The sequence below is a fragment of the Rhinolophus ferrumequinum genome, chromosome 27 (assembly GCF_004115265.2).
Source record: "Rhinolophus ferrumequinum isolate MPI-CBG mRhiFer1 chromosome 27, mRhiFer1_v1.p, whole genome shotgun sequence".
Classification (NCBI taxonomy): Eukaryota; Metazoa; Chordata; class Mammalia; order Chiroptera; family Rhinolophidae; genus Rhinolophus; species Rhinolophus ferrumequinum.
The window spans coordinates 16,333,590-16,460,724 of NC_046310.1; the positions used below are offsets into that span (position 1 = coordinate 16,333,590).

A 127,135-nucleotide genomic window follows, 5' to 3' on the forward strand; every position below is an offset into this window, starting at 1 on the left:
AGTCGGTGCCGGCTGCTGCCGTCAAATGATATGCCCCTGGGTGTACCTCCACCTTCACGGGGATGCCGTGTGTCTGCCACCCTCCCTGCCTGCTGCGCCGTGTGGCCCGTCTGCAAATGCTGAGGGCCACCACACCCCCTTCCTCATCCTTCTCCACCCTGGCCGACAGGCATGGGGCTCCTACTCACCTCTGGGTGGGGGTGCCAGCACGCAGGGCCGAGTGGCACACCAGTTCTCCACCTGGAATTTTCCCTGGCACAATCCTGGGAAACGAGCGAAGCATCGAATGCCTTCCCTGACTGCACCTGTGTTATTTTTCATAAAACCTCCCATGAGTGATGATTCCTCACCACCATTTTTATTGTTTTTTAAAATGGGATGACCACATACTAGTCATCTAACTTGACTCGCTTCTAAAAGGGAGACCTATCTATAGTTATGCTGGGACAACAAGTGTAGGCTGGGACTATCCTGGGTAAACTGAGGCAGGAGGTCATCCGACTTATGAAGTGGAGGAGATGAACAAAAGACACATGAAGCAGAATGTCAGCTGACCCCAGGTGACATAAAACATGAACAAAAAGTAACTTGTATTGTAGTAAGCCACTGAGATTTTGGGGATCGTTTGTTATCAAAATATAACCTAGCAAACACTAGACGAATACACCGCCCTTATAGCTGTGTAACTTCTTTGTCACCACCTCTGTGAAATGGGGTAACATAACCATACCCGTATCAGGATTAAATGAGTTAATATCTGCAAAGCACCTAAACAGTGCCTGGCACAGTGAACAGTTCCCAAAAGCTGGCTGTTATTATTATTTGTAACGACCTCGGAGAATAAAGGGACACTCTGAGGACACATGAAGTCCGATTTCAAGCAGAACACAGCCTTGCTCCCGGCACACAAGCCGATGCCCTTTCAGGAGGCCTGAGGCCCAAGGCACTTTCTCAGTGTTAGCCACGCCCACCACATCCAGCCCTCCTACGGGACTCCACACACCGTCACTGCTTTCTCCGGGACGCCTCAACTCCCTTGGCCTCTGGCTCCTTCCATCTCACCCAAATGACGAAACTTTAACCCTGAATCAATATAACAAGCCACCATTTTTGCTCCTGAGCCCACATGACTGAACAAGATCCAGGATTTCTTGAAAGTCCTTACATGGGTTCTCTCTCTCATTTTCCACAAGAGATATTTCCAATTTTTACCATTCTCAAGCTCTGTAACCTACCATCTTCCTCCTCACTCAAAAAGGAAATGAGGCCATGAGGTGGGGCTACAGAAGTTGGCTCATTGTGCCCACCCCACCCCCAAAGCCAATCCCTTTCTTGCTCTGGACCCCAGCCCCTCCCACCTCCTTAGGGTCTTCAACTGGTAGCTCCCAGCCCTTTGAATATAAACACCTCACGTTTCTCATCTTCCAAGAACTCCCTGCACCTGCTGTCTCTCTCCAGCCCTGTGTCTCCTCTTCACCGCCAAGCCACCTGTCCCCTGTGCTCTACTTTTTCACATCTATCCATTCCTCAACCCACTTAACTCTGTACCCTGTCACTTCACCAAATCTGCTCTACAGAAGTCATCGCTGAACTCTGTGCTGCTAAAATAAACAGACATTCTCCCGTCTTTAATTTACCTTGCCTCTGTGACATCTGACCTAGTTGGTTACTGCCTCCTTCTTGAGCCTCTCCTACCCTGACTTGCAAAAGGCTTCTCTCCCGCTTTCTCTCCTCTCCGGCTTCTCCTTCCCTGTCTCTGTGGGCTCCCCCTTCACTGCCGATGTTCCCCAGTTCTGTTGACCCTTTTTTCTTCCTAAGCCATTAACTACCACTGATAGGCTGAGAACTGCAAAACCCATGTCTCTAGCCAAATCCTCCTCTGACGAATCCAGCTGATTATTGGGTGTCGCTACAGGGGGTCTCACTAGCTCCTCAATCCCAAGATGTCCACAGCCAGGCTCATCCTTTTGCCTGTCAACCCCAACTTGCTTCTTAGACCTCTTACCGTGAGGGAACGGCACTATAATTCACCCACTGTCCACGCCAGACACCCGGGGCTCATGCTTGACTTTCCCATCTATCTCCTCCCGCCAACCAAACAGCCTACCACCGGGTCTCCATGCGTCTAGTCTTGGCTCTTCACATCTATTTTCGGGGCTATTTACAAATGCGAGTTCTTTGTGATCTTCAGAAGAAAGTACAAACTCTACCACCAAATCCCTAACTGTACACGTAACCATTCCTGTTTACCACTCCAATTTCATCTCTCTCACCTTTCAAACCTTACACCAACATATCAAACTACTTTCAGTGCCCAGATCGCTCCATGTCTCACAACGCCTCTGGGGGTTCGCACTTGCTGCTGCCCTGCTGAAGTGCCCTGTGCCTGCCGCCCGCATGGTAAACGGTTCGTCTTCAAGTCCAGCGGTACCTGCTCTAGGAAGCCCTGTCTCCTCGGGTCTTTCGTCTCCCAGAAAGCTCCTGCCAGGCTGAGCTGCCTGCCCCTCGTATGTACCTCCAGGGCCCTCAATGTGCCCCTCTAACTTGCAGCGTCCTCACTAAACTGTGACCTCATTTATCAGGTGGGGACTGATTCACCTGGCAACTCCAGTCCTCGCACATTACCCATTAATGCTCAGCAAATGTCTCATGACTAAATGAACAGTGACACATAGTCTTTTGGGCAGCAGCCTCCTCTCTGGGGGAAGACTGTATACCTAGGAGGAAGAAACACATTAGAGGTTTATGTGTATACACACGTGTAGTGGTTAAGCACCTTTAGAGATCTGTGTCATGTGTGTGAGTGTGTGCATGTGTGTATGAAAGCATATACAGGTTATAGAAGATTATTCATTCTCCTTTACCTTAGTTTCCCCTTTACTTCTAAGTCCCCGTGTCTCTTTCTATTGATTCCTTGTGCTGAGATAACTCTATTCTGCTCTTTCACGGCTGTACCTCCTGCACAACTCAGGTACTCTGAATAGATAAGAATCCTAAAGACCAGAAGATAATCGCCACCTCCTTATATTATCCATTTCCATTCAGTCCTCTTTCTCTAGATTCAATGATCTCAACTCCTTTAGCTATTCCATAAATGGTAAAATGCTGATCAGCAAATTGAAATTTTTACACTAAGTTATTATCATTTCAAATGAGATTTATAATTGGCAGTCATTAGGATTGATTATTAACATTCATGCTAATAACTCTCCTTCCATATTCAGATTGCCAAAGTATATGCTGTTGTTTAAAAAAGCAGCTTTTATCACATTACTACTCATTTTCAATTTGTGGTCATTCTTCCCCTCTCCAAGATCTTTATATACCAAACCTGGGGTCATTCTAGTCATTTTTCATTTTGTCAGCTTAATTAATTTGAAGGTAGCCTGGGTTTTATTGTAGAAAATTGAACAATTCATAGATAATATTAAAATGTTTTAAGAATAGTTTTAAAATAATTAACAATTTGTCATTCCACACAGCAAGACATACCCAACAAATTTTTTTAATTGTTATGATCATCTTTTAAAAAATAACATATCTTGACATAGTTGTCATAAGGCATGAATTAGCATATGCAGGAATTAAAGATAAAATGTAGATTAACAAGGACAAGCAATTTTTAAAATTGTCCTTTCAACTACAAATTGTTCAGAGTGTTTCATTTTCATCTATCACCATCATTGTTACATAGTCCTTGTAATGAATTGTATTCGATTCTGGATCAATCGCAGCAGACAGCATTTCTTCCATTTCCTCCTGAGAAAATGGCTCACCTGGGAAGGACAAGAAAGGAAATTCATCGTTTACAATCTGCTGGGGTTTTTGTCCTTTCCCTTTCCGCTAGCCAGTTTAATTGCCATGGAAGCCCACCAGCCCCCACTGTGTCGCTAGTTACTTTCCCTGAGGCCGAAGAGTCAGCACATCGTGACAGTCTCCGGCGGTTCCAAGAGAATGCTGTTGTACCCCTGGCCATTCGGGACTTATTTTGCATGCAGATATCATAGCTCAAGCAACCTACAGACTTTGTCATTCCAGCCAAAATAGCAGAGGACATAAAGACATCATGAATAAGGTTGTTTATTTATTTAAATTAAAACTATTGAAATTGCCAAAGCATTAACCTGAAGTCCCAGTTTTATAGGAAGTCTAAACATTATATTTAGTACGGGTATGAAGAGAGGATGAAATGGTTGGTTGTTATGCAAAATTGCTGAAGAGCAGATAACAAAGACTTGAAATTGTAACAATTATGTCTCTAAATATTCTCTAACCAGGTCTGGCCAATATGGTGATGCCAGCTGAACCCAGCAACAGATGCCATTCATCATCCATTTCGAAACAGACCTTTTTGTTATAGTTTGGCCCCGTGTTGCCATCTAATGAAACCACAAGTTGGACAGGAAATCTGTGGGCTTTAGTTGGATTCAGACAACAGCTGAGGGCCATGTTGGATATTGCTTTCACCCAGATGAGCAGGAAACTCAGGAAGAATGTTGGAAAGGCTGTCGACAAAGATAGAACTTTGTCCTGATATTAAGTAAAAATACAGAAATATCCAAATAGCTACCTTACCTGTAAAAAAGTCTTATCCAAGCAGGTAAGTTACCAAGGCCTGAGAGTCACCTATGTTCTGAGCTTAAGTCACCTGCTGCTACAAACACTGTTTTCTAAATTGGAATTCAGTTAATAATCTAGAAATTATTCAAGTGGGGATTTTGATGACAATGATAACAGTATTATTAAACAAGGGGAATATGCTGACTTCTTTTGAAATCATGCTTACATCCTAAGAAAAAAAAGAATGCCCAAAAAGACAAATTCTGAATGTTTTTTATACCTAATCGTTACATATTAAATCCGCTGCCAATGAACTTCGATGGGCACCATGTAAGTCCTTAAAAGAATACTAATAACAAACCTTTATTGAGAACTACCGTGTGCTAGGTATGTATCTATGTGCTTCACACATACGAGTATTAACTGAGTTAATCTCCCAAGCACCTCTTGAGAGGTAAAAACTGTCAGCCCCACTTACAGTGGAAGACACGAGCAAACAGAGAAACGGGTAGAACTGGGTTCTGAAGGCCAGCAGTCCAGCTCAAGGCCCACGAGCTCAGAGACCAAACTGTATCTCTGAGAACAAAGCCCTGCTCACAGTTACAGAAGGTCATCACACTGCTTCCTCAGGTAAGGGGAGGGATATGCAGCATTTGATTAAGGATGGGAGGAAAATCGCTTAACGATTAAATGTACAAGTTTGAGAGCCACACTGCCTGGGTTCAAATGCTAAGTTGTCTCATTAGCTTTAAGATCCTGGGCAAGTCACTTCACCTCTCTGTGCCTCTGTGAAACGGAGGTGATAAGAATACTACCTATCGGGGCGGACGGGTGGCTCAGTTGGTTAGAGCGTGAGCTCTTGGCAACAGGGCTGCTGGTTTGAGTCACACATGGGCCAGCGAGCTGCACCGTCCATGACTAGAATGAAGTCAATGAGCTGCTGCTGAGCTCCCAGATGGCTCAGTTGGTTGGAGCGCGGGCTCTCAACCACAGGGCTGCCGGTTGGACTCCTCAATTCCCACAAGGGATGGTGGGCTGCGCCCCCTGCAACTAACAACTAACAACGGCAACTGGACCTGGAGCTGAGCTGCGCCCTCCACAACTCAGATTGAAAGGACAACAACTTGACTTGGAAAAAAGGCCTGGAACTACACACTGTTCCCCAATAAAGTCCTGTTCCCCTTCCCCAATAAAATTTTTTTTAAAAAAAAAGTTAGAATACTACCTATCTCATAGGGTTGTTATCAGGGTAAAAGTGTTGTTATTTGAATAGTACTTAGAATACCGTCTGGCACATAAGTAGCAAACATGTGTTAGTTTAAAAAAAATTTTTGAGCTCTTCCCTGCTGCTAAATACTGTCTGACACAAAACACATGCCTGGACACATGTGGACTTCTATCTTGTAGGAACTTGATTCAATGTGACTTACTATGTTTATCATGTGACCTCCTGGGCATTCCGAGTACATGTTCTCAAACTGATTGATATTCTGCGGACATTGTGCAAAGTTGCATTGTCTCTGTATCCAGTGCCGTCTGTTCCTGCCTTCCCTCTTTCGGTCAGTAGCATCACATAATACACCACCCAGGTCCAAGCCTCATTACTTTTGACTCAGCTCCCATCTTTGTCGCCTGCACTCTGTTACTCATCATGCCCCGTGGATCCCACGGGAGACAGTCCTACTGCATCAATCTCTTCTTTCCATTCCCTTTGCCACTGCCAGATCAGGCCCTTATTAGGGTAGCTTCAAAACGCTGAGATAGCCTCCTAACCAGTCTCCGTAGTGTTATCTCTTCCTCACTCATCGAACCAACCTATCAACACTGGATTAACTGTCCCACAATCCCTCTTGCTGTGTGAATCATCTGCTCAAACCCCGACAGTGATTCTCCGTTGCCCACAAGATAAACTTTAAGCTCCTGAGCTCAGGCCCCCACAACCTCCTCCCAGTAGATCTGGCCAGACTCACGTCCTGCCATTTGCCAGCAAGGCCTTCTGGGCCCTGTCTTCTCACAGGCTCCCACATATGCTCATTCCTACCTCCTAGTTTTTGTTCACACTGTTTTTTCCAGCTATGTCTTCCTCTCATTGGCTCCTTCACCCACTCTTCATTCATCTATTTGCTCATTCATTAATTCAACAAACATTCGTTGAGACTTACTCTGGGTTTGGGGGGGTTCTGTAATGCATAAGATTTTACCCCTGCTCTCAACAACTCACCCACATAAATTCTACCATCTTAAAAAAACAATTTTCTCTTCAAGTGTTCCCAGACCAAGCTTTCCAGGCTGATACTCATTTTTTTCCATTGTCTTATATTTTTGAATTGTGTTATAAGTTAGGTTTATTTCCCTAAATAAGACTACAATATCCTTGAGAAAGGGAACAGATTTTAGCATCATTCCCTCTCACCTGACTTAGTACCCCGCATCATACCAATGACATTAGACTCTTCTGGCTACTTGGACTAAATTCATATAGTCTAATATAATCTAGGATTTACTTTCCTGAAATTAATCCATGGGATGAAGAGGCTGATGCTTTGAAAGTCATAATATTTCCATCAAAGTTAATCCCTAAGGTAATTTTCACAATGTTGTAAGAGTTCTTGGGTGGCAGCTACGATTATCAGATCATTCTCTCATTTCCTGTATTCTCACCTAAAGATGGATCAAGTCAAAATGGTTAAACCAGTTGCACATGTAGATGCAGTCTTAGCCTTCCCTACTCAAAATTACTTGCGCTTTTGATGCTGTCTCAAGTGATTAGCAACTCTGAGTCATTCAGGACTCAATCTGTGAACCAGCGAATTGAACCAAGGAGACAGAAGTCTAACTTTGTATGGGAGAAGGGAGTGACCAATATAAGAATGGACAACAGAATGTCCATTAGGCTACTGACATTCAGAGAAAACAAATTTACACATCAGCCTAATCAGAGAGGATTCCTAAAGGAAATATGTTGGCATATACAGATGTACAGACATTATGTGTAAGTGTGTGTATAGTTCAAGTTCAAAGCAAATCTAATGGTTCCATTAGCATACAAAACTAAAAATTTTCATGGGAATTCATATTCAATTGAGGCTATATTATCTGTAACTTCAACAACTGAAAAGCTCTTTAAAAAGGAATTTTTATATACTCCAATTTAAATCATTGATCTAGTAACAGGTATTAATTTATAGCAATCGATAGTTCATGTTTTCCAGATGGCATACCTTTTATTCTGGAAATACTCTAAGTGAATGAAATGCCTTCAACTTATTGAAGCATCATTATACTTTATAAAATTCTGTAAGACAACAATCCATCTCCCCTAAACCTACCTTTTTCCCTCTTACCCACCACAAAACAGAAACCACCCCAATACCAAAATAATAAAAATAGTCCATAACTCTTAGTCCATAACTATAAAAATAGTCCATAACCAGAATGATTGATTTTAAAGTATCCCCTAGAATTTTTGTACAATTGTTTTTAAATTATTCATCACTTAAATAAGTCATGATTATATGTAATAAATCACTCTTACCTTCTTCAGTCATATATTTGATCAGTTCTTCCTTAGAAAGAAACCCACGTTTAAGTGGATCTAATACCTAGGAGAAAAGAAAAGATAGATATTATATTTTCATTCGTGAATAGATTCTACATGATGAATTTTTCATGTAATTGTAAATACATATAAAATCTGGAGCTTACACACCTCAAAGGCTCGAAGAAGGATATCTTCTGGAATTGGTCTGTATCTAATAATGCAATAAATGGAGTAAATGCCACAGAATTTAGTTCAGTCTCTACATAATAAATAATCACATGAAATGAAACAACAGCTGCTAACATACTAGAAAAATAATACTTCCCTCACTGAAATCTTTTTGGATTTCTAGATATAAAAGTTGAAAGGACTCCACGCCCACAGGAAGTGTTTAGTTCAAAATCATTGGCATGTTTCATGTTATCGGTTAGCTTTTTTTGTCATTATGGAAATCAATGTATCTGGGAACAAAATTTCTACAATAAACCAACTATAGCTAATGCTATACTTTCTCTAGAAAAATAATTAGGGTTAATTCTTATGTACACTGATAATTCAAAATACAAGATAGTAAGAATGTTGTTGATATATGCTTTTTGTAGCTTATTTGCCATTGAATTACACTTCGCTTATTAGTTGATACTAAAGTGGTTGATATTTCTAAGCACATCCCAACTGGCAGTTCAGAAGTACAGTGAAAAGTTAGACTGAAGCTTTCTGGGGATAAAGACTGGTTGAGTACAAAAGACAAAGTGAAAAAGCCAAGTGATTTGGAATTAATGTAATTGTAATCATTACCTTATCTTAACAACTGCACTTACTTTCTTACCTTCTTTCCAGTAGTACATTGGTCATCACTGGAAGAAATTTTTCAAATCGAATGTATCCAGTGGGTTCTTCTTCCTCTACCTAAATATTTAATTTAAAAAAATATTATTTATTCAACAGGTATACTGAGCAGCTCCATTTTCTAAGCACAGTGCCACGGGCTGAGGATTTGATAATGAGCATCCGTGGGCAGGGTCCCTGCTCACAGTTTATATTCTGATAGTGGAGACATACATTAATCAAAAAAAACAACAAAGCTGAGTGTCTAATTATAAGTTGATGTAAGCACAGTGAAGTAAAGCAGCATGGGTCTATTAGAGCATAAATAAAGGAAACTTTCTAGGCCAGGAGATCAGGGAAGGTATTCATGAGGAAATCACACTTGAGCTGATTTACAAAGGATGGGTCGCAGTCATTCGAGAAAGACAGCAGGGGACAGACTCCCACACAGAGGAAATTATAAGCACTAAGACCCTGTGTGATGCACTGGAGGCCAGGAAGCTGGGGGATGGAGAGCAAGGAGAGTATTTGCAGATGAGGCTGGAGAGAGACAAGAACCAGACCTTGCAGGGCCTATCGTCCATGAAAGCGACTTGGTTGTTATCCTAAGACCAATGAGAAATCCCTGAAGGTCTCACAAACGTGTGCCTGAAAGATTATACTGGTTGCAGGTGAGGCAGCTTCTGCAGTAATAACCTAAGGGCTTGGATTAGAGTGGTGGCATGGAGAGAGAAGTGGATGGTTTCAAGAAATATTTAAGAAGTAAAATCAATAGGACCTGGTGCTGCATCTATTACGGGCAAGGATGACAAAAAAGAGAGGGGTCAAGGACAACTCCCAGGATTCTAACTTGCACAAATTGGATGGAGTGAGGTTTTTCCCTAAGACAAGGAACACTGGATAAGAGACCAGGTTAAGGGACCAACCATTATCTCAAGGACCAAAGTATATATCCGGTCATTGTAGTATTTATTAAATACCTATATGGTCAATGGAACTTTGTTCTACTACCACTAAGTAAGAGAACACTACACCTGGAAAGAGAATTGTTGGAAACCAGCACTATTGGATAACAGTGAGAAAGACTCCTGTCCATAGGTTCAACTTTGATGGTGTGGCTGAACAAAACACCATTGATCTAACTTTCATGTCAGACTATTTACAAGGAGCTGTACATTTTCCACTCTCTTACAAAAATCCTATCAAAAGGCTCATATATCCCAACACAACAGAAGGGCTTTCAACAGACTTACTCTGTGAGCAAAAAATAAGAAATCTATAGGTTACTGCTAAGTGATATACACTGTCATCCAAATGACAACTGTTTTTTGAATGTTTATACTCGATTCTCACCTAGTATGAGTGGAGTCCTCACACTCCACTATCAGCAGAATATTTCCTTCATTTAATGACAGAATGAGGGCTGATGAATAAAGCTTTGTGGTTCAAAAGTAAAAAGAAAAGTAATTTCATTTGCAACTTGAGCAGATTGTGGAAATCTATGACCCAACACTGTCCTCTAGAGGCCACATCGTATCCATTCTTTAGAACAAAAAGATATATAAGCAATGGCATAAAAACTATACAATTATGATAATTCTAAATACAGTATCACGGACTGGTTTATATCTATCAGACACTATTTTATTTATAAATGGTTTTTAAATATTTACATAAACTTTTCATTTCAGAATAGTTTTAGATGTATAGAAAAGTTGCAAAGACAGTCCAGAGTTCCCACATACCCCTCACCCAGTTTCCCCTACGCTTAACTCTTACATTATTATAGTACATACAGCTATAATTGGTTCATTGTCACAATTAATGAACCAATATGGATACATAATTATTCACTAAACTCCACACTTTTTTGGATTCCATTCGTTTATCTAAATGGCATTTTAAAAATGTGATATTTATTCCTCTATCACAAAAGAGAAACAAGAGTAGAGTAGAATACCACTTCCAAGAATTTAGAAACAGGTGTGTGGAGACACATAGATAAGACATGGTTCTATTATTTCTGGGGCAGAACAAGCTAGTTAACTTTATGAGGCCATCAATAAGATAAGACAAACACTACTTTCTAGAAATATTTGTTATTCAATGATGGCTCAATGATTATTTAAATCCATGTATTAAAATGACTTTAAGATTTAATAGAAATATATAAAATATTGAACCATATATATATACAAACCACAAAATATAGTGCATATATACACATATATAGTAAATACACACAGAGAGAGAGAAAGAGAGAGAGAGAGAGAGAAGAGTTGTATCCACCCCAAATTCCTATGTTGAAGTCATAACTCCAGTACATCAGCATGTGACTTATTTGGAGATAGGGTATTTACAGAGGTAATAAAATTACAATGGTCATTAAGGTGGGCCTTAAGCCACTATGATTGATGTCCTTACACAAAGGGGAAATTTGGACACACAGACATGCACACAGGAAGAACACCGTGTGAACATGAAGACAGCCACCTACCAGTAAAAGGGAAAGGCCTGGAGCAGATGCTTCCCTCACAGCCACCAGGAGGAACCTACCCTGCCAACACCTTGATTTTGGACTTCTAGCCTCCAGACTGTGAGATGAATTTCTGTTGTTTAAGCCACTGTTTGTTACAGCACAATTATTTGTTACAAATAAAACACATATATGTATATATACATCTATATATATTCTAAATATGTAGGGTACATTTTAATCCAAAGACTTTGAATCACTATTATTAAGCCTAAATCCCTACATTTATCTGTTGGAGATTAGCAAAGCAGATATTCAAAATTCAGAACTGACTTTATAGAGTTGATACAGAGAAAATGGGGCAGTTCAGACCTACTTTCTCCAGGTGAAAACTCAATTAACCAACTTATAATGAAATGAATTCAAGAAAGATTCCCTAAATTACAGCAGACATTTCTGAAAAGGCTAGACATTCATTGCCATTTTTTCACTCACAGCAAAGTCATACTGGGAAAACCCACTTAACTTTGGTATTAATTAGGGTCTTTAAAAAAAAATTGTTGCCTTTCTCGTAGAAAAATATCACAATATATTCACCATGTCAGGCCAAGGGTAGCTTAAAATATTGTGATTAAAAGTCATCCCCCAGCTTCAGTGTCCTCATTTGTAACACAGAGAGAACAGCAATATCTACTTACATGGTTTCGTGAAGGTTACATGTGATTAACAGGAAGGTGCTTCGTGAACCTTGAGAATCGATTATGATGATTATTGTTTCTATCAATAGCGTACACACTTTTGTCTCTATATCATACAGTGACACCTCCTCCTAAAAGAATCAATTTCTGGTGATAAAATTTCGGACACATCATCCTTGACCCAACATATGGACCTAACTGTTAATATGGAAGTTTGGTCCTGCCTGCTATCTGTAAACTGCAGCATGGAATGTGGCGAAAATGTATTAAATTGCTAGGCATATCTAATACCTTATCCCTCACCCCGGGACCCTGCCTGGTGGACAGGGTATAAGGATTAGCAGTGAGGCTTCCATCTCTGCTGTTTCCCTGCCTGCTTCCTTGGACTGATATAGGAGAGGGAGATTAACAGCCAGCCACCAAATACGTCCCTCTTCTTCAAAAGACAAAAACCAATAAAACAAATATATCTTTTTATTGCAAACATGAATGAGGCAAAGTTAGTTATAATCTAGTTTGTTTCACCTAAGAGAAAGGCTAATGTGCTAAAAAGGAGGTAACAGTTGGATAGTAACCTAGGCAGCATTTAGGAACGCCAAGGTATACAACCTCTTTGCAGGAAGATCCCCCAGCTTACCCTTCAAGTACCATTTATAGTGGATTCACTTTAATAGCGTGCCAGCAGATGTTTGCCTGGAAGACCACGGCCCTGATACACCAGCTTCTTCTCCAGAGAATTATGGTGGAGTAGGTGACCTGAAGAAAACACACTGTTTCGTTGCCACACAAAGGGGCCCCACCTTTGCGAGGCTACCACAGGGCCTTCAGACGTGCCACGGTCTCTGCATCCTCTTCCCCAATATGGAGAAGTCTCAACTATGTAACTACTGAGGGAATTTTTTAAAATCCCAAAATTTATCTACGTCTCACAGCAGGAGACAAATGCTGTTTCTCACCCTACTTTGGTAAAAGTCCATTTTCTTCATCTCTTTTGAATCCAAGGAAATTCGGGCACGGAGAGGTGAAGGGCCTATCTTGGGCCTCAAAGTCGGTCAGGTGTTTTGACGGGATCACAGCCGAGCTCTTTACTCCCGTTCCCATAGTGAAACCATCAGGCCATCTCTTTTCTCATTAAAGCATTATTTATTTTAATGCTGAACTCACTGAATCGGCACAATAAAACACACGGTGAAAATTCATTTCTCCCCAGTGACACAACAATCAGCCAATAAACTGAACTATTTCACGCTTCACAAAAGCAAGATAATATCAGTAGTTAAGATAGTTTGTAAAGTACCTACATTTCAACTAGTTCCAGGTCACCAAATAAGATATGCAAATGAATTTTTTTTAACTATTTGTAGTAAAAAATATCTCAATTTAGACTCTAAATAACTCATATATAAGTTTTGACCTAAATCATGTTTAAAAAGCAAAGCATAAATACAATTTAGAAAATATTTCTCTACCTTGGAAAGAACAAAATAACAAAAATTCATTAACATTTGTAAAAATATTATCTTTACAAATAAAAAATTGTAAAGCTGCCTATTTTTAAAAAAATTACTTACTCCAAACATTGCAGAGGCTGCTGTGCCAAAATTAGGATATGTGATTCTTTTGGGTTATGAGTCCCTTTCTTATTACTAGAAGTTTAAAAAAAAAAAGACTGAATCATCTCTGGCTGGACTGTCAGAGATTCTAAGAATCAACAGGCGGCTAAATCAGGTAATTGATAAGGTCCCTGCCAACTATGACCTTCTACAATTTGGAGCTATGCGGGAATCAGTGGCTGCCAAGCCATTCATTCCCCGATGTTTCCCTTCGGGCGTGGGGGGCCTGAAGGGGCTCCAGCTACACTAATTGTTTCACACCCTTCAATTTCGCTTTCTCTCCACCTAGGTAGGCATGAGAGCTCCTCCTTACCCCCTGTGTGGTCCTCTCCTGTTTGACAGAGGCAGCCAGTGTTGGAGTAACTGTCTCCATTAAAGTACTCTTCTACCCATTTACACCAAACGCAGTTGTTTAAAATTCTATTGCACTAACATTGGAGGAAAAGCTTGACCTGGGTTGAGATTTGGTTTAAGAAAAGGAGCAGTGGCTAACACAATAGACAGCAGCATATAGTGATGAATAAAGAGTGATCCTCTTTCTCCCTACAAGAATTCCCTACAAGAAATTTCCCTACAAGAATTTTGCTCAAGTTGAATAATATATAAATTTATTAGGTCCACAGATATATTTAAAATCATATATATAACATGTTAACTTTTAAATAGCACTGTTTACTTTTACATTTTATATATCTTTACATTTTATAAAGCAATTTTATTCAAACTCTCAGTGCATCTTCAACAACAGAACTTTCTATTCCTAAGTTTGCCTTATTTAGAAACCTCATGTAAGTGGAATCATGAAATATTTGTCTTTTTTGTGACCAGCATATTTCACATAGCATAATATTCTCAAAGTTCATCCACGTTATAGTACGTACATGACAGGATTTCCTTCTCAAAATGTTAGTTTTTAAAGATTAGATAACAGTCTGGAAGAATTGTTTTGATGTAATATTGAGTAAAAAAAGTCAAATATTCTCATTGTGTTTGAATAACGGATACCCGAGAAACCATTCCCCTACTTTTTTCCTGTCTGGTTTTACTTAATCAGCATGTATTTATTTTAATAATGAAAACTTTATAATAACCTGGGAAATGATTGTGATATAATTAGATTAAAAAAACAAGCGTCAAAATTATACATACTGAATTGTACCATAAGATTACAGTCATTTTAAAACATGTACAGGAAAATAATATGGAAAGAAATGCACTAAAATACTGACAATGATTACATTAAGGTGATGGATTATTGGAAAGGATTTTTTTTCTCTATTTAAAAATTTTCTGTAATGTGAATATTACTTATACAATAAAAAATTTGAAACACAAATTTCTATTACTCCATTGTCATGGTTCTGTTCTATACAAACTATGAAATGTACTTATTTATAAATATACATTAATATTTAAAACCACTGTTACAGGTTCCCCTGGCTCCTGTTTTCCTGCTGTTGATCACTGCTTTAGCAGCATTTACTGTTTTCTTGCAACTACAAACAAATAACACTCTCAGTGTATTCTTTGTACAACATATTTTCCTCAACCCTCACCCCAACCCCAAATTTACCTATTTCTATTCAGAAGTAATGGCTGGGAGCCATTACGAGATAATCCCCAAAGTACCTCCAGGTCTACAATTCATTTAACATGAACACAAATTAGGGCACATCTATTCCATTCTCCCACGGTCCCCAATGCCAAGATGCGTAGGCAAAACAACAGATCAAAATATCTCATGTCACCAACTACTTTATAGTAAGAAAGTAATTACTCCATCCTTTCCCAATCTCTGAGAAGCTAAGTACAGTCAGATTTGGAATAATGTGACCTCAGGGCTCTTCTGGAACCAGAATGATATAATTAAAGACCCAGTTGATGGAAATTCCCACTTCACAAGTATGTGGATTATGCAGATTTCATCCTACCAACTAAACAGCCATTTCTAAAGTTCCAAAGAAAAAAATTTCTGAAGATACTTAACCAATTAAAAGCAGTAAGAAACTCTGATTTGGGACCTTTGGGGCTTGTGGCATGTCTGGTATGGCATGGTATTTTTCATCCACAGGAAATAACTCAGTAGAATCATTACATTGTTTTAACTGGTTACTAGGGAGTGTCTATCACACTTTGACATTATAAAGGCTTCTCACCACTATTAATTTAACAGTAAATCATTGACCACAGATATGCAAAATGTTATAGAACATTTATTTGTGGATGATTTCTTCATTTTAGCCAAATGAATGGGACTGAATACTATCTCAAATATTTAAATGCCTATGTATTTAAAATTGTGATGTTCACAGTTGTGAAAATGTTCAAACCTTTCATGAGCCAAATTAGGATGGGTATTTTTTTTTTTAAGTTTTCTTGTGCCTCTGTAGCTCTGGAGATGGCACATAGTAAATGCTCGATAATTATTTGTTGAATGAATGCTCACCAGCTCACAATAGTTTTTAATTACTTTTACTTACTATAAACTTGGAAGTATTGAGCACATGAGTCAGACCAATTATAAAACTCTTCACTCAAATAGCTCTGCAGTGCTTTGCAAACCTGAATTTCCACATTTGCTACTGTTCTGTTACCAGGTCTTGTAAGTAGAGTCTAATAATTGTATTAAACTGTGTTAAGTATTAGGGGCGGGACAGAAAGTGTAATTACAACCAGAATATTGCTCAGGACTTCAGGAACCAGTACATGTCAGGCTTTGTTCTTGGTGCTAAGGATGCAATGATGTACAAAACAGATAAACTTTCTGCCTTCAAGAAGCTCATGTTACAGATGTGAAAGACAGACACATAAATAGATGACCTCAGATTGTGCTGAACAGTACTGGAAAAACGCAAAGTCTTGGACTGTCCAAACATGTTCACCAGCATCAGAGCTCTTACCCAGTATCAGACTTTCAGGGACACAGATTCACAAGGCACAGATGAAACATGGGGCAGTGCAGGATGCCAACACCGTCTCCAAGACCCTGTCTTGCCACATTAGTATTCCTATTTTCATTAATGTTTAGGGCAAAATATTTTCTAATTGCCTTTGTGATTTCTTCTTTGATTCATGAATTATTTACAAGTTTATTGCTTAATTCCAAATATTTGAGGATTTCCTAGTTTATCGTATTCTCAAGTGGGCTCTAATTTAATTCCATTTTTTATCAGAGAACATATTCTGTATGATTGTAATTTTAAAAAATGTATTGAGACTTGTTTTATGGACCAGCAGCTAATCTATATTATTGAACAGTCCACGTACAGTTGAAAAAAAACTTGTATTTTGCAGTTGTTGGGTGTAGTGTTCTATAAATACCAATTAGGTCAGAGTGGGTGATGGTACTGTTTAGACCTTCCCTATCTTTGCTGATATTATATGTGGTTGTCCTATCAATTACTTAGAGAGGGTTGTTAAAATCTCCACCTATGATTGCAGAATTGTCTGTTTCTCTGTCTACTGTATTCATTTTTGCTTCATGTATACAGAAGCTCTGTTATTAGGTACATAGACATTTATGATTTTTATACCTTCCTGATAAATTGTTTTTATCACTGTGCAATAATCTTACCAACCTAAGTCTTATTTTCCAAACATCTTTTAGTTCTTTAAATTTTCTTTAAATTGTAATTACTTTAAATTTTCCATAATCTCACTTAGGGTTGAACTTCAAAGAATGTAGACCTCTAAATACCTTTTCCGCATATACTAAAATGCCGTTACCTCCTCCCAGCTCCTGCACACGAAAGATCCTACCTAGATGGTGTTGACTTAATATTAAAGGAAGAATTGTTTGGTAACCTGTATGTTAGTAAAATTTTCACTAATCCTTCTCACCGGTGCTGGGTTATGTGATATTTCAAACAGGCAAAGATTATTTGGGGCAGATGGCTAATTATATCACATTAAGTGGAGGGATTGATGCTGAGTGATTTTTTAAATGATCTATTTCAAGAGAAACATCAGATTTCCATCTGATCTTCGGGAAGTAGCGGGCTGAAAGTTAGTATGTACCTACACTAAAATTCACGTAAATGACAATGCGAGAACTACATAAAGGTTTCAATTTTTTATAGAAGAATTTTAAAGCATAATCATATTATTTCATTTTAAAGCAAATGGAGCAAAAATAGTTTCCTTTCTGAAACTATTATAGAGCACTAAGCAATATGACATTTACCCCTGAATGTTCACTATTATGGAGTTTTTAGTTTCTAAATGTATTTGATACACACAAATATCTTTGTGCTTTTCTTCCCACAATTTGGGAGACTTGAAAAAGGGTAGTCACACCCAAAGTTTTTTAAGCATATTGGTAGAACTTAATTTGAATAAACTGTTGTGTACAAGTACAGAAAAACATTTATAGAGCTCAGACAGCTCAGTGATCCCTATTAGTCCCCAATTGTTCTAAATATCTGTAATTTTCAAACGTTGTGTCAATGTACCTTAGAAAAGGTTAAAAACAAAATAAAATATTGGGAGCTCAGCATCTACTGTGGCAAACTTCCCAAACCCATGGGGAGAAACACCTGCAGAGCAAACAAACCCAGATATGCACATGAAAGACGTGTCCACCAGGTAACAGCACGTGCCCACCAGGTAATATGCACGTGCCCACCAGGTAACAGCTGATTCCTCAGAGTTATTCTGACTTTCAAAGACATTTTTCATTACTGCTCAACTAACTCTCCTGAACTATATGCAATAATTATGATTTCACTGTAAATTCATCTGCCAGTTCCTATCTCTTTCATAGTGCCAATTTTCCTTTTTCTGACACAAATTTTACCTTTGTCAATAAATACTTTAAGGCAGTGATTGATACTTTTTTCAAATGTGAGGACCAATTCAGGAAAAATAAGATTTTTTTCTTCTACTCTTAGTAACATATGGCTTTATCAGATCCCAAAATGGAAACACAATATAAAGGTTTCCTCTTTTACTGAATACTTTTAAATGTTAATGAAAAATTGGTACTGCTTTTTAGTTACCAAGGTGCTAATGTGCGCAACAGAGTCGTCTTTCTAATCGTCCATTCCTTAACTTTATATACGTAGTGCTTTAGGATTCAAAGCATGTCTTCTTATACAGCATTTCCTTTCTCTTTAAAGCAGGTATTATTATGGAGGAACTGATACTCACAGAGGTTAAGCAACTCATCCAGTCAACAATCCCTTTCCTTCTGTGTAACACCAAACAAGCGAGCACTGTGCTGGGTGCAAGGAATAAGGAAACACAATCCCACTTCCTCGTCTTTCTCCTTATTCTTTGTTGATCCCTGTCCTCCACCCAAACCCACACACCTAGATAAGCATTTCCAAAAAACTTCGGGTGGTTGCCCAGGTACTTTTCCCTTCAGGCCTCTGCTTTGCTGAACTGAAAGATGCACTTGAAATTAGATCAGGCACTTTTTTGGAAAACCAAACAGGGCGGGAGGCTCTCTAGTCGTGGGCTGCTCATCATTGCTGGATGTGATAAGCCTCCCCAAGGACTCATTTATACTATTACAAATAATCGTTCTTTAAAATTCTTAGATGGTTTGGTCAATGTCAAGTTAGTTCTTACTATTTTATTATATTTACTACTCATTATGAAAGTTAGTTTTATTTTCCCAAATATAAATTCTTTACAATCTACTCCTGCTTCTATCCTCTTGAACTGACATTATTTACTATATTCCTTTTTTTTTTTTTTTTAAAGAATACTGGGGAACAGTGTGTTTTCCCAGGACCCATCAGCTCTAAGTCAAGTTGTTGTTTTCAATCTAGTTGTGGAGGGTGCAGCTCACTGGCCCATGTGGCCTATGTGGGAATTGCACCGGTGATCTGGGGGTGTTATGAGCACTGTGCTCTAACCAACTGAGCCAACTGGCCACCCCCTACTGTATTCTTTTCATCTGCCGATACTCTTTCTGCATAGAGTCAGTGGCCTGTGTCTACTGGCCTTTCTTCAACTAACTTTAAAGAGTATAATATCTAAAGTGGGGTCTTCCTCGATCCCTTGCGTTACCACTGCCATAGCCATTTCTTCAAAATCTGATATTAATCCTTTCAGATCCTGTTGGTTGGGTAATTCACATAGCGATACTACTGTTTTCACTGAGCACATTCAGTAGGTTAGGGCATTTTTACTTTTAGGTAAGGATTTTTTTTTTTTAAACTATGAGTTACTGGAGTCACACCGAGTCTGCTGAACGAACCTTCGTCCGCCCCGCTTACCTCTGCAATCAGATGGTGCAGCTCTCCTTCACTGGGGCAGCAGCCCAATGACCTGACGATTGTGCCGATCTCTCTGGGGAAAAAGAGTCAACAGTTTTACATTATAAACTCTGAAAAGGAAAGCGCTGTGTGTCTCTAAATTCTTTCAGAGCATATATCGCATAGCAAACAAAGTCACTCAATAAATATTGCCCGTGAGGATATAAAATACTTTCTGGGGAAAGGAAAAGGCAGACAAGTGAACCAAAGAGAGAAGAAAGAAGTGTTTGCATTGATTGGCAAATGCAAGCTCTGCCTGGGCCAAAAATCAAGAAGTTCTAGAAAAGGAAAAGAAAGGAGGGAGGAGTAAGAAAAAGAAATGTCATCTACTTACTAGTTAATTTTAAGTGCTAGCTAACTCCCTTGAGCCTCAGTTTCCACATCTGTAAAATGGCAATGATGATGTCTACCCCAGAGGTCTATGGTGAAGTTTACATTAGTGGCAGAGTATTTAAAAGCATGGCCTCTAGTGTCAGAAAAAATTTCTGATAAGTGCCTTACCATCTCCAACCATTCTATTTCTCAGTCTCCTTTTGCTATCACAATCCTTCTAAATTACTTATCTTGTAACTGCTATTCCATTTCTCACTCATCCGCTCCATGTCTAACCCTTCTCAAATTCCTGCCATCACCAGTTCTCTGCTGATCAATCAGCCCTAGTCTCTCTCTCTCAGCCCCTCTTCCCTCTCTATCTCCATCTCCCTCTCTTCCTCCCATAACCCCCTCCCTCACCTGTCCCCTGCCCTGTACCCCTGGTTGCAAGATGATCTCTACTGTCAAAAAAATATTACAGAAGGCTGAGAGAAGAAGTATCTTAGATTTGGACACAATGAAGACCACAATTTCTGCTCTTTTGTGTTATACTATTTTTGTCATTTTGGCTCGAAAAGTTAATTATTAAGGATGTCTTAACCTTCAGTTTCACAGTAACTTATATTAGTTACAACCTTTTTTTACTCAGCATTTAGAATTGAAAATCGAAAACTTGGTGACACTGGATGGATCTAAAATATCACAAAGTACAAAGTGAGCTGAGGCTGGCTATCAGTGTACCGTTCTTTGCAGAAAATAAAGTGTGTGGAAAAGATGAAGCCTTTTCATCCCTGACAGGACTATGAGGAAGGCAGCACTGTGGGCTGTTCCTGCTGCTGCAACGGGTTAGAGCTGGCGTTTGTGGCTGACTGAGCACTGAGTCAGGCTCTCTAAAGATGAGCAGCAGTCCCCAGAATGAATGGACGGTGTGACCCCCGGCGCAGGAAGACAGCTCACCAGGCAGGTGCTTCTCTGAGGCAATTGGTTGACTGCACTGCCCAGTAAAGGCCACGTAGAGGGTTACGGAGAAGCAAACAACGCAAGGGAGAGGTAGAGGAAGGCAGGTGATGTTTAAATTCCAATAGCCCCTTCTTCTCAAACGTGTTCTTTCTTCAAATGATAATGGAATGAGGTGAATTTGCTTTAAGAGCCTCCCAAGTTCCTAAAGAGAGTTTCTGAGTGGAGAGTAAAGGGAAATTATAGCAAAAACAAAGATGACTCAGAGCTTCTCCCATGTCCTGAAACACAAGGCTAGAGGCACAGAAGCCCAATGATCGCACAAGTTCCTCTCACACTGTAATTCTGGTGCCAAGAACATGGGAACGCAACAGACGGGGTCACGTGGGCCCTGAAGAACTCCAGATGGTATCTGCATGGAGCTGGGGACCTAGCCGTTCTGGAGGAAACCACAGAGCTAACAGCTCAGCTTTAGGAGTAGGAAGGCTCCGAAAGGTCGGCTAAGGAGAAAAGGGTAGGGCAAGAAAAAGAGAGGCCCGAAAAAGGTCAGGCCGTTATTTTTTGGTAAGAACTACAAACTAACTCCAGAAGCCTTTATGGTTAAATACTAAGAATTTGTTTTTGTACTTGCACTATATAGAGAGTAGCAAACATGGAGGCCAAGTCATTTCAGAACAAATGAATAACAATAAGGTTGCACAATACTGACGTCACCATTTGATTTATAAACGGCATTTGCACCACTTAAAACGCTTGACCAGGGTCAGGCCGGCTCGGGGCAGGCCGGCATTCAGCGGGTGCAGTATCACGTCCTGACACAAGGTGGAGCCAGTGCCATTGAGCTAGGTTTGTCAGTCTTCGGTTTAAGGTCAGTCTAAAGTCAAAAACATCAAAAAGTAAAGACCTGGTTCCAGGCAATTGACGCAATTCTAAGGGAGAAAAGAACAGGCAAAATTTTTTACCTTCTCTATGGAGTACCTGATAGTCAGCTAAGTATAAGAGAATGTTAAACGTAATTCAAAAATTTCTAAGAAGGAACAAAGCTGGATTTGAAATTATTTTCAATTATTTAATAAATATTTATTGAACGCTACTATGTGCCAGGTGCCATTTACAGTACAGGAGACAACAAAGTGAAAACCTGGCCCTTGTGGAAGGCATTTTTCACAAATTAACCTTATTTTAGCAAAGCCATGAAATGAAGCCGAAATAATGGCTAAATCTCATATCTCATTCACAGAACTACTTTGTTTAAAAAAAAAAAAAAAAAAAAAAAAAAAAAAAAAAAAAAAAAAAAAAAAAAAAAGCAGCTATTTTCCCAAAGATCTCTCTAATCAAACGAAGGTCATTTTTCCACTGCTGAAACATGCTTCCTGAAAACTTTCTGGTTCTGGCTTGTTACAATATTATTTGTCCTGTACAGTAGAGCTTGCAGCCCCCAAATGAAGAACTCCAGATCTCATGTGCATCACAGGAAAAGAGCTCTAGAAAATATTAAAAACTACTAGAGTGATACAATAAGTAACTATTTTAATGACATCTCTACTGTCACATCTGCTGTGGCTCAGGCACTGCCCCAGGCACAGTGGTTACTGTCATGCATAACTAGACAGGGTCCCTGCTCTAACCATGGAATGCACGACCAGGTTGGAGAAAGCAGACACACACACAAAGGACGTCTATGAGCTAACTTTAGCCAATGACGGTTTCTTCAATACTATGAAGAAAGCACCGCCACCATCACCATCGTCATCATTACTAGATTAGTTTGCTAGGGCTGTCAGAACAAGATACCACAGACTGGGGGGCTTAACCAATAGAGATTTATTTTCTCCCTGTTCTGGAGGCCTGGTGTCCAGGATCGAGGCGCTGGCAGGGTTGGTTTCTTCGGAAGCCGCGCTCCTTGGCTTCCAGACGGCCACACAGTGTCCTCACTTGGTCTTTGCTCTGTACACGGGCGTCCCTGGTGTTCCTCCATGTGTCCTAATTTCCTCTTTTTATAAGAACACCCGTCAGATTGGAGCAGAGCCCACCCTAATAGTCTCGTTTTCACTTAATCACCTCTTTAAAGACCTTATCTCCAAATGAGGTTATTTTCTGAGGTCCTGGGCATTAGGGACATGACTTTGGGGGATACAACTCAGCACATAACAGCAACGATAATTATACTCCTACCACCACCACCCTCTTCTGACCATCTCTCCTGCCAGGACCACTGCACTAGCCCTCACACAGTCATTCGGTTTCTGCTCTTACCAACCCCCTCACTCCATTCTCCTCACAGCAGCCAGAACAATCTTGTAAAAATGAAAACCATATCATGTGGTTCCCCTACTTGAAACCCTCACTAGCTTCCCACTGCAGATAACCTCAACTCCTTTTCGTGGACTCTAGGGCTGTACATAATGTGGCCTCTGACAACCTTTCTGCCTTGACCTTAAGCCAATAAACCAGTACCACAGTCTGGATTATTGTAGCTTTGCAGTCAACTTTGAAATGGGGAAGTGTAAATTCAACTTTGTTCTTCTGTTTGAAGATTGTGCCTACACCGTGTCCCTTGCAATTGCTCGTGAATCTTAGGCTTTTCTTGTTAATTACTAGGGGGGAAAAGGCAGCTGGGATTTTGAGAGGAATTGTGTTGAAAGTGTTGATCAATTTGGGGAGTATTGCCATAATAATATTAAGTGTTCCAATCCAGGTACACAAGACTGGGATACCTTTTGAAGAATTATATTTTACTAGAAAGTTGCTCTTTTCTGCTATATTTTCAAATTTGCTTGTATAGAGTTGTACAAACTACTTTCTTAGGATATTTTTAAATTTCCTGTTTTGATAGTTATTTCCTCCAAGTCATTTGTGTATTTGTGCTTCACAAAAAAGCCAGTCGTTTATCTTTTTTTAACCTTCTACAAAGAACCAGTGTTTCATTTTATTTACCAGTTCCTACGGTTTCCATTTTCTAGCCCCATTAATTGTATTTTTATCTTCACTAATTCCTACCCTCTGCTTTCTCTCAGTTTACCTTTTTCCCCTAGATTTTTGAGTTGAATTTTCTATTCATTTTTTATGACTTTACTGTTTTTGATATGGGCATTTAATGAGTTTTGATTTAGTTGGATCTCATAGATTCTGATGTCATTTCCATTTTCCTGTCTCATTTCTATTATATTTATTTTCTAAAAATTTTCAATTTCATTGTCCTAAAATTTCCCCTTTAACTTAAGAGTTATATATAGACTTTAATTTTTTTTTTCTAGGTTGAGCTCCAGATTTGGGTATGGGTGAGATTTCCCAGGAAAGGGTATAAAGTGAAAAGAGGGATGGAGATGAAACTCTGGTACACATTAATAAGACAAATAGAAGGATAATTGTCCCCAAAAGGAGCTGAGAAGGAAAAGTTGGAGATATTGGATGAAAACAAAAGGTGATGTCATGGAAAACAAGGGAAGACACAACTTAGGAAAAACAGAAGGGGGTTGGGAGATAGAAGTAAAATTATAAATTGCATGTTGAAGAATGAAAAGAGTGAAGGTTATCAATAAAAGCAAAATCCTTTTTTATTAAGATTCTTAGCTATGAAGAGAAAGACAATGACAGGGTATTGGGTGGAAGTTTTTTGCTGTTGTTTGGTTTTTGTTTTATATGGAAGTGGAATATTTTTTAATAATAATGGAGGACTTGCCTTATAATTCTTTGTGCCCTCCACCTACCTAGACTGCTCAGCAGCATACAGAGGTCAGGGTGAATGCCAAGAAAAGCTTAGTTATCAAAAGGGATCGTTACTCGTGAGGGTGTGCCTAAGGCACTCATGCTTGCCACGCCTGCCCCTCGGGGATGTCCTTGTTTCTGCCTGGCTTTAGGCTGTGGGTTCGGGAGAACCACGAGGTCTTGCTGGGTTGGAGCGCTCTGCGAGGCAGCTCTATGCTGCTGCTCTTTTGCATGCAGTCCTGGACCATGTGGGTTTGTGGGGCAGCTCTATAAGGCCACCACACAGACACACTATTACCCAAATGTTTTTCCAAGCTCTAATTAAGATTCCTTTGAGCAGAGTATGGGAATCCCTCCTGTTCCATATCCTTGTTTATACCAGCTACTGTTAGACTCTGTGCCATTGCAGTTCATTGCTCAAGTCCTTGTTTAAGTCTTTGCTTCTCTTTCTCTCTCTCTCTCTCTCTCTCTCTCTCTCTCTCTCTCTCTCTCTCTCTCTCTCTCCCCCCCTTTCTCTCTCTCTCTCTCTCTCTTTCTGTTTCTCTGCTTTAGGAGCTCCCAAATGAGTCTCATATGCATGCAGAACTAGGAACTACTGTTCTAGTCCACATGTCAACCTATCTAGCATCCTATAGCTAGTTTTCTCTCTAAAAACGCAAATCTAGTCTTTTCATTTCTCTGCATTTATGGATTTGTATTGCCTCCATAACGAAATCTAGGCTCCTTAGAGCAGCAAACAAGGTAATTCACGGAATGACCCCTAACCCATCTGCACACATTCATTTCCTAATAATTCCACACAATTAGTTGCATACCGTCTGCTAATATTATTGACACTGTATGTAAACGTAAGACAATGTTGTACACATTACAGAACCCGAATATTAAATCTATTTTTGTCTTTATACGCTTGTGTCTTAGGAGAGACAAGAAACATAAGCTTTCAGTTGAAAACATACTCTTAGAGCCAAGGTGAGCAAAGGAAGATGGCCTAAAATCAGCTCTCAGTGGAAAGTCAGAAATTATTTTTACAATGCATCAGTAGCTTTCAGAAAAAAAATTGACATTTGAGTGTCACTTCTCAGCAATTCAAAAAAATGAAACAGAAGAAGGCTATGGGTTAGTTGCTGGTGTAGCTGTCATGCCTTTAAATTAACCAAAAGCTTACTTGAGTTACAGCACTCACAGCCTGGCTTCTGGCCTAGTTTCATTACTGCCTCGCACAGGGGTATGTCTGAACACTTGTTTCTGAGTCCTTCAGCGACAAAAATGATGAATCCCCCCCTCCCCCGCTCCTTGGGACCCAGCAAATGTAACCAAATCCTCGTCCTTTGACAACGGCTTGAATAGCACCCATCTCAGTCCTGTCTTTCTCACCCCCCCCCCCAGGGAGAGAACAGATTTAGATATCTTGCCTTACTATCTCTGTAGACGCAATGGATGAGGTCCCTGTCACTCTCTCCATCTAGAATATAGGGAACACTGAATTCCTTTGCTATAATTGACTATGTGAAGATGGAGTTACTTTCACTGTGTACAAGGTAGAACCACTAGTTCCTAACCCCTACGGCCCTTCTCACTCCTCCCAAGTAAATCTGGAGCAATTTCAAACAACTCCTGGACATTGTCATGCAACTGCAAATGCATCGAATATCCACAGCTCGTGATGTGTGGAGGGCTCCAGCCTACGACCTACCGTGTTTTCCCGAAAATCAGACTGAGCCTGACAATCAGCTCGAATGCATCTTTTGGAGCAAAAATTAATATAAGACCCAGTATTATGTATATTATATATTATATAATATTATAATATTATATTAAAGACCCGGTCTTATATTACAGTAACATAAGATCGGGTCTTATATTAATTTTTGCTCCAAAAGATGCATTCGAGCTGATTGCCCGGCTAGGTCTGATTTTTGGGAAAACAGAGTAATCACCTCCCAAAGGCCTAACCTCCAAATATTATCGTAATAGGGGTTAGAATTTCAACGTATGAAACTTGGGGGGACACAAACATTCAGATTATAGCACTTCTTATTTATGCCCACCACCATCATACTCTCAGAATTTAATTATGTCGATTGAGATACCCTATCTCCCAACAAGAAAAAATGTCTTCCTCTTTAAGAAAAGGTAAGAAAAAAGAACTTGGGCTTACAGGATTTATTTTTGGCAGTCTAAGAAAGAGATAAAGTCTTTGAACAATTTCACATTAATAATTTTAGCCCTGACACAATAGTATTAGGTTGGTACAAAAGTAATTGCGGTTTTTGCAATTGTTTTTAACCTTTTACACCACAATTACTTTTGCACCAACCTAATAGTATCATTAGCAACCCAAATTTCTGAAATTAGGAGATATGTTAAATTATGGTATAATCATAAATTGGAATACCTTGAAGCCATTAAAAATGATGGTATAAATTTACAAGGTATCAATCAAGTACAAAGTATTCAAATATAAACAAACACTTTAAACATAAAAGAACTAAGGGAAAAATACCCATGAGTACTTTCTGGAAAAAAAAATTGACAAGAGAATCTAGACAATAGAATCAAAATAAATAATTCAAGGATGGAGGGGAAATGGTGGTTAGCAATAATTTCATTCAAACATAGGAAAAATATACTAAAAAATTGTGTGAATATTAAACAAAGTATGAATATTCTACCTTGTCAGTGTAAAAATAATAATGTACTTAAGATAAATTGGAGGACTGAGGGAGAAAAAGTGAAAGGAATTTTTAAAGGGCTGATATCCTCATCTTCTACAGCAAGGAGTCAACTGGTATTTTTTATATTGGAAATAAGTAGTATTTTAAAAAAATACACAATGACTAAAACCTCATTATTTTTCTCATTTATGTTTTCTGAATTTAAAATAAATAATGTCTCTCATGGCCCAAACATTTGAGATTCCACAGCTTCTTCAATTTAAGTTAATTATAGTATTTTCTTTTGTTACATTCAAGTAAAATTAAAGTAGTATTTTTTATTTTTAAAAAACATAGTTAACATGATCTTATTTTTATAGGATAGTCTCTTTTTTCATTCACTTAATAAATATTTATTGGGCACCTATTAAGAGCCAAACAGTTCCGATTGCTGAAACACAACAGTGAACAAAACAGAAACTCCTGCTCTCGTAGAGATTATATTCTAGACTTTCTTCTCTAATTTCTTTCTGTCCCTTTTTTCTTCTGTCCCTTTTCTCCTTCTTCCTTTCTTATTAATTCCCCACCCTTCTATCCATTTATCCTGTTACACATAGATAAAAGAGTTCTAGAATTATAGTTCTCTAACAATTATTTCGGGAGATAGAATTTGGGATGATTTTTTAAAAACTCCTTAGATGATTCTTTTAAGCACAGTTCACCAAAAAGGTTATTACAAGCAAATCAATTTTTTACAAAGCAACTGGAAAATGAGACAGTGAAAAGACAATTTAAAAATATTCATTTCTATGTATAATTGTGAAATATTTCAGAAAAAAATATAACAGCCATACATCCAATACCAAGATTTAACAGATGTTAACATTTTGCCACATTTACTTCAGATTTTTTTCCCTTAACAACAAAACATTGCAGAAAGAGCTAAAGTCCCACTCTCCATCCCTTCTCCCTCTATCTTCAGATGCGACCACTATTCTGAGGATAATGTTGATCCTGACCAGGCACGTTTCTGAATTCATAAACAGCAGACACTATTATTTTGTGTGTTTAGAATTTAAATATCATAATGTTTGCTTCCTTTTGTAATTTTTTAACATAACATTATTTTTGAAATTTATCCAAGTCACACCTATAGTCATAGTTCATCTTTCCTTTCATTCATATGTTTGAACTATCATCGCATGAATAAACCCCAGTTCTTACAATTCCTTCCCTATCAAGGGGTCTATGGATCCAACAGTCCCATTCCTCTCTTATAATATGTTTTCCATTGTACAAATGCAGACCTATTTACCTATGCAGTTTTTCTAAAGCTCTTTGAGGAGCCTCAAGCTTTTTCAGATAATAACGGTTCTGTCCAAGCAATTTCTCCACACTACCTGATAAAAATGAATTGTGAAATGTTGTATTAACTTACCTTCAAAAATATTACTAAATGTGAAAAAGTAGACGTAATATTTATGGCACCTTCATCCCTCTTAGAGTCATTTCTAATCTATTGCAAAAAGGTTCTTATTATCTACATCTTATTGCTTTTTAGACAAGACGTAATATACTGAAGGTTCCTGCCAATTGCTTAAGAAACTTAAATCTCCTTATCAGTGAAAGAGATGAGTACTAGGTTTTGTGTGCCTCAGACACTCATGCTGAGTTGAGATGGAAGCAGTGAAAAAGAGGATCCCTGGGGATCCTGGGCTGTGAACAATTTACTTAAAGACTAAGAAAACAAGAAAACATTAGAGAAAATCTCCTATAGAGGAGCTAGGTATAAAGTAAACACAGAAGAGTCTGGAATACTAAGAATAAGTCATTTTGGCACAGGTGGGTGTGGTTGGGGGAAGGGAAAGACCAGCACTGTTATTCCAGGATTGGACCCGATATCATCTAGTTCACTAAATTCTTGAGTATCAATCTGTTCTGGAATTGATTAGAACGGAGTATTAAAAATATATTTAAGGTGATCTGACCTTATATACTTTTCAACCTCGTTCATATTTTTTTCGCTTGATACTCTGATACTCTTGTGGCTTAAGTGATTCAGGCGATTATTATTTCCATTTTATAAGTCAGGAAAATGACATAAAAAGAGGATGGGACATAAAAAAATCAACGCTAGAAACAGCAACAGACTCTACTGGTTTCTAGTGTACTTTTATTCTGTTACAGCCAAAGATGAAAAATACAAATTACAAAAAACTAGATTTGTTTGTGAATAGAATTTGAATGACTATCATATTAAATTTATGAGCTACATGGAAAAAGCTTCTTTACTTTAGAGGAATTCCTTGTGGGATGTTTCGGTGTTTTGTTTTGTTTTGTTTCTTTACCAAACTAGCTTTATTCAGGGTAACTTAAAATTAATCTTTAAAACTACTCCAATGACTTTTGATTATTTCCAAAAATTAAATCCATACTCAAGAGATATGTAATTTGACTTTTTTTTTTAATTTTCTGAATGTCAGAAAGTAAAAATAGTTTAAAAAAACAGATGGCATACAGACTAAGATCTTTATAATATATAAAAAGACAATAATTCAATTTAAAAACTGGGGAAAGGTCATTAGTGCCAGTTCAAATAAAAGGAAATACAAATAGCTTTTAGACATATGAAAAGATGTCCATAATTAGAGAAATGAAAATTAACAGTGAGTTTCTATTTTTCACATATCAGATTGGCAAAAATCTTGAAGTTTGGTAACAAACTTTGTTTAAGAGGGAGTAGGAAAGCAAGCATGATCATACAATGTAATGAGAGAATATATTGTCAAGATAGGACCATCAACCAAAATCTTCATGCACTTTGACATATTTCCAAGAATTTCTCCTATAGAAAAATTCTCACTTTTGCAAAATAATATGCATGTAAGATATTCTCTACAACATGGACTATTATAGCAAAAGCCTGGAAACAACCTAAATATCCATTGATGGGAGATTAATTCAATATATTCAGATTCATTCATGCAATGAAATGAGGAAGCTCTTTATGTACTAATAAAGAATAATCACAAAGATATATTGCTCAGTGAACAAAGCGAATGCAGAATGGTTCATATAGTCTCTCACCACTTATGTTAAAAATACACACATATCCTATAACTCAACATCAAAAAACAAACAATCCAATTAAAAAATAGGTAAAGGACTTGAATACACATTTCTCTAAAGATGTGCAAGTGGACACATCTTGAAAACACATGAAAATGTAGTCAACATCAATAGTCATTAGGGAAATGCAAATCAAAACCACAATGAGATACCACTCTACACCCATTAGGATAGTTATTTTAAAAAACAAAAATCAGAAAATAAGTGTTGGAGAGGATGTGGAGAAATTTTTTTAAAAAGCACTTTGTGCTTTGCTGGTGGGAACGTAAAATGGTGTAGCTGCTGTGGAAAACAGTATCGTGGTTTCTCAAAAAATTAAACATAGAGCTACCACATGATCCAGCAATTCTAGTTCTCGGCATACACCCAAAAGTAGTGAAACCAGTGACTTGAACAGATATTTGTACACAGATGTTCACGGCACATTATCCAAAGAGCCGAAAAGTGGAAACAACTTAAATGTCCATGGACAGACAGATGGATAAACAAAATGGGTTATATGAGTATACACACAGTGGAAAATTATCCTGCCTTAAAAAGGAAAGAAAGGGTTGGCCGGTTAGCTCAGTTGATTAGAGTGTGAGCTCTGAACAACAGGGTTGCCAGTTCGATTCCCACATGGGCCAGTGGGCTGCGCCCTCCACAACTACACTGAAGGACAACGATTTGGAGCTGTTGGGCCCTGGAGAAAAACACTGTTCCCCAATATTCCTCAATAAAGTTTATAAAAAAAAAAAAAAGGAAAGAAATCCTGACACACATTACAACATGAATGAACCTTGAAGGCATTATGCTATGTGAAATAATCCAGACACAAAAAGACTATTGCTGTATTTACTTACCTAGAATAGTCAAATACATAGAAATAGAAAGTAGAATGGTGATTGCCGGGAGCTAGAGAGAGGAAGAATGAGGAGTTATTGTTTAAAGGGTACAGAGTTTCAGTTTAGAAAGATGAAAAAGTTCTGAAAATGGATGGTAGTAATGTGAATATACTTAATGCCACTGAACTGTACACTTAAAAATGGTTAAAATGATAAATTTTATAGAAAAACAAATGCCATGATTTCATTTATATGTGGAATCTAAAAAACAAAATAAACAAACGAAACAGAAACAAACTCATAGATACAGAGAACAAACTGATGGTTGCCAGATGGGAGGGGGTTTGGGGGATGGATGAAAAAGGGGAAGGGATTAAAATCTATAAATTACCAGTTATAAAAACAGTCACAGAGATGTAAAGTGCAGCCTAGGGAACATAGTCAGTAATACTGTGATAACTATGCATGATGTTAGATGGATACTTGATTTATAGGGGGATCACTTCAAAAGTTATACAAATGTCTAATCACTGTGTCGTACACCTAAAACTAATACAATGTATGTCAACTGTAATTGAAAACTTTTTTAATTAAAAAGAAATTAACTGCATACCCAATGTGTATAAAGTAATTTTCCAAACTGAATCAGACATTAAACTTTTAAATAGTTTTTTTGTTAAATTTTGTTATATATATTTATAATAAAACATACACACACACACACACACACACACACACACACTTGTATTTGCATGGACTATCTCTGGAAGAATTAGAAACTTATTAACAAATTTTGCCTTTAGAAAGGGGAACTGGATAGCCAGAAGTTAGAGACGAAGAGATCTGCCTATCACTATTCATATATTCTTTTCACTTTCGAATTTTCTCCCATTTAAATATATTATCTATTCAAAACCTTAATTTTCAATCAATCTTGTTGACTGAAATCTGAACACAGAGCAGGAAAATTTAGCTTATGTAAGCTAACAATGTATTATGTCCTATGTTTTGTCTGAGGCAAAATAAAAATTCTCCTAAATAATGATTTAAAAAATCTCAATGTTTTTCAAGGTGCCAACTTTCAAAAACTATTTAACAAGGAAAAAGAACTGTTTCAGAACGTGAAAGATCAAAAGAGAACAAACAGAAATAAGTAAAAAAGGTTATGTAAGTTTTGTTATGTACAATATAAATTGCCAATCCAGATTAAATAGAGGAAAATAAGTCTAAATTATTTACTACAAGAATATAAAGTGGAATCATAATACCTAATATTGTCCTCAGCTTTAAATCCCAAGCTAATTTGTTCCAACCTAATAATGTTCTAAGAGCTTTAAAAATGTCCACTGACAACAGTGGTTCTCAAACTTTTCGGTCTCAGAACCCCTTTTACACTCTTAAAAATTACTAAGACCCCTCCAAAGAATCTTTTAATATGAGTTATATTTGCATATTAGCAATTAAACCTCAAATTTTTAAAATATTTATTACTTCATTTAGAAATAGTAACTTAGAAACCCATTGTATATTTACAGAAATAACATAATTTTCATGAAAATAAACTATATTTTCCAAAACAAAAAACAACCTTAATTAGAAGAATGGCACCATTTTACATGTTTACAAATCTCTCTCATGGCTGGCTTCACAGATGACAGCTGGATTCTCCTATATGGTTCTGCATTCAATCTGTTACAATATCTCACATCATGCAGATTTTGAAAAACTCCAATATACACTTGTGAAAAAATGAGAATGAAAATAGCAAATACTGTCTTTGATTTATTATGAAAATAGTTTAGACTTCATAGACCCCTGAAAGGATCCTTGGGACACACAGGTACCTCGAAACCACACTGTGAGAACTACTTACACCAATCCTATGAGGAGAATATGAAAACTGAGGCACAGAGGGAATAAATATGTTACTCACAGTCCCAAAACCAGGACTGGACCCCAGGAAGTCTGATTCAGACCTCAGGGTTACCCCTGGGAGCAAGGAGGAAAGCAGCATGGAACCTTTTCCATAGTGATGAGAAACCCACTAGAGGACTGGCAGTCACAGTAACAGGCCTCCCTCTATCTGTTGTGATAAAATTTCCAATTAAATCTTTTGGTATGTACGAAGCAGAGGTAAGGGGAAGGGAGAGCAGAAGAATGGTGGTGTAGATTTTACAGCTTCTATTATACTCATGAAAAGTCTCCTCTACCTTTTGCTTTTTTTTTTTTCTGGTCTCAAACTAGTCTTTGTTTCCTGTCCTCCATTCTAGATCTAGCAGTGTGCATTCATGTCTTTCTCTCATCTTTTTATGTTTTTGTGTTTTGGTTCTATTTGTTATTTTACTTGGGAAGTGTATCATTGCTTAAGCAGTATAAATCTTTTGGTGGCTTGATGACACATACCTATTTATTTTAAAAGAAAATTCTATTCATTCACTCAACAAATATTTACTGAATGACTATGTCTAGCACAAAAGCTACAATAAAAGTTTATCTGACTCACATAATGTACAGGTTGGAATAGGCAATGTGAACATATTCTTTTCACCAGACTATAAAGAAGAAACAGTTTTGACCTGAAGCAATAGTTACCAAAGACCTTTTATAGGGCACAGGAAAATAAATACTTTAAATAGCGTAATAAATCCAAGGAATGTAAAAAGAAAAGAGCCCTCTTTTATTTTATGAATTGTATCAGTATTTTAGATTATAAAGAAAGAAAGTATCTCCAAACCTCACATCCACTGTATTATTCAGCTCATGGTCAAACACTTCAAAAGCCTCTTTGATTTTTTTGTGAAATTCTGCTACTTCTATCTCTGCAAAAGACAAAATAAGTAAAAAATTATTTTGCTTTAATTTTGAATTCAAAACAAAAATTTCAATAAACTAGAAATTCTTAATAAGGAAGAATACGCAGAACTCTTTCCTCATCGTAAGTATCATTTAGCATGTTTAACTTCCTCTGGAGATCTCAAAGAATGGAACAGACTTTTTTTTTATTTTTAACTTTTTTATTGAGGAATAAAACACATACAATTTAGTATCAAAAGTGCACTACTCTTAAGTACACAGCTTCATGAGTTTTCACATACGTATGTAGTCATGGAGCCACCACCCAGGTCAAGATACAGAATATTTCCTGCCTAGCCTCAATCTCAGGTAGTGTGGGCACAGTCTCAGCCTGAGAGGCGGAGGGGACCAGGGCCACAGATGCTGCTTGCGGGCACTAGAGTGCCCACCTGTCTTGCTTTCTTTCCACCTGGGCGTGGGAGGCATACAGAAGCAACATGTGACACTCCCTCAAAGAGCTTTCAGACTAATTTTGAGACTAAGACTTACTTACATGAAACAATTTATAAAAGTAATTTATCCAATAAATATTTACCGACTCCCTACTGTGTGCTAGACACTATTCTAGGTACTGAGGTCAAAGCAAGAAACAAAACACACAAAAACCCCTGCCTCCATGGAACTAGTTTTTTTGGGGGAGATGCATAAGCAAACCCCTAACCGCAGACATTTAGGTTGTTTCTGATCTTTCGTCGTTATAATTATTATTTAGTGATCGATATTGCCCAGTTCATCCTCGTGCACGTGTCTTCTTATCTCACTGAAATGTAACACAATGAGGTGAGCACAGCTGAATTTGTGTGGGGTACTGGAAAGGTGCTTATTACTCATAATAGTACCTTGGGAAAATGTCACTGCCATTGCACAAAGGTTTTATTTGCTTTTTAAATTTAAGATCATTTGTAAAGTGCATTCCTTCTCTCTTATTTTTAGGTAGTCACATCTGGTGAGATTTCCTATCATCCCATAAAGTTTAGAAACTTATCCCTTGAGGAACTTCTTGGTTGGTGAACACGTGGAAGTCCTGGGACAGTGTGGCACCCAGAGGACATGGAAGCAAGCTGTGACCCCTTACTCTATACCTGGCCCTACACATCCCCTCCATCGGGCTGTTCCTGAATTAGAATCTTAGCAGGAATATCAGAGGCTGTTTAGCCCAACGCTCAATTAGTCATGGATACTTCCTACAACATGCATGATGTGTGGTTCTCCAGCCTTTGCCTGATCACCTGTGCAGGTAGAAAACCACCCCAGGCAGCCTACCTCAAAGCTAGACAGTTCTATTTTAAAATTTGTTCTTATACTATGCTAGTGTCACATTCCCAAGTTAAATTAAATGATGCTCATATTATCCAAAAATTCTTTAGAGGGGAATTATTGTAATTTTTTCAATCTTGGTCTAAATACAGGATATATGCGCCCAGTGTGTAGGCAAGACAACTCAGTGAGTTGTGGGAAGAAAACATTACAACTTCCATTTGAGAGAGAGAGAGAGAGAGAGAGAGAGAGAGAGGAAGGGAGGGAGAGAGAAGAAGGGAGGGAGGGGGGGAGGGAGGGAGAGAAGGAAGCAAAAGGAGCGGGAGGGGAAGGGGAGAAGGGAAGAGAAGGGAGGGGAGGGGAGGGAAAGGGAGGGGAGAAAGAAGAAGAGAGAAAATTATCTTTTTCTAGAGGTGTGGTGAATACTCAATTCTATTTTCTTCTACAATTTAAAAATATATTTATTCATTAATCCATCTGAAATTTATATTGATTTGATTCAAAGTGAAAGATTAATTTCTAATCTTAGCTTAGTACAATAAGTCCACAATTAATGTCATCAGTAGGTTCTTGGAAACAGCTACTTTAATCAAAATGAGGTATAAAGAAACCAGTTTTACCCTAGGCTAACTGATATAAACAAGAGTTAAGTTCCTAGGGCATATTTCTGGTCACCAAAAATCACCAAATCAAAACACTTCTAATATTAAACATTGAAATAAATGTGAGTTACACATACATTTAAGAAAGATTAATAGAGATAAGTATAATTCTTTTCCGTCCCGCTGACTCCAGCTCAGGGGCACAGGTAGGTGTGCCCCTTCCATCGCAGGGCCACTCACACCAGCACACAGCCTCAGGCTGGGACAGTGCAGACACGCCGATTCTTGCACATCTAACATGCACATCTTTGGGATGTGGGAAGAAACTGGAGTTCCTGCAGAAAAGCCACGCAGACATAGAAGAACATGCCAACTCCACACACAGTGACTGCGGCCCAAAGTCAAATTTTTTTCCATCAGTATTATAATGAAACAACATTGAAGGAAACAACATTATCCGAGGACCTGCTGTAATTTCGAATTTACTAAGCACCTGATTTCTTTCCTTCTATTTTATAATGTGTGATAGTCTTACAGTGTTATGTGATGCAGATTCCTTCTATTGATTGTCTATTCTATTGATTCCATTCTGATTTGAATGCCTAGTCTTATGCGATTACCATACTATTTTATTTAATGCCACTGTATGGCCTCTCTTAAGAATGTTCATTAATAATCTCACCTGTTTCTTCTTCCAAATAAAATTTACAAATCCAAATAAAATTTAGAAATTCCAAATAAAATACCATTGGGAGTTTTACTGCTACTACTACTACAATGAAGCTACACATTGAAAAACAATTAACATTTTAAAACAGTTTCCACATCTAAGAGGTATATATTAAGTACATACCCCTTTTTATATCTCTAAATATTAAATATTATGGTTTTCCTCATGTAAGTCACACACAATTCTCCAAGAAGATTATGCCTGAGTATTTTGTAGGCTTTCTAGATATTGTGAGGGAATTTTTTTTAAACCCTATAATTTCTGGTAGTTGAGGTAAACATTGGGGTTTTTTTCTATTAATCTTATATCCACTTCATATCTATCCAGTCTTATTTTTTTCTACTAACCTTATTTCCTGAAACTTCTTACTAATTATAACCCTTTTTCAGCTGTTTATATGTTCTTATAATACAGTTTGTCTCTTCTTTCCAAAATTTATACTTCTTATTTCTCTTTCCTGACTTATGGCACTGACCAACTTTAATGTATAAAGTGATAATGATAATCCTTGTTTTTAAAAAGATTATCATTTAATAGATTAGAACATTAGTCTTTTACCAGTAAGTATAATGCTGATCTGTGTTCTGACATACGTATTTCTCATAATTTAAGGCATTCCATTCCTATGTCTAAGTTTTTATATTAAGAACAGGCATTAACTTTTAACAACCTCTTATCAATATTTTCTAAATTTTCTAAAGTCTGTTCTCTTTCATACTTATTTATCAAGATGCTTCTCAATAAGACTTCAATGATTAAAAATGTCTGGGAAACTTTGAATCTTATATGCTCCTTTGGAGATTTATAATACATGTTAGTATATTAAAGCTTTGGGGAAGTTCTACCGCAAAGAAACTTGCTAACTTGAGCACAGCATTTTCCAAATGTACTTGATCATGGAATCTCCTTTTTCTAACTATCATCTGTCAGGAATAACTAATAGCTTAGCTGAAATCTCGGGCTGCCCTCCCTCAGGAATCCTCACCTTCTGGATATCAGTATATGTGAATGGATTAAAGGGGGACCCCAAAATACTAATCCTCTCATCTCTCAGCGTGTCCAGAAGTGGAGCAGCTGAATGCATCTATTCCAGGGCTTCCCAGAAGGAGGCTCAAAGCAGTACAGGATCTGATAGCATGCCCCTTGATGTGCGCAGGTGGTAAGCACAAATGCCATCAGACACCCACTGCGCCACGTTGCCAAGAAGGTGATCTACCAGTTGGGCTCCTATTTCAGAAGCCAGGTACCAAATGCACCACTGCCCCCCATGGACAAGGAACCCATGGAGCTACTGGAGAAGTTCCCATTCCAGATGCCCAGGGAGCGTAATGTGTGCTCAGTTGGGAGTGAGGGAGCTCATGGCTCTAGGGCGCAGCCCCAAATCCGTATCTTGCCATCTATCAGCTACTTCTGGCCTCTGCAGCTGACGTGCCTTTCAGTAGCAGCCAAGCCGGCTGCATGGCTCTAGCAACACACGCATGTTATATAAGTTAAACCTTTATCATTATTTTGAAATCATTGATATGAGAAAGTTCAACTGGATTAAAAATCATTGGCATTAGTACAAAATTTTCTAAGTTATATTCGTCAATTAAAGGGTGAGTTTTCAGATTGTATAATTTCAAGTGTTATAACTTTTTAATAGTTGAGAAAAATGCTTTTACATTTTTACATGAGCAAAACTCATTGGTGATAAACTAAAAAATTGAAGAGATCTTATTAAAAAGTTTGATAAGAATTGAGTATACTCATTTCTAGTATAAGATCTGGTATTAAAAAGTATTCTGGGAAGCAAGCTCAAGTTCTTTATTAAAAATTTTAAATATATTTGGAACTTTTATATAAATGCATGATTTAAAAATTTCCTAATACTCTTGTTTTATTTTCTTATAAAAATTATAAAGGAAATGCAACAAATTTTTTCATCATTATGGATGCTTCAAAACTCTTCCAGTTGTTAGTTACCCCAGTATGCCCTACAAGCATTATTTTCCATGTTCATGTTTTGAAGTGATAAAAGTTGGGAATCACTACCTCTCTAAGTCTTCGGAGAACTGGCCACTTATTCTCCTTGGGCCAACTCTCTCAGGGCTCTCCATTGCAGCTCACAGTCCCTTATTCCTAGCCTGTTATATTTTTTCCAACTCTTTTAATTTAGAAAAATTTCAAACATACAGAAAGGTTGAAAGCTTAGTATTGTAAACAACTCTATACCCACCACCTGCACTGAACTATTGTTAATGTTTTGCCATTTGTGACTTCCTCCTTATGTCACTGTCTCTAAATAAATTGCAGATATTACCATACTTCATCCCTAAATACATCAGCACGTATCTCCTAAAAATCAGGACATCCTCCTACATAACCCCAATATACTTATGACATCCTTCAAAATTCACTAAGATCATCCAATATCTATTCAATTTTTATATTTCTCCAACTGTACCACTTCAACTTTTATTTTTTCAACCTAAACTTTAATCAAAGATTATGTACTACATTTGGATTTTGTAATTTTTTTTTTGGTCTCTTTTAAACTAAATCAGCCCATCTTTCTGTAACCTCCTCTGCCCACCCCTCCATACCCCATGAAATTAGTTTGTTAAAGAGACCAAGCTATGAAGCATCTTACATAATGTCCTACATTCTGGACTTGTCTGATAGCTTCCTTGTCTCAACCTCATGTTAAAAACTACCATCCATTAAGTTTCATTCCTTCATGACATATCACCTACTACTTTTTGTCATTGCTGTTTTCCATTGATTTCTCTGATTACTGTCCTCCAAATTTATCATCCCAACTAATTCAGTTGCCAACAACCCGTCCTCATAGTTCTATATGATCATCAATACCTACTGATTCTACTTATTAATACACTGCCACTGCTTAAATTTAGACCCTCATTACTTCTGGCCTGGATTAATATAGTCACTTCCTGCCTTTTTGCCTTCAGTCTCCTTTCCCTCCATTCCTATTCCATCATCCTTCAAACCATAGCCCACTTTGCTAAGATGATTTTCTAAAATGAAAATTTGCTCATATGACTCTCTGGTTTAAAATCCTTCCATGGTTCTTAAAAAATACACAACAGTTGAATATTACTCAGCCTTAAAAAAGAATGAAATTCTGACACATGCTACAAAATGGATGAATCTTACAGGCATTATGCTACATAAGATAAGCCAGATACTGACGACAAATACTATATTATTCTACTTATATGAGGTACCAGAATAGCCAAACTCACAGAGACAGAAAGTAGAATGGTGGTTGCCAGGAGCGGGGAGGAATAGGAAGTTATTGTCTAATGGGTATAGAGTTTCCACTTGGGATGACGAGAGGTTCTGGAAATGGATAGTGATGATGGCTCCACCGCCCTGTGAATGTACTTATGTCAGTGAATTACAATCTTAAAATGGTGTTTAAAAAGTTGTTAATATGTACCATATTTGTCATTGTTTTCTATCTATTGCCCTGTTCTTTGTTTTTCTATTTTTGTCTTCTACCCTTTTTCTGCCTTCTATGGTTTTAATTGAGCATTTTATATGAATCCATGTTCTGTCCTTTCTTAGCATATTGGTTATACTTTTTTTATTCTCACATTATCTGGAGTAATTCAAAATGGTTCCTTTTTCCCTCTTCCTACTGGAAACACAAGGGATTTCCCCCTGATAGTCACTATGAGAACCTGGTCAATCTCCTGGAGGTAAAACTCACTAAAGTGTGGGGGTCCTCTATAACTGGGCTCCCCTGGAGTTTTTAACTCTCAGACTTGTCCACACTGACCCTCCAGCAATTCATCAATTTACAGTTCAGGTTTTCCTGCCCTGGCACTGGTGCCCGTGGTAATTTCTGCTTCTGAGTCTTTGCTCAGGTAAGCCGTGACTCTCTATATTCACCTGTCTCTCCAATTCTGGGGGCAATAGTTTGATCTGTGTCTTCCCATCTCTTACAGACCCAAGGAGATCTGTTGATTTTTCATTCTGTTCAGCCTTTACTTATTATTAGGACAGAGTGGCCAAGACAATCCATTTTATTATGGCAGTATGTATACCGGCATTAAATCAAATGCGTCCCTGTTAAATAAACATTTTATTTGCAGCATCTTAACAGCTCAGGGATAGATTTCCAGACATTTATTTCCCTGCCAAATGATTCCAATATGAAATGTTTTCTTAAAATTTTGTACTGAAATAATGTTTTGAAGTATTAATAAATAGCCAAAAGCTTCTCCACCCTATGATAATTACCATTCCAAATCATACCTTTGGAAAACCAGGTTACTTAACTATTGACCAGAAAACCCGTGTGGTAGAAATATTCTCAAAAGCCTTGGTATAGGAAAGAGTAAAAATTTCCAAAATACTATATGATAAATATGTTGCCATTATTTCATTCCCTTCCATCATTTGTTAATATACCTATAGCCAAAGGGTACTGAGTAAAAATTGCTAAAAATGCTTAACAACAGGTTCTTATCTATCCTGTAATTAATCAATAAATCGAGAGAAGCAATCTCATCAGAATTCTTTACACACATTCTATTCTACCTTTCCAATATTAAAAGAGGAAGTTATATATCATAGTGTAGACCACGTCTCCATTGTGCTACTTATCACGCAGAGTATATTTTTGTGCCGTATGCTGCAAATAGTAAATTTAAGACGTAAACATATATATGGTGTCACATCTAAAGTGTATAGTTTAAGAATTAACATGAATCCTTTACAAACTCTTCCAAAATTAAAAAGGAGGAAATGCTTCCCAATCCATTATATTATAAAGTCAGTATTAGTTTGATACAAAAAAAAAACAAAACAAAGACAACAGAAGAGAAGAAAACTAAGACCAGTATCTCTTACAAATATAAACACAAAAATCCTCAACAAAATACGAACATACCAAATCCAGCCACATATAAAACGGATTTCATATACCATGACCAAATGAGATTAATCCCAGGAATGCAAGATTGGTTCAACATATGAAAATCAATCAAATATACCACATTAACAGAATGAAGGGGAAAAAAACACATAATATCAATTGACACAGAAAATGTATTTGACAAAATTCAACATCCTTTCATGATAAAACACTCAAAAAACTAGGAATGAAAGGAAACTTCCTCAACACACAGATATTAAACAATGCGAATATTCAATAAGAATTGCACATTATAGCTCAGGCAAGTTTCTAGCCTAATTCTCCACAGATACACACCAACCACATTTAGCCACAAACTAGACACCTGCTGAACATGAATGAACTCTTATGCAGGAAAACAATTTATTTAAAACCTTCAAATAGACTATTATATAAATAGATTAAAACAAGGCAAAGTTGGCTATTTTTTAATGCATTACTCTGACAGAGTCCAACAGTCATATTAGCAGCTGACAATGCTACCTGAGAAAGCAAGCCCAGCGCTCTAGAAAAACAGTTAGCTTCTATTGGCCACAATATTTCCAAACTAGTGAAAAGAACAGATATTGAATAGAGGAGACACCACAGTAAATAAATACGCTTCATCCAAATTCAAATGTATTATTGGTTATAAAATTAAAGGGCATACATATCAAACAACAAAATGGGTTTAACAATTTTAATACTCCGTCTGAACACTACAGTCCAAGGCTAAACCAACCAGCAAGCCAAAACCAAACTAAGGCATTACTTTCCCCTTTTGCCCTTTTCTGGCTGGTGATTTTTTTTTTTTAAGTATTCCTAACTTCTTTTACTTAACTAAACATTTTATCATAAAAATAAAAAAGCCAGATTGACTATGTATGTTCTTACCAAAATATAAGAACTTGTATCATCATATTTGGCTAAAATACCATGGTAACATGTCAGAAAGTTATATTAACCTATCAACATTTTCATGTTAACGACCTAATGAAAGCTTTAGAAAGTTTTATTGTTGTCAAAATATATATACATATATTTATATATATAGAAAATATTTAAACTATCCAAATTCAAATGAAAGTATAACAATGTCTTTTTGCATTATGTCTTTAAACAATGAATGCTAATGTTTGCAAAACTATCTGGTAACTTACATTGCTCAAATCAACATTTCAAAATAACAATTGAAATAATGCCTCTGATTTAAAAATATTTCATGAAAAAGTGACTTATTTGGAAGAAAATCTTGAGGATTACTAGAATATACGACAAGCGAAGTACTTGAAGAAATGATTATATTTTAAGAAATACATTTTTACCTGTATGTTTATTAGAATGAAATGTAATGTGATCAAATATGTAATCACTGAGTAAAAACAATATTTTGCTAAAATGCTTCTCTCTATATATTTGTGTATAAGTAACATTATTGTAAATTGATACTAACTGTAGTCCATTATGTCTTCATTAGTTATTAACACACTTAGCTGTCTCAACTAATGGAAGAATCCCCTCTGAACCATGCTTATGTGGTCATGGATCAGGGTTCGGTTTACTGTTCTTCACTTTAAACACTAATCACTTGTTTTTGTTTCAAAAAAGCACTGCACAATGGCCACCACACATGAAAAATGTGTTTACTGAGGTCTTACAAAGATTTTTTTTAAAATATCCATACTCATTCTCCCTTCACAAGACACGAAGTCTCATTTAAACTTAACTCTTGATTAGTTATGTAAATAGAAATGTAAATTAAGCCATAATTCATAAATGTGCTCTGGAAATAATTTTTTGCTATAGAGCATGTTTAAACTATAACCTTAACATATATGAGAAAATGGTTGGTTGATAATTCAAGTAATTCTGTCTATTTAATTCATGGTTATATCTAATTCAAAAATCAGAAATGTTATCTCAAAAATAAAATAGAGCTAAAATTGATATGTAAGTTTTCAGTAAGGTATATGCAATTTTGCCAAGCGTAGAGGAAAATATTAGCAATAATATTTTATTTTCACAGAAATGTCATGTTCAGCAGGTGTTCTAAAAAATGTTACTTTTTATAGAGTGCCCATTTAGCAAAACATGGAATGACCATATGTGGAAATAGGCACTTTTACAAGATGGTCAGATGGTGAACTAATACCAGAAATACTAGTTAACAAGCACATTTTTATAACAGAACCATAGAAATATATGCCTCATTTCAGACACTCTTGTATATTTTAAAATATGTTGTATACTGACTGAAGGTTTATCTGTTTTGATAAAATAAGAATCTTGGAAGTATTTTTTAAGAGTGTTAACAAACAGGTACACTTTTCAATTACTATGTATCCTCCATTCCCGATGCATTTTTATGGGTATTTACTAAATACTAATTCTTAAGTGTGCTTTTAAAAATGATATCCTTTATATTAACTTGGCCAATTTTTCCTATTCCTTAAAAAATAATTCAAAATAACAAAAAGCAAAATCGTACTACAATGCAGTTTCAGGGGAAAAAAACTAAAAAGTATGAGCAAAAGTTCAAGTTTTTGCTCCTTCCTTAAAATGAGAGAGGTAGTTGCCAGGTGAGGACAGTCTGGAGATTAGTAAGGGTCTTTTTTTGTAAGACACATTAAAGGAATTTATATTTTATCCCAAGGTTAATAGATATCAAGTGAAAATTTATAAAATGGGAAGTATCTGGCTAGATTTCTAATCAAGGAAGATCACTCCTGCTGTTGGAGAGGAAAAAGGATCATTAGGAAATCAGCAGTGATCCTGAGAAGACGATGAGCGCATCCCCACTACACCCAACGCTTCCCCATAACACTGTAATTGCGAGACTGTTCCCTACGCTAAGCACATTAGAATGTGAATTCAATAGAGTCAGAGACGTTATCTCCTCATCACTGTTGTATCCCCAAGCCCTTAGCACAAGCAGACACCTGGAGGGTACTCAGTGCTCAATAAAACTTGTTATATGAACAATTAAATGATAAGGAAATAAATAAATTAACCACATAGATACTAAACAATGCGAATATCCAATAAGCATTGCACACTACAGCTCAGGCAAGTTTCTAGCCTCATTCTCCCAAGCCCTGTAACAACAGACATACACCACCATAGTTAGCCACATTTGAGAACTTGAAGACAGCAATTCGTAATTCTTGAGTGGAAAGAATGAAGAAGATGATGGGTATGAAATAGCAGTTCAGATCATTTCAGATGGTGTTACCAAATTAACTTAGTTACTAACTGAAGACCTAGAGTAAGAAGGGTACAAGAGAGGCCATGTGTATTTCATTTATTAGTTTATTCATTCATTTACTCAATTAACAAATATTTGTTGAGCACCAAATGTATACTAGGTACTGCACTCTTCAAAACATTCATAAATAATGTAATCCATATGCTCCGGTCTCACTGGTCAGATCCCAGCTTTGCCAGGTGGAATGTGACCTTGGGCATGTTATTTAACTTCTCCGTGTCCTAGTCCCCAGTCTATAAATTGGAGCTAATGATAGTTACCTATCCCATAGGATCATTGTGGGCATTAAATATGATATGGGAAGTGCATGGTACATAGGAAGCACTCAAAAACATAAGCTATTTTTATTACACTACATTGGGAGTTTGTAACTCGGAGATTGCCTTTACTTTGTATTCTAAAATGTGAAAAATAGACATATTAGCTTCATTTCCAGGATGGGTGTGGGGAATAGATTTGAAGAAATAAATTTTATACATGTACTATATGACACAAAAAGTTATGGTTTATATAATAATTCTATTTAAAAGCTAAAGTTCTGGAGTCAAGCAAAATTGGTCCTGAAGTTCTTACTAATTTCAGCAAATTAACAAATCTCCCTGAAGCCCAGTTTCCTCTTCTACAAAGTTGGAATAATAATAATTAATAATAATAATAGTAATAGCTACCTTCCAAGGTTCCTGTGAGGATTAAAAGAAACTATGTATGTGGGGATCCTGGCACAAAGGAGAACTGATTAAATGTGAGTTGCTATTATTATTTCTCACAAAAATCATCTGGATTAGGCATTAATATCCTTATCTAAGGATATCCTTATCCAAGATGAAGTTATTGAGGCTTAGGAAGGTAAATGACTTGGGAACAAACATCTAGCAAATAGGAAATTAAAGATTCAAGTCCAAGGTTGCATGGTGTTAAAGATTCTATTCTTTTAGCTACATTATTCTGTTTCTCATTGCTTTTAAAAATTGCTTAGATCATATGGTATTTGTCCTTTTTTATTATGCCTGAGTAACATTCCATTATATATATGTACCACATCTTCTTTATCAAATCATCTATCAATGGGCACTTAGGTTGCTATGGTATCTTGGCTATTCCTAGTAATGCTGCAATAAACATAGGGGTGCATATATCTTTTCAAATTAGTGTTTTGGATTTCTTCGAATAACTACCCAAAAGTGGAATTGCAGGCTCATAAGGTAGTTCTCCAAACCGTTGTCCATAATATCTGCACCAGTTTGCAAATGTGGAATCTAAAGAACAAAATAAACACACAAACAAAACAGAAACAGGTTCACAGATACAGAAAACAAACTGAAGGTTGCCAGAAGGGAGAGAGGATGGAAAGCTGGGTGAAAAAGGTGAAGGGATTAAAAAATACAAATTGGTAGTTACAAAATAGTCACAGGTGTAAAGTACAGAATAGAGAATATAGTCAATAATGTTGCAACAACAATGTATAGTGCCAGGTACGTACTAGACTAATCAGGGGATCACTGCATAAATTACATAAATGTCTAACCACTATGCTGTACACCTGAAACTAATATAAAATAATACTGAATGTCAATTGTAACTGAAATAAGTAAATAAAGCATTTTTAATTGCTTAGATTATAAATATTATCATATAATAGAGTTAACATTTAAGATTGATATATCTGTAATCCTTCATAAGAAGCTTTGAATCTTTGAAATGTTTTTGCTTTTAAGTTTCATAATACTTATCTATACAATAGTTGTAAAAAAGAAACAAAAAATTGTCTAATTTTACATTAAATATATGGCACATAAAATAGGACTTAGATACTAAATTTGTTTCCTACTAAAGATAATTGCTCCAAGTACGGCCAGTTTTATAGCCTGTTTAAAATATGTTTTTATCCTAAGGTCTTAAAAATTATAGTTCATGCAGTAATACTAAAATAAGGTTTCTAACCAGACATGAAGTCTTATTATATTACATTTCTGCTTACCCCACTTCAGGGAACATTTCATAACAACAACCAAAAGTAAACCACAAAAAACAGTAAAAAATTAATCCCAAATTTTAATGAAGAGAAGTAGGTTGATTTTTATTCTTTAGACAAATTAGTGGGGAATAAAGCAATAAAAAGAAAAATAAAGAGAATAGAAAAACTAAAATGAGACACATACAGCTTGAATAGAAAACATAAAAATGGGGGTAGGGAGTATATAAAATTTATGAGACAGCACTTTTTTTTATTTTAGTAAAATACACCCATTTGGGAGGATCTCATACGATTAAGATCCAAACCAAAAAGTTAAATTGAACCTTGGTGTAATTTTAAATTTTAATATGTCATGATAAACTAAACTCCTTGTGATAGATATATCTGTCATTCCTTTAGTGGAAGAATTTGTTTTTAAGATATAAACAACTACAAATAAACAAATTTCACTAAAACATTTCATGAATTTCATGTATTAATTATTCACTCTCAGCATCTTAACACTTCATGTTGCAGACTAACAAATCTATTTATCTAGCTTTAATCCCTTTCTCACCAAAGTGACAGTCCTATATTTCTATTAGGTTGGTGCAAAACTAATTGCAGTTTAAAAGGTTAAAAAAAAATTTTTTTTTGCAAAAACCGCAATTACTTTTGCACCAACCTAATACTACATATCTCACCTCCTCAAACTCAACCTATTGAAAAGGAAACTAATTTTCCATCAGACCCTCCATCCGTCTTCAGATAAAGGCCCTTTAACTTATAATTGCCTGTGGGCCATCTGCTCATGCCACCAGTTCTAAAATAGGCTAGGATATTAAGACTTTGTTGACTGATTTCTCCACCACTGGTTGATTCCTTTTATTGCTTGAGATATCTTTTGGATCCCAAGTACTAATATTTCAAGCCAAAATCTGAGAAATGCTTGCAAATAACAGTCAATAAATATTTACTGAATGAAAGAGGACCTTGGAGAATACGTAGGGTAAGAGGGTGGTGAAAGCTGGATTGTTAAGGGTGAGGTAGTAATGAAGAAAATGACAAGTAACATTTCTTGAACTGATTGAAACCTGGCATTGAGTACACACTTTCCGTGGTTTCATTTTCTGCAGTTTCAGTTACCAGCAGTCAACCATGGTCCAAAAATATTAAATGGAAAATTCCAGAAATAAACAAATTCACAAGTTTTAAATTGAGTGCCACTCTGAACAGCATGATTAAATCTCTCACTGTCCCACTTCATCCCAACCAGGACATAATTCACACCTTTGTCCAGCATCGCCAAGTTATACAAGCTCCCCGCCTATCAGTCATTTAGTAGCTGTCCTGGTTATCAGATCAACTGCCCAGGTCCTGCAGTGCTTATGTTCAATTCACCTTGTTTTTCTTAACAATCACCCCAAAGTGCTGACAATTCAAATATGCCAAAGAGAAGCCATAAAGTACTTCTTTTAAGTGAAAAGGTTGAAGTTCTAACTTAATAAGGAAAGAAAAAGAACATCGTATGCCGAGGTTGCTAAGATTTACAGTGAGACCGAATCGTCTGTCCGTTAAATTGTGAAGGATAAAGAAATGTGCGCTAGTTTTGCTGTCGCACATCAAACTACAGAAGTTATAGCCACAGTGCATGATAAGTGCTTAGTTAAGATGGAAAGGCATTACATTTTATCAGAGGTATGTATGTATAAGAAAAAACACAGTATACAAGTATATAGGTATTCAGTACTATCTGTGGTTTCGGGCATTCCCTGAGGGTCTTAGAACATATCTCCACAGATAAGGGGGGACTACTATGGCTGTTTCTTTTAAGAAATTAGCAAGGAAAGAGGAAACTCACACAATTGTAAGATTGGTAGAATTAAGAGAAAAAAATCTTTGAATTTGAGAATGTTTGAGGGCGAAAAGGAAGAAATCAGACAAGACAGAAATCTGCAGATATAAATACTTATTGCTTGCACTCTTGTACCTTCAATTTCATCCTTCACACTGTTGCTAAGTGGGATATACAAAATACGCATATGATTACACAACTTCCCAGCTTAAAACCCTTCAGAAACTCCTCCATCACCTATAGGATAAAGTCAAAGGTCCTTAGCAAGACATAGGAAAATTGCCCTGATCTAGTCAGCTACTCCACCTTGCTCTTGACACTATATATGTGTTCACTGATTCTCAAGGATGAGAATCAGGCCAGTTGTATGAGTAGCACCCAAGAGCTTGTTGAAAATACGAATCTGTAAGGTTTGTCTCTGGAAATTCTGTTTCAGTATCCTGGGCCAGGAATCTGTATTTTTACAAACTACCTTAGGGAATTTGATGAGTAGCCAAGTTTGGGAATCACCACATTAACAGAAGAGGGTAGTTTTAAAGAACATCAAGCTTTGCAGACAGAAACAACCCCAAACAAATCCCTGCTCTAACCTTTATAGACTAACAGGCCTTGGGCAAGTTATATAGTTTCCCTAAGGATGAAACAAACTTTTCTTTTCTAAAATGGAATTAATACCTTACTCACAGAACATTGTAAGTATTAAATGAGAAAATGTATATACAATACTTAGAATATATATGTAAACACGTGCTAACTATGTATGTAAACACTCCAGAGATGTTAACTGTTAATAACTCTATTTAAAACACCTAACTGCTCAAACCATCACGCCCTCCCCAATCCCTACCTTTGTTCATGCTTCTCTCTCTAGCAGGTACTCTCCCCTCCGCGCCCCATCTTTTACTCTGCTGACTTCTAAACCTTTAAGATGCTGCTTCTGCAATCTCTTCCCGCAGTCCTCCTGCTCTCATTCTCTAGGCTGGGTCAAGTACCTGTCCTATGTGATTATACAGCATCCTATGCATACTTCTCTTCATTCATCAGTAATATTCATTGAGAACATACTATGTACTGGATACTGAAGACACAGGCGAGAACAAAACTGATGTGCTGACATTCTAATGGAAAATCAGATATTAAACAAATTACACAAATTATGATTGTGATTAAATCATTGTACTGCAATCAATTACTTGTGTCTATCTTTCCCCACTAAATGGTAAGTCCTTCAAAGCTATATCGAATTCATCTTTATATCTCTGGCTTTGAACAATATCTGGCATAAAAGAAATATGAATAAATAATCTTAACTAAAGCAAAGGCAGGCTTAATTAATGAAGTAAAGTCCTGGAGAAGATAAAGGTGGATGAGATCAGGAACACAAATGAAAAAATTAGCCTTGAACAAGAGAAGGAACAGCTCTTCCACTAAAATAACTAAAGGAAAGTAGGAGAGTGTTGACGAAGGTATGTTTAAAGATAGAGGCAACAAGTTAAGGGAATTCGGGCCTGATGGTTACCATTTTTGAAAGTACGAAGCAAGATAATCTACTGAGATAAGAAGGCTGAAGTTGGATCAGACAGCTTTAGGCAAACTTGCCCCCATCCCCAAGCCAGTCAGGCGCTAAAGTACATTGGTGGATGTGTTACCACAGACTCAAAGGGTCCGCTCACCTGTGCACATTCAAGCCATGCAAGACATGAGCAGGAGTTTGCAGCGAAGAAAGTAAAGGTTTATTTAAGTAATTGGCTCCAAGCCCAGAGACACAGGTGAGCTAGCGCTTTCAGAAACCTGGCTCCCCATGGCTTCTGGAGGCCAGGTTATATAAGAGAAAACCATTAATCCTGGGAGTTGGGGGTGGAGGCTCCACTGGCTGGTGGGGGCCAGCACAGGGAGCAGCTGATCATGGCATCAGGTCCTGATGTCAGTCATGGCCTTGTTCTGCCTGGGTTCCAGGGAGGCATCTGTGGGGCCAATCCTCTTTCATGGATCCGGATCGGAAACATTACTGAGGCCAAGGTGTAATCTTTGACTAAAATCTTATTCTGATTTTAGGTTTGGTTATTGTGTCTTGGTCATGGTTGATAGACCTGAAGCTTTATTCTTAACTGAGTCTGATGCTACCAGAACCTAATGTCCTGAGTGCTTAATGATTACAAGGAGTGAACGTACCGTATATGTACAGGCAGGAGGATCTGGGGAAAGAATGCAAGTGATTTCTAATTCTATCAGGCTAAACAAAGCTGGCTTAGATGAAAGCAAAATGCATGCTAAAGAAATGAAGTTTCTTTACAACCAAATTGTCCTTCAATAGATGATGAATGGATAAAGAAGTTGTGGTATACATATACAATGGAATACCATTTGGCGGTAAGAAAAGATAAAATAGGACCATTTGTGACAACATGGGTGGGTCTTGAGATTATAATGCTAAGCAAAATAAGTCAGAAAGAAAAAGCAGAGAACCATATGATTTCACTGATATGTGGTATATAAACCGAGAATAACAAAAGGAAAAGACAAACAACTGAAAGAAAAATAACTCATAGACATAAACAATAGTTTAGGGGTTACCAGAGGGTAAGGGGGGAGGGGGGAGCAGAGCTCTGGAAGAGGGTAAACGGGGTCTAATATATGGTGATACAAAGAGAACTGATTCTGGGTGGTGAACACAAAATGTGAGATATAGATAATGTATTACGGAATTATACACACGAAATCCATGTAACCTTAGTAACAGTTGTCGCCCCAATAAACTTTAATTTAAAGAAAAAAAAAGATATGAAGTTCATGTGCAGTTACACATGCGTCTGCCTCCTTGTTTTCCTCCACCTCATTTCCCACCTCCGTCTCCTTCTTTGTCCTCTCCTCTTCCTCTCCTTTCTCTCCTTTTCCTTCTTCATGGTTTTTTTTTTTTTTTTTTTTTTTTGGCACCTAGGATCCAAACATCCTTCCTATTTAGAATGATATACTCGTATTAGCAGAACAATGTCCTCTCTCTCACTAAGTGAGCCAAAGAGAATAGCTCTTCCCTCTCCCGGTCTGCTGGTAGTGAAGGAACAGGCATGTAACCTAGGCTCAGCCAATCAGATATTCTTCTACAGGATTTTTGAATCTTAAGAAAGCAATACAAAAAAGTAAGGACAATTTTTAAATTATGTATAGTGATGGCGAAAGCAATAACAGTAAGAATTTAGTATCAGTGGCCTAGGGACAGCGGTGTCAACAACGGAAAATTAACCAACTGTCCTTAGCTGTGGCACAGGCTTCTGAACCTCCTTGGTTCTTGCCCGTTGTTCACGCTGGTTCTCCAGCTTCCCTGTTCATTTTGTGTGCTAGCTGCTATCTTCTAATAAATTCCTTTTCTACTTATATTAGCCAGATTCTGCTTTATTTGATTGATAAATTGGGAGCAGGGAGGGGATAAAAGGATCAAGGAAACTAAAGGTCTTGATAAGATCCAAAAGCAGGTGTTTTATATGTAAGGAAGCAGAGCAGCACTAGAAATCCAGGACATTGTAGTCAGTCAACAGAATAAAAGACTGAAGTTTTCAAAGTGTCTCACAGACACCAACCATGAGAGTAGGATATTGAAAAAGAATGGAAGTGAAGGTCACTGAAGTTGAAAAGAACACGGAATTATGAAATGAGTGTGACAGATGAGTAGCCTAGCTGGTCATTGAAGTCACCCAAAATAATGGTGGAATTTGGAATAGAGAGAAAACTGATAAAGAAAGAAGTACCAAAGGTTTTGATCACAAAGAGTAAGCTACAGGGAGACAGTGATAAAGAGAAAAGGTTAATAAGATGAAACAAATTTCAAAGGAAGAAAATTTTTATTTAAGAATAAAAGTAATAATTTAGAATTGGAAGTATGCTGATTCAACTTACTACTTGAAGGCAAAAAGACACGGGAGAATGAATTGCCATTAATCAAAATGGCACCAAAAGAAGTTGTATGCCAAAAGAAAAGCCAGGATTAAGTTAAGAAAATAAGAGGAGAGGGATGTTCCACAAAAAGAGTATTTGTAAAGAAGTTTATTGACATTCGAATAAATCTGAGGTACCAAGGGGCTCCACGGAAAGTGGTGAGAAGAAAGTCAGGAGGAGGAGGAGAAAGGATAGGTACAGAAGGTCAGAGCTATATAGAGAAGGGAATGTAACAAAAGATAACTGACCAGAGATGTCCACATATGAAACAGAAGTCAAACAGCTACTGCTGAACTTAAGTATACTAAAGAAAATTCATATTTTAATACAAAGACAATAATCCTATGCACTATTTTTCCACTCTTTTACCTAAGGCCTGGGCTCCATAATCTGTTATCCCAAACTTAGGTTTAAATCTATGCTCTCTGGTGAGTTCTTGAACAAGTTACTTAATCTGTAAGCTTCAGTTGAGGGTAGCAGCTCAGGATTATAAATGCCCAATGAACAACATGCGGCAGTGCTCTGGACCTGTGGCCACTAATCCATGCTCACTAGACTATGAAGTTCTTAAAGGCAGGGACGTGGCAAACAACCTCCAGATGGCTCCTAAAGATTCCCGCCTCTTTGTTTTCACACATACATATAGTCAGTCCCCTTTCACATTATACCAGGGCTGATGGTGTGACCAATACAATATGGCAGAAGTAATGGTACGCCACTTACATAATAAATAATAGAGAATTTTGGTACCTGAAAGTGAGATGCTGCCATAACAAAGGCCTACATATGTGGGAGAGGCTTTAAGTCAGGGAGTGATGGCCTTTGAGTCGGCTGTAGGTTACAGCTCAAAGAAAAGTGAGGAAAATCACACTGGAAACTGCAAAGGGGGATCTTTTTTATGAATAGCAGAAAAATTGTTATTAGCATAGAAAGGAGAAAATATGTCTAATGAACTAGGTGGTGCAGATAAAAGGATTTCTAGGAAAAATACTGAAGATGCTCCCTGGTTCCCTCCGGCTTCATATAATAAAAATAGAAAAGGAGAAGGATAATCCAAAGGAAAGTCTGTTAAACAAAAAGGAGCCAGGAATTGCTAGTTAAGAAACTTCTCTGCCTCTCCAGATGGCAACAGATGCTAAGATAAGAAATGGCTCCTGGGCAAAGATCAAACTTGGGGCACTGCCAGAAAACCACAGTCTAAACATGAACTAAAGTATGTGACTGTAAAATCCTTTGTTAAGATATCAGAAAGAGTATGTCTCAGATCCGTTCAATCAAACAATAGGGCTTCAAAAGAAGCCTAATGACTCTCAGCTGTCTCAGCAGAAGCCCAAAATAGAGAATGGCTTGTCTCAAATAAATTTGTGTATGTGTCTTTTGTCTAATGGACAATAAGATTTATAGAGGGTCCATGAAGATTTTAAGAGAATTATATTTGCACCTCCAGCTTGGACTGAAAGGGGACAAAAACAGTACAAAATTTAAAACAAATTTTTGGACTTCCAAAAATTCTATTAGCAGAAAACAGGCTTAAAAATGCGGCTTAGCTGAAAACATGTACTATATCTCATAAAAGGGAGTGTGCCTCCTACCCCTCCTGCCCCATTTTTTAATAGAAGTGTATACAGAAGTTATCCTTTAACTATCCTACTGTGGGTTGGGTGGCAAATAACTTGTCTCTTTAGTTCACATGTCTACAGATTGAAAGAAACTGTACTCAAGAAGCTGTAGTTAAGTAACTACAGCCAAGGAACCTCATCCAAATCTGGGCTTGATTTAGATATGACATTCTGGACTTTTAGCTGATGCTATAATGAGATAAGACTGTGATGGGCCTTGGAAGAGGGTACGTATATTCTGTATGTGTGAAGGATGTGAATGATTGGGGGCCACATGGAAGACTGTGCTAGCCAGCTCCAAGATGATTCCCAATAACACCCATCTCTTGGTATTCATACCATTGAAGAGTCGTCTCCAATATTATACCAGTATTAGCTTATGTCATCATAAACTAACAGACTATGACAGACTATGATAGTATGGAATATCTGAGATTAGGTTATACAAGGTACTGTGGCTTCTGTCTTGACCTCTGTCTGTCACTTAGATGACTCACTCTGGGGGACATTAGATACCATGTTGTAAAGACACTCAAATGGTCTACGGAGAATCCTGTGTATCAAGAAACTCACCAGTAAGAAAATGAGGCCTCCTGCCAACAGCAATATAAGCGAGCCCAGACTTGTGAAAAACTCTGAGCCAGAATCACCCAGTAAAGCCACATCTGGAAATTGTATGAGATAGTAAGTGTTTACTGTTTTAAGCTACAAGGTTTGGGGGTAAATGGTGGCACAGTAATAGTTAACTGATACAGGGACTATGTCAAATTCATTCTTTTATTTCTGTAATCCTAGCTGTTTCAACACATTTTGCTAAATCAGATTAGTTTCCCTTCCCCTTCCCTCTCTCATCTAGATTTGTCACTTTCTCAGTTTTATAAAGAATTTAAGGTTTGAATAATTATTTTGTAAGTAATATAAAACAAACTTTTCCTCACTAAACATATATTTAGTTGTGTTCCACTGCTGCTGTTATCTACACTGTGAAGGAAATGTGGTCCAACTTAGCTTTAAAATGGGCTGGATAGGTTTCTGTCTTGTCATAGTTTGCTATTTTACTGTAAACAGCTTTTATAAATTTTAAGGGAAGGTTTTTCTTGAAGAAAAAATTTTCAAGCTTAGAAACAAAGTGCAATCGTAGACCTCTACATAAAGAAGTCTGTCAACTGCATTTCATGGTTTAGAAAAAAGCTTACTGTAGTTTTCAGCTCCCTATCAGCTATTCCTATCTCTCTTTTTTCATCTGGCTTAAAAAATAGCGTCACAAAGTTTAAAAGAACTTCTTTAAAAACCAACTGATTTCTTCTTGAATTAATCAGCCCAGAAAGTCAATTTTAACAACTCTCTTTACTTTCTAGACTATGAAAGCCTTTTAAAAGGGTCAAGCCATAGGAAAATGATTTGAAAAGTACTGAATGTCAAAAAACAAAAAAAACAAAAACAGTTTCCTTATGAATACTTGTTCACTGATTGCAAATAAATGTCAAGATATTTATATTACTTTTTAGAAATTTAGAGCATTAATATAAAAATTGAAAATAGATTTCCTGTCAAGATGGCAGAGTAGGTAAACACTGCATTCATCCTCTCATTAAAATTACAACTAAACTGCACAACAACCATTGAGAATCACCTGAAGTCTAGCTGATCAGAAATCCTACAACTAAAGACATACACAGGAAGCCAGGAGGGGCAAAGATACGGAAGAGGTTGGTGCCCATATCCATGAGTGGCAGTTAAAAATTGGGAGGGCTATCTCAGCTGCAGAGGTCCCCGCTGAGGAGCAAGGGGTCCCAGACGCACACCAGGCTTCCAAGACCTGGCTGTGAAAACCAGCAAAGATTGTGGCTGAATGAGACGGAGGGTACCTGTGGTCCCAGGCATTCCTCTTACAGGGCCCCCGCACTGACTTTCTCACTGACAGACTCACATGCTCTGGGCTCCAGCACTGGGGCAGCAGCTCGAAAGGCTCCAGGGACATATGAGGAGGAAATGAAGTGTCTGGCTTCAGGTTGAGAGATGGAGGGGCAGCTTTCTCCAAGACAAAAGTGCTGGCAGAAGTTATTGTTCCTTTGTTCAGCCCTCTCCACTCCAAGCGTGCAGATGCAGGCAACCCCCATATCTGAGTCTCCATCAATCTGGCTAACACCGTTCACTCAGCCCTGGTGATTCCCTAAGACCCCACCCCACCCAACTTGTGGGCACACCCAAGCCGCTTCCAATGGCTTTTCCATACAAATGGCTTGTCTTGGCTCAAGCTATAGACTTTCCTAAAATCTCTCAAAGGTTCACAAACCCCAAAGCAGCAGCTCTAGCCTTGGAGTGCCCCACACAAGCACAGGTAGTGCAGAGTCCCAAACAAGATGAACCCAAACAGGCCCACATCAAGACACATCATAATTAAAATGTCAAAGGTTAAAGACAAAGAATCTTAAACAGCAAGAGAAAAGCAGTTAGTTACACATAAAGGAGCTCCCATAAGACTGCCAGCTGATTTCTCAACAGAAACTTTGCAGGCCAGAAGGGATTGGCATGAAATATTCAAAGCAATGAAAAGCAAGGACCTACAATCAAGATTATTCTACCCAGCAAAGCTATCATTTAGAAGCTAAGGCCAGATAAAGAGCTTACCAGACAGAAAAAGCTAAAGTTCATCACCCGCAAGCCAGTATTACAAGAAAAGTTAAATGGACTTAAGAAGAAGAAAAACGGATCCAAAATATGAGTAACAAAATGGCAATAACTACATACCTATCAACAATTACTTTAAATGCAAATGAATTAAATGCTCCAATCAAAAGACATAAAGTGGCTGAATGGATAAGAAAACAAGACTCTTACATATGCTGCCTACATGAGACTTACTTCAGATGAAAAGACACACAGGGACTGAAAGTAAAGGGATAAAAACAGATATTTCATGAAAGTGGAAATGAAATTTAAAAAAAAAAAAGATGGGGTAGCACCATTTATGCCAAAAAAATAGACTTTAAAACAAAGACTATATAACAAGAGACAAAGAAGGACCCAGTAATCCCACTTGTGGGTATTTATCTGAAGAAACCCAAAACACTACTTCAAAGGGACATATGTACCCATATGTTCAGTGCAGCATTATTGCAGCACTACATGAGCTATTTAACACATTATTATAAAATAGGGTTTGTGTTAGATTATTTTGCCCAACTGTGGGCTAATTTAAGTATTCTCAGCATCTTTAAGGTATGCTAGGTTAAATATGATGTTCAGTAGGTTAGGTATATTAAATGTATTTTCAACTTATGGTATTTCCAACTTACAATGGATTTATTGGATGTAACACCATCGTAAGTCAAGGCACATCTGTATATAAAAATATGTGAAGTGATGGATGTATTCATTGAGTAGATGAGAGGAATCCTTTCATAATGTATATCAAATCACCTCGATGGATACTTTAAATAACTTATAATTGTATGTGTCAAGTGTACCTCAATAAAGCTGGGGGTAAAAAAAGTTCTGAGCAGATACCTCACCAAAGAAGATATACAGATGGCAAATAAGCATATTGAAAGATGCTCAAGATCATATGTCATTAGGGAATTGCAAATTAAAACAACGAGATACCACTACTCACCTATTAGAATGGCTAAAATTCAAAAAACTGTCAGTAGCAAATGGTGGCAAAAATATGGGGCAACAGGAAGTCTCATTCATTACTAATGGGAATGCAAAATGGTACAGCTACTTTGGAAGACAGTTTGGCAGGTTCTTATGTAAGTAAACATAATCTTGCCATACATAATCCATCAATTTCACTCCTTGATAGTTACCCAAATTTGTTAAAAACGTGTCCTCACAAAACCTGCATTTGAATGTTGTTTATAGAAGCTTCACTCATAATTGCCAAAAATTGAAAGCAGCCAAGATGACCTTCAACAGGTGAATGGATAAACTGTGGCACATACATACACTGGAATATTATTCTGTGATAAGAGAGAAGTGAGCTACCCATGATAAGCCATGAAAGACATGTAGGGACACTGTGTGCTGCTAAGAAGCCATTCTGAAAAGGCTACATACTGTATGATTCCAATAATATGACATTCTGGAAAATTAAAACTATAGAGGCAGGAAAAAGATCAGTAGCTGTCAGGGGCTTGAAGGGCAGGGGAGATGGTTAAATATGTGATGAAATTTTTTAGGATAGTGAACCTATTCTGATACTATAACAATGGATACATGACACTGCATTTTTCAAAACTTTTTATAGACAAAGAGTGAACCCAAATACCGCGTTTCCCCGAAAATAAAACCTAGCCGGACCATCAGCTCTAATGCGTGCTTTGGAGCAAAAATTAATATACAACCAATATTATATTATATTATATTATACGCAGTCTTATATTATATTAAAATAAAACTGGGTCTTATATTAATTTTTGCTCCAAAAGACGCATTAGAGCTGATGGTCTGGCTAGGTCTTATTTTCGGGGAAACACGGTATATAAAAAGAAAATCGTCTAGGAGGGTGAGGCAATCCCAAGATGGGACGCAAACTGTGACAAAAGAAACTAACTACATTACAAATGTATAAAATAATCTCACTGAAGAAACTGGGGAAGGAAAAATGCTGCCCTAAGTAACTTCGAAAATAAGTAGGATCTGTAAAACTGAAGGCAAAATGAATGCACATAAGCACCGTGCTCCAGTTGATAAAGTTGTTTCCCACAGGGATATGAGTTAACAATTCTGACACTGCTATACATGTATACTGGAATTGAACAATAAAGCAAATGGAGAGTGTGTGGTGGGAGCCAGGTTTCTCACTGTTAAGAGCAGAAATTTACTTACAAGCAACAGTAGGTTAGAATGATCCATGTAATAATGGATTAGAGTTGGAAATATCAATATGAACTCATGTTCAGTTTAATATATAGATATCGATGGTTACATAAATAAATCTCTGTATTTATACACACAAGTTAGTGTGACACATATACCTCTTTGTTCTGTAAGCTGGCAGCACCGAGAAACAATAACACCCCAGTAGCAGTGAGCACACTTTTCACCCAGATCTTGGTTTCTAATACCATTCTCTAATAAAAGGAACTAAGGCTCTTTGGAGAAATGTCTGATTCTATGACTGGGGCAAGAAATATAAAGGATGAGCCCAGAGTATCTTACTGCCAGAAAGTAAGGAAGTGCTTTTAAAAAAACAAAGCAGAAAACAAAAAAACAAAAACAAAAAACCTTCACATTATGGGGCTATATCAAAGGGACACAGGAAGCAACTGAAAGCTCCCAAAGGCTAAAGCTGGAACAATTTGAGCAACAAAATAAATATAGCACTGAATTGTAGCCCAAAGTATAAAATAAATATCGATGAGTCCATACTCACATAAATAAATGAGTGAACAAATAAATAGGGGAGAAGAAACAAATCTGTGCAGAAGAATTCCAAATAATTTATATAGATTCTCTGCCCTCAAGGAGGCACAGAATAACTCCCCACCCCTTATGTGTTGTGCAGTGACTTCCTTCCAAAGAGTACAGATGGAAAGGGAAGAAAGAATAACTGCACAGTGGAGATGCCTGACAAACACTGCCAGCCATGCGATCCAGGTAAACATCAACAGTGATATAAATTTTATTGAGAGTATGTACCCTTGATATAATGTGAGAAAAATGGTACTTTACCTCTGTGGTCTTCCTCCCAAAATCCCATAACCCCAGTTTAATCATGAGAAAAACATCATACAAATTCCAGCAGAGGGGATTCTACAAAATAGCTGACCAGTAATCCTCAAAACTGTCATCAAAAGTGGTCATCAAGAACAAGGAAAGTCTGAGAAACTGTCACAGCCAAGGGGAGTCAAAGGAGATATAACAACTAAATGTAATTTGGTATCCTAGATGGGGTCCTGGAACAGAAAAAGAACATTAGACAAAAATTAAGGAAATCTGAATAAAGTATGCGCTTTAGTTAATTTTAAATGACTTATTAAAATCTTACTTGGAACAAATGTTGCTACCCTGTCTAGGTTGCAGCACAGTGTATCGGTTAAGATCACAGATTAGAGCCAAGAGGGGGTGAAAAGATCAGCCCCACCACTTATTAACTCTGTAAACTACTGGACAAGTTACTTAACTACAAAAGGTTACAGAGCTAATAAAAGGACAATATATTTTCTTCAACAAGAATAAAAAGGACAATATCAAGAACATCTATCCCACAAGGTTGTTTTGAAAAGTACTACCTGAACTATAGTAATATTCAATGAAAGTTACCCATTACCATTACTAATTTTTTCTAACTTGGGCAAATTGCTTAGTATCTCAGCAAAGTAAGTTATATAGATTTCATTGAGAGAAATTAACTTTTTTTATTATTCACTCACATGAAACATACAGAGAAAGGAAAAATGGGCAAAAGTCTAACATCACACTCGGGACTATTAGCATTAGTTTTCATGACATCACAAACCTTACTGGAATCTGTTGATATTTCATTAATATCTTGTATCAGGTTAGATATATAAATCATCTTTCTTAAAATATTAAATAAAAGTTTTTATTTCATACTCCTCTAAAAATATTCTTTACATTTTGTCAGTTGTTCCTACTCTATTTGGTCACAAAAACATGCAGCAGACTTGTTCATTGTAAAACAATTAAATTAATATATCAATATAATAATAATAAAATACCTTTTTAGTTGGTGAAATGGCAGTTAGAGGTAAGTTATATCATTACATAGTAATTCCTTTTTCTCTTTAATTCCATATTATGCACTAACAAAGCTAACAATTTGACATTATATTTGTTTTTCAGCAATGGAAATGCTAAGGCTAAAAATTAGTTATTGCACCAAGTTAAAATCAGACCATTGAAAGAAAAAAAAAGTTACACTTAATTTCAAAAGAAGAAATTAATGATAATACAGAAGGCGTTGTCATAACCAAAATAAAAGTCAAATCATCCAAGGTTATAGAGGTTTTTAAACAAACATTGCATCTGAGTTTTTTTCTAAAACTAAGTTGTCTGTATACATATTTAAATATTTAACTAGGTGCTCAAAACCGCACCTACAGAAACGAAGATAAAATAATAAGTCCCAAGGGGAATCCTTACCATGAGAACTGCTCAAAACATACAGCAAAGAAGTTAAAGAAATACCCTTAAGGTTAATTAACTGTTAAGTACAAATAATGTTATTATTCTGTTTGACCCAAGTAATGCCAATACTTATTACAAATATGCTGTTAAAAAAGAGTCAAGAACCCAACTCTGGCCTTTTTTTGGGAGGAGAAGGAGAAAGTAGTTCTGAATGAATTCTTAATTTATAAACAACTTGAAACAAAGACAATTCATCATCAAAACACCTGGTTTAAAAATAAAATTCACCCATCATCTATCTAGCTTTATGTTATCAAATGTTTATTGATCTACTACAAATATGTTCCAATTTAAGAGGAAAAGAAACTAGCTACAGCAAACCATAACAGCAGATGTGCTAAAACTCAGGGAGGTATGTTAACGCAAAGCGGCACCTACCTGAGTCTTGAGGATGGGACTTAGGTAGAGACCAGAAGGAAGAAGTCAGAAGTTGAAATACAGAGATGTTAATTCATTCCTAACCCTCTCTTTCAAATCCCAATCTCCAGTCACAAAGAAATTTAGAATCTCTAGACCCAAACCTTCCGGGGCATTTCCTCTGCCGCCACCTAGAACAAGGAAGCACCATCATCATCTGTCCTTGGCCTGCTTCAATCCACCACAGTGTGGCAAGGGAGCTTCTGAAAACAGAAACTGAACTGTATTAGCTCCCTAATTAAAGAGCTTCTTCGATGGCTTCCTCTTGCTCTGGAATAGAGGTCAGCCTCCCGGCCTAGTCATCAAATAGACCTGGCCTCTGCCTACTTTACAAACAGCATTTCACACCTCACCTCTCCGTTCCAGCTACACTGGCCCTCATTCAGTTCCTCTAATAAGCCATGCTCCTTGATCGCTCTGAATTTGCACTTCCTTTTGCTGAAAACTAGGTAGGTTTTCAGCACAGAGAATGCCACACACAAAGCCCCTAAACAAAAAATTACAGCAGGTGTCCCTCTTCTGGAACCCTGAAATTTTTGAACTACTTACCCCAAATGGAGCTAAATAATTATGTAATTATGGTTCTCTCCTCTACAGTAATATAATCTCTAAGAGGACAAGCCCCAAATCTGGTTTTTTCCCCAGGTCTAGCACAGTCTGGCACAGTAAGTTATGACTGATAACATTTATAGAGCTCTTACTCCAAGTGAAGCTCCGCCCCATGCTTTACCACCTTATGAGGTCCACATTATGAGGTAGGTTCTACTGCACTCATCTGACATGTGAAGAAGTTACAACAGTTCGGTACCTAGCCTACAGTTACCCAGCTCTTAAGTGGCAGAGCTGGAATTTGAATCCATAAGAATTTACTATAGCTTTCATGTTCTTAACCACTAAGCAATACAATCTATTTTTAAATGAAGCCTATGATGAGGAAACAATATGTGCACAGGCCATCGCTTTCATTATGGAAACAAATAAATTGTTCATTATGATGAAGTGTAAAAAGCATGGAGAGTGGTGTCAGACATGTGATCAGAAAAAACCTGGGGAAACTAAACATCCTTGTCAGCTCTGGTTAAATACACACTAAGGTACTGCTCTAAATTAAAGGACACTAAAGAGACACGACGACTAAATGCAATATGTAATCCTGGACTGACACCTGTGCTAGAGGGGGACATGCTATCACAGGCACTACTCACAACTGGGACAACTGACAAAATTAGAATATGGGCTGTAGAATTAGATTAAAAAATTGTCTCTATGTTGAACTTCATAGAGATTTTGCATAAGAGACTATCTTTGTTCCTAGGAAATACACACCAAAGTATTAACGGATAAAGTGGCATGATTATATGTAACATACACTCAAATGTTTCAAGTAAAAAAATATACACATATAATGTTATCTTACATGTTACATTACAAAATGTATTATATTACATATATGAGAGAATGATAAAAATGTGGCAAAATGTTGAAATTAGTGAATCTGGGTAAAGGGAATGTGGGAATTCTCCACTATTACAATTTTTCTGTAAATTTGAAAGTATTTCACAAAATTAGAATTATTTCATAAAATTACAAAACTATTTTTAAAAATGTTTCATTTACACTTAACACACAACACTATGTTAGTTTCAGGTGTACATTATAGTGATTAGACATTTATGTAACTTATAATCACCTCAATAAGGCTGGTAACGATAATAATTAGGGCACGTCACTCTCTACTATCAACTGTACCAGGCATCCCTAAATTCTAAGTCTCTGATTTAAGGTCGTCAGAGGGTAAACTTCCAGTCTTCTAGAAGGGAAGTGATCACCTGCTTACTCCAGGGAATGGAAGATTCAACCACCTGCTTTATGACTTTTATCCAAACCTCCTATATTTACCCTCACTCCACACACATGCCTTCAGAGATGCCTGCTGCCTCCAACCCTGTGCCTTCCCAGGGTTTTACAGATCCACTTGGTTTGCTACCTTTTGGCTCCCTCTTCTACAGGCTTATATTTATTTAGAATTTTATTCCTAAGCAGTTTGTTTTCTAGGCATGATTCTAATTACAAACAGAAGATACTTCCACTCCTATATAAAATTCTCTAGGAGACAGACACAATAAAATAAGATTTAAAGATCCAAAGAATCAACTATTGCATTGATTCTCCATTTAAACAAAGATTTCTTAATGTAGGAAAAAATAAATTATACTATATTAAAGCACAAAAAAGCTACAAATAAGCATAGACTTCAAATGTACATAATCTTACAGAAAATTTTTATAAAAAGAACATAATAGCCCATCATAGATTTAGTTAACTTTTTTTAACCAACATTCTCAATACTTATATCAAGATTAATCCCTAAATGTGGAAGAGCTGGATATAATGGCTACTCTCAGAAACTTAGTTCTCCTTAACAACTAAATAATATATCTCACGATTAAAGATGAACTAGTTAAAACATATGCATATTTCTACAAAGATAATTTTGTGGTGGTTGTTTTTTAAAGACAGGCTAGTGAATACTTTGGCTTTCAAAAATTGTTGAGCCAGATGAAATAAGCCTACCTATAACGAAGAGGAAAAAAAAACCTAACAACAGTTTTATCTACTTTTAGGTAGAAAATAAATTTTGGGGAAACAGCAAGCAATGCTTTGGTTAAAACATAAACATCTTTAATTAATTCAAATGATCTAAATTCAACAAATATTGAGTTCCTACCATGAGCTGAGCACTGTACAAGACAATGAGTATATGGTCCCCGCCCTCTTGAACTTTATAGAGTAATGGATATATCCTCCAAAATTATCCTTTCTTTTGTGTGAATCCATGATCATCAAGCACTTTTTAAAATATAAATTCACCCTCCTTAAAACCTTAATACCCGTGAAACTATATATTTACATTGCAGAGATCAGCTTTCTGGTCAAGACGTCAACATACACTATTTAAGTTAATAAATCATTATTCAGGATTGCACATCACTCTTCATGAGTTTAGTTAGCTTGAGTGACTCCCCAAAGTCTGATCAATTCTGATTAATTGGCTAGATGTAATTTCTAATCTTCAAAGCTGAGAATCAAATATAGGAGTGCAATGTCAATACAAAGATTATCCTCAGACAGCATGTGCCTTTATTTCATCATGCCCTTCAAAATGTAATTATAGTTAACTCAAAAAATTGTTAAGAATAAATGAGATATACCATACAACAGTGCTTCTCAAACTTTAATGTGTATATGAGTCACCAAATCTGTTAAAATGAAGACTGATTCATAGGTCAGGAGCAAGAACTGACATTTTTCTTTTCTAATAAGCTCCCTGTGATGCCCAGGCTACTGTCCACACACCAGGAGCTAGAACACCCCTGGGACAGTATCTGGCATACTGGCTTCTCAGCGCCATTAACTGTTCTTCCCATTGTGGATATCTTATCTCCCCTACAGATCTTACCTTTCTAGGGAGAAAAGATGAGGGCTTTGTCATCTTTATATCCTCCAAAGTTCTAACCTAATCAGAATGCCTTCCATATGATAGGCATTAAATATGCCAACTGAATGAATGACATACAGCTTTTAACAGTCATTACTTCTTCTATACTTATAGACAGATTGTTTCTCCCTCTGAATTATTTTAAATAATGTATTTCAAAAATATTTCTGAAAACTGAAAAATCAGAAAAGCTCTCAATCTATTTTTAAAGTAAAGAAAAAAATTGTATTTGCAACATAATCCAGTGCTTTGTTTCTCATGCTGACCTAATCAAATCTTTTGCTAAAACACAAATATCCACAAGTAACTTATCTCCTAATGATTGTTTACATTTTTGTAAGAATTAATTAAAATAACTAAGTCATTTGGTTTTCTGAGTTTTAAAAAAAACCGTACAAATAATAATTTTATTAGAATGTACCTTAATGCAGTATGATAACTTATAAGGACATCTTAGGAACGTTGACATCTATATAAAATAATTCTGTCCTTTCAGACTAAGGGTACCATGAAAAAATGAAATAGTATGACTCTTATCTATAGGCAGATCTTCGCAGTTTTTGTGCTTCCCCGCTGAATTTTCTGTGATCACCATGACAACTGACTATCTCAGAACTGGCTTCTTCACTTGTAAATATTAGTTGTTAACCTGAAACACTTTGTTCCATGCTGAGAAAAAAGGCATGTTGATAGGGTGTGCTTAGATCTCTCAAAAAAGGAAACAGAGGTGGAATGAATTACTTTCATTTCTAAGATGTGCACCTCTACAGTTATGGCTTGATGTTGGTTTTGCGATGAGTCTGCCAATTCCCAAACATAAACAGACATTTTCGAGTAAGAGGATGGTAACCCAGTATTGGATTATACTGTTCAGTGAAAACAAAGGTCTTGCAAATAAACGTGGATAATCGCTTCTCCGCACAAAAGAACACATCAATCCTTCCGATCTAGTGACCAGGAGCCTGGAAGCCCCGTCCTTCCACGTTGGCCGCGCCCGTGACCGGGTTGGCGGGCTGATGCGGCCGCGAGCCCGCGGCAAAGGCCGAGTCGGCGCACGGGAGCTAGTGCGCGTTCCCGCTCGATTGCTCTGTCGTCTTTATTAACATCGTGTTTTGTTTTGTGTTTTAAAACAAAACCCCAGACGGGTGGGCGCAGCCGGTAGAGCAGAGGCATTTCGGAGCCTAGAGGCGCGGAGGGGACAACTGTGACCTCGAGGCCGTCCTCCCATGTCCCCGGTGAGGAGGCAAAATGGTGGCCGCGGGAGCCAAACGCCTGGGGAGGGGGAGGGGTTGCGGCGCGGCCGGAGAGGACCCGGCGGCCAGGCCCGTCCTCACCCAGGACGGCCCGGGGACCACAGCTCCGGAAGCTGCCGGCGTGGCGCCTGCGGCCCGGAGAGCCGGGGCGACGGTTTGGAAGCGGGGTCCCCGCGACCGTGAACAAGGACGCCATTATCGCCCTACGCCGCCAGTGCCTCGGCCGCAACCCAGGCTGGAACCGTGGCTCGGTCCCCCGAGGGAGGGACGAAGAAGGGGGACGGGAGGAACTGGGCGGGCGGGGCGGGGAGGAGACCGAGGGGGGCGGGGCGGGGAGGAGACGGGGGCGGGGCGGGGCCGAGGCGTGGGCCGGGGAGGCGGCGGGAGCCGGGGAGAGCGGCCCCCTCCGCAGTCACCGCGCCCTGCGGTGGGAGTTCCAGATGGAGGGTCACCCGGCCCCACCCGGCGCTCCCCTGCGCGGCCCGGGTCGCCGCGGGCGGCGAGGGCAGCCTCTTACCTGAGTGTTCCCTTTCTTTATTGTCCGCCATCTTGTGCGGAACCCGTTGCCCGAGAGACGACGGTCGTTAACCGAGGGCGCGGCGTCCTTGCCCCTCCAGCCCCCGCGGCGAGTCGGGCCTGGAGGACCGCTGCTCGAACCCGGAGGGAAGGAGACCCTTAATCGGGGGAAGGGGCGACTCCGAGCACGCGCCCTTCCCCCACTTCCCGCCGCGACCCTCGCGCGCCTGCGAGACCCGAGCCCGGTCCCGCCGCCCCCCGCGCCGCTCCACCGGCTGGAGCACTTTCCCCGCAAAAGCGGAGCCTCAGCCCTGATTTCTCTGACGTAGAGGAGTTATTTAATAAAGTTCCGAAAGCCTCCTTTCCTTTATTTTTGATGCATTTGGGGACATCAGACACACAGCTATCGCCCACCCCTCCTGGGACGACGTGGCGTTACTCGATTTTTATTTTTGATTTTTTTACTGCAGATTTTAAAACGCACCTGGAGAGCTGGGTGAAGCGCCCGACTCCCGAGGGGGTGACAGAACCCCCCCGCAATCCCGCCTCCTCCCCCTTCCCACCCACCGCCCGCGTCGCGCTGGGAAGCGGCTGGCTGCGGCGCAGAGGCCGACCTGCCCCTGCTCTTGCCGTCCGCCTTTGCTCCGCTCCAGGCATGGCTCGCCGCCGGCTCCCAGGGACGGCGACTGCACCGCCTATGGGAACTGGAGCTAAACGCAAAACTCGGCCGGGTGCAAGAGGAAATCAGAGCCATTTGACTGTTATTACTTGAAGAAAGAAATAGCTGGAGAAAAACGTGTGCAAAATAGGTTGCGTCGTCAAGGCTGCAATTTCTGATACGGAATAGGTTCTCCTAGCGACAAAAAACGTGCCCGAGTTGTGCTTATTGCTACAATAGGTTAAGATGTTCTTAGTTGTGAAATTGGACTTGACCTCTAGTTAAAGTTACTATGGAAAAGTCCTACAGCCCGCTTTTCTGAAACTTGCAACTGGAACATGATGTTAAATTTTGGTCTCTAAAATTTTAACGAGAAGTTCACTATACAAGAATATTTTCTTTTTAAGATGATTTTTGAATAATATGCCTAATAATGAGGGTCAAACGAATATGTATTTTTAAAACTAATCTTGGATGATTTTTTTAAGTGCATATGTGTACTAATGTAAATGACTTGATGTTATGTAAAAACAGTAAGAGGCCTTCAAAATACAAGGTATTCTATGATTTTACTGTTTTTATGCTTTTTATTAATTCTGGTTCTATAATTTCTCAGTAAACCCTAAAGCAAACTACGATTTTTCTTTATTAAAGTAAGTACTTTTTCTATAGAAGATATTCATGTGGTGCTGTGATCAGCATTCTCTTTGAAACTGAATATAAACGATGGCATCATCACAAATGGCTCATATTCAAAGATAGATATTTATAAAAATGAATACAATTGTGTACAGTAAATTCTTCACACCCAAAAATATGGAAAGTAATCATTAGCATTTATATGTAAATGTCATAGTCATTATGGTCTACTTATTTGTTTAAAGAGGCCCACTGGCCATATAGATAATGAAGGGCTTTGAAATAAATGTAGAAAACCAACTTTGGTCTCAGGTTTATTACCTATACCTATTTCCTGTGCCTTTTCTCCTATGCTGTTTTGCATTTCTCTTTTTCTGGAATGCCTTTCTCTTCTCTCTCCCTACCCCAACATTCACCCTCCCACAGTCACATTTGTTCCCTCCTGGTTGTCACTGACCTCCTTGGAAGCTTTTCCTGTCAACCTCTTCCTCTATCCTGTACTCATAGAGCATCTCACATTGATTGTCGATGACTTTGTTTTGCTAAAATACAAAATTCAACCAAGTAAATTTGAAGGTCTAATTGACTGTAGTAAGCGATTCATGAATTGGGCAGCAACCCCGGTAGCAACAAGAAGGGAGCTCCAATGAATTGTACAAAATGGAAGGTTTTATAGGCAGAAAGAAGGTGGCACTAGGAAGTTAAGAGTAGGTTATTTCAGGCAAGGACATCATCCCTTAGAGGAAGGCAGGGTGTCTAATCATGCAGATTACCTAACTGGTGTTGGTCAGGAAATTCCAGACTGTTTTCAAGTTTCACACCTGGGAAAGACTGAAACTGCAGTTAAGTTAAGTTATTAAGTTTCAGTAACATGGCTTAGCAAAAGTGACTCCATTTTGGCCTGTTGATTCTTCTTTTAACAGTTTATTTGCTTGTTTCCTTCTACCAAACTAAGCTCTTGAGGATAGCAAACGCTTTATTTGTCCATATATCCCCAATGCCTAGAACAATTTTTCAACTTTTGTGTCTGAAATAATATGTATTTTAAAAATTAAACCAGGAGTTAGTCTTGTCAATGATTGAGAAGCAAAGTTTATTATTTAGATTATTCCAAACCACATTAATCTCTACTTCTCTGAATTCCCACAGCATATTTAATACAATACTGTTTCTCTAAGTTTGACTGAGTAAAAAAAAAAATTTAATAGATGTTAATTAACCCCTCCCCCCAATTAGGTTTGAAGACAAGAGCCTAATCACCTTTTATATACCCACAATCCCTAGCCTAAATTGGGGCACATATTAGAAGCTTAATATATACTTTTCAATTGATTAATTAGACGTAAAAGTATGTAATTATTCTGGAAAACTTTCCACGAAGTGAGAAAATAACCGAATAACACAATAAAGGCCCACAATACCAATGAGTAATTATGTGCATTATGCTGATATTTGACTCAACTTTCCACTTTTCTTTGGTTGTGGAAACTTGACCTCCAATTTTAACTTTTTTGAAATATAATTAGCTCACTTAGGACAATGGCAAACTACAACCATTTCTTTTCCTTAGAATATATTTCGTTTCCGAACTATAGATTGAGTAACTTTGTAATATTATATGCTGCTAAGGCATTCTTTCACTTAAGAATCTCAGTGATTTTGTCAGAAATACAGAATTGGAAAAATTATTTTTGTTCCCATTCATGGATATATAACCTTAGGACTAAATCAGAAAAGCAAGAGCATAGTTTTAGACTGTGACACTTACTTGATCAATTATTCAATGGGGACAGATGGCTATGAAAAAGTTCTGTCCTTTTGCATGTTTGAATGTACTGTGAGTTAAATCTTTTTCTATAGGTGTTAGTTCCGTGCCCATGAGGGACACGGGAACTTCTGTTTCTTCTGAATACAGTTGATTCAGTTACCTAAGATATGGGTGAAGTGGAATGGGTAATGGTGTGAATAATGCAAAATGATAGTCAAAAAAATCTTCATATTTACTTTCCTCATATGGCAATCATTGAAATCTCCTTGGACTAGGCAGGAATAAGCTGAAAAAACAAAAACTGGATTTTCCTCCGTCATTGCCAGAACTGACCTCCTGACCCTAGGCAGGTCAGGTCATATAATCTCTAAAACTTAGTTAACTCAGAAAGAGTCGCAGCAATGTCCAAACTACCTATCTTAATGTTTTCAAGACACTCAATAGATATAACCAGAAGTTTTGAAAAGAACCTGCAAGGAAATCTGCTCTCGTTAAATGAAAAAAACCCCACTTCCACGTAGGAAAGAGCCCTTAAAGGTCAAAGCCCAACTTCTTTCCTGAGATTCAGATTCCACTTGGAGAATTTGCTTTTCCAATGCTTCAGCTACACAGTGGGAGGTGGTCTGACTCCGGGCCTCTGCTGCCTACGTGACAAGATCTATTTTACATGATAGAGGTCACCATCTTCAGTGTGTGGCCCCTTCCTGGTTTCCATCTAGCCATTTTTAAACCTTACCAAGCAGGAGTGACCTTAAGCATATCTAGAATCCTTGAGCTCTAGACCCAGCAAAATAAGAGGGAGGGAATTGCTTCTCTGGTCTGATTCCCGTTTCCTAACTGAGGATACAGCCCTTCCCTGGATAATTCACATCAAGAATGCCCAGCCCCTCAAGGAAGACTCTCGACACCTACCCAGAGTGCAAGTAGCCTTACCCTATGATCTCAAAAGGAAAACCTTATCAGAATACAACAGAATAACAGTTGGGTTTCATTACAGTTATAAAAATAAAAATAACTCAAAAGAGTACTTTGTATACATTATCTCTTTTAATCCCTATAAGGCTGATACTAGTATCCCCGTTTAGTGCTATACTGCTTCTTTATAAATTCAAGATAACATTGTTCTATGCTATTTCGTAAACTGAATATCTTAAGAAGAATGTTAAGGACAAAAATTCTGGGCAGAATTAGTCAACTTCCGCCCCTACTATTATTTTTTTTTTTTACTGCTTCAGAACATCAACTAAAACAACTGGCAGAGACTCTTAGGGACTTGAAGGGAACCAGATGATGGCATGCCCTTTGTCCTTGTTTGACCAGACAGTTAAAGACCTGGCGTCTGGATGGCAGGAGAGGAGGTGAAACTCACTTGTCCACCGTGATCCAGTGGTCTGCTTACCTTCTCTTTCCTTCTCACTTTCCTGCACATGGAGATTTCAGGCCTCAATGGGGTTGAGGAGGTTGTGTTAAATTCTTGGCCCTGGACAAGAGCATTTTCAGTGCCACAGTTCCTTCAGGCTTTTCAGGGAGACCCAGAGCAGGAAGCTGGAACTGCAGCACTGGGGGCAGCTTGCAAGTAAATCTTACATGAATCCACAACTCTTGAAAACATTTGGAAAAATCACACTCTGGGCCCTATTTCTGTCAAAAACACATGTTTCTTTCTGATTCCTTTAAAAACACACATCGCCACAGCAAGCCACTGTTTAATTCATTATTACTTAAACATTTCCTGTCCTGAGAGCACTTTGCAGGGACACTCATTGCTAAGCAACTTTTGGTGAGTCTCTGCTCTTTATTCATTGACAATAAGACTTGAAAGGTAAAGGCTGGGAGCTGACCCAGAGAGTCAATAAATGTTTATGGCTGCTCACATCACCTCTTCCTGTTTACGTGGGAAAATAGAGAAAAAGTATAGAATTATGCTGATAATTGGCTTTGGGATGATTTTTCAGTTCCTGCTTCAAAAAGAAATTTTTGAAATTAAGTTTCATTTATGTTAATGTTTATGTTAGGAGATAATGCTGTGTAGAAGAATCAAGCAAATAGTCTTAGGAGATAAATGGGCCCAGAATTCAACCTCAGTCCTTTGCTCATTTATGCTATGACTTTGGATATGTTATTTCTTCTTTGTAACCTCAGTTTCCCCATCTGAGTTTACATGGAGGTTACATGGAGATAAGGAGATTGACCATTTGGGATATAGAGGCAACCTATAATTCTCGCTGCCTCGTTGCTTCTGGCCTGATGTAATTTCTTTGGCCTATGGCTATGTGACTCTCTTAGGGCTCTAGGACCAATAGCGATACTAGTCGGAGCAGTTACTATTTTCTAGAAACGATGCCAAGCATTTTACACGGACCACCTTACTTAATCATCAAAATAAGCCTATAAGAAGGATACTAATACGATGCCCATATTAAAGATGAAGAAACCAAGAGTTAACATTCCCAAAGTGCTTCTATCTCCTCTCCGAAGAGTTAACATTCCCAAAGTGCTTCTATGTGAGGAAATGTGGCTTTTCTCCTGCGGAGCCCCGAAGTCTCTCCTGAGATTCTGCCTCAGAATCTTATTCTGCATTTTTCATTTTCTTCTTGTATCAAGACCCAAGGCTTCGGCCTGCTCTCCTGTCTCTCAAAGGAGGCCTTGTCCATTCAGGGGGCTGAGGAGGGAGACTCTGAAGGGGGCTGGAGCATCCCTCTAGCTCCACTCTCCTTGCTACCCTTCAATACAACCATGTGGGCATTTTTTAAATTTCAAGGGTTTCACTGATGACCTAAAGAGACAGGATAATAAAATTAACAAATGAGGATGTTAGAAACATTCTGAACTCAGAAAATGTTTACAGATGTTGTTCCTGATTCATAAAGTTCTTGACTCTGTCTAAGACGGTAAGAGAGTGTGCCAGGTACATGTGGCTCTTACTTCTCCCCTACTGTACCAATAATTAGTTTTCCTTCGCAGAGTTTACACAAATTAATGACAGTCCATGTGGCTCTTACAGGACAAAAGAAAAATGGCCTATGGGGATAAATACATAGTTACAGATATATTACAGATGGACTTTTTAATTGCAATCTATAATCACCAAACAGATACTAAAAAGTAAATTTGTAATATTATTTTACATTACAGACAATTCCAGTACCCTTTGCCGCTTTAGAATTGAGGGGGAAATAGCTCAGTGCCATGCCTCACCTTGACTCTGTAGGCCTGGCCTGTGATCATGTCCATGTACACTGAATAAAATGCCTGTGACTAACAGATGAGACTAAATATTCATGTGACTTGAAAGCTAACTCCTTGATATTAATAAAGTTCCACATTACCCAGTAACTGCCCTAGAACAGGGATCTGTAACCCCTCCCCCAACAGAGGCCATCACAAAGCCAAATAACACAAACATACGAAGATCAAAATCTTCACAGGTTTTGCTGGGTTGATTTTCATTATACTTTGTTGTTGTTTTTTGTTTTTTTCAGGTCAGCTACAGCTATATTTTCAAGAAGGAAAGGAAGTGTGAGATTTGGAGTGAATAGTGATGACAGGAGAGAGAGGTTAGAAAGGAAGTTATTTTTAGGAAGGCTTGGATGGAGAGGGAGAGTCCTTTATGCACAGGGAATGAGGGTCAGGTAGTGGAGAGCCAAGGGAAAACTGGTTACCTGGTGAAGGGTTTAACTAGTTCTCTATTCCCTCTCGTTTCTTCTTACATATTCACAATCCTTCCTCACCAAGTAATAAAAGGAAGGCAGGTGCAAACTTCTGGAAGGTGATGGGGGGGGAGGGGTCTTGTTCTTTTTAGCCCCGCTCTCCATTCTTGGAGAAGGACCTTTCACTCAGTATTCAGAGAATATTTATGAAGTCTGTATGGACAGTCTATTGGTACAACAGGACGTCTACAAACCTGACAGCTGAGAGCTGTTCTCTAGTTGCTAAGATACTTTTAGAACTGGTAATTTTAAGCTAGCAGCTTTGGGGGCTTGGGGGTTTTTTTGGTTCCAAAGTTTATGAAATTATTGACCCACAAAACTGAAAAACCCACCCACCAAAGCTACTTTCTCCTTCAAATGATGTATAGTGTATACTATGCCTTTATCATAACCACAGCATACCCAACAGTGGTTTGTATCTACGTTATGGGATCAATTATCTGTTAAACAGAACACCATGAGGTGTGTCATCAGGTTAGACTAAGGGTGCTTTTCTCCAGGAGGTAAGTGGGGGGTTAGTCCTGTTTGTAAGGAGCAAGGGATTAAGTGCTCGCATCTTAACTAAATCTACTCACTAGGGTGTTTTATTTCAGGGCCTTCAGTAGATCTCTCAAGGCCTTTGAATTCATAGAGCTTTAACTAAGTAGAATATTAACTAGAAATTTAGTACTAATTGTAGCTGATCTCAGAAGGGCGAGAGCTATGTATTGTATTTGCCCTAATGGTACAACAATGCTTTTCATGGAAAAAAAAAAAAACAGCTATAACTAAGAATTTAATAATTATGTTTTAATGAATGCCCACAGACATAACCCCCCCACAAATGATTTTAAATAACTATGCCTATACAGAATGAATGTTTATCTGTATCTTCTTTTTAATTCCCTTCTCTTTAAAATGTGCCCCAAAGACTGTGACCCTGTCTTCCTTTGTATTAAGTATTTTTAAAAGAATCGTCACTTTAACAATGAACAGCATGATGGGAGAGCCAGGTCCTAGAATACTGAATTTTATTTCTATTCTTGCTTAGATGTTAGTTAGGAATATCTGTTGCTGGAGTTTATTAGACCTATACGTCTCCATTCCTTTAAAATGGATATAACATTTTTACCACTTAATAATACTTAGACTTTAAAATCTTAAGATGATAATTATGACCTTTTCCATTAAGTATTACTTACCTAGTAACTATAGAATAGAATTTGAGGATCCAACCTGTTAAGTAGGGCCACTATCTTTGTAATATTAAAAGGCAAGTCTGATTTCCAATCCAGGGTCGATACAAGGTGTGATCAAAAGATATGGTGAATGTTTAAATTTTTTTAAAAATTATTATAGTAAAAGACACATTGCCATTAATTGCCCTCAAAACACTCTCCCTCACTTCACATACACGTATCCCATCATTCTTGCCACTTTCTGAAGCAGTTCTTGAAGTCTCTTTCGTGAATGACTTTACTTCATCCTCTTTCATGACAACACTCCGTGTCACACATCGCTTCTGGTATATGGCAATTTCTCTCAAATAAAAATATTACAGTGTGTCCTCATCCACCTTATTCACCGGATCTGGCACTGTGTGACTTCTGGCTCTTCCCCAAAATCAAAATGCTTCAGGACATTGAGGCAGCCACGACAGCGCAACTAAAGATACTCACAAAAGAGGACTTGCAGAACTGCTCCGGAAAGTGGCAAGAATGATGGGATAAGTGTGTTCGGAGTGAGGAGGAGTATTTTGAGGGGGATTAATGACAATGTGTCTTTCACTATAATGATTTTTTTTGTTTTAATTTAAAACATTCACCATATTTTTTTATCACACCTCATATACCTACACGCCACCCAAGTCTGCTGTACTCTCGTCTCTGTCCATCCAGGCTTGTGCTATCCTGGCAAATAATGCTTCTTCAGAATCCATAGCAAACACTATTAAAACAAGATATCAGCTAAATATAATTTCAGTTTTAAACAGGACTATGCCTCAACAGCATTCTTTGTTTGTTTTTAATAGACTATTTTTACAGCAGTTTTACTTTTACAGAAAAAATTTAGCAAAAAGTAGTGTTCCCATATACATTTTTCCAGCTCCCTCCCACACACATGGCTTCCCCTATTATTAACATCTTACATTAATGTAATCCTATTGTTTTTATTCTATTACATTTAAATAATTGGCAATAGCTATTGCTTTAGAAAATAAGAAAATAAATATTCTGGTGATCTTAAGCAGTTGGATCTGTTAGCTAGTGACAGGAGAACTTCGGCACCATTTACAACCAAACAAAAATTATTTTATTTGTTAAGAATCCTCATATTTAAATAGCTATTCAGTTGTTGGGGGCACATTTGTAAAGAAAGAACTAAACTTATAACATTAAACTATAGACCAAGGTTCTACTCCTAACTCTTCCTTCGGCTGGTGACTTTGGCTGAGTCTCTTACCCTCTGTGGAGCTCTGGTTTGGATTAGAAAAAAGAAGCCTTTCGAGTTCAAAATTTCATTGATTTACTACCCTTGTTCCCAAAGTGAGTGGGAGACTATTTTAGGTGGCTCGTAATTTTTTTTTTAACTTAGAGAGTTCTGTTTTTAATTTTAATGTGTATTTTTTTAAAAAAATAAACAACAGAAATTTATTTCTTACAGTTCTAGAGGCTGGAAGTCTGAGATCACGGTGCCAGCATGGTCTGGTTCTGATGAGGTCCCTCTTCCAGGTTGCAGACTGCCTACTTCTTATTATGTCTTCACATGGCAGAGCTTTAATGTGCATTTTGAAAATCTAGTTAGTTGAAAAAATAAAAATGAAAAAAAAAGAAAATGAAAATCTAGTGACTCGAACCTGTGATATCACAAATATCATTGTGTAAGATGAGACTAAATTTTAAAAATTAGTCAATTTTTTAAAATTAGTCAAATTAGAAAAAATTTATTTAATAGTATCAGTAACATGGATATGACAAAAACCAGAAGTAAATGGTAACTGAATAAAGTTTGGAAAACACTGGATTAATTAATGTACCAGCCCATTCAAGAAATTGTGTCAAACAGGGCTATGTCCCAAAACTCTTCCACTTTTGTTATTTTTTTAATTAAAATTTATTGGGGTGCCAATGGTTAGTAAAATTACATAGGTTTCAAGTGTACAATTCTGTAATATATCAGCTATATATCACATTGTGTGTTCACCACCCAGAGTCAGTTCTCCTTCCATCACCGTATATTTGATCCCCCTTACCCTCATCTACCACCCCCCTCCCCCCTTACCATCTGGTAACCACTTAACTATTTTCTGTGTCTATGTCAGAACCCTTCTTTTTAACCTAGACTTTCTAAATAATTTGACTCAATTAATGAGTAGGTACCTTAGAATTTATAGGGGCAAGACAGTACAATAAGAAAAGGATTATTTTAGAGAAATGCCCAGAGGTTAGGGAGCACAGAGGAAGAGTAATTAAATCTAATTCCAAAATACCTTCAATAGTTCTGGAAATTAGACAAAGTCCATAGGGCCAATTTGTGAATAAAGAGAAGGGCTGATTAAAGCTATCTTAAAGTTTTTCACACTAACAATTTCCTCATATTCTACAACATGTAACTTGACATACTAACCATGACCTTATCCTGGTGTTGGAGCTAATTCATAGCTCTCAAGTAAGATGCTGTCATGATTCCGTTGGCAGACAACCCCATTTCCCATGGCACCAACTGAACTGGCCTTCCATTTGGGAGAAGAGGAGACATTTGACTCTCATTTTTACATAACGTTTTCTTCCCTCACCTCAAGTATCTAACACGTGTGGCTCTTTTTTAATCCACATGTGGAACATACAAGGACAAAAAGAGTAGCAAGTCTTATTCATCTTCATAAACCATATACCTTTGCCCAATGCCTGAAACAAATACTTGTTGAACCAAAAACTGAGGTAAGTTAATTATGAATGAACCATGATCCAGTTCTGCTACAGATGAAATTTTTTCAGAAGTCACCTCACTTGAACAATTATTTCTGTGGTGTGCAAAACTGCCATTAAAGTTACCTCTTATTCCATGCAATGTCCTACACTGAAAGGTCCATTTAATAACGTCCTATGTAATTTTGGATAGTCCTCACTGATGAATGTTTACTGTTGCTTTGCCAGAAACTAAAATCATTTTTCTCTTTGCTCTTGGCAAAAATCAGTACTCAATTATAGTAATCTGCTTTTCTCAGATATTTAGTAGTATCTATTGCCTCTGTTACTTTTATAAAATGATAATAGCTAATATTTAGAATCCTACAGTGCTAGGCCCATAGCTAGCACTTAAGACTTTAATACGAGGGTCCTATGAGGTATTTATCATGATTTTCCCCACTTGACATTTTAGGAAACTGTGGCCCGGAGAAATGAAATTCCTTGTCTAGAGACTCACGGTTTGAATTGACCAAATTGAGATATGAACTCAGGTAGCCTGACTCCAAAACCTGTACTATGAACCATTCTTTTGTGTGTTTTCTCCCTAATACTTCTATTTTGCATCACAGTTTACAAATAAACCTCTTTCACACTTTTCTTTTTAAGAAGAAAGGTTATTGCTCCTAAATTTATAAATCAATTTTATGGTGAGTCCTTTTGTAAGTTTTAAAAATCTTTTCTATGGTACCCAAACAATTCATTCCTCACATGTATCTGTTTTACATTTGTGTTTTTATGGAAAGGTTTGCTTGATGTGATGAGCCATTACTTCAATTTAGAATCCACATTCATCTGTCATTCTCTTCTTTATGTTCATGGACTACGGTTATGTGGTTTAAGGACACAGATGTCACGGCTTCCTCCCCAAGGAAGCGTGCCCACAGCTGGAGCACCCTGGCAAATGCAAGAAGACTAAGCGAGTGCTCCACACAACGTTTTAAAAGTCAGGGACTAAAGAAAACGCTAAGCTCCATCCATCCCTTCTCCTGAAAGCTGCTGTGGTTCTGGGGACTGAGTTCTTGGCACGGTGACTGAAGTTTTTATGTGGCATGCCAGCTCCCAGGGTTTCCAATGACAGAAAGACAGCGTATTAGTAACCAACTTTCTAAGTCTGCCACTGTAAATTTAGTGGGCACAGAGGGAATAGTTACTATGAATGTAGGTTCTGCCCCCATCCTTCTTAGTTATCTACAGTCTAGTCACGTGTCTGCATCTGTACCCCAAACCTTTTAAACATTAACTATCCTCTATCCTCCACCTAAAGATTTGAAAGAAATGCATATTGTTGTAATATATCTAGTATGTGTTAGTAAGTACTGAAGCCTCTAAAGTGATAAGTTTCTAAAATGATGCTACTGCAGACAAATAAATAGGGATGTGTCATCCTAGTTGTTGATTTGCATATGTATTTTCTGCTGTAGAGAAGGGATAGACAGAATCTGAAATGGAGGTGAACGATTTTATACAAATGCCTAATCAGTTTTTTTTGTTGTTGCAACCGCTGTCATTGCTTTCCATGTCTTAGATTGAATTTCTGCTCTTGCTATGTTTAGAATCTATTTTTAATTTGGCCAACTGACTTACTGTGGAACCATGTGAGTGTTGCTATTTTTAAATATATAATAGTTGTCCCCATTTAAAGCCCTATAGAAGATCTTTCTGTGCCTACATCACTCCACTGCATATGTTCCAGGATGTAAGATAGTGATGGTTTTAAAATAAATAAATAAACAAATATTTACTGAGTTCCTCCGGTACGTCAGGCAACAGCTATGTGCTTTCGTGTATTTTCTCATTTAATACTAAAAAAACAAACAGAACAAAAAAAAACAATGTGTTGCTAGAGACCTTTCGTGTTACCCAGCACATTGTACCACAGAACTGTGTACCAAGTAGAAGAAGCGTGGATATTAACGCCAGTCAATCCTGAGTTTAGACCCTATCTCTGCCACTTGTTAGCTCTATGAAGTTCGGCAAATTACGTAACCTCTCTGAGCCTCAGGTTTTTCATTTACAAACTGAGAACAATACTTCCCCGCAAGGTATTATGAAGAACTGTGGGGTTGGTGTGGTGTATCGGGCACGTCTACAGCATCTGGCAGAAAGCAGCAGCACACGACAGGGTACTTAATATTTTTTATTGTTCGGAGTTTCTTCATGTCCTGGAAAAGAAAAAGATCAAAGACTTGGAGGACCCGTGTTAGTTCAAGGATCACGCCGCTGCTCCTAGAGCTCTGACGCAGGCCGTTTCAATTTGAGTGGCTGGAAAGCGCCGCAAAACCCAATGCGGCGTTTGAATAACTGCCAGACCTTTCGGTTGGGGCCTTTTGCCCCTGGGAGCCCTCACATATCTGCTGGAAGCTCATGAGTGAATTCTGGTCATTGTTTAACAGAATATTTAGCTTTGGGCGGGTGTGTGTTTGCCTGCGTGGTCTCAGCCAAGCTTGTGAAGAAGCAGCAATGCATACACACACACCTACGAGGGAAAACCTTGTCACGTCTGCATCCAACCGGTCTGGGTTAAAACCACTTGGTGAAGATTTCAGACTCCCTGTAACATTCTCCGGGAGATCAACTAGATGCTTTCTGGATCAAGGGCCAGTGGTGCTTTTCTGGGTGGTCTGAAGTTACATCTTGTGACTTTGACTTTTCCCTGAATGCCAACAGAGGTAACAGGTTGGGTCTGTCTACTCCTGCTGAAGTTGCTCCTGAAATCAGGTCTTCTCTGCTATCTGCTATTGGACTACCCTGTTAGGAGACATTAATATACAGCAGTTCCTCTAGTTTGGGGCAGGAGATAAGGAGATCTGGCTGCCGAGGTTGGTAAGGAAGGACTGAAGAGGGCTTACATTTACTGAATATTTGTAATTATGCCAGGAACTTCACAACGGGGAGAATACCATTCATTGCACCAGGTAAATTAGAAGGAAGATTTCTCCCCACTATGTTTACTTAGTGTTAAATTTCATATGTAGCTTTTAAAAAACGGTTTTATATGACTATTACTAGAACCAAATCATTTTCTTCTGGTTATCTGAACTGAAAAAGAAATTATGACACCTTGCACTGGATACAGAAGACACGGATATTATTATGGACATTATGGAATATCCACTGATAATCCATGTCTTCTGTGCTACAATATAATTTTCAGAAATATTCGCAGAATGTAATGTTGATTATCTGGTTCTGGTGCTTTGTAGGTTCTTATAGACTTTCTCAAGGAGTATTGTATCCTCAGGTATTTATTCATTCTTCAAGCACAAAGATTTTGCATTTCATTTTCCTGGTATTTCCTGAATCACCTAATACAGATCTCTGTCTCGGTGTCTACTTCACACCAGTTGCTGGGACAATGCAGATTTCAATGATGCTAATACCTCAAGACTTACACATTTTCTAAACAAGTATTTTTGCATGAAATTTTACAAAGTGACAGGCTTTCCTCTTGTGCCATAAAAGTAAATGATCTAAGGAGTCCTTGGAAATGGTTGGTATTTTTCATATCTCTCTTGTGCACAAGTTTGTTTGGAAAACTGGTATTTTATTTGCCTTTAAACAGGCAGTCAGGGTTTATGTAAATTGTTGATTTTTCATATGGTGCAATTTTGTCAGCAAAAATCAAATATATAACCCCAAAAAAGTTTCATATGTAAAAGTTATACAGTTGCCCAAAATATTTTGAAAAAAATCATTTTTGATATTTTAACATCTAGATGGAGTTTACTATCCTGCATATTATATATTAAAAGTGTCCATGTGTAAAAATTCAATGTTCTTAGTAAAGTTTTTGCAATGGATCACATATCTTGGCAGAAATAATTTAGTGCTCGTTTGAACGCCCAGCAGGCAGAGTTTAGAAGTTGTTATAAAATAAATCTATTTTAATGTGGTTCATTTAAGTGGTTTAACTTATATACATTTTCAAAGCTGAATGGAACTTTTCAGGGAATTAGTCTGGCTTCTTTGTTATCAAAGCTTTGAGATTTTATAAAAAGAAGCTCTCAGTGAAAAGGATAGTGTTATTTAAAATTCTTTTTCCACTACTTAAAAAGGATTAACTATTTTTTGAATCAGTAATATATGCACATGGTATAAAATTCAAAAGGTACAAAGGCTGCATAATAAAAAGGCAGTCTTTCTCCCTCCTTCTCTGCCCTCTACCCACCTAATGTCCCTCCCTAGATACAGTTACCAGCTTTTTTCCCTCTACTTTAAACAAAAAAAAAAATTTTCAAATATGTATATTCTTTGATTAATGTCTTGTTACCTTCCTCTTAGACTAACCAGAAAAATGTCATAGCATGTAATCCTTTCAGAATCCTACACAAAGTCCTTATTTTACATATGAAGTCCAGACAAAATAAAATTTGCTTATTTTCTCTAATCCTTGGGGAAGTCTTCAATTGCATATTTATACAATAATGATCATGAAATAAATTCTGCTACAGATTATGAAGGAAATAACCAAAATGACCACATTGTATATTTTAAGTAGAAAACTAGTTTCACTGAAGTTAATGATGATAATAAAATATTTTTTATTATTTGATAATAATCCTTGTATATACCGTTTAATTCTCTGATTTGCAAAAATCCCTGAATCAAAGCTTGTCATGAATTTATATAGGACTTCAAAAAAATCTAATTTTCCCTCACTGGAAATCCTCCTCCTCCTACTATGTTTTCATATACCAAGTTCAAACAGTAGCATGTTCTGGACACTTAAAGTGTATTATATCTAATCCTCACAACAGCCTTGCAAGACTGGGTTTGTTACCCTCTTTGGACATGAGGAAACGGAAGCTCTGAGAACAGAAGTGACTTGCCGCAGGTTCACAGTAGTAAGTGCAAAGCTGGGGTGTGCAGCTTATTCTAATAAACCGAGTCATTGCCCACAATGTTGGTTGAAACACAGAATCTCCTAGTCTAGAAAATGGGTGGGATGCTTGACAGTGTGGATCTCATTACATCAAGGCGCATGCCAGAAGCCTGAAGACACATTTGTAAACAAAATACAATCAGGGAAACAAGGTGAAAATAGACTTAGGTGAAGTGATCATGGATAAAATAACCATATCCTTCAAAGTGTTGATTAGCAGCCAGGAGATTCCTGGGAGTAGCTACAGTAGGGCTCTGTCCTTGCCTCTATTCTGATTAACATTTTATTAATGCTTAGGACCAGAGCAATGCCTATAATACGATAGGACATACAAATACCTATTAAAGAATTTAGTAAATGAATAAGAATATTTGCATTGTGCAGATCATATCTTTAGCTGTTACAAAGTTTCAAGTCACAATAATTATATCAAATTTAAGATTTAAATATCATAATAGGAAAATGTGATAGGTCAAGGCTAAAACAATGAAATGTAACAAGGATAAATGTTATATCCTAAACTCAGGCTTCCACAGTCAATTTTACCATGAGAAGATATGGGCCTTAAGGCTTGAAGTGTGAAAGAAAGGAAGAAAGAGAAGGGAAAAAACAGAAGGATGGAAGGCAGGGAGAGAGGGAGGAAGGTTTACACTTTCATGGATAAGAACCTTAAAATGAGGCTAAGAACATGATACAGCAACTGGATGAAATTAATAGACAATTGGGGAACAAAATAAGGGAGAGTACGAGTATTTCTTGTGTTTGCTGTATAATAGTCAGATTCTATCTGGAATATGTTTCAAACTCTGGGTCCCTCTTGTAAATGGGAGCAATAGCAATCTGAAGAGACTCTATAGAAATGACCAGGGTGATGAGCAGAATTAAATCTATGACACATGAAGAATAGTGATGGTACTAGGGATTTCAGTCTAGAGAAAAGTAATTTGGGGAAGTATGATAGCTATCTTTGAGAACCTGAATCGTGTATGGAAAAGAAATTATATTTACCGGATACTACTGGATTATAGATTCACAGCACTTGAAGAACCGTCAAAGCTTATCTCACCCACCTGTTCATCTGCAACTGGAATCACACGTTATAAATTTCACACATATCTCCACAAGAGAGTTATTGATCTAGAAACCTAAATGGGTGGTTCTCAGAGTATGGACTCAAGACCAGCAACACTAGAATTATCTGGGATCTTGTCAGAAATATAAAATTCTTTGACCCAGAAAACCATTACGGATCACCAGATGTGGATGGTTAGCCTAAAACCTTGACTGCAGATATGTTGGAAAACCTCCCTTCTCCTCAGTGATTTCCTAGTCACCTATCCTTTGAACAGGTCCACCCGCTCATCTAATTCATCCTGTGCAATGGATATTAGTCAGGTTTTTGGCTACACAGCTTCCAAACCCCCTTCTGATTAGGAACAATCCCCCATTTTATGAGTCTTAAGGGGAGACCAAGTGTCGCACTCTGGATGCCAAAGTGTCCACATACTCTCTTTTCCAACCCTCTCGGAGCAGGGTGTAGACACATGAGCAGGATGATAAATTAGTAGCTCCTGCCTAGAAGTCTGAATTTTTAAGCAAATGGCAAAAAGACAAAGGGATGGCTTAGAATTCATTCATTGAGCAGGGTCTAGGGGCAGCAGATGGCAGGAGTGCCCGATGCTCGTAGAGGAAGCAGAACAGTAAGTAGCTTGTCATCCCGTAGGTTCCTGTGGGGTGACCTTGTTTTGGGGTACTTCTGCTTAGTTTCCTAAGGTTTCCATTTTTTTTCTTTCTTAATCTGGTTCTCCAGCTTACCTACAGATTCTATAACCCATCCTATATCTTTTTAATACAGTACTTTTTATTAGTTAGGCAAAGTTCGTTTCTGTTGCTTGCAACCAAGAACAGAAGGATACATATCTACTCATTCCTTACTGTACATTCCATATTCAGCTAGGCCTCAGATTATTATCTCTGCTCTACACAATGACAAAAATAGGTAACCAATGCTGGCCAACAGTAACAAAAAGCAGAAAAAAAGGTTGAAGCTAGTGTCTGGACTTTATGTGATAGGGCCCTTTTTATGCCCTATCACAGTGGACCTTTAAGAGATCCCAAAAGCTTCGTCGAATAATGCAACATTGCTCGAGTTTATATTAAATTACCAAAGGCTATTCCACCAATTTTGTAGGAATTTATATTAAATTACCAATGGCTATACCACCAATAATATAACCTCACCAAAGAAATTGACCCTGAATTTAATCAAGCTTCTAAAGCTACCTTTCATTTACAGGTGAGGTATGGAGGAGATAGTGGAATAATGAGTTAAATTACACCAGGAGGAACAAAACAAGCAGATTCAAAATATGGGATATTGTATAGGACAACTAAACCGGTATCTTCCATAAGTCAATGGCATTTAAAAAAATCAGTAGGGAAGCAGAAAGGAGAGCAATTCAGACCAAAAGAAACTTAAGAGGTGTAACAACCAAATACAATGTGTGCATCTTGTTTGGATTCTGATTCAAATAAAGCAATTTTAACGTGAAAAAGAGTAAATTTACAGGTAACAATATAAAAAAATAAGTTTCTCCAAAACCCATTATTTAATAGTGCCATAAAGCACACCTTTGATTTTCCATAAATGTTAAGTAAAAAGATGGTTTACATGTAATAGTAATTAAAAGATACTCTCTGGGATAAAACTACTAATAGTTTAAGACCTTCCGGTGGGAACATAAAATTGACCTTATGGTTACTGCTCTGTGACCCTGAACAAATTACACAATCCATTCAGCTGTAAAATGGGAAGAAATGGTTATTTAAAGTATCTGATAAAAGGTATGGTGAAAAACATGATAAGCACAGAATTATGTGGTTCTAACTTTAAAATAATAGTCTAGTAGTGTGTTAAGCAGCCTCCAAAATAGCCCTCAATGAACTCCTCTTCCTGTTATTCACACCCTGTGTAATCCCTTCCCTTTGAGTCTGACGTCACTCCAAGATTAGGTTACAAAAAGACATGGGTTGTATAATAAATAATGAAAAAGAAGGCATCAGCCTATCTTTCTACCTATAAAAAGATTTTTCCTAAAAAAAAACTCAGATCATGACCCTGAATTGATGATTCTGTGTATCTCCGCTGCTTGAATAGAAGGTAACATTGCTCATGGAAGAATGTGTCTTAATGAATCACAGGTGCATTAAGAAAAGAAAAAGGCCAAACTACATCCATTTTTTTTTAATTTACCATCTTAACTATTTTTAAGTGTACAGTTCAGTAAAGAATATTCACATCGTTGTAAAACATATCTCCAGAATTTTTGCATCTTGCAGAACTGAAACTCTATACCCATCAAACAAGTCCTGTTTTCCTCATTTTCCCAGCACCTGGTAATCATCATTCTACTTTCTGTTCATATGCATTTGACTACTTTAGATACCTCATATTAGTGGAGTCACACAGTATTTGTCTTTGTGTGACTGGCTTATTTCACTTAGCATAATGCCATCAAGGTTCATCCATGTTATACCACGTGACAGGATTTCTTTCCTTTTTAAGGCTGACTAATATTCCATTGTATGTATATAATCCATTTTGTTCATCCATTCATCTGTCAATGGACATTTGGGCTGCTGCCACCGCTTGGCTATTGTGAATAATGCTATGAATATGAGCATGCAAATATCTCCTTGGTCCCTGCTTTCAATTATTATTTTGGGGTATATACCCAGAAGTGGGATTGCTGGACCATCTGGTAGTTTTATATGTAATTTTTCAAGGAACTATCATATGGTTTCCATAGTGGTTGCCCCAGTTTAGTAGAATCCCACCAACAGTGCACAGGCATCTAACTTCTCTACATCCCTGCCAACCTTATAATTTTCTGGGTTTTTTGATAGCAGCCATCACAGTGGGTATCAGGTGATATCTCATTGTGGTTTTGATTTGCATTTCTCTGATGATTGGTGGTGTTGACTATCTTTTTATGGGTTTGTTGGCCATTTGTACATCATCTTTGGAGAAATGTCTATTCAAGCCCTTTACCCATTTTTTAAATTGAGTTATTTGATTTTTTTATTGTTGAGTTGTAGGACTTATTTATATATTTTTGATATTAACCCCTTATCTGATTATATGATTTGCAAATATTTTCTCCCACTGTGTAGGTTGCCTTTTCACTCTGTTGATTGTGTCCTTTGATGCACAGCAGCTTTGAAGTTTGATGTAGTCCCAATCGTCTAATTTTGCTTTTGTTGCCTATGCTTTTGCCATATCCAACAAATCATTGCCGAATCCAATGTCACAAAGTTTTCCCTTATGTTTTCTTTGAGGAGTTCAGTTTTGGGTCTTTAATCCATTTTGAGTTAATTTTTATATGTGGTCTAAGGTTCCAAGTTCATTCTTTTGCAAATGTATATGCAGTTTTTCCAACACCATTTGTTGAAGAGACTCTCCTTTCACCATCGAGTGGTGTCAGCACCCTTGTTAAAGATCTTTTGACCTTATACAGGAGGGTTTATTTCCGGGCTGTCTATGCTATCCCATTGGTCTATATTGTTGCCTTTATGCCAGTACTACACTGTTTTGATTTGTAATAAGTAGTTTTATAATCTGTTTTGAAATCAGGAAGTGTGAGTCTTCCATTTTTATTCTTTTTCAAAGTTGTTTTGGCTATTCAGGGTCCCTTGAGATTCCATATGAATTTTAGGATTTTTTTTCTATTTTTGCAAAAACTGCCATTAGGACTTTGATAGTGATTGCATTGAATCTGTAGATCACTTTGGCTGATATTGACATCTTAACAATATTGAGTCTTCCACTCCATGAACACAGGCCGTCTTTCCATTTATTTGTGTTTTCTTTCATTTCTTTCCACAATGTTTTGTAGTTTCTAGTGTATGTCTTTCATGTCCTTGGTTAGATTTAGTCCTAAGTATTTTAACCTTTTTGATGCTATTATAAATGGAACTGTTTTCTTAACTTCCTTTTTGGATTATTCATTGTTAGTGTGCAGAAACATCCCTTTTTCTAAAAGGTATGTTTATATTCCTGAGATTTTGTTCTTTGCTGATGCTCTGGAGGAATTGTTTGATGGGCTTGACGTACATTTGGAATGAGTAAAGAATGTTATGGAAGTCAGAATGTTTGTAATGGACACGTTTGTTTAAAAGGCAATTTGTGAGAATCCGTTTACCTACAATTGGAGAAATCCATAGGATACTTGACGGTTGGACAGTAACTTGCTAGCATAGCACCAACCGCAGAGGAGTTCTGACAGGGCCCTTTGTGATTATCCAGCCCCAGATCACTGAAAGGAAATATTAGGCTCTTGTATCAGCTAGGACTCTTACTTGTACTTGACAGAAAACCCTTCATAAACTGCCTCAAGTAGAAAAGAAGATGCACATAACTGAAATGTCCATAGGTAGAAATGGAGGTGAGATTTGCTTGATGCAGGAGTTGAAATAATATTGCCAAGCTCCAATATATCACCTTTAGACCAGAGCAAGAGGGGACCCTGCCTTGAATCCTGTACCAAAGGGCCTGGATATCACAAATCTGGGAACACAAAAACATTTTTTCCTTTTTAGTCATTTAAGAAGGTTTTCAGGGTTTGGTAAATATTGAGTGGAGGGGAATTACAGGAGAGGGAATGCAGTGCTGCTGGCCCCAGTACAAAGGGTGAGGAGCCATGAGGCACCCCTGTGCAGAGTGGGGTGTGGGAAAGAGAAAACTCCAGCCTCAGCCCTGGGAAACCAGAGGACATGATTTCTGGTTATTTCACTTGGCTGCCCCACATGTAGGTGTCTAGGTCTGTGCATCTCCATATGTGACTATCGAACACTTAAAACATAGCTATTTTAAATTGAAATGTAAATGTAAAATACACACTGGAACTTGAAGACTAGTATAAAAGAACTAAATAAAATCCCTTATTAATACATGTTTATGTTGGTTACATGTCAAAATAATACTATTTTCAGCTATTTCTTTTAACTTTTTGTTATGTGGCTGCTAAGTTTTGTTAAAAGACATATGTGGCTTGCACTATATATCTATTGGAGAGCTCTGAACTAGGCAGACCGAGTTCCCCAGAAAAATGCCATGCCTTCCTTCTCATCTTCTCTGGTAGCTTCAGGAAGTGCTTAGAACAGCTTGGAAAATTGAATTGTGGGGGGAAAGAAACTGCCTGTCCCCGCTCCCTCAGGTGTTGACAGGTCCCCTACCTGGGAGTCTGCTGGGCACTACCTGGAATCCCGGTCCCACCAGCTCCCACCCCACCTGACTGGTACCCTTCTGGTGATGCATGGCACATTTCTGATGGAGCATCCCTGCAACCTTGGCTAAGGTCTTAGGGACAATGCCAGGGCAAGAACATGTTCAGGGTGACACAGAATGACACTATCTCACTGCCCTATGGGATCAGATGGTAGAAGAGAAGGACTCTTTAGCTTGATGAGAGACCAGCCATGGCTCCTGGGGTGGGGTGGAATAGAACTTAATGAGTAGAATCATAGGACTGTGAACATTATACCCCCTCATTCAGAGATTCTTTCTGAGATTTTCTTTTTCATTTTTGTTTTTTTTGTTTTTTGGTTTTTGGTTTTTTTGTTTTTTGTTTTTTTTTTGGCCACAGACCTTGAGGCAGCTGTCAGGAACTGGCTTTAGCCTCATTCCACTCCTGCAGCAACCCATTTGGGATACCCAAGGCTTCCAGGCCACTGAGCCATCCAGTTTCATCCAGACCAAAGTGCACACCATGGCCACACATGGCAGATGGAGCTGCCTTTCCACACGCAGTTTGCACTGCATTGTTCATTTTTTCATTCGATTGTGTGCAATGCTCTTTAAAGTACTTTTTTAGGTGTTTCTTTTCTGACCAGTTGACCAAGGGGATCACCTTCTTCCTTAGTTCTTTAGTCTCTTTCTAATGTTCTGGGCACTCAATTACTATTGATTATCAGTGGAATCTCTTCTTACCAGACTCTTCTGGAAATTGAGTGCACCAAAGTAGGTTACTCCACTCCATAACTTCCGTAACCCACCTAATAGCCACAAGATCACCATGACTACTCCAGCTGGCTTGTGAAAGACAGAGGAAATATATAGTCACAATTAAAGCACTGCTCTGCATATTAGATTAAGAACAACACACAACAAACGAACGAACAAAAAACAACGTCTACGGGTTGTCATAGTGAACAAGCCCAGTGTACCGGGTGGTACATGGATGCTAAATCCCTGCCCTGTGCTCCTGTTGGTTGGCCTGTCCTTGAATGATATGCATCCATTCCTTGTATGAGCTCTTGAGGGCGGGTATTCTTGTCTTCATCTCAGTTGGCTTGGATCTCCATCCAAAATATCTCTCAATCTGACCCTCAACACTTTATCCCCACTACTACATCCCAGGTTCGGGCCTCTATTGTCTGCAGTAAAATGTCAGCTTCCTAATTTCTCTCCCTGCCGTCAGTCACGCTCCACTTGAATCCATCTTCCCCACTTCTGCCTATCACCTTTCTAAATGACAGATATGATAGAGTCCCTCCCCAGCTCAAAAATACATAACAGTTCTGTATAGCTTATAAAGATCAAGTCCAAAATCCACAATGCTCTATAGTCTCTTAATTTTCATAATCTCACATCAATATGACTTTCTAGCTTCCCTATGCTAGAGGGGCGTAATGATACTCCAGCCCCCATCCTCCCCTGCCTCACCCTTTCTCTTCCCAGAATCCTTAGCCAAAAGGAATTCCTAAATTTTGTGACTTTTGCCCATACTTTCCCCTTAACCTGAAAATCCCTCTTCCTTACATTAAATAATAACCAACATTGATGCCATACATTGTAGTTCACAATGAGTGGTGTCTGGTGAACATTCATCTGAGAGCTTCAGGTTAGTGACTGAAAGCTGTCTCAAGAGGCTTCGATTTCAATTCATTACTTGTTGACTATGTAATCGTGGGCAATTTATTTAACCTCTACAGCTTCCTTATCTTTAAAAGGGAGATAATAATAGTATCTCCGGCTTGTTTTGAGGACTAAATGAGTGAATATATTTAAAGCCTTTAGAACATTGCCAGACACACAGCACACACTAAATGAGGGTTAGCTGCTATTTTTTGTCCTCATAACACTCTCATTATTAAGCAACAGACAGCCCCATCTCTCTCAAGTTAAGACTTAGGTTTCTGACTCTGAAGCTTATAGTCAGCGGATTCTGCCACAGCTTATTATTGCTTTTCCACCAAGCCAAAATCTTGCTCATTCCTCAGAGACCCCACTCGAGAATCTCTTCTCTCATCTCTGTGTGACTCTAAGACATGACAAATGTGTTTCACTGAAGATGCCATTGATTGTAAGATGCAACATTATTTTGTGTCATTAAAAACAAAACCTTCCAATACTAATTGTGAGACACCATCAATTGTAAAATGTATCTCAATTTCAGAGATGTGAATGTGCACCTTAGAATCAGTGAAACAAGGTACATTTTCCCTTAACTGGGTTTAAGTGGCGGGCTGTGCATACACCAATAAACACACAGTGCATCGCATTATAGTTGTTTGTTAACAGGGCTGCTTTCCTTACTAGACATGAGTAACTGCAGAGTAGGAAATACGTCTTACTTTCTTTGGCACCCCAGTAACTAACACTGTGCTTGGCACAAGACAGATGTCCGATACCTATTTGCTTAATATAAATGGAAATCCTCGTACAAGATTAGACACTGTGGAGGGTACACTGAGAATGAAAATACGTGATAGACTTTGCGTAATAAAACTTCACTGACCCGACAGATCAACCAGATATATTTTAGTGAATTGGTCTTCCTGCTGTGAAGCATAGAAAAATAAACGATGTCATAAGTTGCCTTCCATATTGTCACTTCTCATACCTTCCACAGGAAATAGGAACCTTACCTTGCTTGGAAGTATTGTAAATACATAGACATCTTGTATAGGTTTTCAAAGACAGATGAGCCTATTGCCAGCAAGAAAAGACTTACAATATTCCTGGTGACCTGAAGATGTCTACTTTTAAGTTAAACATGATAAAGGAAGTATATGTCCCTACAGTCTTTTGGGATGTGCCTATTTTTCGCTTTCTTTCCCTTATTCTAGAGGGTTTGAATGACCTCCCTTTTAAGGTTTAAAAATAAGTGCACAGACTGAGCTTTGAAATATTTTAAGAATACAGCATTACAGGAATTCCAGATTCTATAAAAATTTCAGCTGCATTTTCACCTCTACAAACACTGTGACTTTTGTTACGCTTTCAAAAGCAATGACACGGATTTCTTTGTTTGTTTGTTTGTTTATCTTTCACCAATCATATTTGAATGAAAAGATAACTTCAAGTAGCACAGAAAGGTTGCTTCTGGAATCTACTCTGTTGATATTAAGTATACAGAGTGCAACCTGGAGGTCCAGGGACACAGACAGACCCATCTGGAAAACACAACGAAGAGAACCTCCTCTCCACTGACAAGGATATCTTTAAACTGGGTTCTTGTCTGGCTTTCTTAACAAATAACAGCTATTATATGACCATTGATTGTGCTCAGCCTCTCTCTCTTTAGTTGTATAAAACCAAATAGAGAGTATAGTGGATGGTCCATGTCCTGCTACATGTATGTCTTGTCCATATTCTTCTAAAATGTGCGTGTTCTTTGGGTATGTCACCTTGCTTTGTGTCATATAACCCTATTGTCTTAGCCACAAGTAAGTACACTGTGAAACGGCTCTAGCCAAAGCCAGTGAGCTATAAAGGGAGAATGTAGGCCCATGAGGTGGCCTGATAGAAGAACCCTACCCAACAGGAGTAACCCAGATAGAATAGTGATTCGCCAACCTAACCAGATCCTTTTATCTTGGGGAATTTAGAATATGAACCAGAGATAAGACATTAGAAACTGAATCTGAGAAAATGAGTTAGGAGCATGGACAGGTCACTAAAGCAGGGTGCGAAAAGCTTCTGCTTTGGAGGGGAAAATAAAATGATCAGGTTGTTAGAGCTGCCACTGTTTCCTGCAAGGCATTGCTTAGAATGACTATTTTCTATGAAGCCTGGATTTTCTGCTGCTGAGACATCTTCTTGTTTCTTTACTTTGTTGGTATTCTTATTTAAAAATACCTTTTAAAAATATAAACATAATACATTGAATAAACTTCAAATAATAAAGAAATTTATATTGGTGTAAATGAAAGACCATGTTTTCCCCCATTTTAGTACCCCAAAAATAAGCACTGTAGAAGTTCTAATGTAATATTCTTGCATATTTATTTTAATATAGTAGCCTTAGATGATCTCAACTGGTAGGGAGGCAATTTGGCAAAATCTATTGAAATTAAGTGCACATTCCCTCTGACCTTCCAGATTGTAGGAATTTATTGTATAGAAATATTTACATAAATATATAAACATGTGTGAGAAAAGGTGACCTTTGTATTTGTATTGTTAGTTGTTATTTTGAAAATCTGAAATAGCCCCAATAGCCATCAGTATCAGATTAGTTAAATAAAATATGGTATATCCATACAAAGGAATACAATGCAGCTATTGGAAAGAATAAGATTAGATAGATGGATGGATAGATAGACAGACTTTTTTTTGAACTGGAAAGGTACCCACGATTTATTGCTGGATGAAGAAAACAAGTTCCAGAACATACTATAATATATTTAGTATAGCAGTGTGAAGCAAGTGTTTAAGCCTAAAAAAGATGAGAGTTTTATACAAAACAGCACCAAGCAGATTTTATATATGGAAGCACAAAGTTAGAAGCCATCCTGAACTGTGCTATTTGGAAGGGACCTGTCCAGTGATATTCAAACAGATAAAGCAAAAATTGAATTAAGAAGCCCGAGCATATCCTTTTATTTTTTTATTTTTTAGCCTTGTAATTGTTTTTATTACTCAAAAAAGCTTCATTTTTTTATTTAGCTTTCTGACTGTGCTTGTGCCTTCAACATTTTCACAACGCTTTTCTGCTCCTCGATAAGGAAGCATGCTTGATCTTGTCATAGATACGTTTAGCACACATGGATCCACCATAGTCCCTGCTGACATGTTTGTTCATTTAAGACAACCTTATTAGAACTTTAGGTCTCACAGCACGAACTCCACGAGGTCGTCCTGGGCACACGCCACATGATTTGGGTGCTTTCCCAACCTTCTTGGTATAAAGGTAAACAATTCTATTACCAGGGCTTCAGGACAACGTAGTTTTTGTTAGAAGCTATATTATAGGACAGCCTCTGACGGTTTGTCAAACCCTGGACCATTCTGAATGCCTGCAGGCACCGTCTCCAGAAAAGGAAAAGCCTGAACATATCCTTTTAAAATGCTGCTGACTAAAGTTCTGATTGAGACGCAAGGGGTAGGCTAAACTTCAGGTCTTCTTCATTCTATAACCTTGATTACGAACCTCTAAGGCCCTTCCATGTGCTGGGGTTCAGAGACAAGACATGGTTTTCCACCTCAAGAATATCACAGATCAATGAAAGGGTGATATAGGAGGGGGCAAAAACCAGGCCTGAAGAACATTGGGTAGGTTTTACAGACTTGAAAGGAGTGCATGGAGACTTGAAAGATAAACAAACATTTTTCAGAGGAAAAAAGCAGGAGAAAAGCATTTCACGAGCAGGGACAGGAGATGTAAAGGGACCTGGCAAGTCTAGGAAATATGTGAAATGGTGATAAATTTAGTGCTTTTGCAAAACAATGATAATAGGAGTCTTGTCAGAAGTGTTCCATCTGATGAGAATCTTTTATGAGCCATGCGTGTTAAACTGGGTCCTTTCTTTCTGTCCAGCATGGAAGCCACTGGCCACAGGGGGCTATGAAATGAGGTGAGTAATCAAGGAACTAAATTTTTAATTTCATTTAATTTTAATTAACTTAAATTTAAAAACAGATACTCAATTCAGCGGAAACAAAATTAAGTATATCTGGGATAACTTGAGCATGTGAATGTACTTTTTCAGCTATAAATTTGGTGCAATCTCAATATAGACCGAGTATTTCTGATGAAAATTTAGCATCCGAATTGAGACATGCTGGAAATGCAAAATACACACTGGATTTCAAAGACTGAGTACAAAAACAAAGCATGAACGATATCTTACTGATAGTTTTTATGTTGATTACACGTTCAAATGAGAATCATATTTTAGATAGATTGGATAAGTGAAATCTACTATGAAAGTCAATTTCACCCATTTCTTTTTCCCTTTTCTGAAAGTGGCTACTAGGAAATTTACAATTCCATGTGTAGTTTTCATTATATTTCTATCGCTATCGCTGGTCTGGATTCTCATCACTTCATGCCTGGATCTCTGCAGGGGTCCCCTATTTGTTCTTTCTGTCTCCCTGATGTTTAACGCAGTCTCCTTATTATTACCAGATTAAGTAATGCTCTCCAAACACGAATTTCATCAGACCAGTGCCAAATCCTCATCGCTCGTCACTTCCTTTAACATCAGTCCCCTCCCTTCTGCTCCGCGGAGCCTTCCTGGGCCCCCTCCCTTTCATCTGGCTCTCCCTTCCAATCCACCTGAAACTTCCCCTTCGCCCTAAACTCAGCTCCATCTGCTGATTTTTACAAGAGAAATCCAAACAGCTATGTACATTTTTCTATGTTTTAAACTGTTGACAGAAACTGCCTACCCAATGTCCGCTTCACTCTTTTTCTTTACAACAGAACCCTGCTTATAACCTGAGCAAGTTTCCCAGATAAGAGAATACATTTCCCAACTTCCCTTGGCATCTTGGGTGTATAATGAGATAAAAGAGGAAGTTGTGGGAAACGTCCAGGTAATCTCCTTAATATCCAGGTCGTCTCCTGGGCCAGCTCCGCTGGGAAGTGCCCCTTTTGCGCTCTTTATCTTCCTCCCTGACAGAAGGCAAATGGCTGGAGCCTGGCAGCCACTCTGTACCATAACACAATATGGAGGAAAGAATCCATGTATTAAGAACGGTGGGGCAGAAATACAGGTTCAAGGTTCCTGCTGACTCAGGAGTCACCACTTTGAATTGCCTACCTTTAGATTTTTCTTTTACGTAAAAGAGGAAAGAAACCTCTGTCCTATATAAGCCACTAATTTGGGTTTTCCATTCATATGTGACCAAACCTAATTTGGCAATTACTTCAATTTTTTAAAAGCACTGTGCAGACACAAAGAACCAAAACAAATACAAAACATGCCCATGGCTCACTTAAAAGTACCTGAGCCTCAGTTTCCCTATTTGACAAACCAGTTGTTTTCACAAATGATCTTTATGTTACCATTTCCAGGCTTAAAACTTTGTGTTTAATTTATTCACCACATATATGAGTGCCTATTATTTAGGTGCTGGGACGCAGCAGTGAACAAAAATATGAATCAGACTCTTCCCTGACAGTTGCACTGTGAAACCATCAGTGCTGATCTTCAAGTCCACGTCTACCACTAACACTCTGAGCAAACAATATAAGTCATTTAACTACTGTGTTCTGGTTTTTCCAGTCAGCAACTAGGTTAATAATGCTCTACCTCAATAACAGTAGCTAATATATGTGGTCAGTGCTTTCCATAGATTATCTCATTTAATCCTTACAACTACCCCATGAGGTGATCCCCAATTTCTTTGACAAAAATGAGAAAAGAAATTAGATAACTTGCACACAGCTCGTCTTCAAAATCAGTCTAGTTCTTTGGAGTTTGGGGATCATATGAAAGTAATGAATGTGAAAATATTTGGGGAAATTAGCAATTGCATGCAAATTCTTTCCATAACAAGGATCACTAGAAAGCTAGAATAAGAGCAAAGTTTCAAAGTTCACAGTAGATGATGTGTGTTACATGTATACAGCGGTAATATTTACTAATTACTTTGTGCCTCGGACATTGCCAAGGGCTTTATATCTATTGCCTAATAGGAATCATTTAGTAGCCTATATTTTGGGGACACAAAGATGAATAAGAACAGGTATACTGAAGAAAGGAATTGCTATATTTGGGGAACATAATTTAATGAACATAATTTGTGTAATTACTTTAGCAGCCAACAGCATCCTGCCTTATTTCTACGAGGTCTGACAATTAAGTTCACGAAATCATCCTTGAAAATGTGCTACATACCACATTGCTGAATATCACTATGGTCACCTTTGAAGTACTTTCCTTGGGAAGCTACGCACTGACACCAGTGCCTAGTCCACCCTTCAAAGTAATTTTGGAACTCTTTTTCTGGAATGGCCATCAGAGCTGTCTTCATACTACCCTTGATATCCTGAATGTCATCAAATGCCTATCTTTCAATATTTCCTTTATCTTTGGGTAAAGAAAGAAGTCACTGGGGGCCAGATCAGATGAGTAGGGAGGATGTTCCAATACAGTTCTTTATTTACTGGCTAAAAACTCCCTTACAGACAGGGCCGTGTGAGTTGGTGCATTGTCGTGATGCAAGAGTCATGAATTGTTGGCGAAAAGCTCAGGTTGTTTTCATCTAACTTTTTCACGCAGCATTTTCAGCACTTCCAAATAGTAAACTTGGTTAACTGTTTGTCCAGTTGGTACAAATTCATAATGAATAATTTCTCTGATACCAAAAAAGGTTAGCAACATCGTTTTGACTTTTGATTTGGACTGACGGAACTTTTTGGGTCATGGAGAATTGGCTGACTTCCATTGTGCACTTTGATGCTTTGTTTCAGGGTTGTATTAGTACACCCATGTTTCATCACCACTGATAACATGGCCCAAAACATCATCTTGCCTCTCTAAAAGGTCTTGGAAAACTTCAATTCTCCTTTGCTTTAGTTCATCGGTGAGCTCCTTCGGCACCACTTGTGCACACATCTTTCTCATGCCAAGATTTTCCTGTTTCTCTATTAATGTTTATTTGGTCTGCTATGCTTCTCATAGTCAGCCGATGATTTCGATGCACAATTTGATGAATTCTTGCAATGGTTTCATCAGTTCTGCTTGTTACTGGCTGCTCTGACCTGTCTTCATCGGTGACACGTTCTCTCCCCTTAGAAAAACGTTTAATCCATCTGTACGCTGCCGTTTTCTTCATGGCATTATCCCCATAAACTTGGACTAACATGTCCCTGATTTCACTTCCACTCTTGCCAAGTTTAACAAGAAATTTAATGTTGCTCGTTGCTCTAATTCAAACTCTGACATTCTTGCGACGGCACACAAAAACACGCAACAACAATAGTGAAAGCTACTTACTATGTTTCCCAAAAATAAGACCTAGCTGTACCATCAGCTCTAATGCGTCTTTTGGAGCAAAAATTAATATAAGACCCGGTCTTATTTTACTATAAGACTGGGTATAATATAATACCGGGTCTTATGTTAATTTTTGCTCCAAAAGACGTATTAGAGCTGATGGTCTGGCTAGGTCTTCTTTTTGGGGAAACACAGTAGCAAGACGCGGCCATACGTGGACACAAACAAAGCTGTGAGGCACTGATATACCAAGGTTATGAAACCGTACCAGTTGTTTGCACAGTGTTGCCAATGTAAGCACACGGTGGCAAGTTCACAAACTTAATTGTCAGTCCTCGTATATGCATCTATAAAAGGTAAGTTATTGAGTCATTCAAATTCATTAAGTGTCTACCATGTGCCAAGCATCCTGGGATTATATAACAGCAAGTAATATAGTTAAATACCAAGAATTCAGAGGAGCAGAGGTATTACAGTTAGACTACAGGGGTAGAACTTTCTAGAAAAGCGGGGCCAATGAACAACCAGAAATGTCTCATCTACTAAGTACACATAGTCTCTGTAGAGAGGGACACTATAGGTTTGCTGATATTAAGAGAATGGTTTATCTAAGATGCATTTTGTGTCAAGCTCTGGGTAGGTGCTTTATATTCATCATTTCTGAACCATACAACAGACCAATGGGATACTATAATTACTTCCATTTTTCAAGTGAACAAAAAGAGGCTCATAAAAGCCAAGGTCTCCCAGCCAGTGTCAGAGGTGAGATTTGAACTCTGGTCCAGCCTTCGTGCCCATTCTGCTTCCACTATAGCCCACAACCTCCCAGCCAATTAAATGATAGCAACCAATTAAATGATAGCAACCTTCTGATTAATTTGACTTCACATGTAGGCAAAAATGCTCTAGTTAGTCAATAAAACCTTACTTTGCTAGGCAGTTAATAATAAAAATACCGGCTGCTAACATTGTAAACCTTTGTTCTGTGCCAAGCATTGTGCTAAGTACTCTACAAGCATGAAGTAGAAACTGTTATCTCATTTTACAGGTAAGATAACTAAGACATAAAAGATGTGAATAATTTGCCGTGAGGCACACACCTAATTAGAGAGATAACTTATGCTTCTACATCTAACTTATACTGTACTGTGGTAAACGTAATTTACTCATTTAAATAATATTTAATGAGTACTCACTCCATGGTTTGGGGCTTGCTAGGGGAATATCAATGAAATATAGGACCTAGTCTCTGTCTTCCAAATATTTACAATTTAAGGAAGGAGGCAAGATATACACAGTAAAACTGTTAGGTAACAATTGGCATATTGCTAGGTAACAATATGTATAATTAAATACTAAGTTGATTAGTGCAGACCAATAAAGGCATTGAGATTTCAAAGAAGGGAAGCTCAATGAGAGCCAAAGTAGAGATGAGGTAAGGGGTGAACAGAACCCAGCAGGAGAGCAGATTCTAGGACAGGAATGAGCATGGTTTCCTGGGGGATAGGGACCCACTGGTCCCAGCAGTGGAGCTTCATAGTGTGAAGCAAGAGGGTCCACAGGCATCTTCCTTCAGAGCCTTACCTTAGACATTCTAAGGTTCCGGAGAGCCCTTCTTTGGGCTGCTGGTTCAGTCTTCTTTCCAATTCAACTTCAAATAAGGATGTGCCAACAGATAGCATGAGCTTCTGAATTTTAGCCCCATCATCTCTTAAATAGCTCCTTAGAGATTCATGATGTCAGGAAACTGTAAGCCACTGGAAGGCAAGAAAAACCTGTCTTGTTCATCACTATATCCCAGCACCTCTAACAAAGGGGACCTCTTGCATATGCTCAATAGATGTTTATTAAATCAGGAAAGAAGGACCCTGCTCTGATAGTTGTCAGTGGGATTGAGTGGCTAATAGTGTGAGAGGCAGCAGAGTGGGGGTGGAGGCACTCTGTCACTTGCTAGCCATGTGGCTTTGCAAAGTTACTTCACTTGTCTGTATCTCGATGTTCTCATCTGTGCAAAAGGTTTATTGAGAGTATCTTCCTCAGAGGATTATTGTTGTAAACATGAAATGGATTAATGTTTACATTATAAGCACAGAACAGGGCTGGCATCTATTAAGAGCTATGGATGTTGTTTTTATCAATAGTATGGGCTCCAGAGCCAGACCTTGGTTTGATGCCTATCTCTGCTGCTTATCAAGTGAATGGTCTTTCTGAAGCTGTTTTTTTTTTCATAAAATGGGTATTATAATAGTACTGATCTCATAAAGTGATTGTGAGGATTAAATTAGTTAAATGCATGCAATGCACCGAGCAGAGGCCCGTGGCATACCTCAGTCATAGAAAACAATATTCTCCCTCATTAGTCACCAGGTCTTTCCTCGGACTCTGCTACTGCAGCTGGCAGGCAGGTGACTAGGACGTTTGTGACTTAGGCAAGACTTTATTTACGAAGATGGTATCGTTCTACCATAATCACTTACTTTTCAGCTTCCTTCTAGGGTGACTTCTATACTAAAATATATTTAAACTTTTTACTATGCAATTTTCAAACATATAGAAAACCAGAGAGATTAACATGGGGAACCCCCCATGTATTCATCACCCAGCTTCCACAATTATCAACACAAGGCCAATCTTACTCCATCAATGTCACACCTACTTCCTCTCTTCACCCCAATTAGATTATTTTAAAACATATTTCAGGTATCATATAATTTCAACCACAAACACTTCAGTAATGTACCTTTAAAATAAAAAGAGTCTTTTTAACATGACTACAATCATCTTACCACATCTAAAATTTTTAATGACTCCTTAGTATCATCAGAAAGCCAACCAGCATTAAAATTTCCTTGATTTTCTCATATATTGTTTTCTACAGATTTTTTTTTTTAATCAGGATCCAAACAAGGATTTTTAAAAAAATTTTTTTTTGCATTTATCAAACGTCTTTCCAATCTCTTTCAATCCATAGATTTCACGCCCTCATTCTTTTCCCCCTTGCAATTTATTGCTGACGAAAGTGAACAGTTTGTCCTGTGGAATATCTCACATTCTAAATTTTGCTGATGGCTTCTTTGTGATACCATTTAACATGTTTCTCTGACTTTGGAACATCGTGTTGTACCAGAAGCAAGGAAGACTTCTGGGGTCATGTCAGAAGGACACAGGAGCACTGGCTGAAAGAGGAACATTTTTAGCATTAAATAAGTAAGTAAATAAACTGCAGCATATTGAGTGAGATACATCAAGTATGAGCATATCCACTGGTTTCCAGTAAGGCTCCAAAAATGGATTCATTGGTCACCTTTGATAGGATAGGAAGGAAACTCTTTATTCCAAAAATGGGTAAATAAAAATAAAGAGTCAAGCATTGATTCTGCCTTTCCTGTATGAACTGTTTCTCAGGGTAATCAAATAATGAATGAGAAAAAATCCTGCTAATAAATGAAGAAGGAATGACATATTAAACCATTGCCATTTCACAACCCCTAATGAGTTAACTATCTAAGAAATGATTATCGAGGGCTGTTAAAGCCACAGGTGAAGAGCTGGCGGGGACCTTTACGATGAATACATCAGGTCGATGGTTTCTGTCAACATATACTGTCATCACAAAAAGAGAAGCCACTAGGTATTATGTGCCCTTGATGTGACAAAGGAAATATGCCGCCTATGAAGTATTTATGACAAAAAAGTCTGATCTAAATCTGATTGAGCCTCTATTTTTGTAACTACCAGCTTAAAGATTGTTTGTGCTTTTAATATTTATTCCTTTTTTCCAAAATGAGCAAATGCTAAATAAAAGGACAACAGAAATCATTAGGCACCTATCAAACTGGGCACCTCCTAAAGATGGGTGCAGTAAAACAGTCCCAGTAGATAAATGGGCCTCCCCACCCCCCTATTATAAAACTGTTTCATTCCCGAGGTTAAAATGGTTCTACATATGACAAGTGCAAATGGCAGAGCAGACAGGGCTTTCGACTTTTGGATGTGCACGGGGTATCTTTTTTGCCCTAATCTATAAGATGCACTTGTGTGCACACATGCCATGCCTTTAAAATATATCGTGACTGTGTTCAAGAAAATGACGTCCCTTAAGCAAGCTGGCTTCTGACAGCAGAATCATCCGGCAAGATCCCCTGTGGGTGTGAAAGAAGACATGGGGCTACGGCTGGGACAAGCCCACAGCGCTCGGGCCAGCTCCGCAGCCCCCACATGCACGTGACGCGCGCGGGCGTGGGTATGCGCCCGAACTGCAGGAGCGGGCCCGTGCGCCAACTGGTTGTCGAGTGGGTTTGTGCCTGTCCCCTGAGTTCTGCTGTGCGGTTCCCAGGGAGGGCAGGGCCCATCGCGCATGCTGCTTGATTTATTTCCTTAAGCCTATTCATATTTATAATCCTAGCTCCAAAACCTAAGTGCCATAGGCTTACCCTTATTTATTCTCCAGTATCAAATTCTGTATTACCGAATAAAGGCATGCTGATTCGGATATCAATTGAACAGATAGCTTAATTACATATATTTTGAAAACCACAAATCTCAAACGTTACCAGCTGGCAGGCAGTGCCTAACATATTGTACATTTAATTGGTGTTGTTTAGAACCCTACTTTCTACTTACGAACACTGATAATTTTTTTTTTAATTCAAGAGATCACATGAAAAGAACACGAATTACAAGGAATTAAATTACACTACAAAAATGATCCCTAGATTCTTACACTAGAGAGACTATGAAATTTTTTAAATATAGGAAGATTTGCAAGTCCACTGGACTCTTTAACTTGCTTTCGTTTTCAAACAGACAAAAGAAATAATTACCAAATAATACTTTTAAAATAATTTTGAATAAAAATGTATCTGATCCCAAAGAGTAGAAGTCACATCTTTTCCTGCTTTTCTAAGTTCTGCCACAACCTGACAAATCAGTAAGAAGAGATCCAAGATGTATTCTTGCATTTATCCTCATTCTCTTTGCCATTCTCATGGAAATGTGGTGAATGCAATTTCCTTTAATGGTAGTATTTAGCCTAGGTTCTGTGAATTCAATTTTTTTAATTCTTTTTGAGGTAAAGTGGGATACACATTGGAGCTGAGTTTGCACCTTTTTGACTTGTATGTGTTGAACTCTGAAGGGAAGTTTCCAGGTGCAGAATGAAAAGTACAGGGTTAGTCTCCTAGTTTACCATCAGCTCAGGGCAGAATAATTATTTGAGGCCTGACATTTAATACACCAGTGATCACAGATATTGCCACTAAAAGCTTTTCCAACAAAGCAGGAACCAAAGAATCTTACAGCAGTGTCTAACTTTAATTCACAAAAGTGAGGGAGCTGGGAGGTGAGGATAAACACTGCCCTTAGAGACACTACCAAGCATCTCTGTACCACATGGGAAAGAACAGCGAAGCAAAGAGAACTATATATATATATAATAAGTACGGGCTTATTATAGTGCAGGGCACATCCAAATGCAAAGTGAGAGAGTCTGACTGTGAAGAATTGTTTAACGTATGTTATTTTACCCAATCCCATGGGACCCGACCTCATGGGAATAGTGTCTATGTAACCTCTGGGCAAAGAATAAACTGGGATGAAAGGAAAGGTAAGACAGAATTCCTTCCGTAAGTTATATCTGAGTAGTTTTTTTTCCTGCTAAGATGCCTTACCCCAATAGCTCTCTTTTATAAAACAGCATAATAGGAGGTGGGGGACAGGGAGGGAAAATATGACTACTATGTTTAGCAGCTATCATTTCCATGCTTTTGTCTTAACTGCTTTGTTAAGTGATGCTTATACCAAAATAGTATTAATTACTTCAACCCAGTCACTATCTTGGCTTTGAATTTGTTTTGACAACCACAGAGAGATATTACTAGAGCTCTGCTTCCCACCAATAGCATATTGATCAAATTTCACATGTATATTTCACAAGCAATTGTTGCTAAGGAATTTTGTTTAAAAGATAAAAATGATTATTCATTAAGGATCATCCATATCATGACATCAATATGCCTGGCGATGGTTTCCTCTTTCTCCACTGCATCAGGAAGGCTGTGAGCTTCTTAAGGTCGCAATCATCCTGTCTTTCCTTCTCGTGTCCTAGCACACCAGGACTGCAGGATGGACTCAGAGGGTATTTGTTAAATAGATAAAAGGTCCATGATTCAATTTAATTCCATTTTGTTGCAAGCCTTCGGCCCTGGTGAGAAATTGTGGAGCCCATCTAAAAAGAAAGCAGTTGAAATTTCAGCTCTTCATAGACTGGGAAAGGAAAGCCCTATCTAGAAAAATAAAACTTGTCTTGAAAAATAAAATACAAAGAAAACTAAAGCCATTAAGTGGAGAAATGAGATACTCGGCTTGATTTAATGGGACATCCTTTTCCACAATGAATGGGTCATCTTAATGGAACATAGGAAGTTAATTTATCATGCTATGTTAAAAAAAAATAACAAAGAGCTTAAATCATTAAAAAAAAAACAACCTTAAAATAATTTGCTTGAATTATACCTAAGTGAATACTTATTGTGCTGAATTAATTTTAGAATAAATAAGTCATAATATGTAACAGTACAGGACATTACCCTATGCCTGATAATTAACTAGAAAATTTTTCTTGTTTGTGACAATGTGCACTCATCTAAGTCTATGTTGAATTCTTTGACATGCACAGAAGTCATCGACTTTTAGAATTGGAATGCATCTTGGCAATCTCGTGCTCAGGCATCTTTAACTCATCGAAGAAGGAACTGAGACCCCGAACGGTGTGAAGACATTGACCCCAACAAATAGAAGGTGATCAGAGTGTTTCCGCCAGAAACCCCAGCTCCTGCCCCAGTCCTGGGCCAAGTTCACTGGGGCACAGCTTGCATTAGTTATCCTTTATTTACCTCATTGGGTCTTTTCCTCGCTTTCTAAAATTTTTAAAATACAAGTTTTAAATGTTTAATAACTACGTTGCACACCTGAAATGAATATAATACTATATGTCAACTATAATTAAAAAATAAAAATAAATAAAAATACAAGTTTTAGAGAATTTCTGACTAATCATAGTTATAATAAATAGCTATAAAATGTCCTCAGATTCGTAGAAGCATTTTACACATTCTGCGCCAAACCATAGTCCCTGATATAGAAGAGATTTCATGTTTTGAGAAAAATACCTAAAGTAAGAAAAAACCTGAAGGCTAACTTTTAAAAGGCCATCTCCCTGAGTTCCCTCCATGTGATCGCCATGCTTTCTCTACTACATCAGTGCTGTCTCCAAAGATGTTCGATTTCTTTTGCCCATCATCTTCCTCTCCATTTTTATTTTATTTCACCAAATTTTTGATTCAGCCCCTGAATCGCTCATAGAAATAATAAAGCCCCACCCACACATCACTGCTTGTATCTGTCATGATTCTGCTCAGACATTCATCTCTGTTTCTTCGATAGTAGTTACATGGATCCCGGTCACTGGTATTTCTACATGACTCAACTTGCAACCTATTTGCATAGTCCTCTGAAAACTCACCACTGTTTCCACTTCCTTGCATGTTGCCCTTGATCTAGAGGAAAATTCAGCTTTCCCATCATAAGATATTTTTACAAGGATTCTGTATGCTATACCTGTATTTAGTCATCTCAATTCTCTCATCTGTTTCATGTTTTTACCATGGAAAAATCCAACTCATTGAAATATCCAAATTTCCCTTTATCCTCAAAGAATTTGGTAACCACCAAGAAAAATGATATATCTTCATCTGATAATTTTTAAAATGAGAGTTTACCAAAAACACTAAATATTCTTGATAGATGTGAACTAGGTGACAGCTTGTATGTACTTTATAATAATAACATTAATAGTAATAACTAGCGTTTCTTAAGCACTCACCACGTACCAGCTGTTGCTCTCTAAGCACTTCACATGATATAATCTCATGTATATCATAACAACTCTTATTATTCAGTGTCATTGATCATCCCCATATCACAGATGCAGAAATTGAGAAACAGACAGGTAAAAACCACCTGCTTATAGTGAAAAGCAAACAAATAAACAGGAACAACCATAGCAAAACTTGCTAAATGACTGAGCTGCCATGTGTTTTTCTCCTTCTTTGCAGGTTGTAACTAGAGCAGTTAATACTAACTACAGTGCACATTTAAGGCAGGAAATTGCAGATTGCATAGTTTCTTCAGACCTGTTATTCACTCAAAGTACTGTACTAATTTTGCATTTTAAAAAGCCGTAACTGGAAATTAAGACCCTATTCAATTTGAAAAATATATCTATGTATTATATGGGGCAAAGGTTAACCACCCAGTAGTATGCAAATTCCCCAAATTACCATTCAAGTATTAGAAGAGCTTGACACACATATAAAAAGCTTGTCAGGTCTCTTTTTCTCTCCTAGAGAATTATCTTTGCAAATAGTTCACAGTGGAGGCTTGTGTTCCAACCTCAGGCAAGTGTTGCTTTTTGAAGTCTTTCTGCCTAGTGGTGGGACTGAATTTCCACAAAGATGCTGGGCGGTGACTCGTCACCCTAGCCATCAACCTCGCCATTTTTCCATTTTCCATTTCTTAAATGATATGTGCCTTGTATACAGATGTTGCTCCATAATTCCTTCCTGCCTAGATGGTTTGAGGGATGACTGGAAGGATAAATAAACAACCTCATTTTTTTAATTTTTCCCTCCTGGTCTGAGCAAAGGGTCCAATCATCAGACTACATGAGAGGGATGGTCTCTGAGCAAAGAAGCTGACGTTGTAAGGAGACCATAATGGAAAACGTCATATTGGAAATGTGGAGCATAGTAAGGAAGACAAAGTAGGCGGTATCGTTCCCTACGCACGTGCACCTGTGAATTCTGTGATTGGCTCCCATTCCTTCCATTTGTCACACTCTCTTCCATCGCCCTTGCTCAGTTCAACTGGGGTGACAAAGCTCTCGTCCCTCTGGACTTCTGTGCTGTTTCTGGTTGATGCACTTCCAGCATCTAAAAGATCATTTAATTCTTAACAGCATAAAGGAATTGCAAATGGCTTAGTACTGCGACTTCACAATTTTTACTTCATGGAAGTAAAATGACGAGCCTGTCAGTAATCTTCCTTTGGAAGGTTCTTTTTTAAAAAAGTGAGTAAAATGGCAAGGGGAAGACTGACGTCCTTCCATACCTTACGTGTGAGTGTCATCTTTTTTCACATTCCTTGTGAATGTACTAAATGCCACTGGATTGTACACTTTAAAATAGTTGATTTTATGTTCTGTGAATTTCACCTCAAGAAAAAATAATTCACAGAACATAAAATTCAGCATGTTAAACATCTTAAAGTATACAATTCAGTGGTTTTTAAGCATATTAATAATGTTTTACAACGATCACCAATAATTCCAAAATAATTTAATCACCCCCCCAAAAAAACCATGCCCATTAAAAGTAGTCACTCCCCATTTTCCATTCCCACAGCCCATGACAACCACCAACCTACTTTCTGTCTTTACGGATTTGCCTCTTCTGAACCTTTCATATAAAAAGAATCACAATATGTGGCGTTCTACATCTGAGCATCATGTATTCAAGGTTCATCCATGTTGCAGCACGTGTCAGTGCTTCATTCCTTTTTATGGCTGAATAGCACATTGTGTGGATGGCCCATATTTTGTTTACCTGTTCATCAGTCTATGGACATTTGAGTTGTTTCTACTTTTTGGCTATTATGAATAATGCTGCTATGAACGTTATGTAAAATTTTGTGTGAATGTATGTTTTCAGTTTTCTTTGGTATATACCTAGGAGTCAAACTGTTGGGTCATATGGTAACCCTAGATTGAACTTCTTGAGGAAATGATGAGCTGTTTTCTACAGCAGCTGTACCATTTTGCATTCCCACAGTGTATGAGGGTTTCAATTTCTCCAAATCTTTGCCAGCACTTTTGATCCACTCCCCTTCCCATGTTAATTTTCATTATGGCCATCTTAGTGGCTTTGAAGTGGTTTCTTATGGTGGTTTTGATTTGCATTTCCCTAATGACTGATGATGTTGAACATCTTGTCATGTGCTTCTTGGCCAGTTGGTTCCTCCTTATCCTTCAGGTTTCATCTTCTCAGAAAGGATGTTCCTCACACCCTAAGGAGAGGTTTATCCTCCCTTATTATGTTCTAGCATTTTGTTAATGTCTTTCAGAGCACTTACCACATTCTGTTACTATTTGGTGAGTTGTTTACTTCACTTTGCCAAGCACAGCTTCTAGCACATAGGAGGGGCTCCATAAATGTTTAGTCAGTGAACAGATCAATCTTGAGAGTAAGGAGACATGGAAGTCAAGCAATATAGTTGCCAATTGGGAAGTGGCAAGAAATACAGGAAATCAGGTAAATGAAAGAACTGCTATAGAAAAAAGTAAAGGGTGGGCATAGAGAATAACCTGCATGAACCTTGAGTTAAGTAAGGGAAGCAAGGTTAACATAATGGAACAAAACTGGACAAAATTGTCACAACTTGGGGAGGGTGATCCTACTGGCACCTAGTGGGTAGAAGCCAGGGATGTTGCTAAATATCCTACAATACACAGGACAGCCCCACAACAAAGAATTGTCTGTCAATTCTGTCAACCCTGTTAAAAGATAAAGAATAAGCCAGTGATCTGCCAGCCATGCAAAGGGGGCTATTTCTCTTTTATTCCACTTTTTTAAAATATCCTTTTACATAGAAATACGATAAGATTTCATAACAACAACCAAAAAAAAAAAAACATTATAAGGATTCAAACTACATGACAATCTGGAAAATGCAAAACTATGCAGACAGTAAAATGATCCGAGTTTGCCAAGGTTTGAGGAGGGGTGAATAGGCAGAGCACAGAGAATTTTGAAGTCAGGGAAACTGTTCTGTATGATACAATAGTAATGGATACAGGTCATTCATTTGGACATCTGTCCACACCCATAGAATATACACCACCAAGAGTGAACACTAATATAAACAAACTATGGACTTTGGGTGATACGATGTATCAGTGTTCATTGATTGTAACAAATGTCCCACTCTAGCGGGAGGATGTTGGTGGGGGAGGCTGTGCAAGTGTCCGACAGGGTGTGGGACAGGGTGTGGTTGGGAACTCCCTGTACTCTGCTCAAGTTTGTTGCGAACCCAAAACTGCTTTAGCCTGGTGGCTCAGGCAGTTAGAGCTCCATGCTCCTAACTCCGAAGGCTACCGGTTCGATGCCCACATGGGCCAGTGGGCTCTCAGCCACAAGGCTGCCAGTTCGATTCCTAGAGTCCCACAAGGGATGGTGGGCTGCGCTCCCTGCAACTAGCAAGGGCAACTGGACCTGGAGCAGAGCTGCGCCCTCCCCAACTAAGACTGAAAGGACAACAACTTGACTTGGGAAAAAAAAAAAAGGTCCTGGAAGTACACACTGTTCCCCAATAAAGTCCTGTTCCCCTTCCCCAATAATAAAAAAAAAAAAAATTAAGTTGTTTTGTTTTTTTTTTAAAGCTAATTGGAAAACCAAAACGAAACTTAAGAAACTCTGAATTTCCCACATTGACATGTGATTTGAGAAAAAGAGATTTAAATATTCACAACTACTGTTTCTAACTAAACCTATCATTCACTACAAAATTCTGAAAGGCATGTCATTCCTAAGGGTAAGATTCACGGGTGAAGGCCTGGGCAGAACAGCAGCCCTCATCTCACGGTGGACGGAACACTAGTGCTGCGGGTTGTTAACACCATAGGCCTTATCTGAAGGAAAGTGTTTGGGAAACTCTGCGTTAAATAAAGTCGTTTTTGGTTTTTGTTATTTTTCCTTTCATGAAGAACGCCTGGGGCCTTTCAGATGCTAATGTTCATTGTGAAACCCTAAGGCAGTTTACTGTACACTATCTCCAAACTTCTGTGACCACAGAACCCTTTTCATAAGGAACATCTGAAGGGACTATTTTGGACGTTCCTGTAGAAGATACACGAGGTCATTCAGTTGGTTCAGGTTTTGTCTCTGTCCCCTTATTTCCTCATTTGCGGGCCTCCTTGCCGGCTTGTTTTGGTTGCTGCTCTCATTTCCTCCAATACCATCCATCATCTCAAAACTTCATCCCATTCCCCTGGAATTCAAAGCGCAGTACTCACCATGGGCTGTCCCCAGCCGAGGAATGACATATTTCTCAGTAGTTCCATCACTGTGCCTAAGTGGAGTCTTCCTCAGTGGCTCTGGGCCCTGTGCTTCACGTGTGGCTCGTTCTGAGTAACTTGCATCCTTATATGCTTCCTGCAGGCTGGCCACACCTACATTGTGAGCACTGAGCAGGCCTGGCAGCCTCAGAGAAAGACAAGTGTTGAATTTCATTCTCTTCCCATTGTAAGGGAAATTCAGTCCTTTTCATGGAGTTGGGTAAATTTTTCAAGTCAGCTTCACTAGGCCTCTCTCCTGACTTTCCAGTCTTGCCTACAGTACAGGGGAGTTCCTGTGTTTTTGTGAGTGGGTGTGCCTGTGCTATTCTGGGTCTTTCTTTCCTGGCTGCCAGCAGAGCAGGTGTTTTTCATGGAACACGAGAGCTGCCAGGATCCACGCTGCCTCACGCTTTGTGCTCCACACTTGTGTCTGGGCTGTCTGGTGTTGCCAGACCTGCAGTTGCAGTTTAATTTCTCTAGCTTTCCTCTCCTATTGCAGGGAGGGATGGGGCAATCTGTCAGACAGAGCCAAAATTTTCTTTGTCTTTATAGGGGAAGAAGAATTTCTGATCTTTGTCTTCTTAATATTGAAAGTGGAGTATTCCATCAACCCTCTTTGGAACTGTTTTCCCCAAAGACTAAATGATGTTTGAATGTGGACAACTGTCTGCAGTGTTTCACTTCATCACTGACGGACCACTGCAATGTCAGGCACTGTGGTAGGTGCTGGTGAGAAAGAGATGGATAAAGCACAATCCACACCTGGAGTCTGAAACACCAAGGAAACAAGCAATTTCAGTGAGAAGTGCTGTGAGAGGTCTGTGCAAAGGGAGGTATGGGGGTGGGGATGGGGGCTGGGAAGCAGCCCAGCCACCTGTGGACCTTGAGTGGGCCTCTGGGAGCAGATGCCTTGAGCTAAGTCTAAATGACCTTTGCCAGAACTCCAAGAATGATGCATTTCCTTCAGGTAACAAATTAGTATTTATTTTGCATAACACATATAATTGAGAGCATTTTCTTTATTTTCAGTTTAAGATTTTAAGGATTATTGCTATGGATGGCTGCCATTGCTAAAAGTGCTTATTTTGTCAAAAGGAGTGAGAAGAAAGTCACAACAGAAAAATCAATCAAGGTGTCTTAGGAACCAAGTGATAATAAATCACATTAGTATGACATTTTCGAGTTTGCAAAGCACTTTTGCACAGATTGTCCTGTTTGGTACTGACAATAATCTTACAAAGTACGTAGGGAGATGGCTGATGAAACATGGCACAGTCAACACAGGTATTCACCTCCACTGCCTCCTGAAGCTCTACAAAGGAACGGGAAAGAAAGGAAAACAGCATAAGGCTACAGGGTCGAAGAGAGCGGAAGAGAGTGTAACAGTGAATGGGAGGTAGTAATCCATCTTGTGAATGTGCAAATTGGATGAAGGTGGTGACTCACGTGGAAAGGGAACAGCAGCAGCCAATCAGAGAAGGATACTAATGGACTCTGCAGAAACTTGAAAGACTCAGGGCCGGGAGAGGCCAGCATCTGCTGAGTGGGACTGGGAACAGAGGAATCGGTCCAAAGTCTGTAGATTTGCCATCACGTCCCCTCTAGTCCTCCATGTTGCCAAGTGAAAACTCCTACACTTACCCTACCCCACCCTAGTCCCAGGGCTCCAGAGGGTGATTTCTGGAGGAACTGAAACATAGAGGTCCAGACTCAGGAATATCTGATACACAGGAAGGCAGGAGTGAGGCATTGGGCTGAAACAACCTTCAAAGACGAATGCCCAATGGGCTCTGCCCTCACCTGCTCCCACCTGTCACCCAGGTGTATAATGGCCTCATCCCTGTCCTCAGGTAGAAGAATGACTCTTCCTTGGAGAAACTGTTCAGCTAAAATACTGAATCATTGGCTCTGAAAGGGTGGGCTTGTTACCCTACAGCAAATTTCAACATTACCAAGCTTCAGTCCTGTTTTCTTTCAGCTTTTTAGTGCGTCACTGTCTACTGTGAATGGTCATGCAAGAATTACTGGGCATTTGGGTGGAGACTCCCATAGGAATGACAGGAACTAAAATAAACAAACAAATGGGGAAAACAAAGGCAATGCAAAAATGGGAAACAACCTTCAAAGACGAATTGGTGTCCTCAGAGAGGCAAGATAAAATGAAAGCAAATTTTTAAAAATGAGGAAATTTCCCACAATTTAGAAAGAAGGGGCAATAAGAGAGGAAAAACATTTTTTTTTTTTTTTTTTTTTTTAAGATTTTATTGGGGAAGGGGAACAGGACTTTATTGGGGGAACAGTGTGTACTTCCAGGTCTGTTTTTCCAAGTCAAGTTGTTGTCCTTTCAATCTTAGTTGTGGAGGGTGCCGTTCAGCTTCAAGTTGTTGTCCTTTCAGTCTTAGTTGTTGTCCTTTCAGTCTTAGTTGTGTTGGGTGCAGCTCAGCTCCAGGTCCAGTTGCCGTTACTAGTTGCAGGGGGCGCAGCCCGCCATCCCTTGTGGGCGTTGAACCGGCAACCTTGTGGTTGAGAGGACACACTCCAACCAACTGAGCCATCCGGGAGCTCAGCGGCAGCTCAGCTCAAGGTGCCTTGTTCAATCTTAGTTGCAGGGGGCGGAGCCCACCATCCCTTGCGGGACTCGAGGAATTGAACTGGCAACCTTGTGGTTGAGAGCCCACTGGCCCATGTGGGAATCGAACCGGCAGCCTTCGGAGTTAGGAGCATGGAGCTCCAACCGCCTGAGCCACCAGGCCGGCCCGAAAAACATTTTTTTAACTGAAGGATTAATCCAGCTAGTCCAATAGCCAAGTAATAGGAGTAGAAGACATGGAGCAGAGGGAAGATAAAATTATCAAAGAAGTAATAGATTTCCCAGAATAGGAGAACAGGCCTCTTGTTCAAAGGGCCTATCCAGAAAAATGAGTTAAAAAAAGGTCTACACTAAGTCATATCTTCATAATATTTCAGAACACCAGAGATAAAGAGAAAACATCAAAAGTTTCTACAGAACAACAATAAAAACCTAAGTCTCACAATAAAGATTCTGGAATCAGAATGGCAGTGGAATTCTCAAGAACAATATTGGAAACTGGAAGACAATGGAGTAACGTCTTCAACATTTTTGAGAAAAAGTGTTTTTTCAATCTAGAATTCTCTATCTCACCCAACAATTAATCAAGCAAGAGTGCAGAATAAAGACGTTTTCAACCATGCACAATCTCAACACTTTCACTCCCTGCATATCCTTCCTTAGGAAACCTTTAGAGGATGTGCTCCACCAAAATGAGGGAGTGACCCAAGAAGGTGTAGGATACCAGTCAGGAAAAGAGGAATTTGTCACAGGAGAGAGGTGGAAGGAAGACTCATCACAGAAGCTTCCCCTAGAAGCACCAGCCCCTGCAGGAAAGGGGGCCAGTAGCTCCAGGAGGATGAAATCCAGAGGAAAAGGACACCGATAGGTAGTCTACTGGATGTGTTTCTCCATGTAGAAAATCTTATTCAGTTGGAGAGTATGGAAAGAAATAGTGATAATGATACGGGAAATTGAGTAAATGAGAAATTAAGTAGTATGAGAAAAGGAATGTAATAATTATGCCTAATAAATTGGCTCAACAGTAAATAAGACTTATGAAGTAGTATCATTAAGGCAATAAATACATACTGACTTGCTCAGCATTTTGATATAACTCTGTTTAGTTGATTGAGGATGTAGCAATGAAGGTGGGATAATATAAGAGTCTGATACCTTCCTCTTCCAAAATAGGAAGTCAAATTGTAATACATCTGAAATGGATAGCAGCATAAGGATATTAATTCTTAGGGACTTATAGATAGTGAGAAGAAACCGGTTAAACGAATGGGAAGAGGTTGCTCTCTGAAGGGTGAGACTGAAAGATAAGAAGGGTTGGAAACAAGGGTTGGAAAGTGTTCTGGTTACCATTGTGGAACAAATCGCCCCAAAACTTGGTGACTTTAAACAATAATAATCATTTTATGTGTTATCTCTCATGGTTTCTATGGGTCAGGATTTCAGGAAGGGCTCTACTGGACAGTTTTGGATGAAGGTCTCTCAAGCTGCTGTCATCAGATGCAGGAAATGGGGCTGGAGCTGGGACAGAAGTGGGGCCTGGAGCAGCTGAGGCCTGGCCAGGCATTTCTCTCTCTCTTCATGTAGTCTCAAGGCTTCCCTATAAGATCTCTCCAGGTAGGTTCATTTGAGATTTTTTATAACATGGTGACATCAAGGCGGTCAGACTGCTAATATGGCAGCTCAGGGTTCCAGAGGTGCATGTCCCAAGAGAACAAGATGTCAAATAGCATCTTTGATCATTAACTTTCTGGGTCAGTTTGACTAGATCACAGAATATCCAGGTATCTTATTTATTTCTTCATGCATCTGTGAGGGGTTTCTGGAAGAGATTAGCATTTGATTCAGTAGACTGAGTAAAGCACATTGCCCTTCTCAGTGTGGGTGGGCATCATCCAATTCATTGAGGGCCTGAATAGAACAAAAAGACAGAGAAAGGATGAATTTGCTCCCGTCCGACCGTTTGAGCTAGCCATCAATCTTCTGCCGGCAGTGTTCCTTATTCTCAAGCCTTCGAACTACACTTACACCATTAGCCTTCCTGGACCTCCAGTTTGCAGAGGGCTGATGTGGGACTGCTCAGACTCCATAATTGGATGAGCCAATACCTTATAATAAATCTCTTTATATATACCGGGGGTGCCAAAAAAATGTATACAAGTGGACACTTTGGTCAATGTTGCTCAAGCAGTAGTTTGCCGTAATCAGAAGTGTCTGGACGCTGATGGGAACCACTTTGAGCGCCTCTTGTAACTGCAGAAGTCAAACATGACTGTATTCATCTTTTGTTATTGGTATACATTGAGTATTACAATTTTAATAGTTTTCTTTTCTTAAAATGTGTATACATTTTTTTTGGCACCCTCTGTGTATCTACATCTATATCTATACCTATATCGTCTATATCTATATCCTTTTGGTCTGTTGGGCTGTTTCTCTGGAGAACCCTGACTAATACAGTATCACTTCTGCCATACTACCTTATCAATGAAAGCTGTCACAAAAGCCACCCAGGTTTGCGGAGAGAAAATACAGATACCACCATTACATGGGAGGAAAGTCAAGTTCTCATTGGAAGAGCATTGTGGGGTGGGAGCTATTTCTATGGCCATCTTTGAAAAATACAATCTGTCATAGGCAGGGAATTGCTGTTTTTGTGATAAGCCTTATAGTATTATTTGACTATTTAAACAATGAGTGTGTGTTATTTTTATACAAATACAAATTAAGTGTTGAAGGTACTCTTGCCATCGTTTCGCAAATGAGGAAAATGTTCTCAAAGAGATAAAGAGAGTGGTTGAAATAGGGCTAGGACGTGAACCAGGTCCTTTATCCTTAGGTCAGAGCTCTTTGCTGCTCACCAGATGACCAAGGAGAGTTGCTGTCGTTTACATTATTGATCACAGCCTGTTTCGATTGCAACAGTTCACAAATGGGTTGGCTCTCCAACCTCAGCATTTATACCTTGCCCGTTAGCCTGAATATTCGTATGAACTTTGAATGCAAATGATCACATGTCAGCTAAGCCAGATCAAAGCAAAGACACTGATGCTGTCTAGCATGATTCTTCCATGGCCCAAGAATTGAGTTTGTTTTTTTCAGGGGGTAGACCCTGGAGTTGGAATTATAGAGTCCTTCAGTGTTCTTCAAGGTGATTCTGCTTTGTTTTTTGTGGGTTTTTTTTTTTTTTAATTTCATTAGGGAACAGTGTGCTTCTCCAGGGTCCATCAGCTCCACGTCGTTGTCCTTGAATCTAGTTGTGGAGGGGGCAGCTCAGCTCCAAGTCCAATCATTTTCAATCTTTAGCTGCAGGGGGCGCAGCCCACCATCCCATGCAGGAATTGAACCAGCAACCTTGTTTTTGACAGCTCACGCTCTAACCAACCGAGCCATCCGGCTGCCTCAGGGTGATTGTGCTTTGTGCTTGGACTTTTCAATGTCCACTTAGAACACACACCTAATTTCCTGACTTAAACACAAAACAAAAACAAAAGTCTTTTAACTAAGGTTCTGCCTAGATTTGGAATGCTACCCTTTTCCTTTCTCTAAACGTCTACCTGTACCAACCACCAAATTTCCCAGGACAGGACATTAAACTTGGGCCTGTGACTGCTCAAGCATGAGTTATCAGTCCCCAAATCTGTTCTCATCACCAGGGCATTGCATCACTCGGCCACTGACTCACTCCCGCTATTCCCAGACATCAGCCAACACTAGGACACAACTCCTCTGTGGCCTAGCATATTGGTCAAGTTTGAATCTGGTCTATGAAGCAAGAATGCCATAAGCAAAAACAACAAAAACGAAAACACGAACTGTAAACTGAAGCAAGAGGAAGAGAAGGAAGGGCCCCCAAATTATATACTTGAGATGTTTCATGGAAATCGGTGCTGCTTGTTTCATTGAAAATGATCTTTATGAATTTCTAATTCGAAACATAATGTATCTGGGAATCTAGAGCCAAGCTGTGTGGAGGTGAGTGGGATTTCAGTGACTGCATGCAGCAGTTGATTCTAAATTTCTAAAAGCTGCTGTTAAAGAAAACAAGGGCATCGAGAAAAAAGGCAGGCACAAGTGGCATACAATGTCTCAGAAATTCCATTGCAAAGATAAGGGCTTAGGCGAGTTTTCCAAGTCAAAAACGTCAGAAAGAAGGGAAAGAGAACAGGGTTCTTAAGGCAGTGCTAGGCCAGCTGAGGATGGGGTAGCCGAGCCATGTGAAGCAGTTATAACCAAAGAACGTGGCATAGGTCTTTCCACACACCAAAAAACGTGGTTCCTCTGGACACCAAATAAGGGCTGCAGTGTAGAAATATAGAACCCAAACAGAAGGACCCTAACAGGGGTTCTGAGGTGCACCTAGAAGGAATTTGTTAGAATAGTGAATCTGTGCAAGGCTGAGTGTCAGGCACTAATATTCTCACTGTTTATTATCGTCTGAATTGTGTAACCCCCCTGCCCCATTCACATGTTGAAGTCCTAATTCCCAGTATCTCAGAATGTGACTGCATTTGGAGATAGGGACTTTAAAGGGGTGATTAAGTTGAAATAAGTCCCTTGGGATGGGCCCTAATCTAATCTGACTGGTATCCTAGTAAGAAGATGAAGTTCGGACCTGCGGAGACACACCCCAGGGATGTGTGTGCACAGGTAAAGACCCCATGAGGACAAGTGAGAAGGTAGCCACCTGCAAGCCAAGGAGAGAGGCCTCAAAAGAAACTAAATCTTACCGGCTCCTTGATCATGGACTTCCAGCCTCTGAAACTGTGAGAAAATAAATTTCCGTTGTTCAAGCCACCTGGTCTGTGGTATTTTGTTATGGCAGCCCGAGCAGACTAATACAGTATTTTAGAGCAGTATGGAGTTTGTAATCTGAAATTTCCTCTGGCTGTGGTGAAATTTAATCATGTATTTGATCTGACTTTGTTGGCAAAAACCACAGGGGATATGTAGGCAAAAGCACAGTATCAGAGAAGCCTTGGGAGCAGGGTCAAGATAAAGGCCTTGGTCTTCATTGGAGAATGGCCTTCCTTCTCACCTATGGGACCGCAAAGAAGTATCTCAGAGTCCTGACCCCAGAGGCAGGAAGAGAGCAACATCACACATTTCTTCATCGTTCATGCTTTCATGTTAGCTCCTGCAGGACCTTTCAAATGCATAGGTGGATAGAAATTTTTAATGAGGCTTATTCAAATAAAAGATGTAAATCAAGAATATACTACCTGGAGAATTTGTTTATTTTTCCCCAGCATGGAAAAGAGAGTTCTCCCTGCCACGAATGCCCTAATTAAAAAATAAGACACGCTGTGATTGGGGAGCCATAATATAAATGGCAAACCTGAGGTCTTAGTTGGGATATAGTAGGAGCTGGCTAACTGGCAGGCAGGGTTCCTTCTCTGTGCCTTCTTTGGCTCCCAAGAAGCAACTTTTTAAAGATGAAAATTAAAAATAAAATTAAACAACCAGCTATAATAAAGTGAAATGGTAAAAATAACTTTATAAATATGATATTCTGAGAGGACAGAATAGGGAAAATTGCAGCACAGAAATGTGTCCTTATAGATTTGAACTGGGTCCTCTGAAGAGCTTTGAATGTCATTCCAAAAACCTCAGATTTCATTCTGTGGGCATAATGGGGCATCAACAGTGCCAGGAGGTAATCATACTGGTAGTATAGGAAGTTGTCTCTGAAAGCCAGAAGGAGAGGGCTGTGGGACAGGTTGAAGCCCAGAAGCAGAGAAAACAATTAGAAGGTTTTATAGTCCAAGAGAGGGATCGATGGACCCAAGTGAGGGCAATGACCATAAAAATTGGGAAAGCATATGGATTATTCCAGAGATCTTCAAAGTTATAGGCAGAAGGAATAGGCGATTTGTTGAAACGTGTGGGGCTGGGAGGAGAGAGTTATCAAAAGTGAAGTCAAGGTTTCTGGTTTAGCTCGTGTATTTGTTTCCTATTGCTGCTGTTAACAAATTGTCATAAATCTAGTGTCTTAACCCTTTATTATCTTACAATGCTAGAGGTCAGAAGCCTGATAGGGGTCTCACTGGGCTAAAATCAAGGTGTTGCAGGGCTGCATTCATTTCTAAAGAAGAATCTATTTCCTTGCCTTTTCCAGCTTCTAAAGGATCCCAGCATCCCTTGGCTCACGGCCACCGCCCTCCAAGTTGAAAGCCAGCAATGGCAGACTGAGATCTTCTCACACTGCAGCTCTGACCCCTCCTTTGTCACATCTCTTTTTCTGACCACAGCCAGGAAAGGTTCTCCACTTTTTAAGGACTCATGTGATTAGATGGGGCCCACCTGGATAACCCATCTCAAAGTCTGTAACCTTAATCACATCTGCAAAGTTCATTTTCCCACCTATGGTAACATAGTCACAGGTCCCATAGGGTGTGGACATGTTAGGAAGACATTATTCTGCTTATCGCCGGTATCAAAGAGCAGGGTTTTTTTGAAGTGACCCATTAATCGCTTGTGAAATCAATTTAATAAGGTACTGCCGGTATTTTTCTTTAAAGGGGAATAGAAATTAATAGAGTACAAGGCATTTACTAAGTATTAATGTTTTGTGTAACTTCCATTTAGTTTTGTATGTATTCGTGTACTGATCATATTGTGATATAAAATGTATTTCTTACTGAAGGTCATGCGCAAAGTGTTTGAAAGCCACTGACTTAGACGAGAGGATGAGAGTGTTGAGTAAAATAGAACATAATACTACAGCTATCGTTTACTGAATGTTTGCCACGAACCACGCCCGTTCTAAATGCTTAACATTCACTAACTCATGTAATCTTTCCCAGTACAGTGGATACTGTGTTGTGAATGAGGAAAGGAAGAGAGCTTCAGTGTCTTGCCTAAAGTCACACAGCCAGATTAATACCAGGCAGTCCAGTTCCTAGCTCCCAAAACTGTATATTTAATGCTACTCAGTAGTGTAGTCTAGGAGCTCCCAGGGCCTAAGGAGGAAGGTGTCCTTGCTAGTCTGCTACCCTGAGAACGTTTGCCCATGTACAGTATCCAATTTAAAACAGGAAACACCAATAAATGAAACAAACATGAAAACAAACTTCTCATGTAACTCCAGGTATGGGTCTTTGGGTGTATATTGGGAGAAGAAGGGGAAGAGTCACTCCACCCAAGTGCGCAGGGAGCTTCCCTCTACAGGCTCATAGCCTGAATTTCAGCCTAGGAGTTGGAGCGTAAGTGTAACATACACCATTAAGACTAATATATATGAAATTAATATTGTTCCCTTAACGATACAGGACTTACCAATAGATACATGTTCTTAAAAGAGAGACTTGCAATATGCCACATACCATAAATACACATATGCAAACTATATCTTATCTCAATGATAACTGTGTATCATAGTGAGCAAGGAACAAGTGATAAGCCACCATTCTCTTTGCTGTGGAAATAGGAAAAAAGAGACATGATCCTTTCCATTGGAAAAAGGGTAAACAATTTTTTAAATGCTCATTTTTCTTTTTGATCAACTTTGTCTCCAAGCCATTAACTTAAAACACTAAGGAAACCTTATTTCCCCATCCATAAAATGCAGGTAATAATAACTACCCCAGAATTGTGAGAATTTGATGAGGTGATGTACATGAAATTGTTTTATAAACTATCTGGTGCTAAGATGTGAATTAACTATATCTGTAATTTTATTTCTTTATCAAACATTGATGTAATACTTAATACAAGCCTGGCATTGTTTCAAGTGCTTTGCAAGTATTAGTTTATCTAGTTCTCATTATTCACATTTTATAGATGAGGAAACAGGCATAGAAAAGTTAGGGAACTTGCCTCCGTTCATAAAGCTAGTAAGTAAAGGAAAAGGGATTCTACCTCTGGAAGCTGTCTCGTCTGTGCTCTTAGCCACTCGGCTATGTTGTAAATGTTAGGAATATTAGAATGAGAACTCTGCTTACACATCGAAAGTCTCAGATATATGGAAGTCAAATGAGATCTCTAGCCTCTAACCCAACTATCGTCACCTCTCTACTTCTTTCCATTTTGTCTACCACTGAGAGCCAGGGTCTATGGAAGACCTTGTTCCTGGTGGTAACACTGTTTGACACTAGACCTTGAAAATGGAAACTTTATCCTCTGATTAGCCTCATACTTTTGATGTTCCCTTCTCCTTGTCATGCCTTCCAATATTTTATTGTATAGTATCTTCTTATCTACGCACATTATAAAAAGGCTGACATTAATTCAGTGGAAAATAAAGGATGAAATGAGAAGACACAACCACCATTCAAACTACAGATAGTGGACAAATGGTGTGTGATTCCTTTTTGAAGTGAAATGTGCAATACTTACTCTCAAGGATGCCCAGAAGGTTTTGTGACAGGTAGCAGGTTCTCAGGATTCGAGGGCATGTAGTCCCGCCCTTCTTCTGCTAAGCTGGCCTGTCCCACTAATCTTCCACCTCAGAGTCAAATGTAACACTTTCCTGGGACTTGGGCATTATCAAAGGTATAAAGTAACAGAATTTGCTTAGATATGTGGGAATAAGAGCTAGAAATGAACAGTTGAAAACAGTTGGTAAAACAAAGATAAAGAAATTGAGGAAATTGTGTCGATTCTGGAGACAGAAAGGAACGGATGGCTGTTAACATGAAGGAAAGGGAAAAGAGAAGAAGGGGTATGAGTGAAGGAGACTATAATATGAGATAGTTTGTGGAAGTATTTTGTAATGGGGAAAGCCCTAAACAAATACTCTATTATTGGCAATGTCTTATTTCAATTTTGCAAACGTTAATTGAGCATGTAAGTGCTAGCTGCTTTGGATATAAAGATAAATAAGACCTATCTATCTAGTTAAAACACATTTTACACACAAAGGGAGATTGGGATTGAACGTTGAGTGTATTTTATATTTTATAGACTCTGAAATAAGTCCAAGAGTGCACCTTTATATCTTACCCAAAGTAGGCACTCTGAATAGTTACTGAATTAATATATTAGAGTTGAATAGAACCGGGTTCAAAATACTTAACTATTCATTCATTCAACAAATTTTTATAGTGGTAAAATATACATAACATAAAATTTACCATTTAACCATTTTTACATGTGCAGTTCAGTGGCAGTAAGTACTTTCAATCATGGTACAGCCATCACGGCATTCATCTCCAGAAGTTTTTCACCCCAAATAGAAACTCTGTAACCCATTAAATGATAACACCCCATTCCCTCATTCAGCAAATGTTTCTATACCCTTTCATTCAACACATATTTAATGAGCACCTATGATTCAGCCCAATTCTTCTCATTGTGGGAGGTCTGGCTTACAGAATGAATGAACAAGACAGACGCGCTCTGCCTCCTGGGGATACCATCCTGCGCGGGACAGCAGTAGCACCTTCCCAGGAGCAGCAGTGCACGGACAGCACTGCTTTGAGGTGGGTCTGTATTACCAAGAGTCGTGTTAGGAAAGGGCGGTACGGGCCGCTGCAGGAGAGGAAAACTCCGTCTGTAGGACGTAACTGGGTCAGGGCTTCAGGGTTATGTTGAGACCTGAAGCCTGAGTTGGGAGAGCCAGGCCCAGAATGCTTCCAGCCCAGGGAAGGACACTGAGGCAGACTCTGGGAACTGGTGGGTCCCCTGCAGTCCAGGAAGTAGAGAGAAACCTGAGATAAGACTGGAGAGGCAACAGAGGCCACCTCCTGGGCCCGGAGGGTCTGGGCTCTACCTCCTGAGCGGTGGGAAGCCTGAGAGCTTAAGCAGGGCCTTAAAAAGATCAATCGCTCTGGTGAAATGTTAACGACTGACCCTTCTCTCTAGGGCATTTGATTCTCATGCTGATGATAGCAAATAAAGCTAACTTTGAACTACCCAGGACAGAAAACTCACTAGTATTTACATTGTAAAATCTTTCTGTGTTGATGTTTGAAGTTCCTGTTCTAGGAATTCACCTTGAATAAATGGTATGACCCACTCAAAGTCTGATGAAGGAAGAAACTGCCAATCAGTCCCGTTCTGCTGCCCATCAAACCTCTCCTAGGTTGGGAAGAAATCAAATCACCTTTCAGAAAGATATCAAGTGTGACCCGAAAATGTAACGGGCCTCCCTTTTTCAACTTGTTGATTCCTGTCTGCCCTGGGGGCAGGGAGGTAAACTCCCCTAGTTCCTTCTGGATAAAGTTAAGATTCCATTTACAAAGCACTTAATTAGCTTACCTGGGCAATAGTAGCAATCATAATTAGAGAGCGAATTTGCTTCAGACTCATTAGTTGTAGGACTGCTGGGCTGTTTGAGTAGTTGTGTCATGAAGGCCAGGCTCAGAAGTTGAGTTTCTGGAGGGGGAAGACAGGGATCGGGGAAGTACCTCCGAGGTGAAACTCGGTTCTGCCTCTGAGGCTGTGCTGACAGTGCTTTAATGTCACCCCACGAGTCACTGAGCGATCCTCACAGAGAGCCCAACTGCAATCCCCAGGTGGCTTGGTTGAGCAGGGAATAATGATAAAGAATAGAGGCCATTAATCATTTAATGAGGATTCAAAATTAATAAAGCATTCATAGTGACAGCCCTGGTCCAATGGGCACATGTCATCCAAATAACTTCACCATGAGAAAAATATGGTGAAACATATTTATTTTCCTTTTCCTGATGAAAATACTGAGAAACAGATCATAGCTCATTAACTCTAAGAGACAGCGGGTGGCAGAGCAAATTCATCGCCATCACCGAAAAGGAACCTGTCCCACCTGCCTTTCTCTTCACAAGTTATAACACTAGCTCTCTTTCAGTTGTGTGTGTGTAGGGGGGCGGGGAGAGGGGTGGGTATTTCTTCACAATAATAACAATGCTTCTGCAGAAGTAACCTGAATAAGGCACCGGGTTATCTTGTCCTTTGGCAGTAAGAGTGGTGTGAACCTTGCGCACAGATAAGCATTCAAGAGTCAAAAATCTCTCCCAACTATTTGTTTAAATATGACTTTACTACTCCAGGAAAAAGACAAGATATACATGGTCTCAACTCCCAGTCAAAAGAGGTGTAGCTTACTAACCCAGCCAATACTACTAGTTAGTCCCTAAGCTATCAAACTTAAACGGTAAAGTCTTTCAATAAACAGGATGCACCTCTCAATTTCAGACTGAGATGGGAGATAAAAATTTCTCCCTTCCTTTTCCCCAAAAGTCTGTTTGTTAAGTCTATGTTTGACAATTATAGGAATACCATACATTTGCGTAGCGTTTTATCTTTCACTATGTTCACATCCATGGTTCTTATCCCTCAGGGGCAGGTAGGATATGATCGGTTTATGGATTAAGGGATGGAAGATGAGAGGGACCAGCAACTCTGCCTGTGTTACCTGGCTGGTGAGGAATAGAACCATGTGTTAAAACTATGTCAATCTACAAAGGCTCGTTCATTCCCCGTCCCGAATGCTTACCTCTCAGGCTAGGCCAAGAACATAAAATGAACTTACATGTAGCAATGCCCCCTTGAGAAGGTCAGTCAGTGGGAGGCAGAAACAGATCCTTATAAAACCGGGGTGGGGGGCAGAGGGAGGCAAGAACAGCATGGGAGTTTCTGAGAGCTCAGAGGAGGCATACCTACCAGTGCCGTCAAGGGTGAGGGAGGCGGGGATATGGGTAATCACAACGGTCTTCTTGGAGGAGGTCACACACGTAAACTGAATCTTAAAACAGTAGAATAAACAAGGCCCAGAATAAACATGCAATGTCAGAATCACTGTGAGGATGAGATAATGACATAATATTACTGTGTGTAGGGTATGATAAGTAATTAACAGATGGTCATGCTAGGCAGTGATTCAGGGAGACGACCAGAAGAAAGTAAAAAAGTTGTTTAAGGTTCTCATACATTCTCTCTCTCTCTCTCTTTCTCTCTCTCTCTCTCTCTCTCTCTCTGTCTCTCTGTCTCTCCCCCCTCCCCCGCCCACCTCCACCCCATGTGGTTCTGTAAGCAGGCCCACCTTTTGACCGTTTAAGCCCCACCTGTTGATACTGCCATCCATCCTTGCACATATCACCTCCCCTTGGGTTACAAATGACACTTTGTGCTCCTGTCTACTTCAAAACTCTCCTTGAAATTCCGTTTGCCCCTGTTTCAACAGCATAAGAATGTAGAGGCAAATGGAAACAAGTTCCCAGGCCTTACATGTGGCTAAAATTTGCTTTGATTCTATGACTTAATTCATGTGTCTCTTAATCTGTATGTGGTCATGTTTGGGGAGAGAGGGATAAAAGGAACTGGCTAAAGGTTGAATGACTTCACATATACTTGCCCAACAAGCCCAAAAGCTAGGCATGTCGCCGTTTTTTCCCCTCAGTAAAGACTGTGTCCACTCCCACAAAATATTCCATCTCCATTCCAAAGGCAGCGTTGTTTTGATAATTAACCCAAACAGTTTTATTTGCCAGGACTTGCAAACAGATGGCCAAAGACACGGTGGTGTTGGCCTGTGTAGTATTAGCCATTTCTAAAATTTAGGAGATGCCACATAAATATGAAGATTTTCCACTCCCCTTAAAAAATGGGAAAACGTCAGGGATGTAAAGCGTAGCATAGGAAGTATAGGCAATAATATTGTAATAATAATTGTAACAACTATGTATGGTGTCAGGTGGCTACTAGACTTAGAGGGTGATCACTTTGTAAGGTACATAAATGTCTAATCACTATGTTGTAAATACACCTGAAACTAATATAAGATTGTACGTCAACTGTAATTGATAAATAAATTTTAAAAAAAGAAAAAAAATTTTTAAAGGGAAAGCCTTACAATCCTGGGTCCCATTCCCACAAGGCCATAGGTGGTTGCTCCTTTAAATAGCGGCCTTTACTCCAGTTCTCTGAAATCTCCATCACTCCCCAGGTGCCCCTGACCTGAGATCAAGTGACCCTTGCAGTGTAGCTTCATAACTACACTGCAATTTTTCCTACATCTGAATCTCTTCATTCATTCATATTTCCTGCCTGCAATCTGTAGACATGTGGGTTTTCAACACTATTCTGCTTACATGATCTTTCTAAAATTCGGACCTGATCATGCCAGTACTCAGCTTAAAATTCCTTACTGTCCTCACTCCCCAACTGTTTATCTGTGGGTGAAGCTCCAACTTCTTCGCTCAGCTGGGTTCTTTTCAATCTGCCTCTTTGCTCCCTATAACCACTCCCCACTCCTACCCTGATTCCTGCTCCTGCCCGCAAAAACCTTATACAGCAGCCATACTGAATTCCAGCTACAGGAGTGATTCTCACCATATGCATTTTCAGAGGCTGTTTCCACTGCCTGGAATGGCCTTCCTTTTCACTTCCTGTTCACTTTGAAGAGTCAGCTCCAGGGCCTTTCCCCCTAAGAAGCCCCTTGCTCCATTTCCCAAACTGAATACACACCTCTGTCATAGCATGTTACTCTTGTGATATAATTTGTTGGTTTGCCTGTCTCTTTCTTCTATACCGTATACTATAAAATCTTACTGGAACAGAATATGTCAGTTTTGACTTTGAAACTCTAATGAGTCAAACTTATTGGTGCAGGAAAAAGAGCTTGGGCAGGGGAGTCAGGCAACTCTGATTTGCTATCTTAGCCTTACCACTTAATAAACCTAGTCGAGTTCTTGAGCCCCTCTGATTCTCAGTCTCCACATCTAGAAATTGAGGTTAATAACTCCTACCTTATGAGATTGCTATCATGATTAGAGATATTTGGTATGAAAAGCCTAGCACAGTGGCTGGTACAGAGCCGGCATTCAATCGCAGTTAATATCACAAATAAATGAATCGAGATGAAACACAGCAGACTTAAAAGACAACCCATCGAAAGTGTGCTTGGATGGAGCAAAGTGAAAGCAGGGGACAGAAAGAACGGTTATATAGACACAGAGTATACACAATGTCCAGACAATTAGGACAGCTCAAGAGGCACTTTTAGTTTGACTTTTTCTCCTAAACCCCCAACAGCTTTTTAAAAATTTGGGCTATAATTGACATATGACATCTAGTTTCAGATGCACAACAGAATGGTTCGAGATTTGTATGTATTGTGAAATGATCACCACAATAATTTTTTTCTTGTGATGAGAACCTTTAAGATCTATTCTCTTAGCAATTTTCAACTATACAATACAGTATTACTTACTGTAGTCACCATACTGTATGTTACATC

General features: G+C 38.5%; 1 protein-coding gene and 1 pseudogene across 3 annotated transcripts; both read right to left on the bottom strand.

The window, feature by feature from the left end:
* Nucleotides 1-3,446: 3,446 nt before the first annotated feature.
* On the bottom strand, nucleotides 3,447-68,108 carry EFCAB2 (EF-hand calcium binding domain 2). 3 transcript variants are annotated; one of them, XM_033099809.1, is made up of 8 exons: nucleotides 67,995-68,108; nucleotides 67,382-67,511; nucleotides 34,301-34,385; nucleotides 19,941-20,013; nucleotides 8,931-9,010; nucleotides 8,270-8,312; nucleotides 8,096-8,162; nucleotides 3,447-3,776 (listed from the first exon to the last, which is right to left on the bottom strand). In XM_033099809.1, the coding sequence occupies exons 2-8, from the start codon at nucleotides 67,410-67,412 to the stop codon at nucleotides 3,652-3,654; spliced, it is 504 nt and encodes a 167-aa protein (XP_032955700.1). In that variant the 5' UTR covers nucleotides 67,413-67,511; nucleotides 67,995-68,108; the 3' UTR covers nucleotides 3,447-3,651. The 3 variants fall into 3 exon arrangements, with proteins under 3 accessions (XP_032955700.1, XP_032955699.1, XP_032955698.1); XM_033099808.1 differs by having other exon boundaries at nucleotides 3,448-3,776; nucleotides 67,948-68,057; XM_033099807.1 differs by having other exon boundaries at nucleotides 3,448-3,776; nucleotides 67,865-67,999.
* Nucleotides 68,109-93,934: 25,826 nt separating this feature from the next.
* On the bottom strand, nucleotides 93,935-94,279 carry LOC117018439 (60S ribosomal protein L34-like; annotated as a pseudogene).
* Between the last annotated feature and the right edge of the window lie 32,856 nt (nucleotides 94,280-127,135).

What these genes read in the sequence shown, in the direction of transcription:
- EFCAB2 (XM_033099809.1), bottom strand. Translation starts at nt 67,412, where the DNA reads ATGGCGGACAATAAAGAAAGGGAACACTCAG. An exon ending in AATAATACAGTGGATGTGAG is followed by an intron (nt 20,014 to 34,300) that starts GTTTGGAGATAC and finishes CTTTTTCCCCAG; the next exon opens with AGAGATCGGCACAATCGTCA. An exon ending in CAAATATATGACTGAAGAAG is followed by an intron (nt 3,777 to 8,095) that starts GTAAGAGTGATT and finishes TGTCCTTCCCAG; the next exon opens with GTGAGCCATTTTCTCAGGAG.